We start from the raw sequence: 144,179 nt of genomic DNA on the forward strand, positions 1-144,179 counted from the left end.
AGGACAGAGATTCAGTCAACTTTAATCCATTTCAACTGGCTGCAAGTGTGATTTAGTTATTGCCACCACCTGTTAGGTGCCACAGGTAAGTTACAGGTGCTGTTAATTACACAAATTACAGAAGCATCACATGATTTTTCAGACAGTGCCAATACTTTTGTCTAGCCCTTTTTTATGTTTGGTGTGGAATTATATCCAATTTGGCTCTTTGACAATTCTTTTTGTGGTTTTCCATTGAAGACAAATTAAATGAAGATAATAATACCAAAGAATTTCTGATTGCAATAATTTTTTGGAAAAAACAGTATTATCTGAAAGAATAGCAGGGGTGCCAATACTTTTGGCCACCACTATACCTGCTTGCATTCTAGTTTCACATAGTTTCTGTATCAAGTATTTCTAAAATGTAAAATATATGTGTCATTTGGCAAGATAAATATCGGAAAAGTGTGATGTGCATTTGTTTTCAGCCCCCTCTGCAGGTGAGCTTGGGACTCTTGGTTGTTTTCCTTATCGGACTGTTAGTTCAGGTTGACGGTCATATTTTGGTTAGCAAGTGTGTCATACTTCTTCCATTCCCAGATGGGTGCTTCAAAAGATGTTCAGAGCTTGGGTTATTTTTTTAAAAAAACCTAACCCTGCAATGATTTTTGTGACAATTTTATTACTGTGCTGTCTCCTGTGTTCCTTGGTTTTCATAATAAATCAAGAGCCATGGAAGAGAGGATAGCAGAAAGGGATTACATTACTTTTTTATCAGTAACATTTATATTTAGGCAGGGCAAGTTTTTGAGAAAGTAGGGCCCTGAGCAAAACTAAAAAAAAATGACCATATATACTCGAGTAAGACAGGTGATAGGTAGATTAATGATAGAAGATAAAATGAAATAAGATATAGATTTATACAGTATATAGATGACAGACAGAGATAACTATATGTAAATAGATATATAGACAGGATATAGATGATAAAAATCTTCATCTGGACATTCAACCAATGGAAATTAAAAGATCAACACATCCTCTACCCATAAAAGTCCACATGTATGGGGCCCCTTTAGGTCAGGGAGCCCTCAGCAAATGCCCCTTTTGCCACCCCCTAACGCCGGTCATGTATGTAGCAGCCCCCCAGCTTATAGCCTGCAGCCCCTGCCCCACCAGTTTATATGCAAAAGAAAAAGTTCAAAGGCTCACCTCCAACCTACGGGACATCATGCTCTGGAATGTGTCCGGACTTTACATGTGATAGTGGAACAAACGAAAAAGCAATTCACTACGGCACTGGATGTCTTCTGTTTTAAATTATTGTTTTCATGCAGTCACAATGTAGTAGAATAAAAGCAGGACACTATGTAGCCACACCATCTAGATTGGCAGGAAACCACAGTTCACAAAGCACTTCAAACGCATAGTCTTATTCCTGCCAATCTAGACGGTGTGGCTACATACATCTCCTGCTTTTATTCTGCTACATTGTGACTGCATAAAAAAAGATTTAAAACGGAAGCCATCCAGTGCAGGAACAAATTGCTTTTCGGTTGGTCCCCCCCCCAGTTTATAGCATGCAGCCACTGCCCCCCCCCCAGTTTATAGCCTATAGGAAAAAAAACATGTATGTGTACATGTCCCCCCGGCAGTTCCTTTTCTTTCCATGGATGTCGATTATCTGCTGGATGTTGTCGGGAGGCCTGTCACATGCATCATGACGTCAGCCACTTGCTGACATCATAGTGTGCGCCAATCATGATAACATCATGATGCGTGTGACAGACCGCCCAGAGGGGCATTGGAAGGTGAGTACACATTTGGGATTTTTTCTTGACTCGAGTATAAGCCGAGTTAGGGTGTTTCAGCACATTTTTTATATTTGCTTATACTCGAGTATATAGGGTATATATAAATGGCCAGCACAAAAAATATAGAGAAAAAATATGGTAAGGGCCACTCTCTTTCTGGAGCAAAGAAGGTTTATTCACCATTAGCGACAGGTGGCTTCTATACTGTAAGAACTGTGAATGTGTGGAATAGCCTGTTCAGTGATGGTCACAGCGGGTACAGCAGAGAGCTTCAAAAAGGGCTTAGGTGCCTTCTTACAGCAAAATAACATTGATTGTTATCATATAGGCTTGTGTCCCCTCATATTGCTTCTCTTCAGCCCCTTCCCTTGACTTCTTTGGTTTAACTTGATGGACACATGTCTCTTTTTAACCGTACTATTAATGTCCTTGCCTTTATGAATAAAACTCCATGGTGCTCCATCAGCAGGTGTATTTCCAATCACCAATTATCAGCAATGATCCTTTTACTCAATGTTGCTTTAACTGTATAAATAGCGATTTACTTGTGACTACAGTAATGTAGTAATAGTGTTTACACTGATTACAGTACAGGTGCATTATCTAACTCATGTGACTAAAGTGACCAAAGGCTTACATTACTGGGGCAAAAAGGTGCAAAAGTAAACAAAAATGGTACCTGTTAGTAGAATGAGAATGAGAGACAAAGAAAGGCTAATAAGTTAGTTATGAGATCACATTAAAGGTGTTTTCTGGGAATGTAGAGTGGAAAATAGGTCCTCACATGCAGCTGATCGATTGAGGAAGGATAACCTCACACCTTCCACCTGTCAAGCACCAGCGGTTTTGGACCCACTGGACCACAGCGGACGGTGACATAAGCCGATACCTGGGAGCGGAGTCTAAGTGGCACCTGGTTTTCACCAGATGGACTTGCTGCGGCATGGTACCACCAGGTCGCTCTATGGGCACGACTTTGGCCACAGTGGCAGCCAAGGCGTAGTACAAAGTTGTAAGGTAGAGGCGTGGTCGGGGCCATAGCCATGTCTGTTACAAGTTGCCAGCAATTTTGGGTCAACGCGTGCAATTGGTGCTGGCATTGATCACGGTTGTTAACGGTGAGTGTTTTCTGCAATATGCATCAAATATCTGTATGAAAGTAGCTCAGCCCGTGCACCATCTCTATACACCCCTTGCTGCGCACAATGTACTTTCACATCAGCAATGGTTTAATGTCATATCAGGATTGTGTTTCTAGTTAAATAGAATCAGAGTTATCCACTTTTAAAATGACAGTTGGGAATTGAAATTTTTATTTAAAAATCACATTTTTTACAACAACTATAACAGTGTATATCCTTGATTCAGTTTCATCCAGAAAACATTATGATACTATTTCGAATGTATGATTCTTCTCTTTAATAAGACACCAAAATTGTGCCGCGGTTCAGGAGATGTCCCATTTAAAATGGGACATTGCACAATGAAAGTGCAAATACAACGACTATATTTTGTCAGTCGTGAAAGGGTTAAAGAATGTGTGCATGCTTGAACCCGTCTCTCATCACATGTGAGGTCCGCTCATGCGGCGATTACAGTGGAAAACACTCAAAAATGTGTAGGAAAAGGACCTGCTTTGTAGTTTTGCAGTTCGGGCAGTCGGCTTCCATGGTTGTCCGTGGTAGCCACAGCTGTGTATGTAAGCCTATGAAATATAAGGGTTTAATTAGATAACACATGGCCCAAATCAATGTTCATGTGCCAGCGATTCCTCGCTGATAACAGTTGATTACTAGGGGTACCATCAAAGAAACACTTTTGATCAGTTGAATGAAAGAGTGGTCTAAGAAGTAGGGATGGCCACAATGTAAAGCATCTCTAGTTCTATTGCGGTTGTTACCAAGTTATTCTACATTTCTTAATGACTAATCTGTCGGGTAATATAGAAGTAAAGGTGGGGACAAGCTGTCAATCCATAATCAGGTGGAACAACATTCTGAGTGAAAAGAATAACTCAAGGCTTTATATTTCATGGAGAGTTTTTTTTTCGCTTCACATGATCTTTAAGAATAAATAGAAAACCTGCCTTTTCTAATATTTGCATTATCCACCCACCTAAAGTAACATGTCATAACCATGTATAAATTCCTTTTATCCCATGTAAATATTCATGTACAGAATAATCATAAATCTGTCATCTAGCATTCATTTTACTTCCCGCTGCCTGTACTTCAGTCATAGGTTCCATTCTTTCATGTGTTGCCTCTTCTTGCTAACATGAAGCAGCTCCAGCAGCCTGTTTAAAGTATATATAGAGCTCCTGCCCACTGGGACTCAGTACCGCCACGATTTCCTACTAGGTTCTTCCTCCAACATTCATGTTTGGTGCCTGAATCGCGGCCAAAGAGTGTAGCTTGGGGCATTTACATTTTTTAAAGGGTGTTGAATAGGCAGCACCCAATCCTTAGGCATTAGGGAATTCAGTTTTTATTTAAGCAATTGGTAAGATAAAAAAAAGTTATTTTTTTTCTCATAGATGTACACTCTGCACCCCATCTTGATGAAAAAAAAACCCATAGAAAAGTCGATATTTTTTTCTAATTTAATAAACAATAAAAACTGAAATTTTACATGGTCATAAGTATTCAGACCCTTTGCTGTGACACTCATATTTAACTCACATGCTGTCCATTTTCTTCTGATCCTCATTGAGATGGTTCTACTCATTCATTGGAGTCCAGGTGTGTTTAATTAAACTGATTGGACTTGATTAGAAAAGGCACCCACATGTCTATATAAAACCTCACAGCTCACAGTGCATGTCACAGCACATTAGAACCATGAGCTCTCAAGAACTGCCCCAGGAGCTGGGACAGAATTGTGGCAAGGGACAGAACTGGTCAAGGATACAAAAGAATTTTTGTAGCACTCAAGATTCCTAAGAGCACTGTGGCCTCCATAACTTTTGGGACAACCACAACTCTTCCTCAACCTGGACATCCACCCGAAGTAAGCAATTTTGGGAAAAGAGCCTTGGTAAGAGAGATAAAGAAGGACCCCAAGATCGCCGTGGCTGAGCTCCAGAGATGCAGTAGGGAGTTGGGAGAAAATTCTACAAAGTCACTGCAGCCCTCCACCATTTGGGGCTTTATGGCAGAGTGCGCCATCAGAAGCCTCTCCTCAGTGCAAGACATATGAAAGGCACATACAGTTTGCATGAAAAAAACAAATGAAACCAGACACTGCTCATCACCTGCCAAATACAATCCTAACAGTGAAACATGGAGTTGACGGCACTATGCTATGGCTATGTTTTTCAACTGCAGAAACAGTAAAACTGGTTGCGATTGAAGGAAAGATGAATTTGGCAAAGGACAGAAATATCCTGGATGAAAACCTCTTCCAGAGAGCTCTGGACCGCAGACTGAACAAAGGTTCACCTTCCAACAAGACAATGACCCTAAGCATACAGCTAAAATAACAAAGCAGTGGCATCAGAACAACTCTGTGATCATTCCTGACTGGCCCAGCCGGACCCCTGATCTCAACCCAATTGAGCATCTCTGGAGAGACATGAAAATGGCCACCACCTATGTTCACCATCCAACCTGAGGGAACTGGAGAGGATCTGCAACAAAGAATGGCAGAGGAAATCCAGGTGTGAAAAACTTGTTGCATCATTCCCAAGAAGACTCATGGATGTACTAGCTCAGTGATGGCAAACCTTTTAGAGGCCGAGTGCCCAAACTACAACAAAGACCCGCTTATTTATCGCAAAGTGCCAACACAGAAATTTAATTTGTGATTTATACTCCCTTCTCTGTCACAGTTTTCATTGATACCAGCACCTGAGGCACCAATATAGCAGAAAATAGTCCCAGGTACAGCTGTCACTTTAATATAGCTCTGTGCACAGCAAGTCCTGGGCTGTCTGGGACTGCAGGAAGATGCCTGGAGTCATCTCTGCTTCTACTCAATACAGAGCAAAAGGTACTTTTGACCATGTGATATTTCAGTTTTTGTTGTTTAAAAAAATTTGCAACAATATTTACATTTCTGGGTTTTTTTCTGTCAAGATGGGTGCAGACTGTACATTATTGAGAAAAAAAAGAACTTTTTTGATCTTACCAATTGGCTGCAATGAAACAAAGAGCGAAAAATTCAAAGGTGTCTGAATACTTTCCATACCCACTATGTATATATAATTCTGGCAGAAAACAGAGTATGGTATATCAAGAAAGGAAGACAGCAACCCCCGCTTTCAAGGTCTTGTATAGTTGATGCTCACAGCTGACTATCCTGACGTCTGGATCCACCATAAGCCAATCAATACGAAGAAACCACACCATCCAAAATATTAAATCATTATGCTTGAATCTTTATGCTTTATGCTTGATGTTATGATAGGATGAATGGGAGACTGACTTTTTCACTTTATTGGATGCTGTAGATTCTTCATATTGATTATTCAAATAGAGCATACTCGCACAACATAAAATTGTTGCATCTCTGTCCCTGTCCTATTAGTCTCAATGGGGATTGCTGAAAACCATGGCTCATATTACTTAATGCCTGATTTTAACAGATTAACAGAATTCCAAAATGTTGCAGTTTGCGCAACACATCGCTACATGCTCATCAAAAGCTGAAAAAGTGATTGCGGTTAGAGGGAGGGGTCTTGAAAACATCTTGCTGATCCAATTGCCAAATAATTGCACTCATTTTTTTTTTTTTTACTTTTACTTTCGTGCGGTGGCTCAAACTTGCGTTTAGCTGTACTTCAATTACAGCAGAGCCACCTACAGACATAATATAGGTACTGCACCTATCATAATACTTTTATAGTCCAATACAACTCTTTTGTAGATAGAAAAGGCTTGTGTTCACCATGAAAAAATTGATTGTAGATAATATTTTCTTGGGATGATATTTCCCTGTTCCTGAAGCGGCATATGAATTTAAAACATAAATTGTTGAATTGAGGATTAATTATGCCACTATTGTACAACAACTATTTGCTACACAACCTAAGAGAATTCACAATATAAGTCACTGTCAAATGTCCTCCTTTTAAGCCAGATACAATTCAGGTAAATTTATTCTTTAAAGAAAGCTGCACATTGTTACATGGAGTTATTTGGTTTATGATCAGTTATATGCAGATGTATAACCTTAGTATTATAAAGCATACTGTGTGTGAGGCTCCCAATCTAGTTCACAAATGTTGTTAGCCCAGTCCTCTGTTCAGTTTTTACACTTTTGTTAAATATAATATATAATATGTTTTATATTGTATTTTTTGTAAGATTAGTTTTATGCGAGAATCTATACTTGGTAATCTCTTTATTTTATGTTGGCTCTAGACTCTAGAAACTAAGGTAGTACAAGGTAAACCAGAGGTAATACTGTACTCTTGACACCTATGATCCATTGTAACTTAGCATGCATGGCCCTTCTAATAATAAAAAGCAGCAACATAATTGCACAAGAAAGAGAAAACTATTGACTCTTGCTAAACATCAGCATAAGTGCAGGAAACACATTTAACCACTTAAAGGGAACCTGTCACCAGGAGACCCATTTTTAGCTCTCCCCCAGCCCCCACAGAGCATAGTACATACACTGCCAAAGTGTTTTTGTATAAAAAAAATAGGTTTTACAGAAAAAAAGATATGTTATATTGTACCTTTCATTAGCATCTGCTGTGTGACTAGGCAGTTGCCCAATAGGAGGGGCTGGAAAGGAGCAGCCCCCCCCACCCTTGGGAAACATGTGACCTTTTCAAATATATGAATAACTCCCCACACTCGGGATTGGCTGAGGAGGAGCAGGGGGCGTCGCTAAGCCAAGTGATGGGTGTTTTCATATATTTGAAAAGGTCACATGGAGAAGCTGTACCCCAGGGTGGGGGGGGACTGCTCCTTTCCAGACCCTCCCATTTGGCAACTGCCTAGTCACACAGCAGATGCTAAAACCAATTTATGTAAAACCAATTTTTTATACAAAAACACTTTGGCAGCGTATGTGCTATGCTCTGTGGGGACTGGCGGAGTGCTAAAAATGGGTCTCCTGGTGACAGGTTCCCTTTAAGGACCTGGCATTTATTTCATTTTTAAACTTTCGTTTTTCACTCCCCACCTTCAAAAAGCTACATTTTTATTTTTCCATGTAAAAAACTTTGAGGGCATAACAAATTGCAATTCATAGTGACAGTATTTCCTATTCCATGCCGTGTACTGGGAAGTGGTAAAAAAAATTCCAAATGCAGTGAAATTGGTGACAAAACGCATTTGCTCCGTTTTCTTGTGGGCTTGGATTTTACATCTTTCACTGTGCGCCCCAAAAGACATGTCTACTTTATTCTTTGGGTCGGTGCTATCATGGGGATACTTGCGATTGCTATAATATGTGGCAAATATAAGCCACTGTCAAATGTCCTCCTTTTAAGCCAGATACAATTCAGGGAAATTTATTCTTTAAAGAAAGCTGCACATTGTTATGTAACCCCTCACATGCCGCGGTCAGGCAGGACCCGGCTGTAACACACTAAGCATGTGCAGCATGCTCAGTGTCACATAATACAGTGTAATACATCTGTATTACACTGTATTAGGTGAAGAGGAGCTTGAATAAGCGATCAGAGTATCGCTTGTTCAAGCCAACCTGTAAAAGAAAAAAAAAAGTTTAAAACACTTAACAAAAACATTGTTAATAAAAAGAATTAATTATATATAAGCCGAGTATATATAAAAACTGTGCTGAAAATTCCCCACTCGGCTTATACTCGGGTATATTTAAAAAAAAAATCATAGTTGTGCGCCGGCTGGGTCACATGCACGGAGCCGTTGCGGACCTGGCGCCGGCTTGAAGTATGAAGAGGCACTGCCGCTGCCCGGGCCGTCGGAATGGTGAGTACAGAGTTTTTTTTTTTCACGGGCAAGCATCGACAGGGGACTGGCAGGCTGTTACAGGGGGCTGGCAGGCTGTTACAGGGGGGCTGGAAGGCTGTTACATGGGGGCTGGCAGGCTGTTACATGGGGGCTGGAAGGCTGTTACATGGGGGCTGGCAGGCTGTTACAGGGGGCTGGCAGGCTGTTACAGGGGGGCTGGCAGGCTGTTACAGGGGGGCTGGAAGGCTGTTACATGGGGGCTGGCAGGCTGTTACAGGGGGCTGGCAGGCTGTTACAGGTTGGCTGGAAGGCTGTTACAGGAGGGCTTTTGAAAACAAAACCCAAAAAAATATTAAGGTTATGTCTCCGAAAGGGTGGAGATCCGAAAATAAGTGAGATTTTCTCCGTAGCAGTTTTTCTTCAGTAAAATTGTAAAAATATATAAAAAACGTATATAAAATGATATTATATAAAAATGAGGTATCACCGTAATCATAGTGATCTATAGAACAAAGATAATATGTTATTTTTATGGTAAGGTGTATGCCCCCAAAAAATACAAGAAGAAAGGAAACCAAAATGTACGATTTTTTTTCCTACAAACATTTAAGAGTTAATAAAATCTCATCAATGAGCTAATGACCCACTAAAATGAAGTATTTGTAAAGTGCATCTAATGTCGCAAAAAATAAGACCTTATTTGTCCAAATTTCCCAAAAAATAAAGATTGTATAGCCAATAAAAAGTGACAATGCATAATCTGCTCTGAATGGCGCAGCTTCCCTTCAATGCCCTGGCGTGTGCCCATACAGCAGGTTACCACCACATATGGGGCATTGTTATATGCGGGAGGGATTGGGTAACATGGGTAAATGTGGAGCATTTTGGTATTTTATCCACTGAGAATTTGCACATTTTTTGAAAAACACATTCATTAAGCCAAAAAAATGTAAATTTCAAGATTGTATTCGATTTTATTTAATCCCCTGTAAAAAAAATTAAAGGGTTAACAAACTTCATGAAAGTTGTTTTACATACATTAAGAGGTGTAGTTTCTATAATGGGGTAATTTATGGGGTTTTACTTTTATTTAGGTCTCTCAAAGTGACTTGAAACCATAGCAGGTCCCGAAAAAGCGTGATTTTGTGTTTTTTATGAAATTCTAGAAATCGCACCTAAAGTTCAAAGTCCCATAACATCCTACAATAATGAGAGAATGCATAAAAAACCCCACGGAGGCATAAAGTAGACATTCGGTGAATGTTAGTTATCAAGTTTTTTTGCTGTTATGACTACATATGGAAAATGTAGAACATTTTCAATTTAAAAAATCAAGACTTTTTCCAAATTTTCACCAAATATCAGTTTTTTTCATAAATAAACGCAACACATACCAACAAAAATTTTCAACTCGCATGAAGTACAAAGTGTCACGAGAAAACAGTTTCAAAATCACTTGGATATGTTAAAGCGTTCCAAAGTGATAACCACTTATAGTGACACAGGGCAGATTTGAAAAAAATGGGCTGTGTGAGGAAGGTGAAAAGTGGTTTCGGCGTTAAGGGGTCACAGGGAACCTGTCATCACCTTAGCCCCCCCCCCCCCCCCCCCCTCCAAGTCCTCCAACAGTACCTTGTTATGTATTATACATGCACTGAGGTCCTTCTGTCCTATTTATAAATGTCAGCACTTCTAAAAAAAACCCTCTTTTATGCGGATGTCCAGGCAGTCATGCAGCCCCACCACCTGCTCGCTGTATGCTATGCCCACTCCAGGCTTGTATGCATGATACTCGGTAGGCATACAGTAGTCAGGAAGTGGGGCTAAGGTGATGACAGGTTCAAGCAATGATAAACCAGGATCACTGTGACTTTGGTAATTGTCTTATATTTGCTATCCATGGCCCTTGTCCTTCTAGAATCAACATGTAAAATTATTTTAATGAGTTAATGATTCCTCAGAACTGAGAATACACCAGAAAGTTCTCACTATAAAAGTGCTGAGGAAGCAGGGGGCTTCATTAACCCCTTCCCTCACACGTGGTTTCCACATTAATATCCAGGCTATTTTCACGTTTATTTGTCGATGCCTTCTACAAGCTATAACTTTTAATTTTCCAGTCAACATACTTGTATGGGGACTTGTTTTTTTCAGGATGACATGTAGTTTTTTATAGCACAATTTTTAATATGTCCTACTGTTAAACTTTTATTAACCCTTTCTGTGTAGTATATTTAAAAAAGAACGCAAATCTGGCATGGATTTTTCTCAGTGCCGGATCAAGGTTGGTGGGGGCCCCTGGGCACAAAATATGGTGGTGGCCCACATCGAATGTAGTCCAGACTGGGAACAGCAATCGCTACATACCACTCCCCAGCAACCGTTGTATCCAGCTCCCCCAGCATCCACTGTATACAGCCCCCCAGCAACCGCTGTATACAGCCTCCCCAGCAACTGCTGTAAACAGCTCCCCCAGCAACCGCTGTATACACCCCCCCCCCCCGCAATCACTATACACAGCTCCTCCAGCAACCACTTAATACAGATCCCCCAACAATCACTGTATACAGCTCCCCCAACAATCACTATATGCAGCCCCAACAATCACTATATACAGCTCCCCCAACAATCACTGTATACAGCTCCCCCAGCAACCGCTGTATACACCCCCCCCCCCGCAATCACTATACACAGCTCCTCCAGCAACCACTTAATACAGATCCACCAACAATCACTGTATACAGCTCCCCCAACAATCACTATATGCAGCCCCAACAATCACTATATACAGCTCCCCCAACAATCACTGTATACAGCTCCCCCAACAATCACTGTATACAGCTCCCCCAACAATCACTGCATACAGCCCCCCCCCCCCCCGCAATCACTATATACAGCTCCTCCAGCAACCACTTAAAGGGAACCTACCACCACGAATCTACCTATAAAGGTAGATCGGGTGGTAGGTGGATGTATGGGACGTGAGGATAGCCCTTTTTAGAGCTAATCCTCACGTCCCCGCTAGCGTAGCATAAACTTTATTGCCCTAAAATGTAAATTTAATTAAGCGGCTACTGGGGCGTGGAGTAGCCGGACACGAGGCTACACGGCGCGGCTACTCCACGCCCCAGAAGCCGCTTTCCCCGCCTACCCTGTGATCTTCGGCGCGCAGCTCCTGGCAGCTGCGCGCCCTTGTCCGAGAAGCCGGAGTTCTGCGCATGCGCAGTAACTCCGGCCTCGTTCCCGAGATCGCGCATCCTCGGGCCTGCGCTCGGAGCCCGAGGGTGCGCGATCTCGGGAACGAGGCCGGAGTTACTGCGCATGCGCAGAACTCCGGCTTCTCGGACAAGGGCGCGCAGCTGCCAGGAGCTGCGCACCGAAGATCACAGGGTAGGCAGGGAAAGCGGCTACTGGGGCGTGGAGTAGCCGCGCCGTGTAGCCTCGTGTCCGGCTACTCCACGCCCCAGTAGCCGCTTAATTAAATTTACATTTTAGGGCAATAAAGTTTATGCTACGCTAGCGGGGACGTGAGGATTAGCTCTAAAAAGGGCTATCCTCACGTCCCATACATCCACCTACCACCCGATCTACCTTTATAGGTAGATTCGTGGTGGTAGGTGCCCTTTAATACAGATCCCCCAACAATCACTGTATACAGCTCCCCCAACAATCACTATATGCATCCCCAACAATCACTATATACAGCTCCCCCAACAATCACTGTATACAGCTCCCCCAACAATCACTGCAAACAGCCCCCCCCCCGCAATCACTATATACAGCTCCTCCAGCAACCACTTAATACAGATCCCCCAACAATCACTGTATACAGCTCCCCCAACAATCACTATATGCAGCTCTCCCAGCAATCACTATATACAGCTCCCCCAACAATCACTATATAAGGCTCCCCCAGCAATCACTATATACAGCTCCCCCAACAATCACTGCATACAGCCCCCCCGCAATCACTATATAAAGCTCTTCCAGCAACCACTTAATACAGCTCCCCCAGCAATTACTATATACTGCTCCCCCAGCAACCACTGTATACAGCTCCCCAGCAATCACTATATACAGCTCCCCCAACAATCACTGCATACAGCCCCCCCGCAATCACTATATAAAGCTCTTCCAGCAACCACTTAATACAGCTCCCCCAGCAATTACTATATACTGCTCCCCCAGCAACCACTGTATACAGCTCCCCAGCAATCACTATATACAGCTCCCCAGCAACCACTGTATACAGCTCCCCCAGCAATCACGGTATACAGCTCCCCCAGCAACCACTGTATACAGCTCCCCAGCAATCACTATATACAGCTCCCCAGCAATCACTGTATACAGCTCCCCCAGCAACCACGGTATACAGCTCCCCCAGCAACCACTGTATACAGCTCCCCTAGCAATCACTATATACAGCTTCCCCAGCAACCACTATATACAGTTCCCCCAGCAATCACTATATACAGCTCTGCCAGCAACCACTGTATACAGCTCCCCCAGCAATCACTATATACAGCTCCCCCCAGCAATCACGGTATACAGCTCCCCCAGCAACCACTGTATACAGCTCCCCAGCAATCACTATATACAGCTCCCCAGCAATCACTGTATACAGCTCCCCCAGCAACCACGGTATACAGCTCCCCCAGCAACCACTGTATACAGCTCCCCTAGCAATCACTATATACAGCTTCCCCAGCAACCACTATATACAGTTCCCCCAGCAATCACTATATACAGCTCTGCCAGCAACCACTGTATACAGCTCCCCCAGCAATCACTATATACAGCTCCCCCCAGTAATCACTGTATACAGCTCCCCCAGTAATCACTGTATACAGCTCCCCAAACAACCGCTATATACAGCTCCCCCTATATACAGTCCCCCTATAATAACTATACACCCCTATAATAACTATATACACCCCCTATAACTATATACAGTCCCCCTGTAATAACTATACACCCCTATAACTATATACAGCCCCCTATAATAACTATACACCCCTATAATAACTATATACTGTCCCCCTATAACTATATACACCCCCTATAATAACGATACACCCCTATAACTATATACTGTCCCCCTATAACTATATACAGTCTCCCTATAATAACTATACACCCCTATAACTGTATACAGTCCTCCTATAATAACTATACACCCCCTATAATAACTATATACCCCCCTTAAACTATATACAACCCCTATAACTAAATACAGACCCCCTATAATAACTAACTACATACAATCCCCCATAACAACTATATACAACACCCTCCCCCCATAATAAATATATACAGACAATGCCCCTATAATTAACTATATAAAGTCATAGATAAAATAAAATTGTTCTCACCTTCCAGTGTTCCCCCGATGTGCTCCGTCATCATCTTCCTTCTCGGTGTGGGATGTAAACAAAGATGGCGGCGCCCTGCTATAAGCGGCGCCGTCGACGCGGCGCCATGATGTCACACACTGAGACGTCACGCACTGCGCCGCTAGTGGCAGGGGGCCGCCATCTTCGTTTATATGTGATCGTCTATGGCAGAGCAGGGAAATAAATGTTCCCTCGCTCTGCCATAGACGAAAGTGAGGAACATCGCGTGAATCGGCCTGGGAGCCCGAAGCCAACTACACTGGTGTATTTATCCACCTAGGATCAGCTAGTGAGATTGGTGCAGGGTTACTGCAATCTCTGTGAGCATATAGGTACCTAAGCTGAGTGTTATAGCTAGGTTTGGTATGTAATGAGATCATGCTTGATCCCATACCACTGAACCTAATGCATTGGGTTTAAAAGATAATAACCCTTTACATTATAGATACGTGCCATCTGGCTCACTCAGCTTACTAGGCTTAACCCTCTAGCACTCTGATCTAGGGCATACACTCACAGTAGTGAGGCACACCTAGGAGGTACCCTCGATAGTCCTACCCCAGTCTCTATCAATCATTGGACTTTGTCTATACCAATATTTTTTTCCTACAGTTTGATCTCAGGTCTATATTGTGAAATTTGTTAGCTTTAGGCACCTGTGTTTTTAACATTTTTTCCTCAAGTTGAGCAGTTAGTAGGGCTTCTACTGCCACTTTTTACATTTAGACATTATTAAAAGTGACGTTTTACTTTCATTGCCTGTCCGGATATGGGTATCTCTTGCGCTGCCTTAGGTGGCGGTTTGTATTAAATATTATTCCAATATCCCTGCCGTGATAGCAGGTCCAATCTTTTTGTTTTTGAGATCCCTGATGCTCGTCACGGCTCCCTATGCTTGTCGAGGCTCCTCTTCTTTCTTCTCTGTGCTTTAATTAGCCGGCAGTGTCCTATCTATGTGATCTGCCGGTGCACACTATGATGTGGCAGTGTCGCCACTGATGACATCATAGTGTGCCCCGGCCAGCATATCACATGGACGTGTCTCTGCCGGCTGTTACAAACAGAAGAAAGAAGAGGAGCCGCGGGGACCGTAACATCGGGGATCTGAACCGGGCATTGGGACCGGTGAGTATGTAAGTTTTTTTTTTTTTTATGTGCTCGTCTGGCTGTATAGATGGGGCTGGTTGTATTCTACATGGGGCTGGCTGGCTATATACTACTGGGGGCAGGTTGGCTGTATACAACTGGGGGCAGGCTGGCTGTATACAACTGGGGGCAGGCTGGCTGTATACAACTGGGGGCAGGCTGGCTGTATACAACTAGGGGCTGGCTGTATACAACTGGGGGCCGGCTGTCTGTATACTACTGGGGTCTGACTGGCTGTATACTACTGTGGCCTGTTGTTGAACTACAGGGGCTGGCTAGTTATATACTGGAGGGCCAATGCATTTCCACCCTAGGCCTATACTCGCGTCAATAGGCTTTCCCAGTTTTTGGTGGTAAAAATCAGGGGCCTCAGCTTATACTTGGGTCGCCTTAATCTCCAGTATACCCTGAGCGTGTATGTTGGGCGCTTTCCCGACGTATACACTGAGCGTATTTAGAAAACGTGATGTAAACCCAGCCTTGTAACACCAGGTCAGGCAGAGCCACATCTGGCACAACATGGGGGAAGATCAAGATGTGCCAACACTTAATACATTCATTCCATTGAATATAATGGGGGAAGATTTATCAGAAGTGTCTGAGAGCAGAACTGTTCTAGTTGCGCATGACAACCAATCAGAGCTCAGCTTTCTTTTTATAAAAAGCTGTGGGAAATTGTAAGCTGAGCTCTGATTGGTTGCCATGGGTAACTAGTACAGTTCTGCTCTCAGACAATTCTGATAAATCTCCCCCAATGGGTCAGTGTCTGACACAGGAAAAAACACAAGGGAAAGGATTTTTGTAAAGAGGAAAAAAAAATGCAAGTGAAGCCAACAAATATTAGAAATGCCAACTTCTTAAGCCATGAATTTCTAAAATGAACAAAAAAATACGGCGACAAAAATGCAAGAGAAAAAACGAAATGCATAAAAAAACCAAAACAAAAATAACCAAATCATATTCTAGGAAATTGTTTATTATATGTGAAAAATAATCCTTTTTTTATACATATTGACAGTTTTAATACATTAGTGAACTCCTGAAAAAATAATGTTTAAAAAAAACCCCCAGTTCATAGCATAAAAAAAATCCCCGCTACTCGCTGTCAATGGGAAAGCTACCGGCTCCTCATACTCAGGAGTCACAGTATTATCCTGTCATGAGATATCCATAAATCCGCTGCGTCACGCGCGCGCGCTCCCCCTTCCTCTCCCCGACAGTCTACATCTAACCCTTTCCCCGCCCTCAACTCTGACTGACAGCGCTATCCCGCCCCCTAGCCCCGCCTTCCTGATCAGAGCGCTACATTAGCTCCGCGCCCGTCGTTGTTTTGTGACATCTGTAACCACGCCCACCTCGCAGGCCCGGGCTGTCTGCTCCCACGTGTGTAGAGTCGGCTCCAGTGCAGCGCGCAGACATGGCAGAGCTGGGTGAGGATCTCTCAGGGTCTCTTCTGAGTTGTGTGTTCTCCTTTGCTAGATAGAAGCTCTAGTCTTTATAGACATATTACTTGTGTGTATGTACTATTATGTGTTTATTATTGTTGTCTTGCATGTTTGGGTCTTGATACATTGGGTGCTGCACTGCTCCTCCTTACTTTTTGCTTTGATCAGGCTGCAGGACCCTTCTTCCCTCCCTAATGCTGCTTTGCATCACCTTACATTACAGCCCTCACCTGTGTTACACGTGGATTTGCCCGTCTGATCAGGGGTTAATAATGGCAGCAGTTTCCGCTTTCTGTAAGCTGGCAGGCGTCCCTTCCTCTAACACGTGGGAGTCTTCCTAACTTTTTGGCAGTAGCCTCCATTATTCCCAGCAGTGATTGATCTCATTGTTCGGACGTCATGATTATGGATCAGTACCTCTGGTGGATGAGGAGTGACCCGTCTAATGTATGACAAGTTGTCTTTGTTGTACATCGGGTCACATGAAATATTGTCTGACTTGTCATGTTATCAGATTATTGGGTGATATCCGTATAAATCCCATGATTTTCCGGCATTAACCTCCTGTTTCATGTGACTACAGATAAGGCATTATACTATATCGCCAGGGATACGGGGTTTCTGAATGATCTTGCACAGGGGTCGTTTTAGGACAGCAACTTTTAATTATTATCTCTCACACTCCCTCTTTAATTCTTGAGCTCCATAGATCCCTTATCCGTTCTTTTAATCTGAGCTTTATGCATTTTACGGGGTTGCATTGCATTTAATTACTCATCTGCAGGGTAACTTTTATCCATGGGACTGAGCTCAGGTACATAAAGATGAATACGCTGCTGCATCTTTCACTGCCCCCTCCATTCACATTAAGGATTGGAGAGAAGTTGAAAGCTTTATTGCAACTTTAAGTGGAACAATGCTAAATACTATGTGTTTTTAAATGGGTATTTTTGTTTGGGCTTCCATCTGCCATATACAGATAACCTTTCTAAAATTGCATTTTATAAAAAAAAAAAAAAACCCTGAAGATGACTACATTTTATTGGAAGTTCTGTTGTCCTTGGATATGACCGCTGCTGGAGGGATTGCACAAAGACACAAATTGTTTTTGCATATGAAATGTCCGGGAGTCGCAGAATGTCCCACAGCCTTCCTTTGGTAATGAACACTGAATTCAGGTGGTAAGGCAGAACTCATTAGCGCATATCGGGCCACATCTGCCAGAGTGGGGGTGGTGGTCGTATCCAAGTACAGCTATTTCTTATCTATCTTCTCACAGGTACATATTTATCAATAACACCCAATTGAAGAAATGTTTATATATGCAGATTAAGTTTAATAGGAGTTCTCCCTTTAGGAGAACCATAATCTAGACTTGTTATGATTTGGGAGTTTATCAGCAGTTCTGACCCCTCATATAGATGTTGGTGACTGCTCTGTTCTCTAGAATAGGTCAGTACTTTGTTGCTGCTGCTTGGCCTCCAGGTCATCAATGCCTATTAATTTTGAGACGCCCATCTTTAATGTATGTAAAATGTGACTTTGTCTTCCAGCTCTCTTCAGTGTGTCTGATAAGACTGGACTCGTGGAGTTTGCCCAACGGTTGAGTGCTCTTGGTCTTTCCTTGGTGGCCTCTGGAGGAACTGCAAAATGTCTTCGTGATGCAGGTCTTGCTGTCAGGTACTGATATGACCTATAGACAAATTTATAATCTTAGATCAATGCTGACATATAATGTACAGTGAATACCATGAAACTTGAGCGCTATTAAAGTGGTTGTCTAAGACTGTAAAAAAGAAAAATGAGGTGGTTGCTTAAAAAAAATAAACGTTTACTTTCCTCCCGGCACCCTCCCAGCGTCCTGCAGTGCCATCTCTCCGGCCCGGCCCCTCAGCTTCCGGGTGGATGTCCCTATCCCCAGTGCTGTGTATGCAGGACAAGTGATCGTTGAAGTGGAGTACAGTGCGGCTTCCGTGCCCTGTTTGTTTACTTGGGGAATGGACCAGAGAGATGGCAGCGCTGGGAGAAGTTAACGTTGAATGATTTTTATTTTTAAGTGGGCCCCCTCCTGGCCATCAGGGTTTTTTTTTCCTGTTTGTCTATGACAACCCCTTCAAACCCTGCTTGCTGCCACAGTCCCAAATATTTACTTCTGTGTACTGTTGTTGCTTTAGAGATGTGTCTGAACTTACTGGCTTTCCTGAGATGCTGGGGGGACGTGTGAAAACCCTTCATCCTGCAGTACATGGAGGTGAGATTTATAAGTTGACAACGATATAATTTTCCCCCAAAACCTCTTTAAGCAATATTTGTAAAGGGTTAACAATGTATTCCGCCCTGGGATGGCGCTTATCTGCTATTATGTGTTTTGACTTTTATGTAGCAAGAATGCACAGTCTTGCTTGTCCCACACTTTGTAGTGTGACTTTACTCCTATGGACCACACATTCAGTTTGTTTTCCAGCAGTCTCTTTTGGTCTACACAGGGAGGTACGCAGACTTGTTTAGAATTTGGGGAGGAAATGAATACAAAACAAGAGCTTCATCTTAAACTCTATAAAACTAAAGATTTTATAATGTTAAGTGTTCAGGTTCATGACTGTACAATTATAATATAATGGATAGTTGAAAAGTCTGGGAGGGCTGTCAGGATATAGATTCTTCTTTCTATAAAGAATGTTAAAAGGGCTTATTTTTGTAAATTTGAGTGCAAAAAATAAAAAATTAGACTTCAGGAGAAATGTGGTATGCACAGACAAGATATTTGCTTGTAATTCACACCCAATGCATCATATCGGTGTAGTGTATTGCGACTACATAGGCTCGGGGTAGGAACACCCTGTGCCAGTGCACCTCAGTTTCCCTCCTTCCCCATCATACCCACGTTGCGTAAAGGGGGAAAAATTGGTGTTGCAATTTTATTTTGGGGCTTGTACGCCAGAAAACTGACTTGCAAGCCCTGATAAATTGCCCCCAAAAAATCTATAGCTTCTTTACAGAAAAGAAATTGGAGAGTAACCAGATAGAAGCTGCTGCTTTTTAATAAAGGGGAAGGCCATGTGAAGCTGATGAAGTCTCTTGCAAAAACTAGGGGTGAGAGCTTCTCTCCATCAGCGCCTCCATCCCAGCCTACGATACTGCAGAACTTTCTATGTCTCTGCTTCTGTGGCTGCATCGGGAAGTAGGGACTCTCCTTACGGAGAAGAGATCTTAATCCCTTACTGGGTGTGACTCAATACTACTTCACAATTTGCTGTCGGTGTATGGAGAGGTCTCATGGGCTCAGCCTTCTCATATAAAGACTGAGGCTCTCGTTTTAACACGTTCTTTACAATGTGCAATTTGCACATTGTAATAAATGTGGTAAATCCCCGTATACTGCCATACTGTAGTATAGCTGTTGATGCTAGGATCAGTCAGACAACCTAGGGTTAAAGTGCCCTAGGGGGTCTAAAAAAAAAAAATAGAAAAAGAGATTAAAATCACCCCCCCCCTTTTCCTACAACTAATATAAACAGTAAAAATCAAACTTATTGGGTATCGCTGTGTCCTAAAAAATCTGATCTTTTAAAATATAATAATGGTTATAACCCCATTATGGAAAGTGTTGCCCAAAGTTGAAAATGCTACTTTGAAAAAATATAAAAAATTCTGTAAAAAGTTATCAAAACGCCATATAGTCCTTAAAATGGTAGTATTGAAAACGTCATCAAGCTGCAACAAAGGTTTTTATTTTTGTAAATTGTATGAAACCTATATAAATTTGCTATCCCTGTGATCATACCGGCCCAAAGAATAAAGTAGACATGTCATTTGGGGGGCACAGTCTTGGGTCTAAAATCCAAGCCCACAAGAAAATGGCGTAAATGCATTTTTTTTTTTTTTCACGCTTCCCAGTGCACAGCATGGAATATTTAATGCAATCACTATGAAGTGTCTTCTTGCGCAGAAAACAAGGCCACACACAGCTCTTTACATGACAAAAAAAGATTGTGGACTTTTGAAGGTGGGGGAGTGAAACTTAAAAAAGTTAAGGGATTAAGGCCGCCTTGTAGGCTTGTGGAGAATTAAAGCCATTGATTCTCCACTATGGAATTCTGGGAAAAGTTTTTCAGGATGAGATAAGGAAAACATTGCCTCTTTAACTACCTTGTAAGGCAGCCTTCGTAGTATCAAGCGTGACTTTCTGGAACTCTAATGACATGATTTAGGATTAAAACCAAACCAGTATATCCTGGGCTGCATCCCTGACTCCGTCACACTTTGCAGCTCTCTCCTCGTAGACCCTTCTCTTGTATGGGGTTTTCTAACCAGCAGGGAATGTTGTGTGTTCCTCATAACATTGAGGAACAGAATGTTTTTACAATTGTACTCAACTAGTAAACACTATAAACTTCATGTGACTATTTTGCTGCTCCTGCACTCTCCACATGTCTGCATATACTTTTATGAGATCTATGTGGTGACCCGCCTTGGCATCCCTGTGGTGCGCAGTGGATATGCTTTTGAAGATCTCATTGGAACCCTTTTTTGAGTTTCCTTGAGAAAACAAGTTATTATAAGAAATTTGGCAGTATATAGTACATTCATTTTTGGGGGTGGTCAGTAGGATTTTTGACAAAAAAAAAGTAGTGACTTGACACAATATGGGCATTGTTTTCTTTGTTTTGAAAGAGAGGATATTAGATGTAACAAAATATTAAATGATGAGCAATAATTCCTTAATCAAGATGTTCTCTTGTCAGGTATCCTGGCGAGAAGCACCACTGAAGACCAGGGAGACCTTACAAGATTGGGATTCAGCTATGTCAGGTATGTTAGTCTGTCATGCAAATTTACCCACCCAAATTAAAGACTTCATTTAAAAATTGATTCTAAAGCATTGCCCCATTATAAATCGTGCTTGCATTGCTCTGTCTCCTTGTTCCTGATTGACCTGTATCTTCTAAGACAGACTTTGTTTTTTATTATTCCCCCCCCCCCCCCCCACTTTATGTCATGTGACCAGGATGATGTCATTTTAGATCCTGTTACATTTGCAATGTCTACCCCACCCCCATGTATGTAATGCAGGACCTTAGATAATGTCATCCTGGTCCCATGACTTTAAATGCCCAATGATGTAACAGAGCTATTTCAATGTTCCATATAGCAGAATATCCTAGCACTTAGAACTGTCAATCATTCATGGAGGGAAGTAAAACTTTTAATATGCAGGACTCGCATAGTGTGAATGACTGGCATAAGGTGATTTGCTTATACATTTAGAAACTTGCATGGCTGCAATATCACAAAAATCTATGAACCATTTAGGGATATGGGCAATGCTTTTTAATCCGTTTTTCATGAAGTCTTTATTTTGGGTGGGTTAATTTGCATGAATGGTTCTCTTTAAGGCTCCACAGTTGGGATTTTATCTTTAGTTACATCTTCATTACACTATGATGGGATATAGTAGTGTGTGGTGTTTTTTTTTTTTTTTTTTATACACAGGGTGGTTGTTTGCAACTTATATCCTTTTGTGAAGACTGTATCGGCACCCGGAGTGGCTGTGGAGGACGCCGTGGAGCAGATTGATATTGGTAAGTGGCTCAGCAAATCCCCATGTTAACATGAACTGTGAGGCCACAATGACCTTGAAACTTTCTCACACTTTCTAATCAGAACCCAATGAAAACAAACCATATTTTCATTGATGTCCTTGAAGGAGAACATTATTTTAGCAATGTCAGCAAACTCAGTTTTAATCAGTTTTGGGTTTTCCCAGAACCCATTTCAGCCTATTGACACATACAGATTGGGTATGTTTGGGGTTTTTTTTTCTCTTCCTGGATTCAGTGATTTGAAAAGAATGAGTCAGTAAAAAAATCACTGAACCCTGGAAGAGCACAAATCTGAATGTGTCCATGAGCCAAAATGGGTTCAGTGAAAACTGATGTGGAAAAAAAAAAAAAACTGGCAATGTGAACCCGTCCTAAATGCGTACATGTGGTCACTGCCCCATAGGCCTGTATGGGGACAATGAGCAGAGCAGGTTTGTGTGGCCAATTCGCAGCCATTCCCTGTATGCAGTTGTGTGCTTTAGTGGCCTAAGTGTACGCGCCTCTTTGTAATGTGCTTTAATCGGTTGCTGTACTGAAGAGATCCAGCCCCTTCAGTCACTACAGCTGCCAAAAGATGTGCATTCAATGTTTGGCTTCTACAGACAAAATCCTGTAAATGAGGGTGCTGGTTCTCGGTACAGCAGCGTGAATCCTGCCTGTTTAATGATGTGCCAGCTCTTGGAACATAAAGTCGATACATCCTTAAATATCGATGGAATTACAGCTTCTGTGTACTAGGGACATGATTGGTTTACAGCATTGGGGAACACATTGCTGTTAGGTTATTCTGAGGTATCATAAAGTATTTCTAGTTCCTTCTAGAACATATAGATGCATGTATGTTTTAGTTGGGCTTTTGTGAATGGAGGACACAGCAGATAAATACTAATGCCTGGATGTAATATGGAAACCAGTCATGAATGTAATTGGTAACTATGTACCAAAGGACATGGACATATATCAAATCTATTTACAAGGCTTATATGCCTTTTTTGTAAATATAATTGATAACTATACACATCTGCTCCTCTTCTCGTTGCATACTCAGGTGGTGTAACATTACTACGTGCAGCTGCCAAAAACCATGCACGTGCCACTGTCCTGTGTGATCCCAGCGATTACAACATCATTGCCGATGAAATGGAAAAATCTGAACAGAAGGACACGACCTTAGAAAGACGCTGCCAACTGGCACTCAAGGTAAAGTCGTGATGGAGCCAGAATTGTCTTCTGTATTCTATGATCTCCTCCTGTTATAATGTCTTCTCCTCTTTACAGGCTTTTACTCTCACAGCGCAGTATGATGAGGCCATCTCTGATTACTTCCGTAAGCAGTATAGTAAGGGTGTATCCCAGCTTCCACTGCGCTACGGAATCAATCCTCACCAGGTTCCTGCACAGATCTTCACGCGAGGACCACGGCTTCCATTGACCGGTGAGAGACTATTGGCCAGAAGAAATGCTTTGTTCTCATATTTCTTTTGCCCAGTCATTTCCCTAATGTGTATCATAATCACATATCGTGCTAAAACCTTTATTTGGTCATGTTGGCTTCTTTCAATGTTGCCTACCATGGTGTGCCTTGTGGATATTGCTTAGGAAATGCCCCACCACACACACTTCACCTAAGGAGCAATGTTGGTGTTATTGCTCCACATACCATGCAGGATTAGAGCACCTGGTCACTTTAGTACATTGTGTGTAGATGGGTGATGCATCTTTACTACCCATTCAACATCTATACCACCTATAACAGTGGTGGTGAACCTATGGCATGGGTGCCAGAAATGGCACTCTGAGCCCTCAGTGGGCACTCGGGCTGTTGCCCCCGCACAAAATTCACCAGACAGGACTTAAGGGATCCTCCTGCAGGTCCAGATAGCCCAGGGCGTGACACACTCAACGTTATTTTAAAGTGAAGCATCTGTGTCTACCAGAGACTGCAGGAAGAGAAGGTGTGGACATGGGTGGATTATGAGTTGTAAAGGGAACTCCAATGGCAATCTGAATTTTCTCTCCTTCTGTCAACTATATTGGTGTCCTCGGGACCGTTGATCTGTAGCACGGAGCAAGAAGATTTTAATAAGTTACTGCTAGAACTGCTGTGTTGGCACTTTTCAATTAATAAGTGGGTCTGGGTTGCAGTCTGGACACTCGATCTCTAAAAGGTTTGCCATCACTGACCTATAACTTTCCTTATTTTTGAGTTAAGATGTTACGCCAAAAATTTTGGCTGCCAAAGTGTCAGTTTAGATCCCCCCCCCCCAACCGCCCTTTTTTTTCTTGGTAGTAGATCTGACCAGTATGTTGCGATTATTTCAGTGTACTGTCTCTTCCCTCTGCAGTGCTCAATGGATCTCCAGGGTTTATCAATCTCTGCGATGCTCTGAATGGTTGGCAGCTGGTGAGAGAACTGAAAAATGCTCTAGGCCTCCCCGCCGCCACCTCCTTTAAACATGTGAGCCCTGCAGGTAATGTAATCGGTCCTAGGCATTACATAAAACACATACAGAATTCCTCTCAATTCTACAATGATTACACTTTATACACTGATAGAAATATGCAACATCTACATTTAGTTTGTAATGTTACTTTTTACCACCAGGTGCTGCTGTTGGAGTTCCATTGACAGAAGATGAGGCCAAGGTGTGCATGGTACATGACCTCTATGCCACACTTACTCCCTTGGCAACTGCCTATGCAAGAGCCAGAGGTCAGCCTTAAAATTTAATGCTTTGCATGTTTTTTTTTTCTTAGTTTTTCATTACTGTGTAATATAGAGATGGATATATCTTGAATAAGCTGAGCATTTTAGCACAAAAAAACACTTGCATACTCTTCCTTCGCGTGTAAGAGCCGGCAGAGACTCGTCCATACGTATTCCCGTTCTGATGCAAAGGAGCACTATGAACACAGAGGGCTGCAGTGGGCGGCTGGCTGCATCGGGCATTTCCCACCCTGAGCTTGTACTCTTGTCAATAAATTTTCCAGTTATTTGTGGAAAATTTAGTGGCCTCTTCTTATACTCGGGTCGATGTACTCAAGTATATACACAGTAATAAATTACCCAAAACTTAAGCTTAATTAAACTTTATTGCGACTACATACTTACAAAACAGCAGCTGGTGTAGGGCTAGTGCCTGCAATGACATCTTTCTGTGTTGCTGCTCTTGCTGTCTGACAGCCGTAGACCCTAGGGGAAAGGTAGAGAAGGATTATTACTGCATTTGCCCTCTCCCTTTACTGCATAGTGATGAAGTAGCACTGTGCATTGAATACAGGAGCTGACACTGCTGCCAGCTCTATACTTTGTTGACATGATCACCTGGTATGCAGTGGTTAATCAGAGCTGCCAGGTCTGTTCAAGCATCAGCCCCCACAGGGTCATAAGTGCTTAAAAAAATAAATAAATGAAATTTATCACCAGGATGAAGGATTGTAAACCAAGCACACTTACCTGCTGCTGTGGGGCCCCCTCTGGCAGGATCTGCTCTTCTATTCACTTCTGCCCTTTACATTATACAAATTACTTTTACTTTTGATTAGCCCTATGGCCCTTAAACCACTACATTCAAACATTTGGCAAAAATAGACTGTTCATTGAAGGAGCAGTGAGATGAATATAAATTTCATTTTTACTGCCCACACAACTACGGCTGCTATTCACAGCTTTTTATCCCAGGGCAACCCTCAGATAACCATTGTATCTGCAGCTGTGTGGGTATATACCCTTTGCAATATTTTGGTCACTGTGTTTTGATGAACATTTAATAAAGTATGTGAGCTGCCCATAATTATTCTGGATATGTCCCCGTTTCTAGGTTCGGACAGAATGTCCTCTTTTGGTGACTTCATTTCCATTTCTGATGTCTGTGATGTTCCCACAGCAAAAATAATCTCCAGAGAGGTACAAGGAGTTTGGGGATTGAGTGGGTGGAATTCTGCTAATTATAGGGTTATTCTCATCTCAGAAGTTGAAGAATAATCTCAACTTGTGAGGGGCCATTTTGGGTTTGAAGTGGCAAGACCATAAGGAACTGTGGGTGGTTTCCTGTTCTCCAGATGGATCAGTAGCTGATCATGCAGTCATGGTTGCTTAATAAGTCTAAAAACATGTGTAAATGGACCTAGAAGTTCCACTACACTGCCTTGACTGTATGGATAATTTGCCTTTTGAAATCCAGGAAAGATGAGGCCTCGCCTCCTTATAGAATATAATAAAAGTTTGATAGGCTGGAGATCACACCTGAGATTTGTAACCCAAAGGTGAAGTTGGTCACCCTTGCGCATGGCACTTCATTTGAAGGTGAGATGCTTATAATTAGAGGGGATTTCCAGGACACTGCCATTGATGACCTAACCTTTACTATAAGCTATTGCCATCAGATTGGAAGGTCAGACTGTTAGATGCCCCTGCCAATCTGCTGTTAGCCAATGTTGATGCATGACTTTGGTAAGGGTGGGTATGTTACCAGCGTCCCACCGTGCTGTAGCTTCACAAGCTGTTACTCTGTGCAGGGGCGCGTCTTACCACCTCTTTCCTCATCCCACCATGCTGCAGTGAGAAGGCAGAAGTTCTTCTGCACAATGTAAAAGCCTTCAGTTACAGCACAGAGGTAACTCCTTCCAGACCCCTTCTGGCTTATAAGCATTACAAAAGATTATTTTTAGAAGGAAGGAGGTCATGGATGGCATTATTACCACATGGTACATGGATCTGAGTAAGTGTTCCTGGTTTATCATGTTTAATTTTGATGGTAGAGTTCCTTTAGATAACAGAATTCCATGACTGTGATAGTAGAGTATCTGATACTAGATTTCCATCTGCATTGCAATGAAAGAAATCTACTTTTCACTAGATGAATATCTTAGTGATGCATTGTCTGTGTAAACTCTGCTTGTCAAACTTGGTAATATGTCTTCACCTAATCTCTTATAGGTTTCTGATGGGATTATAGCTCCAGGATATGATGAAGAGGCTCTGAAAATCCTCTCCAAAAAGAAGAATGGAGGTTATTGTGTCTTGCAGGTAATGTATTATACTATACTGGTTCCCATTATACCATTTTGTATTATACATAGATGCAATTCCAAGAATACTAGAAATACATAAAATGATAGGTTGAATGGCCTACATTAGGACATTATGTGCTGTTCTCCATCTGGTTTTCATTATCACAATTGCAGGAATGAAGATTTATTTGCCATAGCCTGTGCATTAGATTTAGCTGGCCATACATGGCTTGATCCCATGATTAGGTTGGGTAATACATAGTTGAGATAGTTGGAAGCACATGTTGTGGTGAACATCATGTGCTGCTAGTAGTAGCTTGGAGTGGGCACACTTCTCTGCTGGTTGGTGCCTAGGAGTTTTTATGGACTTTTTTGGCAATATTTTCAAGAAATTATTATATATATTTTTTTTTTTTGGTATTTATCCAAGAAAATTTTGAGAGAATTAAGTCTACAAGATGTGAGTAGTAACAATCTCTCTTTTTAGGTGGATCCGACTTATGAACCAGACAGCTCTGAGATCCGAACTATTTTTGGCTTGCAACTGGAACAACGGAGAAATGATGGAGTGGTGGATGGCTCTCTATTCAGCAATGTGGTTACAACAAAGAAAGAGGTACAGCCTTCCAGTCCATTTCCCTCCCAGATTTATCCATAGGGCCCTATTGACATGTGGCAGGACGTAATCCGGGTAAACTTCACTGTGCAGTACAGGTGACAGGTCTATTCCAGTGATATAGCATGGTGCTGGTGGGTTTCCTTACTGATTGTGCACCTTACTGGTGACAGATGGGCACCGCAAAATATGCTGGCGCTGTAAAACTGAAAGAGATGTAGTTGGCCCATGGGTGACTTGTACATGATCGGAGGTTCTTCCTGCTAAAAATAATCAAATCCAATATGTAATTCATTCTTCTTTTTTTGTTTTTTAGCTCCCGGAATCTGCCATCAGAGACTTGATTGTAGCCACTATTGCCCTGAAGTATACCCAGTCTAATTCGGTGTGCTATGCCAAGGATGGACAGGTAAATAATCACTCTGACTTACCTTTTAGGGAGTTCTATTATAGGGTTAAGGAAACGATATAGCTTGCTGTGCCACCCTTTTTCTGTGACTAGACATAGTTGTAGTAGATTAAACATGTTCAAAACGTTTCATGACTCCTGGCCTGGTGGTTAGGCAGAGGTGTAGACCATTATGAATGGACTCCCTGTAATTCATATTTGTTAAAATAAGACTAAAATTTGTATGGAAGCATTACTCTATATAGTTCTATGGGTTTTTGACTTCTTTTCTGGCAGGTGGTGGGTATGGGCGCTGGCCAGCAGTCCCGCATACATTGCACCCGGCTGGCCGGGGACAAAGCGGATAACTGGTGGCTGCGGCACCACCCACGTGTCCTGGGAATGAAATTTAAAGCTGGAGTAAAGAGGGCTGATATTTCCAATGCCATTGACCAATATGTGAGCGGCACCCTGGAACAGGCAAGTATTCTGATGGAATAAATCTGTAATTGTGTACGACACGTAAAACTCCATATATTGATCTCCATGTATGTGTTCTCAGGAGGAGCTGGAGCAGTGGAAGTCCTTGTATGAGCAGCCCCCAGAGTTACTCACCCCAGAAGACAAGAAGCAGTGGATTTCTACTTTAACTGGAGTCTCCCTAAGCTCTGATGCATTTTTCCCATTCAGAGACAATGTTGAGCGGGCAAAGAAGGTGAGATTATGAAAAGTGATGGTAATATGAAAAAAATGGGTCAAACCAGAAGGGTAACACTGCTGTTCTATATGCACACCGCATACATCCATCATTGACTTGAGGGTGGACCTGTTAGTTTTTTTCATTGCTGGAAACACCATTCCAGATCTTTTAGCACAGCTTCTGCCTAATTTCATGGGCTGACATCTGACCCTGTCTGTGGTTCAGTTTCCACTTAGAAAACCTCTAATGTGCCTTAAATTTAGTTGGTGCAAGTCATTGTTATTTATCATAGTTTTCAATGCCCTATAAAAACGCACATGAAGCTTTCCCTAGCGTGACTTGGTATTTTAGTATTTTAATCTTTTTAACAGTATAGTATAAATTGTTGGATGTTGTACCCCTTGTTTCTGATCAATTTTTATCTCTATCTACCTTAGAGCGGTGTTCAGTTCATTGCTGCTCCTTCTGGATCTGCAGCTGATAAGTTGATAATTGAAGCATGTGATGAGTTGGGCATTGTCCTGGTGCACACCAACCTGCGCCTCTTCCACCACTAACATTCCAAGAAAAAAAACGTGAAACCTTCTACCCTGATATTGAAGATCTTTTTTCTGTTACAATAAAATATTGTATTGCATTGATGGTATGTGACTTGTTTTGTTATCTCTAATTTACCAAAAGTAGCTCAAATTAAGTAGGAAGTGCACAGGTCGTTGCTCTAAATGACTTCAGCACATCTGCAGCCACAGGACGTCACTAGTCTCCCACATAGCACTGCTGGGATTTTGGGACACTCCTTTTCCAGTTCTGTGGCTTTTAGGTCATAACTTTGTCACTAAGATTTTCTATTCCGTTTGGATCTGGGCTGGACATTTCAATATTTGAATGTTTTCTGTTTCAAGGAACTGCTATACCTGTTTTGCTGTGTGACAATGGTCATTGTTCTACATGACAATGTCTGGCTGATTGATGAATGCAAGGAAGGAAGGAACTGTGGTGTTTAAAGGTTCTGATGCACTTTTAATACACACAATTTGAACATATTTAAAGCAAACCTACTACTTGACGTGGTAGGTGTAAGATGCATATATCGAGCACCAGCTCAGGGTGAACTGGTGCCGGTGCTTACTTACTTTCATTGGTGTCCTAAACCGCTGTATCGCGGTTTAAACACTTTTTAATCTTTATAGCTGTAGCTGCTTAGGCGCACAGTGGTGCGTGCTCGGCGCACCACACATGTGACTGTGCGTGCGCCTACATAGGAAATGCCAGGGAGCTGCGCGCATGGTGCGCCGAAGCTCCTTCGGCTGTAAAGATTAAAAAGTGTTTAAACCGCGATACAGCAGTTCAGGACACTTATGAACGTAAGCTCTGGCACCAGCTCACCCTGAGCTGGTGCTCGGTATATGCATCTTACACCTACCACTTCAAGTGGTAGGTTTCCTTTAAGAGGGGCCTTTGATGCCTTTTTGCAAAGCAATATCACATTGTATGGGAATAAAACTTTTAAGTAATGTGGCTGTCAGAATAATTCCCTGGATCAACCAAAACAGCAGCTGGGGTAGTAAAGTAAATTTACACCCTCACCACGACAGCACCCCGGAGAGGAGGGTTGTCCCCAGGGAAACCCATGCTTTAAAACTCCACTCCTTTTTCATAGCCTCAGTGGTTTCCTGTCGCTGCAGGAGACCCAGTAGCAACCTCCAGTGAGGTTCCTGGAGTAAAACTCCCCAGTTAGGCGACTCCCAGTACCCTGCTCCGATGAGCAGGTGTCCCCTATTGGCCATGTGCATACCTTCTGTCGGAGGCTCTGGAAATTCCTCCGACAGCAGGACCTGCATGATTCGCTGTCTGGTACATAACGGCCCAGTCTGGTTCACCCCATGCTCCCAGTCTTTCTTGAGAGCCGTGCCGCCAGAACGCTTAGGGTGCGTGGTTTCCTTCCTCGTCACGTTGACGAACATTACCCACTTCCAGTAGGGACCATAAGTGTGCATGTCATGTGATCTGAGCCAGGGGGTGGGAGATGCAAACTTTAAGAGGTCCTCACACTAGTTTGTCTGCTATTCATGCTCCCAGACGGACAGAGGAATGTACTTCACTCCAGCAGTCTACCTGCAGTATGTACGCTTTGTTTTTTTCCTGTGAATATATATATATATATTTATTATGTATGTTAGCCAGGCATTTTGCTGTGTTCACACCCCGTTATACCCGTGTCTGCTTGTTACCATGAGTTTGAAGACGCAAGTCAGCGAGATCTGGTGGCTGAACCTACGGTATGGCTCACAGGGTTCTCATTTATTAGGTGGTGATGTACGGCCCATTTTGGCATATATATATATATATATATATATGGTATTGATTTATTCCCCTCTATTTATTCTAGAGATGGGATACTCCTGCTAGAAAGGTTTCCACTTGTGAGGCATGCATTCAGAAAATAGTTGCCCAGGAGTTATCCCTAGTATTACAGAATATGTGGGCTGTGATGCACGAGGAGGTTCGCACATCACTTAAAGCGAAAGTATAGTACATTTGATTCCCTGGGCCTGTCACCGATTGGGGCACATTTACTTATCTGTCTGGAATTCACAGAGAGCTTTGTTGCCGCAGATCCTGCACCTGCTGCGATTCACCAAGATCTTGTGACCGATATCCTGCATGTGTCGCTTCCCTGGTCAGGTTTGATGGAGTTCACTGCACAAAAAAAAAAATTAACCCTTTATTTTTTTGGTGAAGAGGAAGAATCCTTTCTATAAGTTTTTGGGATAAACCCACTGAAAACCGATGCGGCATTTTGCAAATCAGCTCTCCATTTTGATGTGGAAAGTCTTTGTCCATGGGATTCTTCAAAGGGGCAGATTCTTTCCTAAACAGATCATGAGAAGCATCCCGAGCAGCCTTTAACCACATAAAAAGGATCTTGCCGCAACTGGAAGAATAAATTAAGCCGGGCATTCCTAGGGACAAATTGTTGGCGGATGTTATCTCTCCTTTAAAAGCTTTTTCGGCTGATGTATCAGTCGATGCGTTGAGATTATCAGCCAGATCTTCTGTACTTGCAAACTCTGCCTGGAGGGCCATATAGCTGAAACCCTAGAGCGCTGATGTAACATCCAAGAATTGCTTTTGTGCAATCCCCTGTGAAGGAGAATATTTATTTGGATCTACTTTAGATAAAATGTGGACAAAGCCTCAGACAAAAAGGGATCCCTGGACAGCCAGGCACCTAGAAATACTTTTTGGCCTCAGAAGGTTTGTGCAGAACCAAAGATCTAATGATAGGAGAGAAAGCGAATGGAAATCTAGAAGGCCAAAGGGCTTTGTGTTCAACGACCCTGCTAAGACTAGCCAACAATGCCGCCAGGCTCCGATAGGGGGTAGACTTCCACCCAGAGTGGAAGAAAATTTCTAACAAATGGGTGCTAAATGTCTTTAAACCTATGTGGAGGAGGGGGACAAAAAAAAAGCAGCAGTAGCCAATCCTTAAAGTGACTTTTATGGGCAATGCCCAAGCACAAGAGGCTCCTGACTGGGATGCCAACCTCCTGCAACAAAAGGTGGTTCTTATTAAAGCACCAGTTCAAGAGGAACAATTAGGGTTCTATTCTACCCCTTTTCATGTTAGAAAGCCAGATCGTTTCTTAAGAATGATCATTAATCGAGACCCCTTAAATAAATGTCAGAAAAATTTAAGATGGAGACAATTAGATCCAGAATAAATTAGCTTTTTTCAGGACGCTTCATGGCATAAATATTTATCGGATGCATATTACAATATTCCCATTCATCCCTCTTTTCGGAGGTATTTAAGGGTGGCAGTTTTGTTGGATGGAATGCTAACACACTTCCAGTTTAGAACTATGCTTTTTGTGGTAGCCATTGCACCAAGAGTCTATTCAAAATTAATAGCCGACGTAGCTTAAATTATACATCTGCAGGTCTGTTTTTTTTCATCCCTCATTTAGGATTTTTTTTTGTTTGTGGGCGGTTCTAAAGAAGCTGTATTATCCCAATTAATAAGAGTACAGAAGATCCTACAACAATTGGAGTGGTTAGTACATTTGGAGAAATGTGTGTTAACAGGAAAAATAAGCAGTTTTTCACAGTAAATCAGTGAATACCTAAAAATGCTTGTGTAATATCAGCCTTAGAATATACCATATTTTCCGGAGTATAAGGCGCACCGGATTAGAAGGGGCACCATCAATAAATGCCTGCTAAAACATCTAGGTTCATATATAAGGCGCACCTGATTATAAGGATGAATGACCAGCCGATGACAGACCTGTGCACAGTTCATGGCAACTGTTGTCTGTAAGTACAGTTCATATACACTCACCGGCCATTTTAGGCACACCTGTCCAACTGCTCGTTAACACTTAATTTCTAATCACATGGCGGCAACTCATTTAGGCATGTAGACATGGTCAAGACAATCTCCTGCAGTTCAAACCGAGCATCAGTATGGGGAAGAAAGCATGGTTGTTGGTGCCTGAAGGGCTGGTCTGAGTATTTCAGAAACTGCTGATCTACTGGGATTTTCGCGCACAACCATCTTTAGGGTTTACAGAGAATGGTCCGAAAAAGAAAAAACATCCAGTTAGTGTCAGTTCTGTGGGCGGAAATGCCTTGATGCCAGAGGAGAATGGGCAGACTGGTTCGAGCTGATAGAAAGGCAACAGTGACTCAAATCGCCACCCGTTACAACCAAGGTAGGCAGAAGAGCATCTCTGAATGCACAGTACGTCGAACTTTGAGGCAGATGGGCTACAGCAGCAGAAGACCACACCGGGTGACACTCCTTTCAGCTAAGAACAGGAGACTACAGGCTACAATTTGTACAAGCTCATCGAAATTGGACAGTAGAAGATTGGAAAAACGTTGCCTGGTCTGATGAGTCTCGATTTCTGCTGCAACATTCGCATGGTAGGGTCAGAATTTGGCGTCAACAACATGAAAGCATGGATCCATCCTGCCTTGTATCAACGGTTCAGGCTGGTGGTGGTGGTGTCATGGTGTGGGGAATATTTTCTTGGCACTCTTTGGGCCCCTTGGTACCAATTGAGCATCGTTGCAACGCCACAGTCTACCCGAGTATTGTTGCTGACCATGTCCATCCCTTTATGACCACAATGTACCCAACATCTGATGGCTACTTTCAGCAGGATAATGCGCCATGTCATAAAGCTGGAATCATCTCAGACTGGTTTCTTGAACATGACAACGAGTTCACTGTACTCAAATGGCCTCCACAGTCACCAGATCTCAATCCAATAGAGCATCTTTGGAATGTGGTGGAACGGGAGATTCGCATCATGGATGTGCAGCCGACAAATCTGCGGCAACTGTGTGATGCCATCATGTCAATATGGATCAAAATCTCTGAGGAATGCTTCCAGCACCTTGTTGAATCCATGCCACGAAGAATTGAGGCAGTTCTGAAGGCAAAAGGTGGTCCAACCCGTTACTAGCATGGTGTACCTAATAAAGTGGCCGGTGAGTGTATAAGGCGCACTGGACTATAAAGGTGCACCTTTGATTTCTGAGAAAAACGATTTTTTGTGCGCCTTATAGTCCGAAAAATACGTTGGTCTGAAGGTGAGGAAATTAAGCACAACAAGAAACAGAATTATACAAAATATACACTAATTTTTAAGATTTTTATTAAAAGAAGAGTCATCTTTCCACAGTAGTAAAAGCTTTGGCACATACAGTATAAAAACAAATAAAAATCACCAACCATAATTACATCAGATTCAATTGCCATCACTTCCTAGTATTCAGAATTACTTTCCAAAGTTAAGTAGAAGGAATCCTCAGAAGATGCAGCAGACATTGATAAATAACACTGAAGGAAGGTCAGGTATTAGTAAGGATTGTGCAGAGAAAGGAATTACAATTGTGCATATGGTAAAAAGACATCAGTGTCAGAAGCAGCCAGTTGGCGCTGCATTGGTAATATAAAAAAAAAAAAAAAAGCAGAATTGGTCCCCGTGGCCTGTAGCCTTCTCTTCTCTCTAGTGATATTATTCCACCTTGCAGCCTATTAAAGCAATAAACTGCAGGGTGGCAGGAGCCAAAAATAAGGCTCTCATTCACACAGGATTTTTCCCAAAAGGATCAAAACAGCATCACTGCCCAGTATTAAAAAAATAGCCATTTCCCTTTTGTTTCCCAGATCAATGTAAGCAAAATAAAACACACAATTACAATCATTGAATACTGAATGGCACGGAAGTACTTCAGATGAACTTTGAAGCATTTAGGTTATCTGCCAGTCAGAGGAGGCGTCCATTCATCTTTCTCTACCCGCCTGCTGCTCCTCTAGGTCAGCTATAATGCACTTTATGTTCTTGTAATAAGACTTAGTTCTTGGTCTGTTCAGAATGTGTGTCTGCCTGCAGGCCCAGAGGAAGGAAGCACTCGATTGGACATTTCACATTCTGCAGAGGAAAAACAAACAAGGAATCAGAAAACTGCCACGACAGGCGGTCATATACATGAAATTTGCTGATGATCGTACCCATTTCTAAGGCACTCACTACAATTATAACCACCCTAATTAAGGTTTGACTTTTTGGGCTAGGTCTACACACACACATGCAGTCTTTGTTAATGAATGTGCAACACCTGGTTTAATAGGAGTGTGTGAGACAATTCAACTACAAAACTCAGTGCCGGTTTGATGAGCAAGATCCTTACAAATAATATCTACTAATAAATCCTTTGTGACTGTCTTACGCCCGGGGATTTGTGCCGAATGATGTTGAAGTGCTGCTGAAGCAGTGGAGCCAACCCAGCTCCTTGAAGATTTAAAATCAAAGGGGCCAAGTACCAGGTGCATCTGCCCTCAGACATAAAATTGCTCTTATACTCTAAATGCACTCAGTCGCTACAGCACCTACATAGCAGCATTGATACTTACATAGTTCTGCTGATATCTTTGTGAATACTGGGAAACAGTGTGACCGGTTGTGTCAGGAGAAGCTGCAGCACCAGGTCTTCTACAGTTGTCGCAACGCCATCCCTGTCGAATTCAACAGGATTAATAAAATAATAAAAGTCCTTGACAACATTTGGGAAGTGACCCATACAGATCATTGTATAACAAAACCATAGAGGGGAGGGCATTTAATCATGCCTTGACTGTCAGCTTTATGGCAAACCTTCTACCCCCTCTCACCATCTTCACATCACTTTTTTTGAAATGCGGGCGAACAGATTAATCAGACTAGCGCACACCGCCTCAATTGTTAAAAAATAGTCCTATGCAGGAAAATAATCTATACTATACTATGAATGCACATACCTGTTGTCCACCATAGCATGTACAAGAGCAGATGGCTCCCAGGTATTCCTTTTGCCATTGCTCACCAACATTATACATTTTTCCATCATCATAGCATGTGGCTTCATCTAAGAAAAAAAAATAAATAAGATATCAGTCTGATTACAAGCATGATAAATAAAAAGTGACCATCTTGACCTAAGCATTACACTTACGAGGTTCACACTTGAACTCTCCCTTTCCATTTCCAAGACAAGTGCAGCTCATCATCTGGCCATTTTCTCCACGTCGGTCCCACTTCTCACCGATCCTATGGTTGACTCCATTATCATGGCACCATTCTAAGAAGCACAAGATACAGACTAAGAACAAAAGCAAAATGGTGTCTTCCTGCAGAAATAGCTAGCTAAAAGGGGTCTCCTCCACAACAAGGAGGTGTGGCATGTTAAAAAGATAGAACTTGGTTGTTACCCAACTGGTAGAAAATCTCATGAGCGTTGTGTCCTATTGCAAAAAAATTATAATATTAATGTTCCTAAAAATATTAGGCCATTGCCATGAATTCTAGACTGGGTGATGTAATTTACCTTTTACATCATGTGATATGCTAATAAATAATTGATAATACAAAACAGTAGGGGGTAGTTGCATACTCACTTGAAGAGTCACATCTGAAGTGTCCACTTCCATAACCCAGGCACTTGCACCAAAGTTTGAATCCAGACTCGGACATACGTTCCCACTCCTGTCCAACTGCGTAATGGGATCCAGTGAATGTATCATAACAGGTGTCCTCAACAGGTTGTAGGGCACTGTCAGGGTGATCTGTGAAATAAATGCATTTAATATGGAGACAAAAACTTAACTAATGTAGAATGGTGTTCAAGGTTTGCGAGTCCGTTAAAAGTACAATCCAAATGTTCATTAGTTGAGTGACACTAAGGCTTCTTTCACACAAATGTGGGCCAGGACCCGGGTGTAGCACACATTTGGCTGGAGAGGCGGAGGCATAAACCCCAGGAAAAGATAGAGCCTGCTCCATCTTTTACCCCTAGGTAGTAATGTGACACACTTTGGCGCCCAGCCGCGATTTGGTGAGCACAGACTCTTCAAGGGAACCGATGTCCAGCCACAAACTGTGCAAAAAGAGGTCTCATTTTGTGAAGTTAAATGCTATATAAAAATATACTGTTTAATGTATCAAAATATTTTTCATGCTCTTACCAGTATTGCCAACGGTCACCATTTCCTCCAAGACCTTGTGGCGATTCAATCCTTTAAGTGCCTCTACAATGATATTGTAAGTGACTCCATGGGAGAGACCATTCAGTCTGGCACTGGTAGATGTTCCAGGAACTCTAAACTGTAGGTAGATTTTAAAAAGGTCAAAACTATTGGATTTTCTATGAACACCACTCAATTTCCACATGCCACATTATTAAAGGAAACCTGTGACCAGAGAACTCTTTCAAAGGTGGCAGGTTCCAACAGACAGAAAAGTCTACGTCATGGGTGGGAGGGGGAATAGAAGGAGAATGTGGTAGGGGGCTTGGGGTGAGAGGGGGTACAAGTGTATCAAGGATTCAAACAAACAGGAGGCTGTTGCAATTCGAAAGGCACAGACCCCAGGACTAAGATGTGCAAGCTGACAGGGAACCACCTTCATTTTATAATCAAAAACAAAGTAACTTAAAGATATTCTAAAAACATGTGTAATAGGACTTTACGGTCTCGATTGGAACCCTTGAAAAAAAAGTGCTCTGGTCACAGGTTCCAGTGTGTTAGGAAACACCAGGAGATGGATAATCTGTTGACCCTCACAAGTCTATCGTCATTTCTATGGGGCCAGAAATACAAATCCCTCCAATCTGACAATATGTGCAGGCGGCGGTACCAGAACTTAAATATTGGGTCCACTTGTGCCTAGTTAAGAGCTAATAATGGGGTGGGAAGTGGAGCAGAGCTGTGTATGTGCGCATGTAGCACAGCAGTCTGAGTCTGTATGTAGCGGACCTATTGCAGAGAAGCGTCTGACCACCAGGGAATATTAAATTGGTGCCAAACATATTTTTGCCTAAATCTGAGGTGTGTCTTGTAGCCTCAAAAATATGGTAGATATGGTTTTGATTATACAAATACATTTGCTTTGGTAGATCGTGAAGTTTTATAAACATTACCTCAATAGGTGCTTCATCTTGACCCACAGGATGACAAGATATTACATATTCAGTAGTCTCCAGAAGAGGTCTCCATGAAATTGTGGTCTGTGATGACACCTCCTGTACTCCAGTTTCATTGATCTGTGGTACTAAGCCATGTGGATAAGGCCCATCGAAATCTCCTCTGCTTATGTGGTACACTTCTGGGTACTTCTCTGGTGTATATGACCCTGGTCGGACAGGGGAAGCAGTGGTGGGTGCAACGGGACTTCGAAAGCCATGTTCCTCAATGACCTTTCCTTCATGAGGAAAACTGGAGGGTCCTAAAGAGCCTGGAAGTTGGATACCATTACCATTGTCTAATGTGGTCTGTGCAACAAAGGGAGTTTTCTCTGCTTCGGAGGGTACGTCGAGGATTTCAGGGCCTTTGTCTGGGCGAGGGTGGGTAACCAGTACAGGTAGATCGTCTGACATAAAAAAGCGTTAGGAGCAACAAAAGCAAAGCATTAGTTAAAGCAGGCAGCAGCAATAATTTGTGGTACCACTGCGTTCAGCAGATCTAGTACTGAGAATTACTACAAGAATTTTGTGATTTAAAGAAGACACCCTAAACCCTAGGGGGAATCCAGGTATACAAACGAAAGTCACATGCTGCACAAACACACTAGTGCTTTCACTATAATATTATACATGGATTGCCCAGTCAGAAAAGAGAATTAAAAGAAATTATAATTTACAAAGACTTAATTACAAGAATTTTTTGCTAAACCAAAGGCCCCATTAACAATGATCAGTAAAAATAATTCTGCAAAGTATTTTTATATTTTTGGCGTAGATGAAATGGAGTCAGACTCCACTAGCAGCAAAATAGAGAATATGATGTATATGGCATACCATGGAGAACAGGGTCATATACAAATGGCTTTATAGGATAAAAATGGGATCTCCTGTATATGGCGAATGAAGGGTTAAAAGTATATGAGTGAATGAAGGGTTAAAAGTATTCTCCAGGAATAATTGAGAACTCCAGGGGGCTGTGTACAGGGCAGCCAGATCTCCAACACTTGCAGCCCTGTTGGGCATCAAGAGACCTTTAACCCCTTCCCGCACCTTGACGTGATACTACGTCATAGGATGCGGGTCGTTCCCGCACCTTGACGTAGTATCACGTCATGGCGATCACCCGGGCTCAGAAGCTGAGCCCTTGCGATCGCCGCGGGATCCCAGCGGTACGCGGTAGCTGGGATCCCGCAGTAACAGCCGGGATCGCGACTATCGCGATCCCGACTGTTTAACCCTATAGACGCCGCGGTCATAGTGACCGCGGCGTCTATGGTGCATCGGCACGACGATCGGCACCCTCCGTGCAGGACACGGAGGTGCTGATCGTTGCCATGGCAACCCTGAGGCCCGATCAGGTCCCCTGGGCTGCCTATGGCAGCTGCCTGCTAGGATCGTGCACTGTGCACGATCTAACAGTGCAGCTGTCAGCCTATGCAGAATGCATAGGCTGACTATGTAATATGCTGCAATACATTAGTATTGCAGCATATTACAATGAACAAGTGATCAAATGATCACTTGTTCATGTCCCACCCTGGGACAAAATAAAACAGTAAAAAAAAAGTTAAAAAAAAGGTGCAACTAAAAAAAAATTATTTAAAAAGAATAAAAGTCCCCTTAAGTCCCGTCCCATGCAGTAATCAAATAAAACATTTAAAAAAATGAAAATCACAAAAAAACACAACATATTGGGTATCACAACGTCCGTAACAACCCGTACAATAAAAAAAAAAGGTCACTGAACCCGTAAGGTGAACGCCGTAAAAAAACACACAAAAAAACCTCACAAAAATTATTACATTTTCACATCTGACCGCATAAAAAGTGATAAAAAAGTAAAATGTACCCCAACATGATACCAAGAAAAAGTACAGCTTGTCCCGCAAAAAATAAGCTCTAAACCAGCGCTGTAAACAAAAAAATATAAATGTTCTGCCCATTGTTACATGGCGATACAAAAACAAGCAAATTTCTCACAAAATGAGTTCTATATTCTGCAAAACAAGTTAACCATAAAAAAGCCATATAAATGGGGTATCGCTGTAATCGTGATGACCCGTAGAATAAAGATAACACATTATTTTTATGGTATGGTGAACGTCGGGGGGAAAAAAATGCTAAAAACCATAAACAAGAATGATTTTTTTAACCACCACCAAGAAAGAGTTAATAAAATCTGATTATTAGCTATTCGGCCCCCCGTAAATGATGTATCTGAAAAGCAGATCTCATCCACAAAAAAATAATCCCCCATATGTCCAAATTACAAAAAAATAAACATTTTATAGCCTGTAAGATGTGACAATGCAGATCTGCTCTGAATGGCGCCTCCTTCCGTTCTATGCCCGGCCGTGCGGCCGTACAGCAGTCACCACCACATATGGGGCATCCTCTGACTCGGGAGACATTGGGTATCAAACGTTGTGGAGTTTTTTGTCATTTAATACTTTGTGACGGTTTAATTTTTGGCCAAAATTAATATATTGTCTAAAAAAAATGACAGCTTGTAAATTACACCTCCATTTTGTTTTAACCACTGTGAAGCATCTAAAGGGTTAACACACTTCTTAAAGTTGATTTTTTACACATTGAGGGGTGTAGTTTCTAAAATGGCATAATTTATGGGGGTTTACTGCTGTTTAGGCCTCTCAAAGTCAGTTAAAGCTGAGCATGTGCCTCTAAATAAGGGTTTTGGCGTTTTTCATAAAAATTAGAAAAAATGCTCCCAAAATTCTGAACCTCCTAACAACCTAGAAAAGAGAGAAGATGCATAAAACCCTATGCCGATATAAAGCAGACATTCTGGAAATGTTAGTTATAAAGTTACTTGGGTGCTATGACTATCTGCCTGAAAAGCAGAACATTTTGAACTACGAAAATGAAGAATTTTTAGAAATTTTTGCCAAATTTAAGTTTTTTTCATAACTTAACACAAAAGATATCATCAAAATTTGAATATTACTTTGAAGTACAATGTGTGACGGTAAAACAATCTAAAAATCCCCTGGATATGTTAAAGTGTCAAAAAGTTATAACCTCCTATAATGACACAGGGCAAATTTTAAAAATCAGGCCTGGTCCTAAAGGTCTAAAATGGCATAGACACGAAGGGGTTAAAACGCTGAACACTGAACTTTTTGCCAACAACTACTATGACTCCACTGGGGTTTTCAGGATTCCCGGACAAGAGATTTGTTCATTATGAAATATATTTATGGATTTAATGTGCCACATGTAACAAAATCCAAAAGCATTTCAAATATTTACCAAAACAAGAAATAAAATGAAAGGTCTGTAAAAAGAAATTTAGTTTCACAAATTAAAAAAAGGAGTCTAAGCAGATATTGACCTAACAAACAACCAATAGTATGTTGCCAAGCAGATCATGTTCCTTGTGTTTTTGGTGGCATCATCAAGAAAAACCAACTTTGAATTGAGATGTTAAAATGGTTGTATAAAGTCATGGAGAGATCAGCACTGAAGTCTAGTTTTACTTGCTGCAGACAGGTCCTCTGTTGTGAGTGACATTAGGCAAGTCCATTATAATGTCCCTGGTTGAAGGACTATCAGCTACAACAGAGGGAGGGTTCTGAGGCAGGGAGAGCTGGACTTCAGTGCTAAGTTCTCCATCTCAGACTTCATAAAACCATCTCATTTCAAAGTTGATTTTCTGGATGATGCCACCACACAGGACCATGAAAGGAACACAATCTGGAAGCGTTTTAAAGCAGTTTGACAACATAGTAGGAAATGCTCCTTTTGGTCAATTCTCTTTTTTTGTAAGCACTCCTGTTTTCTGGAAACCAAAATCACCACAAAAGAGACCATATACAGTTGTAGCCTTGAAAAAAAAAAATAATCCCCCAAAAAATTTTCATTAAAAAAAATTAAGCCATTTTTACTCATTTCATTATAAATTACAGGAAATCATCAGCAGATAATCTGATTAAAATTGCAACACAGATAAAGCTTAACAGCTCATCAGCGCAACAGGCCAACAAATAAAAGAAAAAAAAACAAAAAAAAAACTGTGCAATGCATACCGAGGTTGCAATAATAGCGAGCACTGATCAGCAAATTGCAGATCACATTTTATGCCATGAAATCTTCTGAGGAGCTCATGATCGGGTGAATGTGGAATCCTTCCATATAGAGAAGGTTAATATAATTTTGGGGAGGGTTGGGCCCCTTCCTTACAGTCAAAACAGTATTTTCAATCCCTGACCCCCACCCCTGGCCAACAGAAAGGAACTTTAAAGAAAAATGTGTCACCAAATAGTGGATTATTTACGGTTTTTGGGGAAATGTTGTCAATGCACACAGGAACGAGAGCCAATCACATTGCCTTTCCTGAAGCAGTGAAAAGGAGCAGTAATTAAATCAAGATGGGGAATAAGTTTACATCTGGTTCAATCCATGTTGTATTGATCTCCAGCAAGCAGATCAGTTTTCAAAATGTGTGCGCCTGCATGAAGCAGAACACTCAACATTAAGTGTAACAATTTGTGTGATTTGTGAGATTGATAGTAACTTACATTCATAAAGAGTTTTATATTATTTTGTTGGGTGACACATTCCCTTTAAGTAAATAAAGGGTATAAAACTGTTGTTCAGATAAGGGGAAAAAAACTACAATTGTTTTTTAAATGAATACATAATAAGCTATGGCAGAGAATAACTACTGTTTGGACTGTACAAAGGCAAATCAAGCTTAATGCAGAATACCAGGTTAGATAACCTGCTTTTCTTGACTTTAAAGTGTTTAGGGGGTGGGGTGCATCGATGGGCTGTTTCTTCCCAACTATCCAAATCTCAATTTCAATAATTACCTGTCTTCTTCCGACCAACAAGGGGCTCACTCTTCTGGTTGTTCCTTACAGCAATTACATAAATTTTGTATTCTACACCAGGCTCCAGGTCTAAAAGAAAAAAAGGCAATGAAACGAGGAAACAAAATTCCTTAATTTCTCTCCCTTCATTGTATATCTACCTACTACTTAAGCTTAGATAATCTACACACTTAGCAAAAAAAACCTAAACAAAATTTCAAGGCGGAACATTTTGTAGTAAAGTCCAAAAAAAACATGTTACAAGGTAAAAAAGGGTTTTAACCTGATGTGGTGGTACTCACTGGTAATTGTGGCCTCAGTGGTTCCTGCTGGAAGACGAGGCAGATGTTCCTTTGGCAAGCCACCAATTCGCTCATACTTAATAATGTATCCGGTGATGCGGGAGCGAGGAGGTTGCCAGGAGAATAAGAGGGAGTTGGGTGTGCTGGTCAGGAAGCGCAGGTTGGAGGGGCTGTCCACAGCTGCAAAATTACAGGTTTAAGTTATTAAAAAAGGTGAACATCTGTATAGTAGAAGAAAAAAAAAAAAAAGGCAAATTGCTGCCATGTGTGTTTTGGTAGATCTGCTTTTAGAGGACAGTTACCTGTGGATACATCTACAGTGACAGGGGAGCTGCGGGCATTTTCATTTACAGTGTAAAGGTAGATCTTGTAGTCTGTTCCGGGCTGCAATCCTTGAACACAAATAAAACAAATAAGAAACAGAAATATATATATATATATATATATATATATATATATATATATATATATATATATTATATATACACACACACCATACACAAACACTCAAAGAATCATTAGCAATGTAACATTACCTGTGACGGTGTAGGTTCTAACATCAGGTTTAATCACCCTCTGAATAGGGGTCTGACCTCCTGCAGGCAAAGCTTCAATCAAGAAGCCAGTGATGGTTTCCGTCTTGGTGCGCCAGGTAAGAGTTACTGTTGTTTCTGTAATGTCTGTAACACGTGGGCGGCGAGGTGGGCTGACATCTAAAAATCACACAAGGGCAATATATTTGAGAAGGTTTAAAATTCTTGAAAACATTTTTATGGTGGGGGGGGGGGGGCGAGGGGGAAGCTGAGCCAAGAATAGGATTTGGGATAAGATGTTTGATTGTAGGGGCATCTTTCCTCGATAATTAACAGTTGGTACTATTACCTGTATACTTACTTTCAAGAGTAGAAATTGTGCCTTGCAGTGGCTGGCTTGTAAGTCCATTCTTGACTGCATACACATAGACTTCATATTTGGTTGCAACCTGTATATAAACATTTTTTTTATGTCCATTACATTTTCTGTATACAATCCTAGTCACATATCAATACATCTTAACAAGTGTCAATAACAACTATAACATTGTTAAGGACACAATCCTTAACAAACCATGCCCACATAAGGTCACCTCTTATAAAGACAAAAGGTGGAGATGTCCAGCAGATATGGCTTAGTACAAGTCTCATTTAAATCAGCACTGCAGCCAATTTTTTTGTTGTTCGAAACCCCAGCTTCACCACCCCCGTCACTTTTGGCCTTGGCCAGCATAAAAACATCTCATGCTTTTTAGCCCAGGTTTGACTTCGACTATACTATAGTCCCCCCATATAGTATTTCCCGAGAACAATTTTGGAGTTAGAGTCTAGAGATTAAGCAAGCCAATGAGAGAGTCTTAGGCAGACTTATTCCAGGTCCAAATGTTAACAAGGACAACACCTATGTAGTCCCCATACTAGTTTAAAGTTTCCTTTGGGCTCACAAGTTTACCCACCATGAGACCAGTAATGGAGGTGACAGTTGTACTAGCAGGTAGATCAATCTCTTTCATGGGTCCAGTTTTGTCCTTAGGATTCACACGCACACGGTATCCAGCAAGTTGTATGCTAGGTGCATGCCAGCTAATGGTGAGGCCAGTTGGTGTCACTTGAGAAAATTGAAGATTGGTTGGAGCTGGAATTGCTGCAAGATAAATTTACAAATGGTTCAAATAAGACAAATTAAAGAAATATTAAAAGACAAATAATGGGTAATACATATTAAAAATAAATAGAGACCATGCATAAACACCATGCAGTGAAACTTAAAGTGAACCTGTAACCATGAAAGTACAACTGAATGAAAGTCCAGAGAGAAGTCCTATAAAAGCTTGGCAGCCAATGATAGGACCAACATTGGCTGCCATAGTAAGAGCAAATATTTACTTGTACAAATCAAGGAATAATAAATCTTTCCATAACCAAACATCAATATGCTTAGATCATACTGCTCTATAACATGCTGTATGCAGAATACACTCCCCCATCATGGTGCCAGGTTTCCTTTAAAGAACTACTAAGAAAATAAGGACATACAAACATTGATTATCCATGCCAACACTGGTGTAATATATTACATTATCTACATTGTAATTGGCACATTTTAGACCTAGACTTTCATCATCACTGTTGTTGCTTTGAGTTTTGGCTGGTATGTAAACATTTAAAAAATTAGCTTTACAAACGTGGATATGAAGAGGATATGGAAAGTGGTGCATAAAAAGGGTATTAAAAAAGCAGTGGAAAAGGACACAAGGAACATGTCATGCGTCCCAAATACCTGTACTCTGGACTCCGATCAGGGGCTTGCTTTCCAAGTCATCGTGCAATGCCACGATGCTCACAGTGTACTCTGTGCCCGGCCTGAGTCCGTGCAATTCTGCAGTGTCATCATCAGACTCAGGTGCAGGGAACAACTCTCTGGGTCCATCCTCAGGGTTTGAATAGGTCACTCTGTAACCAGTAACCTGCCCCTCTGGGACTTCCCAAGTCAGTCTAATTGAATCAACTCCCACCTCTGGGAATGTCAATGTCTTGGGTCGGTCAATGTCTGTCAGGCAAATTAATCATAAAAGCAGTTAGCAATGACAAGCAGTAGAAAAAAAAATACAGCAGAAAAAGCAAGCAGAAATTTTTGCATCATAAAGAGGTTCCATATCCAAATCCTTTGCTGTAGTCAGAAATTATTCAGCTGAGCATTTTAAAACCGTCTCAAGACTGCAGACAGTCTTTTCTTAAAAGAGTTGTCCGCAGATTGATAAACATGGCTGCCTTCTAAAAAAAAATCCTCTCCCGACCATGGGTAGTGTGTAGCATTGCAATGAAGTTCTAGTCCTGATCATCAGTATATAAATGAGCTGCAACACTGGTAAAAACCACGACCAGGTGTGGTGCAGTTGTAAGAAGAAAGCAACCATGTTTTTTACCCTATGGACAACCCCTTCAAGGACCGGTCACTCAACAAGTCTAGAACAATCTCTATTATGAGAGAAGGAGAATTGCTATTACCACATCTTACAAGTGCTTGTTCTATAGTTCTGCTGAATTCATCAGATTTCTATAGAAATTTAGATGGAGAACTTCTTTATGATCATTTAATTGTTAAAACCAAACCACCATTAATTACTCAACCACATGTGTCCTACAGCAAAAACCTATAGTTGTTTGAAATATTTGTAGGTTGTAAAGTGGGATTTTAACATACGAGTTAAAAAGCATTAAAATGTATTGCAGTTCCCATGTAATCCCATGGTTAGGAAGTCCCTGCTGGTCGCACACGGATTTGTCCCTTTTACAAAAAGGACATCACTGCCGAGTCTTTCTATATTTGTATACAAACTAAGCAGCTGTTTTGAGTGCCAGAGAGAAGTAGACATATCTAGATTGTTTTTTTTGGAAATATGGACCAAGATGGTATAAGAATGACACCCTCATCCTGTACAACCATACAGTAATTTAAGGTAGAACCACCAAATATTGATTGAAAAACAACTGCTGAGTTAGTATTAGTCAATAAGCTCTAAGCATGAATGAAGCAGCAGTTGATCTCCTAAATAATAACTGCAGAAGCCGACCAAAAAAATATATTACTGCATGATTACTATAAGCAATTAGCGGCCATAATCAATGAGCTACACTAGCAAAATTAGTTTCTATGAAGTAATGTCCATTAGAACAAAAATTTTTAGTCTTTAGCATTTCTGTGACCAAGTCAGGTTGATGTGGAGGATTTTACCCATGAATCCTGACTAAAGAAGGTCATCAATCTAGTTCTGTTAGAAGTTTGCATAAACTGGGCACAAAACTAGAAAGAATTCAATATTTTTTTAAAACATTTTAAATCCTAGAATAAAAAAAGTGCATCAAATATATAAACATTTTGAACATCAATGGAAAAGAACTTCGATATCTAAAAGAGGAAATATAAATACAGAGGTAGGGGGAAGCATAGGGATACGCACTAGTAACGGCTGTTTCAACAATAGGCTCACTCTCTCCACTTATACCCTGGGCATAGACGCTGACCACATACTCAACAGTTGGTTGAAGCCCCACAATGGTCATCTCAGTTTGTTCTGTAAAGAAGAATGATTCAGGGTTAGTATTGAACTGCTACACATCTTCCAATTTTCCACTTAAGTGAATCTTTTTTTTTTTAGGAACCATTGTTCCAGGAGAAATGAAAAAAAAAAAAAAAAAAAGGGGAGAAACCATAAGTTAAAATTAATTACATTTTTATTTTCAAAAACCTTTAAGCTTACCTGCAGGTACAAATTGGGAGATGGTCTCGCCCTGACCACTTTTGGGAACACTAGTGACTCTATACCCAGTGACGGGGCCTGGAGGTGGTGTCCAACGTACATGAATGCTTTCATCTTGGACTTCAGTGACCTTCATCTCTGTAGGTTGCTCTACAGCTGATAGTAAAAGAATAGTATTTAGTTTGAAAGCCTTCCAACATGTTGGTATTTATTTTTTAAACATGAACAAGACTGACGAAATATGCACATTAGGTACACCAACTCTACCTGTGACATATGTTATGGTCACTGGTTTGCTTGTAGCTGGACTGTCTCCTCGGCCAGTGACAGCATATACAGTAATTGTGTAGCTCACGCCTGGTTTCAGGTTATTGATCGTTGCAGAGTTTGAGATTCCAGGCACTGTTATCTCCTGACCTGGACCCTCCCCACCTTTGTGCACATAAAAAGGACAAATTATTATTTTTACAATATAACAAACTTTTGCATTCCTTAAATGACCAACCAATAGTATCTTACCAGTCTCAGCAGATGTGATTCTATAGTAACGCACATTGACTGCAGGTGCATCCCATGTAATAGTTACAGATCCGGGAGAGGAAGATGTGGCTTTTAGATCAGTGGGGATATCAGACACTTAAAAATAGAAAATTATATAAATTTATAGCCTCTTTATTGCATATTTTGTTATATTTTATATGCAACAGAAGTATGGATCACAAAAATGCAACTACATACCAGTAGCCTGTTGTCCTACAAGTGGTATGCTCTCCTGAGGACCATTGATAGCAATGATGCTCACAATATATTCAGAGCCAGGAATGAGGTTAGTGAGGGTGATAGTGTTGCGAGATGGTGGAATTCTTTCCTCTCTTGGACGGCCAGCTCCACTCTCCAGCTGGTAGCGGACTTTATATCCAGTGATTGTTGCACGAGGGGCAATCCAGTGCACAGTAAAGGAGTTGGTGGTGATTTCAGAAAAGTCAATTCCAGTTGGAGAGTCCAAAGCTATAATAATGAAAAAAAAATATATATATTATATATTAAATTAAGATTTCTATTCTATATAGAAACATTGAGTAACTTTATTAAGCCAACTTTACACTTTGTAAGCATCTAGACTTTCTTTAGGTTAATCTTGTTCCTAATAGTCAGTACCTAAGAGAATGTTTAAACCTTGGTTATTTCATCGATTAATGGGAGCTTAAGCCAGGAGTGGCTGACCATACAGAACAGGTGCAAATCTTTGGATTATACCCTATAACAAAATATTTCCTGCTGTCCTCAATTCAACTCTATGTGCCTACAATGCTACAGTAACCTCTCCCATGGCGGTCCTTCCTAGACAGAAGAGTAAGCTGATTAGAATCACAGACAAGTTCCCTTACTTCCCAGTGCTAGGACAAGGTAGAGCATGTCTAGCTTACAATCTAGTTGCTATTTTAGCAGAGGCCTGATGGGAAAGTAAAACCATAAAAAGTATATGGATGGAATGGTATGTTGGCTATTCATTCAGGATTGACCCGATTTCAACCACTTGTAATGTAAGGAACGTAATCCACAGCAATAATCTACTTGCCAGTCATGTACAGCATGTTCATTTTGACCATTCTCAGGCCATGCTTTATATTTTTTCGCAAGGGCTGATGAAGATATCTAGATTAATTTTTTATTCGACTGATCTTTTAGCATGAAGGTTATGTAACCCAATGGAATGTTTTCCCAGTCTTCAAGTAAAGACTCATAGCCTTGAACTTTTCTCCATAAGCAAATATAATGTGGATTTAACTCTCCAGACTTCTAGTTGAAATGCAGGAATCTCAATCTTCTGGGAATGAAACACCAATATCCAGGTCTATTATACCACTTAGAAACCAAGATATTGAATACATACTTGTTCTGTGGACTCCAGTAAGTTCAGTGCTCTCTCTTTCTTCGTAAACAGAGTGAACATTGACCCGATATTCAGTGAACGGCAGCAGATCTTTAAGAGGAAGAGAAAAAGTTAAGAACCAAGAACTTAAGTAGATGCTTCACCTTGGAAAATGTACACTAGATGGGTTGAATTTTAAAACCTCATACTATTTATTTTTACAAAATAAAAATTGCAAAAAGATGCAGTTTACAAAGTGAGCAGCTAGACACATCAGATTTCATCCTCTTAAATATTTATGTATATGGTCAAATGTTAAATCCAACCATTTTTAAACCCCATTCAAAATTCAAACTTACTTGTAAGGACAACCATACTGTCAGATGGAGAGATTGTCAGCTCAGTGACATCATCTGGTTTCTTTACTGGGAAGAAACGCACAAGGAAGCTGGAAAGTTCGATGGATGTTGGAGGAGCCCATGTGACTCGCATTGTGTCATGGCCAGTATTGGTGAAGCGCAGGTGTGTCGGGGGTGGCACAGCTAGAAATGTGCAACATCGAGATGAGAGGCGATTACAAAGGATATTCATGTACACACACATATTATATAATATATATCACACACACACACACCTCAAACATAAATGGGTTACTTGATGCTGGCCCACGTGGCCAGGATTTAAGAGAGATTTAAAATTTTAAAACTAGGTTCAGTCATTGTAACGTTGTCCTTGAAAATCAAGCAAATGCACCTCAAAAACATGAATCTTATTCCTGCACAATGCAAGGAATCTCTTTAGTTTTTGGACAAGCACACAGGTCCATCACCTCAGGTCAAAATATTTTTGTATGCAAAACTATTGGGGCATGGTGAAAGCCAGCCCAAAGAGCATTCAAAATATAAACTCAGTCATTTATAATGAGCAATAAATTATATATTTTTAAGTTGCTATAAAAAAAAAAAAAAAAAAATTAATAATATAATATATATATATATATATATGCTGTATCTGAGCCATGTCTCGACTGCCCTGATGCTGCCATGAATATTAAAGTTAAAAAAAAAAAAAGTTTAAAAGTCAAAAACAAAGCAGCATAAAAAATACAATAATTACAAAAGACTGCACCACAACCCCAGCTACCGCATGCACAATTGAAGTTTCATGCATTGCTGAAGAAGGACAAGGCTCTAGGTGGATCAGCAGCATTAACTGTCATTTCATTTCAATAAGACAATTAGTTACACTTTTGGTATAATCCTATTCCAAAGCCACATTTTGTTTATCTTTACCATCTTGGAACCAAGAGGTGGATAAATTTAGGTCAAGCCATAGCATTGAAGTGCACCTGGCATGCATAATTTCCCAGAATCCCATCTCCCTTCATTTGTCCTGCTGGTGAGCACATAGAGCCATGGCCTTTGCAAATTTGCAAGGAGTGAACATTCACCGGTTTGTTGCACGAGTGTGGTCGGGGCACTCTCTCCGCCGTTAATGAGTGTTATCACGCTGATCTCATAGTCAATGCCGGGCTCCAATCCTGAGACCTTGTAATACCCCTCTGAGGGGTGCACAAATTCTTCGTAGATGGGGATAGACTCTCCAGCAGCAACCACCGTGATTCGGTAGCCAATAATGGTGGTGGAGTTAATGGGAGTCCACCTCAGATCAATGCTTGTGTCAGTAACGTCGACAAACTTTAAGTCAGTGAGCTGGGGAATATCTGGCAGGGCAATGCAGATCAAGAAAAGCAAAAATTGGTGGATGCAGGAAAGGAAGCAAAGCAAATCAGTCATGGATTGCACACAATTACAGGTAATTACTAGAAAGCAATTGATACTCAAAGTGTGTTGGATTATAATAAATTGGAATTGATGCTTTACTGTATAAAAGATTTGCAAAGCTTTGATCAAAAAGACTGTTCAATATACACATGCAATAACCATAAGCAACCAATATCCTTTGTAAGAAATTATGATTTGCATATTTGATTTTAAGCAAGTAGCAGATTTCAGCTATTGCACTGCATTTTTAACTATATTCAGTGTTGAAAAAGACAGATTTTTTTTTTAATTATTTCAAGTAATCTGGATCAGCATTTGCCTTTGCAAATCACAGCTAGGGATGAAACTCATATAGGATGACAAAATTTTCTCTTTTGTATTTTAATAACTGATGAGAAGGCTGAATCAAATCTAAAAATGTGACCAGGTCTAAAATCTAAAAAAATATAAAATAAATAAAATATTTTCACATGAAAAGTATATTCTGAAGCAGAATATTATAAAGCAGGAGGAGGGTAGAAGACCAAAATAGCTTTGTGGGAAAAAGATTTATCCATTTGTATCTCAGGTTGTGTTGAGTTCACACCTGCTCCTGGGTTATTTGTGAGGCTTCATGCACACGACTGTAAAAAGTGGCCATGATTTAGCTGCAAAAACAAGAGCTAGCTCACAGCCACCATAGAGGTCTATTGAGCACACCAAGTCTCCCCGCACTGTGACCGAGCTGGGTAGCCACTTAACATCCTATGGAGATGAGAGGGTGAGGACCAATCCCTCCTTCCATCTCCACATGGAGGAAACTTCATCCAGTTTGCGTCAAATTTTGGCATATGGTCTGTTACTAAGTTTAAGACCTCTTTCCTTAAACTGAAAAATGCCATTTTAAGTCAGTGTAACCAAACCTTCCATACGCAGGTGTGAATTTAGCCTTATACTCAAGAGTTTCCCACTTAACTATAGATCAGGCTGTTGAGCCCCTCTTGCTCAAAAAACTAACAGATAACACTGTAATTTCCATGTAACAGATTCCCTTTAAGCTTCTCTTGACAGAGAGTAAAGTGAATATCTACATAATAGAAATATATATTCCATGTGTTCTCCTACTGCTCTCAACCTACTACTAAGCCTATATAGACAACCAAGTTGTAAATTCAATGCCAGGATTTTATAAAAAAATAATCATTTGAGGAAAATTCTGACACATGTTTCATGATCTCCAGACACACATTGGCACATTTTGGCTTGGAGCAGTGCAGTAAATCCAACAGCAATGGAAAAGCTGCCTCAGCAAAAATTAGTAAGGTACAAACCAATGCTTAAAGGACAAGTCCACCTAAAATCAACAATTTTTGAATTAACTTATTAAAAAATGTCAGACATTGCAATTTAAGCCAGGACTTTAATGGATTGGCTCCAAAGCAGGCTAGGTTTCTCTATGTTATTATTCTAAGTTTCTACATGGGGTCTGACAAATGTTTTGTATTTAGTTATTTAAGTGGAGTCAGCCTTCAAAAGGCATTAGAAATCTATGCAACAAACAAGATTAAATTAAATGCAACCAAAACTTTTACATATTAAAGATATTAACTTGGCAATTTAAAAAGCAAAATGTGAAACACTGCCATGAGAAGTTCAGAGAACATCTTGCATAGCTAGCAAATGTACATGGTTTCCAATGAAGTGTCATATAATAATGAGAAGTCACACTTTCCACAAGAATAACGAGAATTAGTTTCTCCAGCTTTTGAGGCAAATAAAGATTACCAGCAAATTAGTTTAGGTAAACTAGTAATGTTGAAAAAGTTAGGACACTCCTTAATATGCTGGATCCTCATATCTAAATACTTGTGAAGGTGGCATCTTTCTTCTCATTATCCTTGCAAACCAAATTGTACAAGCATAGGGTAAAAAATACTTGATAGCATCTGGCGAAACAACTAGGGACCATCGGCAAATTTGACAGCCTCAATCCTGCCAACACTACTAGATAGATAACAGAGAGTGGTTAAACACAGCCACATTGTAGGAAATACTTGAGGGTTTCGGAAGTAGTAGCTTTAACCCATCACTATCGAAAGTGTTAGTTAGTGTGTTTGTTTTAACCACTTTACATGTCAACTATTTGGCACAGTCAGTAGTTTGGGGGTGGGGGGGCTGCTGAATAACTTTCTTCAGGCCATTTTGCCAATGAAGACTTGTAGGTACAAGTCTGTAGTCCACTAGTGTTCATCAAGAGTTTTCAGAACCATTTCAAAATAATCATACAGTAGAGGTAGAAGAAATGGTCCATGAAGAGCCCAAATCATCAATTCCACTAATAAATGAATATGCTAAATACAAAAAAAAAAATTAGGTCTTCATTACCTTGAGTAATTATTTTGGACAGAGGGGCACTCTCCTCATCTCCCTTCACTGCATAGACACTGATGTTATACTCTACCCCGGGGCTAAGCGTCTCAAAAGTGAAAGAATTCTGCCTTGCATCAACATCCTCCTCAGTGGGGTATCCAAGCTGTCTATCAGTAGGAGCAGATGTTATTCTGTAGCCAGTAATGCCTGAGGAAAAAAGATCGTCAAAATAAGTCTTAGTACTGCTGCGGAAAGACAACCAAAATATATGGTAACTAGAAAGGTAGCAGATAGGTAGGTAGGAGGAACAGCACTGTAGGTAACCGGATTAAATCCAATGTGGGTGCAAACATCAAAGCAACAGGCTCAAGATCCCATATATGTAAACTCCAAGGAAAGAAGCAGCACTCCAAAGTAAATAATGAATACTTATTCCACCAGTGGTGAATGCTACTTTTCGGCAGCCATGGTAACTAGATGGGTATTATATGAAGACTTGGAATACAGGATATGGGCTTTTTAGTTCAAAATTTTTTGGGGAAATTAATCTGTTCTTAAAATGGCAGTTTTCTGGCATTCAATCACTTAAATAATCACAATTTCTTGTGCACTGCAAGAAATGCTTGAAGGGGTATAAAGGGGGCACAGCTGTTGACAGAGTGGCCCAGCATGGGGAGTTCCTGACCCGTGCCTGCGCACTTGCTAAAGCCGGCAAACATTTACCACTGAATGTTTGCATGTTTTTTGCGCAACACCACGCCAGCTTAGAGCCCGCACAGTTGTGCCCAGCCGCCTGAAGGGATACATCAGGAGGTCTAAACCGATTGATGCATCTGCCACAACGGGGATGGGGGGAGGTTGTTGGCGCTTGCATCATATGTCGATGCACAAATGCCAGCTTATGAGAAATTCCCCTTGTATCTAAAACACCAAAAGATTGCGACAAAGCAAGAAAGAAGAAAAGCCTAAGCAGTCATTTTGAGCTGGGTAACAAGAGAAAACCTAACTTCAATCTACACAAATAGCAGGGCATTACCTGGAGATGTACTTCTGTCCCAGTAAATGGTCAAAGTAACAGAATCTGGGCTTGGGTGGAAGCGAAGATTTGTTGGAGGAGAAAGTGCTGTTATAATTAAAAGGAACAAATACAGTATTTAAAATAGACATTAATTGTAAAACACAAAAAAGTTATTAAAATAAAAACAAAAAAAACCCAAAACAACATTTATTCTTACGTGTCACAACAGTCTTTGTAATGGGAGATTCACGCTCTTCACCATCCTTCAAAACAGAGATGCTGTAGGTGTACTCAACACCGGGGGTAAGACCAGAGATGACAATGCTGCCAGACTCAGAGATAACTTCTCTGGGTGCCTCACCACCTTGGCTTGGACGCACATCCAACTAATAAAATAAAAATAATCATAGTTAAGGAGTCCACTTTTTTTGTATGGGGGGAAAAAAAAAAAAAAAAAGAAACACACAAAATTTGAGATATTCAAATATTGTTTGAATTGTAGAACATGATACTTACCACCCTCCTTAAAGCAAGCATTTTACAAGAAAAAAAAAAAATCTAAAATGAATTTATTCTATATACACACTTTCCATTCCGCTACTTCTACACAACTCAAGAATGAACTTTTAAAATGGCTTTTTTTAATCGTCAATCTTTCAGGAATACATACAAGATGAAACACCAGATTTAGACAAAAGCTATGGATTTCCTCATTAGTAACATCCTTATAGTAACACTAAGGCCCCTTCCACACTAGCGAGTGTGATGCGATGAACTCGCATCACACTCGCAACGCAAGCTGCCGGGAACGCACGGCCCGAACGCTGCACCGCGGGAGTGAACTGACATGCTCTTCTATCTCCATGTTCGCAGCGGATCAGTGACAGTGCCTCTCATCAGGCCGACACGGATCCGCCGCGAGCATGGAGATAGAACAGGAGCTGCCCGGGCCGTCGGAATGGCGAGTACGGAGTTTATTTTTTTTATGGGCTGACTACAGGGGTTGGCAGGCAGGCTATATACTGGGGTTGTGACCAATGAATTTTCCACCCTCGGCTTATACTTGAGTCAATATGTTTTTCTAGTTTTTTGTGTTAAAATTAGGGGTCTCTGCTTATACTCGAGTATATTTGTTAATCTTGAATAAATTCTGAAGAGAAAACAGGATATAATCCAGGCGGACCTAAAACATTATTAACCAACTGAGAGGTGGCTGGGGCTTAGGAAAGGGGGGAGATGGTTTCAATTTGTGTTGTTGGTGTATTGCAGAAATTACACAGCAGTGAGGCTTCTGCTCCATATACACATAGAGAGAGGTTTATCTTGCACCTGCTTATTATGAAATTCCTGTCCCATCCCAGCTGGGTACATCAAGAGGCAAGATGATGTGAAGAGCATAATAACTGCAATTGCTGACCGACCGCTAACAACCGAGAACAATACTGAACATCTATACTGGTTTTCTAATAAATATCCAGCATACAGCACTCTAACCCAACTAACAAATAACTTTCCCTTGACCCAAGGGGATAAAGGTGGAGTCTAGAGCAGAGTGTAAGATAAGGGTATAAGTGAGGAGACCGTTCACAGGAACAAAAGCAGTGCCCTAATAATGCTACACAAGATGTAAACATTTGTCTTGTACCTTAAATCCAATCCTGGGTACAGGAGTCCAAGTAATGACTATGGTGGTCTCTGTAACTTCTGTGTTATATGGAGGGATTGAGCCGACAGGTTCCACTGCAAATTTTAAAGTAAATGAAAAGAACAAGTTAATGATTTATAGAGACACACACACAGAGGTAAAAGGAACATACAGTAACTCTGCGGTGATACATCCCCCACACAGTTAACCCCAGGGAGTAGTATGGGATGTTTACTGCAGTTTGTTCTCAGAGCCTGTGCTCAGGACCCTACTTGAGGTTACTTCAACAAGACATCATTTGCTTGAACCGACATCCTGCAGACTGCTTGAAGTGGTTATTCAACCACTGCCAAGATCACAAAATATTCCGCTTTGCTTTTCACATCCAAAAAGGCCTGGCCAATGTGTAACCCACTCAACTATTTGAAGAACAGTCAAGTGGCGTTTTAATATATACATGTAAAGCTTCAAACTATAAATTAGCAAATTAGAAATGAGAGGTGTGATGTGCAGTCTGGTTAGAGGACACAGGAAAGGGGTTGAAAATTCCTAGCTGGACAGTGATACATTCCTAGAATACTAGACTCTTTAACCCTTAACTGGTGCTCCAAAATACCAACGATAGGGGTAAAAGAGGTGTGTGCCCAATTCATAGCCCCGGTACAGAGGATTCATTGTGGCTGCCCAGAAAGGATTATCTGATTTACACATACACAGAACCAAGCTGTTCCAGCCAAACATTGCAGCTGATTTATGAAGTGATATGTGGATCTTTAAGTGGTAGAAAGAAATTGCAATAAGGTTCCAGGAAAATGTGCATCAAGCATCATAAATATGAAAAATAGAATGTCAAAGTTAGATTAAAAAAAACAAAAAAAATATTATACTTTGCAGAGAAAAGCTACAGAACTATTCAACTTACTGGTTGAGAATATTCCAGTTATGGGGTTACTTCTCTGGCTTCCCTTCAGAGCGATCAGGGAGACTGTGTACTCTGTTCCAGGTAGCAGGTTTTTAATTTTGTAGTTTGTTGCAGGGGGGCTGACCTGAAACTGGCTAGGTTGACCTCCACGGGTCTGACCCACTGAAAGAAGGTAACGACCAATCTGGGAGATGGGAGCTGTCCAAATAATAAGGACTGAAGACTCTGTCAAGTCATCAAACCTCAGATCCGTAGGGGAATCTAGTTCTAGAAGGTAAACAATAGACATGCAGAAATTAAGATTTGTCAAGTTATAAACTGTATAAAAAAATGCAACTGAAAACTATTCTCCACTAACGCAGAATTAGAAGGATTGCACTTACTGGTTGAAAACTCTCCCTCAAGTGGCTGACTCTCCTGTCCACGACTGACTGCAAACACTTCAAACCTGTAGTTGGTTCCAGGTTGCAAATTTACCAGCTCAGCAAAGGTGCTTCTGCTCACTGGTAGGGTGTGAGGTTGACGATCTGAAGAACTGACTGGTGTCACCACAACACGATATCCAGAAACTTCACTTGGTGGAGCATTCCAGGAGATAACAATCCTTACGTCGGTGGCTTCGAGCAATTGCAATTCAGTGGGTGCTGGAACAATCACTGAAGATAAAAAAAAAAAAAAAAAAAAGATCATTTTTATAAATTCTTACTTCAACAGCAATTCACTTTATTTAACAGAATACAAGTGTACAAGTGTTTCTGTAATAATAAATATTTGGCTGACAGCCCTGAGCTTCTGATGGAGGGATGCTTGAAAAGGTCATGTTTTGGAAATATGTTATTAGATCTTGGGAGAGGGGAAGTTTACATTTGAAACATCAAAAAACACAGGAATATATTGAAGTTTTTCCCTGGTCCTATAGATTTAAAAAACGCTGCGGGTGAAATATCCTGTCTAAAGTTTCTTGCCAAGCACATACAGTTTTACTACCTACAAAGATATAAACACTCCGTTTACCAGTTTGTGGGGTCCCGGTTGTTTCCCTTTGGATGTTAATAGGGATACTCTCTTGACTATCTTCCACAGCATAAATTGTAATGTTGTATTCCATTCCAGGATAGAGGTCAGTAAGAGTCACTGAAGTTGCGGTGTCTGGCAGGATAAGCTCTGTGCTAGCTCCTTCTGTAGTCGGAGTGTAGACAACTCTGTAACCTGGGGGGGAGGAGAGGGGGGTGGAATAATCAGTTTTTATTAATTTCATCAAAGGCTACAGTCCAACCTAAAGTTGCAGACAGGGATTGAAAGTTACCCGTGATAGGAGCCTGAGGTTTGGTCCAGCTAATTTCAATCGAAGTGTCATCAACATGTTCAATATTATACTCTGGAGGACTGTCAGGAGCTAAGGAACAAAATAAAACAGATTCATTCCCCGAACCTTCATTCCAAGGTTGTTACTATAACACATACCACAGGTACATTGTAATTAATATATAAGGTAGTTACATATACCCTTTTATATCAAGTGTTATACTCACCAGTTGTTTGAGATGTGGACAAGATTAGGCTTTGCTCTCCCTCCTGGGTGATCTCGTAGACATGGATGTTGTATTTACGCCCAGGCAATAAGTCTGGGATGTTGACGGATGTGGCAGTTTTGGGGAGATCTAGAATTAAATTAGACCAAAATGTACTTAGCCATCAATCGTTGATATTTTCAGAATGGGAAACATCAATGGAGGTCTGACATCCAAGACACTGCCAGTTAATATAATGAGGGGAATGGGGGGCGAGGCTATACCATATTACTGCATATCATCTGTATTGGTGGTGCAACTCATCCAATTAGAGTAAATCAATAAAGTTGCAGTAACAGGCATGATCAACCACATGCAAAGGAAAAACTTCCAGCTACTAGATAGGAATGTCACAAAATGTATACATTTATAAATAATGCAGTTTCCCCAGTTGAAGTAGGAAGTTCTCCACCAGGCCCACAGTACTGGTTATCGATTAGTAAAAAGGCACACAGTTTTCTACAATTCATTGAAAAATGAACTTCTTGTATGTCCAGGAAGATACCAATTTTTATGACATTTAGGGAAAAATATATAGTTCTGAAACAAAGTTAGTAAACACAGTGATACCTCCAAGAGAACTAGGGTTTTGAGAGAGTGATTTTACTTTTAACCCGATAGTTTATAAACTTAAAAATCATCTCATCCTCAAAACAAATATCCACAGAAATTTTTCCACAATCCTGACCCAGAGTATGTCAACCACAAACTTCACACCTCTGGTCTACCAATGATGCTTCTTACGAAAACAAGAACTTACCCAAATAGCGTTTATCATCTCCTTCCTCGCTAAGTTCATATTCAACACGAAATCCAGAAACTGTATCAGATGCAGAGACCCAAGAAATCACAAAGCTACTAGAGGTAATCTCAGTCACTGACTCGGAAGTGGCCACCAATGGTGGAAGACGAGAAGTTTCTCCAGATACTGTTGGACCTAAATAAATAAATATTTAATGTATTTAAATATTTTATAGATGTTCTGATGAAACGGATGTAAAACAACTGTAGCTTGCAAAGCTATGCATTTTTCTTTATTTTTGAGTGATCATCACAACTGAAAAAAAATGTTTTTTTGGGAAATTCTTTAAGATGAGTCTTAACAAAAAAAATAAATAAAAAAAATATCTATATTTATGCCAAGAGAAATTGAGCAGATTTTTATTATAAGTTAAAAGGGGTTGTCCACTTTACCTGATGTTTTTTGTAATGTATGGGGGGGGGGGGGGAGATTAGGTCATTTACCAAAATACATCTATTAATAGTTTTACACCACTTTCTTGATATGTAGAGGAACTCTGGCAAACCAGATGCCTTAGGAAATTTGACGCCATTGCGAAAAACGGCAGCCACCCACTACATGACACACTACTGCTGCAACGGAGCGACAGAAGCCATCGCTACCACCAGGTGTCGTGCCATACCACGAGGTTCCACAACTCCTTCATCCCAAACCATACTGTGGCTAAAGCAAAGGACTAAGTCACACCCCCCCCCCTCCCCCCACACCTTCTCCCTTCCCCTAAAATTATGGTAGTAACTGTAATGTTATTTGTGTTTATTATGTGAAACGCTGGTCATGCCTTGCCTGGAATAATGATGCACAAAACAATTTCCCAACAGGATAAATAAAGTTTTATTCTTCTAAAGGGAAGTCTCCTGTCTTATCTCATCAGCCAGACATTCCTGTGCATAAAATGGCTGCAGATGGAGAGTCATGTAATCTCTAACTTGCGGTTGTTCATGGACAGTTCGAGATCACATGACCCTCCATCTGCGGCCATTTTATGGTCAGGAATGTCTGGCTGATGAGGTAAAAAAGACAGGAGGCTTCACTTAACATATCAAGAAAGCGGTGCAGAATTACAACCCCTTTAAATTGTTTTCTTCCACTAAGTTTTCTTCAGAAATTGCGCAGCACATTTTACTCATTTGGATGTTCCTCGAACGGTTTCAGCGTTTAGGATCAATGTATATGTCAAGTATATGTAGCAGAGCATTCCAGAGTGTGAAGACTCTCCATTCTTTAAAGTAGGCTTTGGTTCTTATCTACAAAGTAAATATTTAAGACCCCATCTTAAGTGAAAGATTTAGAGGAGCAAATTCCCTGACAGTTAAAATTACACAACTCATTTTGATGGCAAAATGTATGAACTCAAAATCAAACAATATCTATTCACCTTCGCCCAAGTAAGGTCAACCTGCACCATAGACAATTTTGCCATTTTAGACATAGCATTTGAAGGTAAAAGATCTGAAATAAGTCTAGTACCTACCCCCCAGTGTAGTTGAAGTCGTAGTAAAGTCAAACCGAGTAACCTCTTTCTGTCCATACTGAAGAACACTGACTAGCTGTCCTTCATACACCACTCCTGGCTTCAAGCCTGAGATTGTGTAAGAATTAAGGTGCCCTGGAATGGTCGCTTGTTTCCACTGAACTTGTTTGTTTTTCTGGAAAAAATAAAAACTGGAAATTAATACTCAATTACCCAGAACAGTCACCATAAATCAGGCTACACATCCATTAAATCTGGAATTCCTCAATTACTCTGTTTAAGTTACTCTCTACTTAAAATTTTTAGGGGAGCTGTTAGAAATGTGTGCGTTATTAGAAAGCTGCCCGACACCAAATCCCATCCTTCCAAAATGGTTAGTTGTGTATAGAAAAGTTGAGCAGTTAATAGGGCTTCTACTGCCACTTTTTACATTCAGATAATATTAAAAGTGACATTTTACTTTCATTGTCTGTCCGGATATGGGCATCTTTTGCGCTGCCTTAGGTGGCGGTTTGTGTTAAATATTATCCCAATATCCCTGCCGTGACAGCAGGTCCAATCTTTTTGTTTCTTAGAAAAGTAATCTGGACACAATAAAATCCATGCTCTTACACTTTGCAGATGTGCAAAAGGAGCAACTAACTTGCCACTTCACAGAATTTCTCTGCAGTTCAAAAGGTACAAATTCAATAGTGTCCAAGTATTTTTGTTTTCCAACTTACAGGCTTCCAACGTAGGATGTACTGCTTGATGTGCGATTGTTGAGGAGCAGTCCACTGGATAGGGTGAGAGTTGGGGTGGTTGGCATTCTCAGTGATTATTACCTGCACAGGTCCAGTTCCAGCTGTTACAGAAGACAGAATTGCATGTAATTATACGAGGAAGATTGTGACCCAATTCTTACAATTGAGTGAAAGATCCAGATATTTTGATTAATATGGTGGTGAATCCATTATTTTAGCACAGAAGCTTTTGAAGGGCATTTGATAACATGTCCAGGGGTTAAAATATATACAGCGCAGCACCTGACCATGATTGGTACCGGTAGTGCAATATCATGCAGTACCCAATGCTGTGAGAGGTGCCATTTTTGAACGAAAACAGCCAGGTTTTTCAACCTTAACAACCCCCAACTTATTTCACATGACTGCTCACAGTGCAATACTGTGTCTTTACCAGCCCAACCTCCAAATCAAATGAAAGGAGCTAAAATGTCACATTCAGTAGAGTGGGGTCACCACACATTTTGATCTGGTTCTACTAAATGAAGTGAAAATCTAAGGTTATGGTTACATACATTGAGACAACATGACATTGCCCAAGACTGCTTTGTTTCCCTTCCAGCAAACTAACTTATAGAAGTGAATGTGGTAGCTGGCCAACAGCACAGCAGAAATCCTTTAAGGGGTTGGTCACTATCTCATGTTTTTTGTAATCTTTGCTAGTGTGGGGGGAAAGACATTAGATAATTTACCAATATACATCCATTAATACTTCTGCACCAGTTTCTCGATATGTAAAGTTAAACCTTCTGTCTTACCTGATCAGAAAGTCATTCCTGGCCATAAAATGGCTGCAGATGGACATGTCCCTCCCTCTACGGCCATTTTTTGGACAAGAATGTCTGGCTAATGAGGTAAAAAACAGTAGGTTTCACTTTACATATCAAGAAAGCAGAGCGGAACTCATTACAAAAAACATGAGGTAAAGTGGCCAACCCCATTTACATCAACTTACATGTCACAAAGCAACCATACATCATGTACCAAGATGCTGCAACAAATTGTGATTGTGTTATGGTACATGTGCCGATTTTAAAAAGTATATGAGCTAAATACACAAAGTTTATCATAAATTGTCAATTTAAGTAGAAACAGAAAATTTTGCAGCAATATCAGTGCAATACATAAATAGCGAGAAATCTCTGCTGTCATATTTAGTGTAATCTTATCATTTTGAGACCATGGTAGTTGTAGCCAGGTTTGTTTTTAACAACTTTTTGGATTATTTTGCGGTAAACTTTAAATTAAGCAATCTACTTCATGTGTACACAAGAATGATGTAGATTACCTGTACAAAATGAACTAGCTGTATAACAAGTGGGCAGTGTCCTTGGAATAAGCACAGCCGAGGAACCATTGAACAGAGTGAGGGGTCAACTATTGAGTCACAAATTACTACAAGGTCTAAATTTCATACAGTCGTGCAACATTTTGTATTAAAGGTATATCTACACTGAGCATGCAACTTTTCTGTTTGTTCTGTATACTATACAATGCTACAAACTAATTTTTCACTCCTCAGAGGGAGTCTACCAGCAGTTTGGATCATACAAAGATAAATAGGCAAGGTAACAGCCCATCAGCTCAATGTCACCATACCTTTATGCTTGTTGTTAGTAGCAGAAGGACTGTGAAATATACATTTAAATTCCATGATTATAAAAGCACTGGTGTGAAAGCTCTTCAAGGAACACTACACAGTTGAGCATTATGAATGCAGAGATCAAAGAACACAGCAGTGTGAGGAAATTTCCCCTAGTGCACCATGTCCAGCTACAATCCTAGGATATTAATGCATCTTTAACAGCCCAGCTGCTACAAACACAGAAAAACTACAGTTAGAGATTTCCAAGGCTGCTGCCCAACATTATATGCAAGGTTTGTAAAAAGGCTATAGCATAAAGGTGTGATTGTTAAGCCCACAGTTGTCTTTTGCCAAATTTATATTCATTCTTCTCTTCTAAAGTAAATCAGAACATAAAATGTGCACATTATTGCAATAATATCTAGCAAAGATATTCATTTAGCTTTCACAATTACATGCTGGATATCAAAGAACCTAATAGCTGACTTATTTTACCAATTGATCAAAACCCAAGGGTAGCGTCTATGTAGACTTTTGTTTATTCCAGGAATCACCGGTTATTGCAAAGTCACACTAGGACAATAACCTGAACTTTAACCTTGCAGTTGCAGCATCCTACACACTTAAATTTGGCTACTGCAGAGTCCATTAGGAAGATTTAGTGGATGTACTGTGCAACCACCCATCATTTTATAACGAAGTTTAGGTTGTGCTCATTGAAAAATGACCAGTTAGCTGTGTAAAAAGAAAATTCCATAATCATTGGAAATGGAATGTGTTAACAGACAGCTTACTTTAAGGACAGCACCTTTAAGGTCACCTTTTAAAATTGTGCTGTCACTTACCTGGGTAGGAACGAGGTTGACAATGCCATTCGCCAATTCCCTTCCCATAGCAATAGCACTGGTAGCTGACTCCATTTACATTCTTCTCCCAAGATTCCCCGATCTGATAGAATTTGCGTGTTTCAGTCTCTTGGCATTGATCTGCACCATGAAAAAAAACAAAAAATAAATAAAACGGTTTAAAGGGATAATGGAGAGGAGTCCCTGTCAACTATTTTACATAGTGATTAACTGTGTCCACACAAGAGCCAAGTCAGCTGAACCCATTTATTTTGGCTATGTGTAGGAGTGTCCCAACAGATTAGGTTATCAGAAGGAATAATGGATTCTGTGGGATTTCACCAACGCCTAGGTGCTCTCTCCTCTTCCAGATCCCCATGGACAAGCAAGGGTCTGCTCCTTGTGCCGGAAAACTGTGATCCAATAGTAATTTTTCAGAAATACAGACCTTCATACACAGAACCCTTCAGCTTTCTATTTGAACTGTGCCCCAAGTGACATTCGTTCATTGAATTCTAGCCAAAAATAACAGACTGTAATCCACAGGGTTTAGCAAGAACTGATTGAATAAACAGATCAGATCTTATCACAAAGCTTGCCTCCACCCACCGCAGCAGTAGAGACAAACCATGCAAGTTATTTATCTCCACGATGAAAGTAGTTTAGTTATTTCTGATAAAGCAAAGAAAATAGGAATTTATGAGCTATCATACAGAAATTCAATGAGAGAACTGCAGATTTAAGACACTCGACCTAATATGCATTGGTCATAAAAAAGTCAAGTATAAAAATATCAAGTATAAAAACAGAGGAGGCTTCTGTTTGACACCTCTGGCAAAGCTTATCTTGATAGCAAAGAACAAGACATGCTGATATTAAGTATGGACAATAGCTGGGGTGGCAGGATGATGTATCACACCGCATGAGCATACAGTGTGATCCATCCTAGTAAGGACAGAACGGGAATCCACACAACATATCCTTATGATGGAAGGGAAAAAAAAACAAAAAAAAAACAAAAAAACCACAAGGTATGAACAAAGCCATTCTTTTGCATGCAGATTACATACCCACAGCATCACACTTCCATCTGCCACGTCCCTGACCAAAGCACGTGCAGTTCATCAAGTGTCCCTCTTCATGATATTTGTTGAAAGACTGGTTAACATCATAGGTGACACCATCCACAATACATTGGTCTGTTACAAGAGAAACCAAAATAAAATAGAATGCAAATTAACGACAAAATTAAACACAATCTAAGGCTCCTTTCACATATGTGCTTGCACGGCCATAGCCTGGGTGAGCACACAGCATCACGCTGGAGAGGAGGAGGGGTGAGCAGCGCCCTCCTATACATAGGAAGAAGCATGGCATGCCCCTACTTAAGGGGGGCGGGGAGATTGAGCCTGCACGGTATGTACGCAATGTGTACGTACATATTGCACATTGAAAGGCATGGGTACTTACGGTACATGTTGCATATGGCAGTTTTCACACATGTGAAAGCAACCTCAATTGCATTTCTATGAGACAGTAAACCCCATTTTGCAAGTCTGCAAAGATTACAGAAAATCTTGCAAACAGACCATATATGTCAAATTAACAGAGCAGTGTGGTCTATGACGAGCACAAAATGTATGCCAAGTACACTGGATTTTATTTAAAAGGCAAAATGAGTTTTGTATGAACAACATGTCAAACAAGACTTAGAATGTTTCAGTCTAGACTTCTAAGTATTGTGAAATTTGGCAAATGTAAACTGGATTATGAATATGGAATTCACTTGTGAGAAACTGCGAGAGAAGTCTGATGAAAAAAATTAGGGGTCAATATTTACCTCTATGTAATACAATATTACATAGATTGTATGCTAGGTGACATCACCGTGACATATTTTATTTGCCGTCGATGGGGCTCAAAATTGGACACCAAGGACCACACTATCAGGAGATTCCAGCTGTCTCAGACACCACATACAACACAAACAGTCAGAATAGCAAATACCATTGTTACCCTTTTAAAATTGATAATTTCTTCAATACAAAAAAAAAAAAAAAAAAAAAAAAAACACACCACATAAAAAGATGGACTTGTTTTCTTTCACAGATGGTCTTTTACCTTTGAGCTGGGAATATGCAATGCAGTTCCACTCCCCACGGCCATTACCAACACAAGTACACCGCATCATATGTCCCAAGTCATGCATTTTATCCCACTGATCCCCAACTCGGTACATAACGCCCTCATTGGTTGTACAGATTTCTTCATGAGCTATGGAGAAGAGGGAAAATAAAATTACCAGATGTTTGAACCCATCAGCAACATCTTAACACAAGTAAAGCAATATCTAAAGATCTAAAAGGTATTCAGAAGGTCAACCATTAAGTTTTTTTTTTTTAAACTAGTGCATTGGTCACAGTTGCACATCATCACGCTGTATTCAATAAAGAGAGAATCCGCCAACAACATTTGTTTCATGAAATGAGAAGGTGCACACTTAACAACCATGGCATGGAAGCTTTGTTCCAGCAACATCTGGTTGGCCTGGCACGCCCACCCGTCTCTTGTCCCACCGCCCAACTACACAATACTCAAAATCACTTTATTGAATATCCTTACCTGCCATGGGACAGAAGCCAAATTTCTGATCCACATCATAGTCAAGAGTAGTTCCGCACCACTTCATATTGTCGCGACGCCCCTCAGAGGTACAGTCTGTGTAATTACGGTTGTTGTACAGGAAAGGGAAGTGGCAGAGTGCCCCATTGGAATTGCCTCCTCTTGTCTGAACCAGCACTAAAAGGAAAAAAAATAATATCATTAGAAAGATTATAACATCCCAAATCCATCTCTACTGATCCTGTAGGCAATCCTGGTGTCTCCTTCAGTTATTGTATAGAAATTAAGAGCAAGTCAGAAATTTATTTCATAACTAGAATAACCCTGGAATTACAAAGTTTGTAATTCAATCAGAAAGTTCTATGGCAATAATTCATACTCCAGAAAAGTCATCTATTACTTTATCAGCTTACCACGTTGCTCTGTGCAGTAAGAGTACTTCTTGTCCTCATCATAGTTGGATGTAGTGGCACACCAGAGCTTTCCATCTTGACGGCTATCAGTCGTGCATGAATAGTAGGTTCTTCCCTCATGTATGAAAGGGATTGCGCAAGGGTCACCGTTAGAGTTGCCACCATATGTTCCAATGGCAACTGTAAAAAAATAAAATAAAATTATATAAATATAGAGGATACATACACACAGTTGAAATATGTACCTATTTATTGTATAAAAGTAGCTGTACTCACCATTTTCCTCGCAGCTAACTCCATTACCCAGGCAAGTGCACATCTGGTGTTGGCTACCCTGTGTTTTTAACCATTTCATGCCCACAGAATACAGGACTCCGCTGTCAGTCACACAGTGCTCAATATCACTGGCTATAGGTGTGAGTGCTTTTAAACCAGTATCAACCACTACAAAGAATTTTAAAAAAGCACAAATTAGATTCCCGTCATATTTTCTGACAAATTCAAGATTATAGGATATTTTATTAGTAGCCGATACATATGAATACAACACAAAGACAAGTGAAGTGTAATTTTTGTCTATAGATTGAAGGCTTGAAAATATTCCCCACAAAACTCTTTTCTGCAGAGACAGTGACTTTCCTGACTTGTTTGAAGTCTTAAGGGCATTGGTATAAAAACTTGAACAAACCAACTTACCAACACCAGAAGTTTGCAAGGAAGAATGTCTCTCGCATTTCCATTCCCCTCGGCCATTGCCAGTACAGATACACTGAAGCAGGTTTCCTCTAGCATCAGTCTTTGTCCAAGTGTCTCCGATCCTATAGGAGGTCCTAGTGTCCTGGTCATTGCATCGGTCTATATAAAAACACATATAACTTAGTTTACAGGTAGAAATGTTTTTTTTTTAATTTACCGCAAAAATTACTTGCAACATTTCCTCCTTTAACATCATCTTGTATCCTAGCTTACATAACTAGATATTGATGGGAATGCATCAAGTTTACAGAATGAAACTTATTTAGCTTTCTAACAGCCAATTATTTATCTTGAATAGCAATCTTCATCAGAAATGTGATAAACTGTGGTAGAAAAGTATGGGAATGACTGCCAAAGCAATTAGCTCTGGAAACCACACCAGTAAATTTATCACTGATGAAAACTTCTGAAACCTAAAAGACATTAAGATGGGAAGGTTATTTACATTCCAAGGGAATCATTTATAAAAATGGTTTCCAAATGGTAAAGGAAAAGCCTAGATAAGGAGATCTTCACATCTTAAAAGCCTGTCTCCTGGGAATGTGCACAACTCTGACACGGAAATGTTGCAGGATCAAGATGTAAAGTTTTCACAAGTGCCTGCTAAATATCCCATCTGATAGTGTTTTGCTATGGGGGTAGGGAGCAACACAATAGAAAGAGGATATCTATCTTCTAATGAAAACATGTTTTGATGAGAAAACTTACTTCTAGAGGTACAGGTAATGCGTCCGCTTCCCTCTCCTAAGCATGTGCAGTCCACCATCATCCATCCTTGATAAGGCTTCTCCCAGGTTTGTCCCACCACGTAAGATGTTCCAGCAGCATTATCATAACAACGCTCAGCTAAGTAGAATAGAAGTTTATTTTTATTGTATGTATTTACTTCTCTAATGAACACAGATTGTAATCTCTTGCGAGCAGAGCCCTCCTTCCTATTGTCTCATCTGACCATTTATTAGTCTGCAAGGTTTTATAGGTCTCTATATGTGCTTCATGATCTGTAAAGCACTGTGGAATATGAGGGCGAAATGTATATATTTATTATAATCTATAAATTTGTCCTGTCTAAAAGGCAGGAAATTTAAAGTGTAATGTATAAATTAATTCAGATCTACCCACTACACCCCTACAAATCTTCATTCTCAAGCTTTTAACCTTAAAGGAAGCTTACCATCAAAGTCGAGCATGATAAACCATGGACACTTCCTCGTAGATCCAGGCACAGAGATTGTGGTAATATTATATTTCTTATCCATGGCCTCTTACCTTCTAAAATAAAATTTCACAGAGGAAGTAGGGGGGGGGGGGGGGGTTGCTCCTGCATATTATAACAGCCTGTGAAGCTACAGCACAGATTGACTCTAGCGCCCACCCAGACTCATTGGTATAATATTAAAAGTTGATTTTAGAAGGCAGGAGGCCTTGAATAACAAATATAAAATTATAACCACAGTCTCTGTGCCTGGATCTATGAGTAAGTGTATCCCAGGAGAGATTTCTTTAAAGTTAAAATAACTTGCTGCGTGATATTCAAAATATAGTAGGACATTGTTCACACATTTAAACACTTGTTAGATTTTTAGCAGTAGTTCTGAACAAAAGATCTGATCAAGTTGTGGTTTTTCAAGATCTCTTGGTAGAAAGGAAATTCTTACCTACAGGTTTACAGGTCCATTCTCCTTTACCATTACCAAGACACACACACTCTAACATATAGCCTCCGGTTTCGTGGGGTCTGCGCCAAGTGTCTCCAATCTTGTAGGACTGTCCACCCTCATGACAACGATCTACAATAAAAACTTCAGTTAACAACTGCAGCAGGTCAAAGCGACTCGAAGAACAGCAATAAATAGGGAACTTTATGTAATAAAGAGTAAATCATCCTTAGCCCTGGGACTTGACACCCATGCATTTGAAATACAAGTTAAGGACCCCCTCCTATAGTGGACATCTGGTTTCAGCACTTAAATTGTCCCATTAACACCTTTATGCCCATGGCTATTCAAATGGATGATTTACATGTGACAGAGGAATGCCTTGACATGTATTTGCATGCAACCAAACAAATGGTTAATTGTAAACAACAGATGTACAGCAAACTTGTCCAGGAAAAGTAGCAGGTTGTAGGATAAAAAAAAGGTCATTACTTGCAATGGTGCAACTGATCCTCCCTCTTCCAGCTCCGATGCAGGTACAGTCCCAGATCATGCTGTCTTTGGGTCGCTCATAGGTTTGTCCAACGCGATATGTTTTACCAGTGTACTTGTCAAAGCATGTTTCTTCAGCTGTTTAGAGATCAAAAGGACCAATGTCAGATGTAAGCTACAAATTACCATATGATCCATCTACAATGTGAGCAATTGTATCCACAATTAAAGTTACATGTGTCTGGTCAGCGTTGATCAACCACTAGCAACCCCTTGACCCAAGTCAGAAAGTTATACCCCATCCTGTGTATAGCAAGACTATACTATGAGCAGTGTCAATGGACACACTCTATGGTGTATGAATGTAGAGCCACCTCACCCCATATAAAACCATGATAGATATGTACCTTAATCTTTACTCACCTTCTGGTTTGCTTTCACAATTGAAGCCTTTACCACCTCCATAGCAGGTACAGATCAGGGTGTTGCCAAGATAAATCCGTTCCCATTGCTGTCCAATATTATAATACTGTCCATTGTCATAACAGCCCCCTGTGAAACAAAGAATTCAGAGTTTTAGAGTTGATGGAAATTTTAAGTATTACAGCGAGAATAAGAGAAGGACTTACAAAATTGAAGATTGTGAAGGCAATACAACAATCGAGGTGTATCCTGCCAAATTAGGCTTGGTTTCCACCAGATTTTGTGGATAGGCAGAAGTTTAAAACATTGTTCGGCCCAAAAAAAAAAAAAAACTTAAACTTGAAGTACAAAGAAAAAATTATTTCTAGTAAACTGAACAATGTTCCCACAAGTCAATTCTTAAATCTGGTAGAACCCCTACTCGTAAATTCTAGATTCAACACAGATGGAGAATCCAAACTACATAGAGGCGTCTGCCAAAAGTTTTGACCCTGACAACACTGAATAAGAGACTGAATCCACCCCTTTCAACATACAAGTGGGCTGGAGAAAATAAACTCACAACTTATTGCCGGTTGCCCATGAGCAAGTTCGTCTGATAGAATCACACACCATACTTCTGCTCGATTTACTGACCAAACCTAGAACTCCTGCATCGAACGTACATGACATGCCAAGTTCATCAGTTCTGTCCAGTAAATAAGGCATGTACACCAGGAGAGTGTGTTGGACAAACTTGCTCGTGGGCAATGAGCATTAAGGTTAGCCGTTCCACAGATCCTCACAGCTTTTCCTTTAAGAGCACTTGGGCATCATCTCAGAGACACTTGTGAAGAGTGTAATGCTAGAGCAGAACTGTACTTTCTTAGTCACGTCTCCGCTGGGATAGGTTTAAAAGAAAAAAAAAAAAAAATCACCAAGGTCTTCCACCTAGCGCAGTCTGTAGCGTTGCATGGACAGACGCCCATTTAATCAGCAGTCTGCCCATCTAATCCAGTGTATACCTTGTAAAATAGTCCAATAATCCAAACAGACTAGAAAATAAAGAAGTAATATACCCTGTAAGTCACTGATCTACAGAACAGAATATTCTTAGAATCCTATGATATGAAACAGGTCTGCACGCTTGTCTACTAAATGAAGAACAGGACTAAGGTCGTGTCTGGTATGCCAGATAAAATATAGGTTTTTAATCCTAGAAGAATACAGAAATTGTAAAATGCAGATAATGAACTGAGCTTTAGGACTTCATTGCCATTTTACTTTTCCAAAACTTCAGATTCAGCAGATTTATTAAGCTCTAGCAAAAATAAATAAATAAATCTGATATTTGCCATATTCTAGATAGTGTACTCTAGATTACAACAGCATCTTTTTTTACAATTAATTCAATTAAATGCCGTTTACCGTACACAATAGTTAAGAATAGAAATTATAGGAATACGATCACAGAAGGTTTTTTTTTTTTTTTTTTTTTTTAAAGAGATCTTTCAGGGTTTTAGGGTGGCATTTTCCAGGTTCATGACATAAATATAGGATAGGTCTTTTATAACAGATCAAAAAGAGGGTCGAATACTCAGCACCCCCAAATCATTGGCCAATGACGGCAATCTCCAGCACATACTAAAACTATTAGACTAGCTCCATTTTAGTGGTCAGCTCAGGAATTGCAGGAAAGCTTCTAAACAGACGCTCATTTGTCTAGAAGTCACTACTGAAGCCAAGGACTGGCTGCATAATGGCAGATGTAGCAGCTGGAAGTGGGCCACCAATACAGAAGTTCTCGTTTAGATTTTTCACATGACATTTATGCCAATAAAACATGGTCCGTGTGGACAACACACTGCTCTTAGTCGGAAATCACACTTCACTGTTAAAGGTTGTAACTCTACATAACAAAGCCAATTTGACAGCCTTCATGTGGGAGAATGTCTTCGTGAATGCTATCATCATTGGTTGTTACCCAGCATCCATGACATATGTAGAGAACATAAAAATATTTAAAACCAAATTCCTCTGGAAAGTTCCTTCTGGGGATGCAAAAAGTAGAAATGCTTAGGATAAATAAAAACTCAGGAAAACAAACTAAATAGAACCCAATAGTATTTATCTTATTACAGCCGAGTGGCAGATTAAGTCTTTGTACTAAAGCTGCTCATTAAGGTGACAATATGGGGCTGGGAGAACAAAGACATTCCCTTAAATTGCAGCATTTGCTCTGTCATCACCGCTTTGTAACGTGACAAAAGGAGGGAGGTAGAAGTCGCACATTTAAGTTAGCCTCAGGCCACACAAAGTAAACAACAGGACAAAGCAGCTTATGATGTTCATCACCGCTGGCAGTGTCTCACCCATTGTTCAGCATTTTCAGAACACTGTCCAGACTTCTAGGATTTTGTAGGGAAATTACAACTTTCCACTACAGAGTTCCCTCCCACATGACTAGAAAGCGTTGTCCTTCTAAGAAACAGGCAATGAAGCATGTAATACATCTGATGTAGTTTACGTTAGGAAGATAATTCTATATTGTGATATACTGCACATAGCCAATTTAGCCATCCAGCGTGGTTTAAGATCAAACATCCTTCATAAGGGTGTGTTATGACAAGGTAACCGCAGAGAATGTAGAAATAATGCTGTGCTAGACAGATAAAAGCCATACATGAGTAGTTAAATCTATCTATAACCCATTATGGTCAAAAGTGACACTTCATAAAAGATAAGTAGTTCATGTATAAAGGATTTGGCCTGCTTGCTAAGCATTAGAAACCAAGCTTAGTTTTTTGATCCCTGAATTTACATACCACCCGATTCTCTTGTAGGAATAATAGAGGTATTTCCAGATGAAGTATAATCACCATTTAGTGCCAATAATTGGCAAATTTCATAGGTCATAAGATATTTTTCAAATTAAAGACTTAGGCTTCATGCAAACACGCATAGTTTAGGGATGTGGGATGTATGCTGGCTGGCTACAATGCGTCCCTAAGCATTTCTATGGGTTCATACACATGGCCACATGTGAGCTGTAAAAATAGGAGCAGACGCTATTCCTGCCTGTGTTTGTTGTTTATTCTAGTCTCCCATGTCATTGGACCATCAAACTGACATTGGCTCTTTTTGACAAAATTGATTGCTGCCTGCGATATGCATATGGTCGCCTTCATGAGGCCTTAAAAGGGTTGTCCAGTAAATATGGAGGTTTTTTTTTTTTATAAAGAAAGTCACTATGGATTAAAACCAGAAAAGAAAAATCCCATCCACCTATACTGATGCTTACTAGAACCACCAATCCAGACACTGGAAATACCACAGTCAAATCAATATCTGAATGTGGTGGTCTCTGATTGGGCAAATTAGAATTTCCAGTGTGTCAAGGGAGAAGAGACAGCAGAGATGTAAGGGGTTTACCCATGAAAGAAAGTTCAGAAATTTCAATCTCCTAGTGATGTTTACACAAGAAAGATAATTTTTAACCACTATATTTAATTTTGTCTTGTAATTCTTGTATGCAGTGACGGGAAGAAGGCAGACCGCACTGCAGCCGTGCAGACAAGAGAAGCTATTCATGAGAAAATTTATGGTCGTATCCAGGGGCAACCAAAATTGTGTACACCAGGACTGATATAATTCCAACCTGTATCTGTGAAATGCTGTATTTTTGTTAATAAGGAATGTGTTATTTTGTTATCCCGAGTATATATCCCAAGTGTCTTCATGGGAATACCCCTTTAAGCTTAAGAATCTTGATTGAGAGAACTTGTTTAAGCCTCCTTAAAATTGACTTATTTCTGAAGGAATAAAAAGTTATCAATACTTGGCAAGGTTTTGTTATACTGCGGTCTATTATGAAGAGGATGCCTTGTAGAAGAATATATGGCGACTGCTGATGTGACCAAACTTCGGAAAACAGTTCAAAGCTTAGAGGGGTGTTCTGGGATTTTCTGTGTAAAGACACAGTAGCATCTGGACAAGCGTTGTAGTCTTTCTCCTGGGCGCCAAACATTGTATGCTGCCTGGATTTGGTACTACAGCTTGGACACACTTGAATGTCATGGAGATACAAACAGGTCATGTAACAAATAAATGTGACATCACTAGCCTGTGAATCAGAAGTAGCAATTGATAATCTGATATTCAGAAATATTTAAAATCCCAGAATACCCCTTAAAAGGGGTTTTTTACATGACCTAAACAAGGGAACAAAAAGGTCAAGTAGTAGTAGGAGATTTTTCCAGGATCATAAATACCTAGCTGCACTCTTCCAGAAACAGCTCCACATCTGTCCACAGGATCATTATTCAGCTCCATTGATTTAAATGGGACTGATTTGCTATACCAGACACAACCTGACAACACATGGGGTGCAGCTATGCATTTTAAACCCTAGGCAACTCCCTTAAAGAAGTTGTCCAGTGACTACAAGTTTTCCCCCTATTCACAAGATATGGGGGTTCCAGTGGTGGAGCAGCTGTTTGTTACAATTGAATATATAGGAAGACATCTGAGTATCAATTGTAAAGATAGCCAAGCACAGTACTCATCCACCTCCTCCAGTGCCATTAGCAGTACGCATGCCCAGCCTTTTACTCCATTCATTTGGGGGTACAACAGACCCCTGTTGTAATGTGTCTCCCTATAAATACATCTTGGTGTCGATTGTGACCTCCTCCAGTGCCATAGGCAGTGAATGGAGCAGAAGTATGCATGCCCAACCTGACGCTCCATTCATTTAGGGGTACGACGGACTCCTGTTCTCATTATCTGTGAGTTCAAATTTGCATTGCCCTGATAACCCCTTTAAAACTATTTTGCATTTGATTTGTGAGTTCCATGTACATTGACAAATAACTGGAAGTACAGATAACAAATATTAACTTGTACAAATAAAGATCAGAGAAAGACCTTCAGGCAGTGGCACATGTAACATTGCTATAGATCCTTACAAAATATAGAAACGCAATCACAGGAGTTTCCTTTCGAGAGGCAAAGCCTTGATATTTAGTGTAGATTTGTAGCTCACTGCTCCACGCTCAGGAGAAATGTTCTGTCTGAGACAGAGGAAATAACAATCTGTCCAAAGACAAAACAAAGACTTCCACAATGTTTATGTCAAAAGTCTACATTATTTTAATAAGGAGTGTCTGAGGCTACAGGACTGTACAGATGTGACGTCATATAGTAACCTGGGGACAAAACCTTCAATAAACAGAGCAATTAATACTGGTCTTAACCATCAGCTTAATATCTGGGACAATCACTTACATGGGAACGGCTTCACAGGAAACTATAAAGCTCGGGGTGTTCCCTATAACTCGTCTTTGTGGCTACTATTCACAGGAGGGATGGAAACTGAGCAAGAGCTTTCTTTACTATCCAGACAATGGGCAATACCATAAAACCAAAAAAGTCCAAAGTGGATTTCTAGAAGCGCTTGTTACCTGGATGTAGGGATTTGTTTTGTCCTAGTTTATACAGTACATAGCAATATTAGGATTCTACACACAGTAATTATACATAACGTACAGTCTCAGTAAAAACAAAACCTCAACAGATAACAGGACGCTATTCACATCTGCACTAGAAGTTCTGCAAGGAGGTAGAAACCCAGACCCGTTTATTGTGTCTGGGAAGATGACGGATAGGATAATGGGAACCTGATGGATCCAATTACAATCAACAGAATCTGTACAAATCCGTCATACAACAGACCTAACGCTTGTGGAATTTTCATTGTTCTGCTCCAATAATAGGGCAAGAAGGGAAAAAAAAAAACAGTAATTTGAACGCTGCTAAAGTAGATCTAATGGGCAAATCCATCCATCCTTATGGGATTGTTATAAGGAATACAGCAAACACCATACAGGAATTATTAATAAAATGTTCTGCAAATCTGTGAATACTATTTAGGTGAAATTCACACTTAAAACCAGACAGAGTCAAAACTATCATTATTAAAAACTGCAAAAATCCTGCATATGTGAAAACACCCTTATACAGCTAACAAGCCATAAACTAATGCAAATCTGATCCTTATAGTGGTAAAATATCAATTACTTAACCCCCAAAACAAAAAAAGTTGTAATCTGCTTAAAAAGTTCCAAAAACACAAAGGACAATGAAAGTGGTCCATGCATTACACAGCTCTCCGCTCCCCACACACATAACAAAGACCTCAATGTGAATTCGTCCTTACTCTGAGCGGAGTCCGCAGTTACAATGGGTTGCAGAGGTGTCTGAGCCTGCGCTTGCCGGCGATTTTTGGTCCTCTCGGATGGTGCAGCTTGAACCGCAGCGGTAACGCACAGGGTTAGGAGAAGCCCGGTGAGGGGCCCCCGCGTCATCTTGATAAAGATATTGGGGGGCAGGCAGTCAATAAATAGGTGTTATAAGCAGCCGGTTACTGGCGCATTTCCCAGAAAGAGAATATACAAGAAGGGACACCAATACCAGAAGAGCGGGGGATGCAAAGCTGAAAGCAGATACAGATAGCGGCTCCGTGCCGGCCACTGATAGAGGACGTACTGCGACCGCGCTGTATATATATACACACAATCACCAGCAGCACTGGGGGCGCTAGCACAACATATTGCAGGACTGGGATTGGTCTATTCCTGGCCATGACGTGAGGGAGGGCGGGGTCCGCCTGTTGTATATAAATCATGGGAGGCGCGTTGTGCTCAGTGTGTGAGGAAAGAGGCTGAGGAGAGAAGCTTAGTTTGTGGAGGCTGCGCTTCTACCTCCCGCCTCACGTACATTATATACCTTAATAGAGTTTCTGTATATTTCTCCATGTACTGTACAGGCTGCACTTCTTACCTCAGTGCCTCATATACTGTATATACCTTACAGGAGACCCTGTATATCTCTACATGTACTGTACAGGCTGCACTTCTACCTCCCGCCTCATATACTGTATATACCTTACAGGAGTCCCTGTATATCTCTCCATGTACTGTACAGGCTGCCCTTCTTACCTCAGTGCCCCATATACTGTATACACCTTACAGGAGTCCCTGTATATCTCTCCATGTACTGTACAGGCTGCCCTTCTTACCTCAGTGCCCCATATACTGTATACATCTTACAGGAGTCCCTGTATATCTCCCTGTGTACTGTATAGGCTGCACTTCTTACCTCAGTGCCCCATATACTGTATATACCTTACAGGAGTCACTGTATATCTCTCCATGTACTGTACAGGCTGCGCTTCCTACTTCAGTGCCCCATATACTGTATATACCTTACAGGAGTCCCTGTATATCTCTCCATGTACTGTACAGGCTGCGCTTCTTACCTCAGTACCTCATATACTGTATATACCTTACAGGAGTCCCTGTATATCTCTCCATGTACTGTACAGGCTGCGATTCCTACCTCAGTGCCTCATATACTGTATATACCTTACAGGAGTCCCTGTATATCTCTCCATGTACTGTATAGGCTGCACTTCTTACCTCTCTGCCTCATATACTGTATATACCTTACAGGAGTCCCTGTATATCTCTCCATGTACTGTACAGGCTGCGCTTCTACCTCACTGCCTCACATACAGTATATACCTGAAAGGAGTCCCTGTATAGCTCTCCATTTACTGTATAGGCTGCGCTTCTTACCTCAGTGCCTCATATACTGTATATACCTTACAGGAGTCCCTGTATATCTCTCCATGTACTGTATAGGCTGAGCTTCTTACCTCCCTGTCTCATATACTATATACATTCACCGGTCACTTTATTAGGTACACCATGCTAGTAACGGGTTGGACCCCCTTTTGCCTTCAGAACTGCCTCAATTTTTCGTGGCATAGATTCAACAAGGTGCTGGAAGCATTCCTCAGAGATTTTGGTCCATATTGACATGATGGCATCACACAGTTGCTGGAGATTTGTCGGCTGCACATCCATGATGCGAATCTCCCGTTCCACCACATCCCAAAGATGCTCTATTGGATTGAGATCTGGTGACTGTAGAGGCCATTTGAGTACAATGAACTCATTGTCATGTTCAAGAAACCAGTCTGAGATGATTCCAGCTTTATGACATGGCGCATTATCCTGCTGAAAGTAGCCATCAGATGTTGGGTACATTGTGGTCATAAAGGGATGGACATGGTCAGCAACAATACTCAGGTAGGCTGTGGCGTTGCAACGATGCTCAATTGGTACCAAGGGGCCCAAAGAGTGCCAAGAAAATATTCCCCACACCATGACACCACCACCACCAGCCTGAACCGTTGATACAAGGCAGGATGGATCCATGCTTTCATGTTGTTGACGCCAAATTCTGACCCTACCATCCGAATGTCGCAGCAGAAATCGAGACTCATCAGACCAGGCAACGTTTTTCCAATCTTCTACTGTCCAATTTCGATGAGCTTGTGCAAATTGTAGCCTCAGTTTCCTGTTCTTAGCTGAAAGGAGTGGCACCCGGTGTGGTCTTCTGCTGCTGTAGCCCATTTGCCTCAAAGTTCGACGTACTGTGCGTTCAGAGATGCTCTTCTGCCTACCTTGGTTGTAACGGGTGGCGATTTGAGTCACTGTTGCCTTTCTATCAGCTCGAACCAGCCTGCCCATTCTCCTCTGACCTCTGGCATCAACAAGGCATTTCCGCCCACAGAACTGCCGCTCACTGGATGTTTTTTCTTTTTCGGACCATTCTCTGTAAACCCTAGAGATGGTTGTGCGTGAAAATCCCAGTAGATCAGCAGTTTCTGAAATACTTAGACCAGCCCTTCTGGCACCAACAACCATGCCACGTTCAAAGGCACTCAAATCACCTTTCTTCCCCATACTGATGCTCGCTTTGAACTGCAGGAGATTGTCTTGACCATGTCTACATGCCTAAATGCACTGAGTAACCGCCATGTGATTAGCTGATTAGAAATTAAGTGTTAACGAGCAGTTGGACAGGTGTACCTAATAAAGTGGCCGGTGAGTGTATACCTTACAGCCATAGTGACTTTCTTAAAAAAAAAAAAAAAAAACACTCCACATTCACTGGACAACCATATATATACCTTTAGCCCTGACTCTTGTGCTTCAATAAATATAAGTAAAGTTTAGTTTTGGCACAGTTGTGGGCAGTGTGTTTGTGACTTTTTGCTGTAAAATTGCATATTTGACGCAATTTGTGCACAAGTTTTTCCAGCATCGGTGGGTGACTGGATTGGAAAACCTTTTTACAATTTATGGATAGTGGGCCACATTTATCATGGTTTGCATACCTGAAATCTGGCGCAATTTATTCAGCCCTTATGCTACCTACATTGCGAGTGGGCGTGGAGTGTGACAGCCGGCAACGGAGTGGAGTGCGCACAAGCTATAGCCCCCAATATCTATGACTACCATTAGTTGTGTTTGCTGTGCTGTGTCCATTTTCATCTCTGCAAAACTACATGGAGTTAAATGGAGCTGGGGTCACACAAGCGTACTGCTGTGTTATTCTATATCAGACACTGATAGGGTTGTGCATGGTAGTGATGGGAAGTCTGGCTCTTTTTAGTGAGCTGGATCATTAGGCTACGCTCATTATAAAGAGCCGTCTCTTCTGGCTCCTGAATGAATATGCAATTACATAGGGAATCGTTTTCACCCATCCTCACTTGAAGGGGAAATAGCTCAAACATAAGAGGTGGGGATACTCAATTTGGGGCGGTGCTAAGTGAGCCGTCTGCCTCTCTACAAAAGCCAACTTGTTCTTGATCGACCCTTAACTAGTGCATGGCTTCTCTTCTGTTCACCGATAGAAATGACTGGATCAGCACATCACATGTGCGACCATGGCTTCATTCAATTCCACCTTGCTTGCTATTGTAGAGAACAGTGACACAGGACCCCAATTCTTCCAATCAGTCACGGTCCCAGTGGTTGGACCTTCTATTTTCTTACAGTTCACAGTGTCAGATTTAATGATTAATGAGTGCCAGGAAAGGTACATTGAAAAACAAGCAAGAGATACAGACTGTAAAGAAATCACTAAAGTACTTCCCTCAAAGGTTCTTATGTGAAGTTTAATTTCTGGAAACTGTCTGACAGTAAATGCCAGACCATAGATGACTCTTGTTTTTGCACAGAATATTAAGTGGTGCCACTAGGAAGAACAACCTGTTCCTAGTACCTAATACCTCTGACACGTCATGTCCATGGCAGCCCCGGGGGCCTCTGTAAGGCTGCTATGACAAGCCATTGCCCCCTTGTGTGGGTACCCTTGACTAATGACCCCCCTCTTTCTCCTTACAATTTAGATGCCGATGGCAGTGGCATCTCACTGGCTACACGTGTGTGAGTCTGGCACACGTGTGCCAGTCTGGCACAAAAACCTAAAGTAACTGTATGCACAAACTTACTGCCACTTTGGAAATACACTTTGGAGACAAGGGGTTAAAAGGTTTAAGACATGATGTGTTCTCACCCAATGCATTACACAACTCAGCTCCACTGTAGTGAACTAGGCTCCATGCACATATGCTTTGTTTTTGTCTGTGTTTATTAACTGATGTCACACTGGCACATTCATTTTAGTGGACCCATGCACATTAATGTTTTTTTTACAGATCTTTGTGGTGGCTCTAGGAAAATCAGATCAGATTACAGTATATTGATTATATCGGAAGTCTATGTCAAAAATATGGATGCCATACAGATGTCACATTGCTGCCATGCAGTCCGTAACTTGAGAGGGTGCAGATGCAACTGGGCCCAAGGGCCTTACAGGGCCCATAAGGTCTCACTTTCTCATATGAGAAGACTAGTACCATACATAATAGTCGGGGGCCTGGCACAGACTTTGCACTGGGGCCCATCAGCTTCAAGTTACGCCACTGGTACCATGCATATATGTTGATCATTTGCTATGTAAAACAGTCATGTAACCCTTCAAAGCATTGGGAAAGGCTAGTGACATCGGTTGTCAGCCTTCTGTTTTTATTTGTGGATCTGGAAGAAACAGATGTGGATGACACACGACGGATGACATGCAGATGACACATATGGCTCGGAGTACACACTGATGACCCCAGATCTGTTATTCACAGCCTGAGAACAGAGTAAATTCATGTGCAGGTAGCTTTAGGACTGCTGCACATACATGTGCAAACCGGTATGTTGGTCCAATCCCACAGACTGCACATATAAGATTAGAGTCCTTGCATCATATTTCTGAACTGTGGCCAAGACACTTTTGCAGTTTTTACAGTACTGGCGCTCCTGTGATCACTAAGCCCATGGTCACACATAAACAACACCACTCAAAGTCTATGAGATTGTGGAGTACATATGTTCTTCTCCATAAGCAGCCCCCAAGTCAATAAACTTTAAAGACATTAAACAAAATGCACTTGAGTATGTGTTTTTACTTTGACATCTTGTAAGCATTATACCCCAGAGGCCAGACATAGCCATAAACATCTCTGTCTTGTAGACAATCACCTCTGATTTCTGATAATGGTCCTTACAATCTGGTTTCTATGTTTAATAGGAGGTTATTGGAGTTGGAGGTTATTGATACACTGGAGCAGTAAACTCTCAGAAAATCCAAGATCATTGGACTTACTCTCGAGAGTGCTTTAAAAACTAATTTTATCCAATGGGTCTATGTCCTACAAGTCTTTAACCATGTTATAGAAACCTTTAACTCTTCTGTGTCTTGCTACCGTTTCCTCAACACTCTTTGTCTGGGATCAGGGGTTCTCTGGATAAAATAAACATCTATTTTGTCCCTCAGACCATTTTCACTAATTCATGTATATGTTGGATAACCTCTTTAAATTGTAATCTCTCCCAGATTTTATTGGTTGCTTCCTCATTTCTATGAAAGATGCTGATGTTATATGAAAATTATTATTATTAGGTATGTACATTCACAACCAGAATAGCAATCTATAGAAACAAGCATGTTTTAACACTACACTACAGCTTTCTTGCCATCATATGTTATTAAAAACATAATTTTATAATGGGAAAGAACAACACGTGTAAACACTTTTTAAATGAAGTTGTAAAAGTCTTCTAAAGAAGAATTCCAGGCAGAGCAAGTCAGGTTGGTCTTAAGGGAATCTTATCTCTTGTATTTGGAATATGCTCTAATGTGCTAAAACCATCAATGGTTTAGTAAAGTAGATGTATTTGCAGACTTGTTCTTGTTTATTTGCCAAAACTTGCATTGGATTCTAGTGATGGGAAATAAAAGGTTAATTGTTACAAATACGAATCTCTCCACATTTTGTTGTGTTGTAAACCACCAATACTACCTATAGCCATATTCATTTGGGCTTCATGCTTTTGTTTTACTGAAGCCATGCCCTGATCACAGATCAAATGACTCAAATGTACAGCATCATAGATATCTATGATGCTATTAGTTCAGGTCATTAGACATGCAGTTAATTCAGCCATAATGTGCTCCATAAAACATTGACATATAATGACTATCTTGATAAGTCCTAATCGCCCTAAGGTGATAATATATATATATATATACATAAATATACATGTGCGTTTTCACAATGAAGAAACCAAAAATGTGATCAAACAGCATTGCAAGTCCAAATTTATTTCTTTTTTTTGTGTTTTATTCTACAAAACGTTTGATGCAATATAGTGTATTTTGAAATCCTATTTAGAGGGTTTCCTGAATTCATGCTTTAGTACATAGGTGTCACACACAAAACCTGCGGGCCAAATCCAGCTTGTGGCCTTGTGTTAACTGGTCCAGCTCCGTTAGTCAGGAGCGCAGCATAGGGGCAGGATAATTCCAATACTTACCCTTCCCCTTTCCTCAAAGCTGGTGTGGGGGCACGCTAACTATTGGCTGCTGGGGTGGGGGCACTCTAACTATTGGTTGCTGCTGTGGGGGCACTCTGACTATTGACTACTGAAGGGGCACATACTTGCCTTGGTAGTATCTCAGATTATTTAACAATATGTATTTGTGGCTACTGCTTCTGTTTTGATGAAAATCTGGGAAACCTTTTTAATTTGTAGCAGGGTGTTTGTTATAAGTACCACTTTTCATAAATATAACCTTAGTTTAGGCTTTAAAAAATTAGACAACAATTTATGTGTGACCGCACCCTGAAGGCATCAGTGGCTATAGTGTCTGCAGATTATGTCCTTTTCCCGTCTGTTATCCAGCAAACACCAGATAGATGCTAAGCTCCAGCCTTCTCTGCACTCACATTCACCTTGGACTTTGGATATGAAATATCAGCTAATGGCTGGTTCAAGTAGCATCATTTTTATTTATTAAATTATTGTATTCTGTACCCTTATAAAAAAAAATGGAAATATTGTAAAGTATGGCTGGACCATTACATAAGCTCTTATGCCTATAGTGTCACCCCTTCATCCTCATAGACTGTAAGCTCTTGTGAGCAGGGACCTCACTCCTATTGTTCCATATGACTGTTTGTACTCTGTCATGTAATATTATATTTGTATATGTCCCCTATGATTTGTAAAGCGCTACGGAATATGAGGGCGCTATATAAATATAGATTACTATTATGTGTTGCACAAACATGGCCATATAGTTCAGGATTCATGGACAGGATCTCAGGTAATTAATTTCAATTATAGCAGATCTATGTTGTCTCATCTGTACTTGTAGAATAAAGAGATGGGTATTGACCAGCACTTATTGTATAATAAATTAAACTTTTTTCAATATTCTATGAAGCAAACATTAAATACAAAATTACACAAACAGATCATTTTTGCTGTAAGCACAACAGATAACTGGTGACATTAACTAATTGTAAATTTGTCTGGCTTTTTTGTGGCCACTCAATGGATATCACTTTATGGAGCTTTCATCCGACCCATTTCCTCTGTTTTTTTACTTTTATATGAGTGTGTGGGTGCAAAAGGCTTTGAGGACTAAATGAAGAATTTAACTAAACATCAGAGCTATCCTTGTTGGTTAAACTACAAATCTCACTGCATGATGTTTATCTCCAATTTAGTTTTTTTCTCGAGATTTGTCCTGTGTACAGAGTGTATTTCTTACATTTGCCCCCATTTTCAAGATAAGTAGAACTTTTTGAAATTTTACTTCCCTTCTTTTGGTAATCAGCACTTCCAACTTGGAAATTTTTTAATTTAGTATTTTAATTTAGTATCCAAATCACATTCTTTTACAGGTCTTTTACATTTCTTTTAAACTTCTTTACATCAGTCTGATGCTTCAGCATGTATCAGTCTGCTTTAAAATTCAGTTTCTTTCCATACAAACTCATGTTCTTGGATGTCATGAGATGCAAAGAGCAGTCAGAAATGATATTCTTGCATTCTAATACAGACACATTGGAATAAATAAAGTTGTGGGGATTTTCTTGATTCTGAGACCCCTCTGGATCATTTCTTTTTGGGCGTATTTTTGTAATGTAGAAAAGTCCCACCACATTTTTACAACTTTGTTAAATCCCACATATGTTTTTTTTTTCCTTTTTCCCTCATTTCTAATTAATGATGTAATCTAGTAGTTCATACAATATGAACAATCAACCAAATTTGTCATCGCAAACAGCCAAGGTCAAAGTAGGACCAATTGTCTGCTAGTAATATTATTCACTGGATGTAGGCAACAACGAATGGGAGGCAGAGTTGTGTGCAAACAGGAACAAATGATGAATATTGAGTAGAACCTTCAACAGTTAATGAAACATCTTACTCTTACTTTATTAGGTATTCTATGAAGCAGATATGAGATACAAAAGGACAGGAATCAAGCATCCATAAATCTGATGTGTTTCAGGTCACAACGGACCTTTAGTCATAGATAATGGACAGCATGAAATAGTTAAAATATATGCTGTGAGATAAGCAAACCCTGTTTTACAAATGCGCCCATAACAACAAAGTATACATATTGTACTGTGTAAAAGTATAAAAGTACATTGGATACATACACTCACCGGCCACTTTATTAGGTACACCATGCTAGTAACGGGTTGGACCCCCTTTTGCCTTCAGAACTGCCTCAATTCTTCGTGGCATAGATTCAACAAGGTGCTGGAAGCATTCCTCAGAGATTTTGGTCCATATTGACATGATGGCATCACACAGTTGCCGCAGATTTGTCGGCTGCACATCCATGATGCGAATCTCCCGTTTCACCACATCCCAAAGATGCTCTATTGGATTGAGATCTGGTGACTGTGGAGGCCATTTGAGTACAGTGAACTCATTGTCATGTTCAAGAAACCAGTCTGAGATGATTCCAGCTTTATGACATGGTGCATTATCCTGCTGAAAGTAGCCATCAGATGTTGGGTACATTGTGGTCATAAAGGGATGGACATGGTCAGCAACAATACTCAGGTAGGCTGTGGCGTTGCAACGATGCTCAATTGGTACCAAGGGGCCCAAAGAGTGCCAAGAAAATATTCCCCACACCATGACACCACCACCACCAGCCTGAACCGTTGATACAAGGCAGGATTGATCCATGCTTTCATGTTGTTGACGCCAAATTCTGACCCGACCATCCGAATGTCGCAGCAGAAATCGAGACTCATCAGACCAGGCAACGTTTTTCCAATCTTCTACTGTCCAATTTCGATGAGCTTGTGCAAATTGTAGCCTCAGTTTCCTGTTCTTAGCTGAAAGGAGTGGCACCCGGTGTGGTCTTCTGCTGCTGTAGCCCATCTGCCTCAATGTTCGACGTACTGTGCGTTCAGAGATGCTCTTCTGCCTACCTTGGTTGTAACGGGTGGCGATTTGAGTCACTGTTGCCTTTCTATCAGCTCGAACCAGTCTGCCCATTCTCCTCTGACCTCTGGCATCAACAAGGCATTTCCGCCCACAGAACTGCTGCTCACTGGATGTTTTTTCTTTTTCGGACCATTCTCTGTAAACCCTAGAGATGGTTGTGCGTGAAAATCCCAGTAGATCAGCAGTTTCTGAAATACTTAGACCAGCCCTTCTGGCACCAACAACCATGCCACGTTCAAAGGCACTCAAATCACCTTTCTTCCCCATACTGATGCTCGATTTGAACTGCAGGAGATTGTCTTGACCATGTCTACATGCCTAAATGCACTGAGTTGCCGCCATGTGATTGGCTGATTAGAAATTAAGTGTTAACGAGCAGTTGGACAGGTGTACCTAATAAAGTGGCCGGTGAGTGTATGTGACAATATCATAAAGTTTTAAAATCAAACTGTTTAGTACATCTACAAATGCTACTAATTGCAAAACGAACATGGATTAGCCCCGCACCAATGTTATAGACAAACCTAATGTGTTACATGGGTACTACACTAGCCTCATAATGTAAAACGGCTTATGAGGACCTTCCACTGTGACTATGGGATAAATGGTATAATTTCATGCCAGGTATGTTTAAATTGCTTTAACCATACTCTACTTTAACTCTCCTGTAAAATTTCTTTAGGGGGTTTAATTCAAAAGGTTTTTTTTATGAAATATAATTTTACAGATATTACACAATATTCACACTTATATGGTCGTGTTACGTACTAGACAATTTGAGGTCACATTTTTAAATATTTATAGTATGAAGTACCTTAGAAATGAACATGAAGAAATAAACATATTCAACAAAAGTAACATTCCAAATTTTGGCGCAAGGTGTTCATTTTCAAAACAACTCCAGCCGTGAAATGTTTGATCAATATACTGTATGGGGTGAAATCACAACAGTAAGTCTTCCAACGTCTTAAACCACTAAACTTAATTTATTACCAGGGCTAAGCATGAGCACTTCAAATTAAACAAATCTTATTAGGTAAACACAATTTTGTTTTTATACTGAATAAAGATTTCAAAATAGTCTTGGATATTTATCTGCCCAGGTCAGGAGGTAAAGAATATTTATTCCAGACTCTCTTTTCATTAGTTTCTAAGTGCTGAGTCTTGTAGAAGTTTTATGTCCTCTGTGGTGTGAACAGGGGCTCCCAATTAGTATGAAAAAGAATCGTAAGATCCAGCACTTGTATGTAGGAAAAAATCTTTCTTCTTTATTTAACCCCTACGTGCACCAGGACATTATAGTACATCTCGCTTCTGGCACCGGCTCACGAACGGAGCCGGCACCTGAAGCAGCGGCTGTCAGCTGTACACCCAAGCATGACCGCGGCATGTAAGGGTGTTCTCCCTATGGATCGGATCCCCCTGCCACTTACCAAGTGCCCCGAGGCTGCCCGATGTTCTTGACAGTCAAAACCCGGGTCTGACTGTAAACTGTCTGCGCATACCTCTGCATGCTCAGACAGCTTACACTGCTCTACAATAAATAAGCGTTGTAGAGCAGTGTATTGGACTTGAACCACTGATCAGAGCATCGCTGGTTCAAGTTAAAGTTTGAAGAAGTAAAAAAAAAAGTTGAAAACACAAAAGTTTAAACATTACAATAAATAAAAAAAAATATATATGCCCCTAAAATGTCACTTTCCCATAAAAAAAACTTAATAAAGTATAAAAAACACAAACACACAAAAAAACCCCCACATATTTGCTATTGCCGCGTCCGTAACAATTTGAATAATAATCCAGAATCGTTACTGGACCTGCACGGTAAACACAGTGAAAAAAAACGCAAAAAACATAGTGAAAAAAGATAATTTTTAATTAATACCTTTAAAAATTGCTCTAAAAAGGGATTTTAAAAAAATAAGCCCTTAACCAGATCTGTCAGCCGAAAAATTAAAAAGTTATGCATATGAAAGACAGTGATGCTAAAATTAACAACATTTTCGCCAAATTACTTTTTATTCAGTAAAAATGGGATACAAAATTAAAAAATCTATATAAATGAGGTATTTTCCTAATCTTGGCGACCCTTAGAATAAAAATAGTATACTATTTTTAGAGTATGATAAGTGGCCCAAAAAACCCCTCAAAAAATCTTCCTAAAAATTGATGATTTTCATTTCATCCACCAAAAAAGAGTTAATAAAGTCTCAGCAATTAGCTATAGATGCCCGAAAATTATGTACCAGAAAAGTGCATCTCATGTGGCAAAAAAAAAAAAGCCCCTATAGGTCCACATTAAAAAAAGAAAAAAAATTATATTCTGTACAATTTGTCAATGCAAATCTGCTCTGGATGACGCTTCTTCTATTCTATGCCCGGCTGTGCGCCCATACAGCAGGTAACCACCACATATGGGGTATAAGTGTACTCGGGAGAGATTGGGTATCAAACTTTGTTCATTTAATCCTTTGAAAATGTTTAATTTTCCACCCAAAATGAGTGTATTGTCAAAAAATATTACAATTTGTAGACCTAACCTCCATTTTGTTTTAACCCCTATAAAACACTTAAAGGGTTAACAAACTTCATAAAAGTGCTTTTTCATATGTTGAGGGGTGTAGTTTCCATAATGGGGCAATTTATGAGCCTTTCTATTATTTAGGCATCTCACAGTCAATTAGAAGTTGAACAGGTCCATCTAAATATGGGTTTTGGTGATTTTCCAAAAAATGTGAAAAATGATACCTAAATTCTGAGCCTTATAACATTCTAGTAAAATATGTGGAATCTTAAAAAACTATGCCAACATAAAGCAGACATTTGGGAAATGTAAGTTATGAATTTATTTGGGTGCTATGACTATCTGCATCAAAAGTAGAGAATTAAAAACTTTGAAAACAAAGAATTTTTCCATATTTTTGCCAAATTTCGTAGTGGTATCCACAATCAGCTACGCGTTTCAAGTACAAAGAAGCTGAACCAATAAGAAGCTGAATTACGTCACACTTTTAGTTAGTGTATATTTACAATATGCAATAAATATTTCTCTAGTATATACAGGCAGTCGCCGGGTTACATACCAGATAGGTTCTGTAGGTTTGTTGAATTTGTATGTAACTCGGAACTGTATATTTTATAATTGTAGCAGCAACCAAATTTTTTGGGGTCTTTTTGACAACTGGATTTTCAAAATGTTGGATTGTCATAAGAATCAGGATTAATAATAAAGCTTAATTGCTCACACCTTTGATAACTATTATAGCTCTTTATTGGAGTCCAAGGCTAAAGTGCAGTAAATTACCAACATCCAGAGGTCTGTTTGTAACTAGGGGTCGTCTGTAAGTCGGGTGCTCTTAAATAGGGGACTGCCTGTATATATATTCTAAGTAATTTTTTTTTTTATACCGAGGGAAAATCGTGTTTTCAACTCCAAAATCCAATATGCTTCTCTCTTTCTGAGAATAGTTTCCCAGTTACCTCCCCTCCTAGGGCTGTACACCCTTTCAAGGCCATAGCAGGAAGATTAACCCCTTAAGGACCAGGCCCTTTTTCGTTTTTGTGTCTTTATTTTTCACTCCCCACCTTCAAAAATCTATAGATTTTTTATTTTCCATGTAAAGAGCTGTGTGAGAGCTTGTTTTCTGCGTAACAAATTGCACTTCATAGTGATGGTATTTGATATTCTACGCCGTATACTGGGAAGCGGGAAAAAATTCTGAATGCAGTGAAAATGATGAAGAAACACATTTGCGCCATTTCTTGTGGGCTTGGATTTTACGTCTTTCACTGTGCGCCCTCAATGACAGGTGTACTTCATTCATTCGGGCAATACGTTCACGTGGATACCAAATATGTTTAGGTTTTATAATGCTTTCATACATTTACAAAACATTTTGTACTTTTCTAAATTGTTCAATACTTAATCACAAAAATAATTAAAAGGTGTTGTTCCACACATTACACTAAAGTCCAGTTATCCATAGATTATAATATTATTATTATCATTAGGCCTGGCTATCACTGGATCCCCTAGCAGCCCTTGTAAATGGAGGGATGGTACATATCAAAGACTACCTCTCCATTCACCTCTATGAAATCTCCAAAAAGATTATATTCAACAGCCTCTTAAGAGGGGATGAAGCTGTGGTCACCTATATGCACCGCTGCTCCATTATCACTGGCTGCATGGGTAATTTAGTTACCCAAGTACCCAACTGTGATCAGTCATATTCTCAGAATTAAGAGACTTATCCCTTGTCCAGTACATCTAAATAAAAATATTAGTGACCAGAGGACAACAGACCATTCTCAACTCTCTCACCTATGACTAATTATGACTAATGTAACACATCTTCAATGCGGTCCTGCCACTTGTCATGTAACAGTCAATAAAAGAACTAGTCACCAATTTCTTGACATATTAACGAGCTCCTAGTCTAACCGTGTTACTTTTACAGATACACGCAGGTTGGCACAAAGCATATTGGGGCCGATTGATCAAAAGTGTATTATGATTAGACATTGCAATTTAAGACTAGAGTCTTCGTCTGTATCAACTTTATCTCTTCCGGCACAGTTTTCAAACTATCTAGTTGTTTTTTGTACCTCATGTTAGTTGGCTTAGTTCAGGCCAGAAAACACATTTTAATGCATTTTTGGCACAACCTAAGCCACGCCCATTTAACCAGGACCATTCACTTTTAATGAAAGAAATCTCTTGATAACACATCCCTCCAAATGGCTAATAGGAGTGATAAGAGAAAATTTTTTTCATGTCCTGTGTGTTCAGCAGCCTGTCAACCACCAAATAGCGGAGGGATGAACATTCTTGTTACGATTGGGCCTCATTCACACACTAAGGTTGAGTTTCTCTTAATTGCACATTTAATTAGACCTTAATGCTTATGATTGGGAATATCACCATGTGTTTTGGATTGTTTAACGGTAAAACAAGTATATAGAAAAAAGAGGTCAATGTTTCACATACCCTTGTGTCTTGAGGCAGTCTTTGTCAGTGGAGGCTTTGTTTTAGAGTGCACACGTGTTTCTGGCTTTGTTATCCGAAATATTCTGAAGAGATGAGAATAAAATTGGTTGTTTACCTACACACACCGCTTTATTCTTTTAACAAATGAAGAATAAAGTCAAATGATTTTAATGGATGTGCTACGTATCCTCATCTCTTTGGAATATTTTAGTAAAACAAGTAGTTCTCGTTCCCTATTGCAAGGGTATCAGTCTAAATGCTTATACAATCAGGAGAAACTCCTCCTCACTAAACTTGAATTGTGTTTCTCAACTTAATTCAAATACAGCGTGTGTATGCAACGTTACAATGGGCTCATAACTAAAGGAGAACAGACCTGTATCTGTAATCTGAAGTCTATCGTATAAACTGCTCATTTAGGCAAATACATTAACATAGCAGAAAGTCTTTTGTTCTGCTTCAACAGGTGTCTGATAATGTATGTCTGTAAATGATTGGAAAAGTTTTAGTGGTGTTGGATAAAATCTTAGTCATAAGTCTTTTTTATACCACATACGTTGGCTGTAATCTGAGTAATCTGAGCTGCTGTGTCTGGGACAAGCAGACATGATTTTCTAATCTTATACAACTCTTGTAATCATAGGAAATCATTGAGATAAGTGATGTTTACCATCAGCAATGACTAATAAGATAAGGAATCTCACCTTTAGGTATACATTAGGATTTGAACGTCACAAAAAACTATTAAGAGGCTATTTCTTTCTTGTCCTGACATGTTGGCTACCTGCAGCCAGGTAATAGCCTGTGTGGACCTTTTCATTTTGTATGGTCAATCATGTTTAAGTAATACACAAGTAGTCACAGGTGTGTGGGTTTTTGAGTGCAGACAGAAGACGTGTATTTTCCACCACATGCTAGAATCATCCAGATTGTTACAGAAATGCTACCTCAACTAACATACTCCTGGCCCCCTTTATGGACGGAAATCTTTTCTTTGGGATGGAAAAGTCATTATTCTTGCCTGCTTGTGGGGCACATGTCATTTTATGATTATTACTTTGGATCTGAAATGTAATCCTTTCGGGTCAAATGATCTTTCTATACCTCTATGAACAGAGATAGATGAAGATATCTAGACAATAAGGCCGTGATTGTCCTCCTGTTCCCTTCTCATTTAACTGTCAATATGTAATGATCATCAGCTTGGTTACTTTATATTAAAGTCATCAGATAAAGATAGGAGAAGAATTCTTATTGCAATAAAAAGGTTTCCACTCTTACCGCTCTGTTATATTGAGCTCTCCAGTCACTTACAAGCTACTTAAAGGGGAATTCCCACGAAGACAGGATACTTAATTATATTCAGGATAACAAAATAACACATCCTCTAATTCCCTGTTATTAACAAAAATACAGCATTTCAAAAATATAATTCCAACCTGTCTTTATCAGTCCTGGTGTACACAATTTTGGTTTCCCCAGGACCAGTGAATCCTCTGACTTTAGAACAATATCTCTGATGCTTCACTGAGCTCCTCTCTGCACTCCATCCCCCACCCATTTCAGGAAAAGCTCACACAGAGACTACAAGCAACAGGCAGATAAGATCTTTATCCAGGGGAGGGAGCTACAGCAGATCTGACAGTATATTGTGGCTAAGATGCAGCTGAGCAAAGAATGTAATAGTATGTTATATGCATCTCATGGATTTCATCATCTTATCTCTGTTCTGTTTCATCTCTCTTTCTATATGTTAGATATTAACACAATGTTAAGTTGCTAAATGAAAGTGTATATAAACCTGTACCCTGATGATCTAAACACATTGTCAGCACACAGCATCACTGAGTCATAGGAGCTAAAACTGGGGCAAACCCCTTTAACTGCTAAAATAAACACTGTATTCAATTTGGCATAAAATTTGGCATAATATTTGCAGATTTTAACTATATCCAGTCATTCAACACTTGGACCAAACTGACAGTATACTACGCATGTAGGAAAAGGTTTCTTTGACAAGTTTGTACAAAAAAATATTAAGTAAATTGACAATAAAAGGCATGCTAAAATAGAATGTATCCTTATTAGAGATGAGCGAACACTAAAATGCTCGGGTACTCGTTATTCGAGACGAACTTTTCCCGATGCTCGAGTGCTCGTCTCGAATAACGAACCCCATTGAAGTCAATGGGAGACTCGAGCATTTTTCAAGGGGACCAAGGCTCTGCACAGGGAAGCTTGGCCAAACACCTGGGAACCTCAGAAAAGGATGGAAACACCACGGAAATGGACAGGAAACAGCAGGGGCAGCATGCATGGATGCCTCTGAGGCTGCATAATCGCACCATTATGCCAAAATTATGGGCAACAGCATGGCCATGACAGAGTGACAGAATGAAGCTAGATAGCATCTAAAACATCCAATAATTGACCCTGACACTATAGGGGACGGCATGCAGAGGCAGCGGCAGCAGGCTAGAGAGTGTCATGGCGACATACCCTAAATGGACTCAGGCTTCAAACCAATGGGTGGCAGAGAGGAACCAAAGGAGGTGAGCAAGAAGCGCTCAAATAATATCGGTACATGATAAAAGTTTGCCAGTATATTTTGTGGATTACACAGCAGGGTGGCGACAAAGTTAACATGGAAGCCATGAAAACAACCCAAAATTCTGCCTGACACAGCTCGTTTGATAAGGGGACGATGTATGGAGGCAGTGAACTAGTAGTAGATTAAAGGTGCTGCAGTTAAAACTATGTTAGTTGGATCTTGGCATGGAGCTGGCGCTCCGCTGCCAGGCGAGCTTTCGCCAATCCAAGCCCCTGTCTCTAGGCTACTCCCCAAACAGCACTTCTAAGAACCTTTTGTATAAGATCAAGTGTAGTAGCGTTCTTATAAGTTTAGGATATGCCGGGTGAGGGGAATGTAAACAGATGCGCAAGAAGCGCTGAAATAATATCCCTAAATGGTAAAAGTTTGCAAGTATATTTTGGGGATTACACAGCAGGGTGGCGACAAAGTTAACAACTTTGATGTGGAATGCCCTGTAATAGCTCTTGGGCGGTGTGCCTTTTATCGCCTAGGCTCAGCAGTTTCAGCACCGCCTGCTGTCGCTTAGCGACGGCACTGCTGCTGTGCCTAGAGCTACCGACTGATGGCGCCATGCCCACGGATGGTAATTCGGAGGAGGAGGAGGTGGAGGAGGGGTGGGAGGAGGTATAGTAGGCCTTTGAGACCTGGACCGAGGTAGGCCCCGCAATTCTCTGCGTCGGCAGTATATGACCAGCCCCAGGGTCAGACTCGGTCCCAGCCTGCACCAAGTTAAGTGTAGTAGCGTTCTTATAAGTTTGGGATATGGCGGGTGAGGGGAATGTAAACAGATGCGCAAGAAGCGCATGATGCGCATGGAGCTGGCGTTCCGCTGCCAGGCGAGCTTTCGCCAATCCAAGCCCCTGTCTCTAGGCTACTCCCCAAACAGCACTTCTAAGAACCTTTTGTATAAGATCAAGTGTAGTAGCGTTCTTATAAGTTTAGGATATGCCGGGTGAGGGGAATGTAAACAGATGCGCAAGAAGCGCTGAAATAATATCCCTAAATGGTAAAAGTTTGCAAGTATATTTTGGGGATTACACAGCAGGGTGGCGACAAAGTTAACAACTTTGATGTGGAATGCCCTGTAATAGCTCTTGGGCGGTGTGCCTTTTATCGCCTAGGCTCAGCAGTTTCAGCACCGCCTGCTGTCGCTTAGCGACGGCACTGCTGCTGTGCCTAGAGCTACCGACTGATGGCGCCATGCCCACGGATGGTAATTCGGAGGAGGAGGAGGTGGAGGAGGGGTGGGAGGAGGTATAGTAGGCCTTTGAGACCTGGACCGAGGTAGGCCCCGCAATTCTCTGCGTCGGCAGTATATGACCAGCCCCAGGGTCAGACTCGGTCCCAGCCTGCACCAAGTTAAGTGTAGTAGCGTTCTCATAAGTTTGGGATATGGCGGGTGAGGGGAATGTAAACAGATGCGCAAGAAGCGCATGATGCGCATGGAGCTGGCGTTCCGCTGCCAGGCGAGCTTTCGCCAATCCAAGCCCCTGTCTCTAGGCTACTCCCCAAACAGCACTTCTAAGAACCTTTTGTATAAGATCAAGTGTAGTAGCGTTCTTATAAGTTTAGGATATGCCGGGTGAGGGGAATGTAAACAGATGCGCAAGAAGCGCTGAAATAATATCCCTAAATGGTAAAAGTTTGCCAGTATATTTTGTGGATAACACAGCAGGGTGGCGACAAAGTTAACAACTTTGATGTGGAATCCATGAAAACAACCCAAATTTCTGCCTGACACACCTCGTTTGATAAAGGGACGATGTATGGAGGCAGCTATATGGACGACTTTTGGAGGTAGCAATGGAGACAACGTGTGGAGGCTGCTATGGAGACAATTTAATTTGGATAGTGCCTGTATGTGGCAGTCCCAAACATTTTTCAAACCAGAGGAGCAGGTAGGTGGCCCTCCAGTAAAATGGGATAGATTGAGTGCCTGTATGTGGCAGTCCCAAAAATGTTTCAAACCAGAGGAGCAGGTAGGTGGCCCTCCAGTAAAATGGAATAGATTGAGTGCCTGTATGTGGCAGTCCCAAAAATTGTTCAAACCAGAGGAGCAGGTAGGTGGCCCTGCAGTAAAATGGAATAGATTGAGTGCCTGTATGTGGCACTCACAAAAATTGTTTCAAACAGAGGACCGGGTAGGTGGCCCTCCAGAAAAATTAAATGCATGAAGTACTATAGCAAGAGCCAGTGGGCCCTGTCAAAAAATAGCCAGTTTCCTCTGCTTTACTGTACAAAGAGGAGGAGAAGGAGGAAAATGAGGAGGAGGAGGAGGAGTGGATCAATTATTCAGGTTGAGCTTCCTTCACCTGGTGGAGATTGGAAATTCTGAGAAATCCAGCCTTTATTCATTTTAATAAGCGTCAGCCTGTCAGCGCTGTCAGTCGACAGGCGTGTACGCTTATCGGTGATGATGCCACCAGCTGCACTGAAAACCCGCTCGGACAAGACGCTAGCGGCAGGGCAGGCAAGAACCTCCAAGGCGTACAGCGCCAGTTCGTGCCACATGTCCAGCTTTGAAACCCAGTAGTTGTAGGGAGCTGTGTGATCATTTAGGACGATGGTATGGTCAGCTACGTACTCCCTCACCATCTTTCTGTAAAGATCAGCCCTACTCTGCCGAGACTGGGGACAGGTGACAGTGTCTTGCTGGGGTGACATAAAGCTGGCAAAAGCCTTGTAAAGCGTACCCTTGCCAGTGCTGGACAAGCTGCCTGCTCGCCTACTCTCCCTCGCTACTTGTCCCGCAGAACTACGCACTCTGCCGCTAGCGCTGTCAGAAGGGAAATACTGTTTCAGCTTGTGCACCAGGGCCTGCTGGTATTCATGCATTCTCACACTCCTTTCCTCTCCAGGGATGAGAGTGGGAAGATTTTGCTTGTACCGTGGGTCCAGGAGAGTGAACACCCAGTAATCGGTGCTGGAATAAATTCTTTGAACGCGAGGGTCACGGGATAGGCAGCCTAGCATGAAATCTGCCATATGCGCCAGAGTACCAACGCGTAAGAATTCACTCCCCTCACTGGCCTGACTGTCCATTTCCTCCTCCTCCAACTCCTCCAACTCCTCTTCTTCTGCCCATACACGCTGAACAGTGAAGGACTCAACAATGGTCCCCTCTTGTGTCTCGCCAACATTCTCCTCCTCTTCCTCCTCATCCTCCTCCACCTCCACCTCCTCCGATATGCGCTGAGAAACAGACCTCAGGGTGCTTTGGCTATCAACAAGGGAATATTCTTCCCCCGTCTCTTGTGACGAGCGCAAAGCTTCCGACTTCATGCTGACCAGAGAGTTTTTCAACAGGCCAAGCAGCGGGATGGTGAGGCTGATGATGGCGGCATCGCCACTGACCATCTGTGTTGACTCCTCAAAGTTACTCAGCACCTGACAGATATCAGACATCCACGTCCACTCCTCATTGTAGACTTGAGGAAGCTGACTGACCTGACTACCAGTTCTGGTGGAAGTTGACATCTGGCAGTCTACAATCGCTCTGCGCTGCTGGTAAACTCTGGATAACATGGTCAGTGTTGAATTCCACCTCGTGGGCACGTCGCACAACAGTCGGTGAGCGGGCAGTTGGAGGCGGCGCTGCGCTGCCCTGAGAGTGGCAGCATCTGGGCTGGACTTCCTGAAATGCGCACAGATGCGGCGCACCTTCGTGAGCAAATCAGACAGATTGGGGTATGTCTTGAGGAAACGCTGCACTATCAGATTTAACACATGGGCCAGGCATGGCACATGTGTCAGTCTGCCGAGTTGCAGAGCCGCCACCAGGTTACGGCCGTTGTCACACACAACCATTCCCGGCTTGAGGTTCAGCGGTGCCAGCCACAGATCAGTCTGCGCCGTGATGCCCTGTAATAGCTCTTGGGCGGTGTGCCTTTTGTCGCCTAGGCTCAGCAGTTTGAGCACCGCCTGCTGTCGCTTAGCGACGGCACTGCTGCTGTGCCTAGAGCTACCGACTGATGGCGCCGTGCCCACGGATGGTAGTTCGGAGGAGGAGGTGGAGGAGGGGTGGGAGGAGGAGGAGGCATAGTAGGCCTGAAACACCTGGACCGAGGTAGGCCCCGCAATCCTCGGCGTCGGCAGTATATGAGCAGCCCCAGGGTCAGACTCGGTCCCAGCCTCCACCAAGTTAACCCAATGTGCCGTCAGCGATATATAGTGGCCCTGCCCGGCAGCACTCGTCCACGTGTCCGTGGTCAGGTGGACCTTGTCAGAAACGGCGTTGGTCAGGGCACGGATGATGTTGTCTGACACGTGCTGGTGCAGGGCTGGGACGGCACATCGGGAAAAGTAGTGGCGGCTGGGGACCGAATACCGAGGGGCGGCCGCCGCCATGAGGTTGCGAAAGGCCTCGGTCTCTACTAGCCTATAGGGCAGCATCTCCAGGCTAAGCAATCTGGAGATGTGCACATTAAGGGCTTGGGCGTGCGGGTGGGTTGCACTATATTTGCGTTTCCGCTCCAGCGTCTGGGGTATGGAGAGCTGAACGCTGGTGGATGCTGTGGAGGATCGTGGAGGCGACGATGGGGTTTTTGTGGCAGGGTCCTGGGCAGGGGGCTGACTAGCAGCTGACACAGGGGAAGGAGCAGTGGTGTGCACGGCCGGAGGTGAACGGGCTTGTTGCCACTGAGTGGGGTGCTTAGCATTCATATGCCTGCGCATACTGGTGGTAGTTAAGCTAGTAGTGGTGGAACCCCTGCTGAGCCTGGTTTGGCAAATGTTGCACACCACAGTCCGTCGGTCATCCGGTGTTTCCTTAAAGAACCTCCACACTTCTGAAGATCTAGCCCTCGCCGCAAGAGCCCTCACCACGGGAGCTTCACTAGTTGACAGTGGCGCTGATGCACCAGCTCTGGCCCTGCCTCTCCGTCTGGCCCCACCACTGCCTCTTCCAACCTGTTCAGGTCGAGGACTCTCCTCCGTCTCAGAAGCACTGTGTTCACCCGGCCTCTCAACCCAGCTTGGGTCTGTCACCTCATCATCCTCCGATCCCTCAGTCTGCTCCCCCCTCGGACTTCCTGCCCTGACAACAACTTCCCCACTGTCTGACAACCGTGTCTCCTCATCGTCGGACACCTCTTTACACACTTCCACTACGTCAAGAAGGTCATCATCACCCACAGACTGTGACTGGTGGAAAACCTGGGCATCGGAAAATTGCTCAGCAGCAACCGGACAAGTGGTTTGTGACTGTGGGAAGGGTCCAGAAAACAGTTCCTCAGAGTATGCCGGTTCAAATGCCAAATTTTCCTGGGAGGGGGCAGACTGGGGGGGAGGAGGCTGAGGTGCAGGAGCTGGAGGAGTGGCGATTTCGGTGACATGGGTGGACTGCGTGGAAGACTGACTGGTGGTGGACAAATTGCTCGAAGCATTGTCAGCAATCCACGACATCACCTGTTCGCACTGTTCTGGCCTCAACAGTGCTCTACCACGAGTCCCAGTAACTTCAGACATGAACCTAGGGAGTGTAGCTCTGCGGCGTTCCCCTGCTCCCTCATCAGCAGGTGGTGTCTCACCCCGCCCAGGACCACGGCCTCTGACCCCTGCAGTAGTTGGACGCCCACGTCCCCGCCCTCGTCCTCTACCCCTAGCCCTCGGGTTAAACATTTTTAAAATGAGAGTTATAACTTTATTTTTTTTTTTACTTTTTTTTGTTTTTTTTTGTGTTTTTTTTTTTTTTTTTGAGTTTTTAAAACCAAACAATGCTATCCTATTGCTATGGCTATTTTCTAGCCAAGTATCAAAGGAAGCACAGTACTATGCCAGATGAGATGACACTGAGTTATTGCCTAATAGAAATCCAACCCCTACTGAATTTTGCCACTTCGGCCTTTGCTATGGATATGTGCGCCACTAAGCGCAGAACACAGCGGTCGCAAGTCCCACTACAAATTGCTCAGAATTGGCAAGTACATGCACTGCAGAAACTACAGCCACCAGCAGATCAACCAGAAATCAAATATATAGAACGCTACTGTAGGCTTCAAGATCAAGAAGCTGTTTGTATTCTCCTATGGCTATTTTCTAGCCAAGTATCAAAGGAAGCACAGTACTATGCCGGATGAGATGACACTGAGTTATTGCCTAATAGAAATCCAACCCCTACTGAATTTTGCCACTTCGGCCTTTGCTATGGATATGTGCGCCACTAAGCGCAGAACACAGCGGTCGCAAGTCTCACTACAAATTGCTCAGAATTGGCAAGTACATGCACTGCAGAAACTACAGCCACCAGCAGATCAACCAGAAATCAAATATATAGAACGCTACTGTAGGCTTCAAGAAGCTGTTTGTATTCTCCTATGGCTATTTTCTAGCCAAGTATCAAAGGAAGCACAGTACTATGCCAGATGAGATGACACTGAGTTATTGCCTAATAGAAATCCAACCCCTACTGAATTTTGCCACTTCGGCCTTTGCTATGGATATGTGCGCCACTAAGCGCAGAACACAGCGGTCGCAAGTCTCACTACAAATTGCTCAGAATTGGCAAGTACATGCACTGCAGAAACTACAGCCACCAGCAGATCAACCAGAAATCAAATATATAGAACGCTACTGTAGGCTTCAAGAAGCTGTTTGTATTCTCCTATGGCTATTTTCTAGCCAAGTATCAAAGGAAGCACAGTACTATGCCAGATGAGATGACACTGAGTTATTGCCTAATAGAAATCCAACCCCTACTTAATTTTGCCACTTCAGCCTTTGCTATGGATATGTGCGCCACTAAGCGCAGAACACAGCGGTCGCAAGTCTCACTACAAATTGCTCAGAATTGGCAAGTACATGCACTGCAGAAACTACAGCCACCAGCAGATCAACCAGAAATCAAATATATAGAACGCTACTGTAGGCTTCAAGAAGCTGTTTGTATTCTCCTATGGCTATTTTCTAGCCAAGTATCAAAGGAAGCACAGTACTATGCCAGATGAGATGACACTGAGTTATTGCCTAATAGAAATCCAACCCCTACTGAATTTTGCCACTTCGGCCTTTGCTATGGATATGTGCGCCACTAAGCGCAGAACACAGCGGTCGCAAGTCTCACTACAAATTGCTCAGAATTGGCAAGTACATGCACTGCAGAAACTACAGCCACCAGCAGATCAACCAGAAATCAAATATATAGAACGCTACTGTAGGCTTCAAGAAGCTGTTTGTATTCTCCTATGGCTATTTTCTAGCCAAGTATCAAAGGAAGCACAGTACTATGCCAGATGAGATGACACTGAGTTATTGCCTAATAGAAATCCAACCCCTACTTAATTTTGCCACTTCAGCCTTTGCTATGGATATGTGCGCCACTAAGCGCAGAACACAGCGGTCGCAAGTCTCACTACAAATTGCTCAGAATTGGCAAGTACATGCACTGCAGAAACTACAGCCACCAGCAGATCAACCAGAAATCAAATATATAGAACGATACTGTAGGCTTCAAGAAGCTGTTTGTATTCTCCTATGGCTATTTTCTAGCCAAGTATCAAAGGAAGCACAGTACTATGCCAGATGAGATGACACTGAGTTATTGCCTAATAGAAATCCAACCCCTACTGAATTTTGCCACTTCAGCCTTTGCTATGGATATGTGCGCCACTAAGCGCAGAACACAGCGGTCGCAAGTCTCACTACAAATTGCTCAGAATTGGCAAGTACATGCACTGCAGAAACTACAGCCACCAGCAGATCAACCAGAAATCAAATATATAGAACGCTACTGTAGGCTTCAAGAAGCTGTTTGTATTCTCCTATGGCTATTTTCTAGCCAAGTATCAAAGGAAGCACAGTACTATGCCAGATGAGATGACACTGAGTTATTGCCTAATAGAAATCCAACCCCTACTTAATTTTGCCACTTCAGCCTTTGCTATGGATATGTGCGCCACTAAGCGCAGAACACAGCGGTCGCAAGTCTCACTACAAATTGCTCAGAATTGGCAAGTACATGCACTGCAGAAACTACAGCCACCAGCAGATCAACCAGAAATCAAATATATAGAACGCTACTGTAGGCTTCAAGAAGCTGTTTGTATTCTCCTATGGCTATTTTCTAGCCAAGTATCAAAGGAAGCACAGTACTATGCCAGATGAGATGACACTGAGTTATTGCCTAATAGAAATCCAACCCCTACTGAATTTTGCCACTTCAGCCTTTGCTATGGATATGTGCGCCACTAAGCGCAGAACACAGCGGTCGCAAGTCTCACTACAAATTGCTCAGAATTGGCAAGTACATGCACTGCAGAAACTACAGTCACCAGCAGATCAACCAGAAATCAAATATATAGAACGCTACTGTAGGCTTCAAGAAGCTGTTTGTATTCTCCTATGGCTATTTTCTAGCCAAGTATCAAAGGAAGCACACTACTATGCCAGATGAGATGACACTGAGTTATTGCCTAATAGAAATCCAACCCCTACTGAATTTTCCCACTTCGGTCTTTGCTATGGATATGTGTGCCACTAAGAGCTAAACACAACGGTAGCAAGTCCCCCTGCTAATTCCTCACAAAATGGTAAAAGATGCAAATTAAAATAAAAAAAGTAGAACGTTATTGTAGCCCTAAGAAGGGCTGTTGGGTTCTTTGAGAATCACTCCTGCCTAACAGTAAGCTAATAGAACACCCTAACGCTTTCCCTGAGCAGCAGCAGCTCTCTCCCTAGCGGCATCCAGAGACAGAATGATCCGAGCAGCGCGGCCAGCGGCTAGTCTATCCCAGGGTCACCTGATCTGGCCAGCCAACCACTGCTATCGACGTGTAAGGGTACCACGTCATGCTGGGTGGAGTGCAGAGTCTCCTGGCTTGTGATTGGCTCTGTTTCTGGCCGCCAAAAAGCAAAACGGCGGGAGCTGCCATTTTCTCGAGCGGGCGAAGTATTCGTCCGAGTAACGAGCAGTTTCGAGTACCCTAATGCTCGACCGAGCATCAAGCTCGGACGAGCATGTTCGCTCATCTCTAATCCTTATCTTCCAAGTGAACTTGGCCAATATCTACCGTACTTATTAACATTGATCAAAATCCACTTATGATTTGTACTGCTCTTCAGGTAAACTATAATAATTATGACCTGCCATCTCTTCTGAAATATTTGTTTTAGTAAAAACTTGTATTCCACCAAAATAAAAAGATTGTGGATCATCTTTTTTAAGCACTTAGTATTTTCCTAGTCCTGTTCTTTAACAGGATGATATAAAAGCCCTTGTCATAGGGGTGTGTCCCTACACAGTATGGAACAATCAACACTGATTGGATGGTTCCTAACTATGTAGGGATGTATGGCAATTGGGAACACTCATTCATTTTGAAATTTTGAAGCTACAATATACAGCGTATGCCATTTGGTTACATAACAATTTCATTATGTTGTGCAAAGAAAAATTGCCTTTACAATATTCTGGTCTAGTTATGATGTTAGGTCTGCTGAATTATGGTTTTTGATGAATTTTCTAGAACTGTTAGATCTGTTGGGCTAGTGATATAAAAAGTATTATAATGATTGCCAAATCGTTGATTGTGGATGCCTCAGCATACAGTGAAGGTAAAATTACATCTGACCAGGGGCAACATCTGCAGGGAGTTTCTGGGTTTTCCGTGTGCTTACATTAGTTTCTTTCAGGATATCTGGTTTCCTGATACACTTAAAAAATAAATAAAGGAATAAAATATAGACAAATATAAGGAATGACAATCTCTGTATAGTATGCACATTATGTATACCCTAAATAAATAAAGCAAATAAAAAGTGCTTCTATTTTTTTCTGCCGTTTGCCCTCTTTCTTTCTCATTTGAATGGTGGATATTAATGTATAGATTCATTTACTATTTATATGACAACTTTTTTACACATTCTTAAAACAAACCTTTAAAGGTGTTTTGCATTGGTTTGGGAAATTATAATACAGATAGTATATTGACGTCATTGGGCTGTCTGTATGATACACTTTGTCATCTCTCACATTTCCATTTATTATTCCCCTAAAAATATACAATATATTCTCTTACCAATTCTGCTCCTACATGCTACCACCAGTTTGGTGAACTCTCCACCACTCGGTTCCTCAGACCAATCCATCCACATAATCATTTATAGTGGTAAATGCACACAGGAATCGGAATAAGCAAAGTTATTCTGTATGGTTTATTTTTCACAATTTGCCACCATATGGAAAAACACCAAGAATGAAATAGTCTAAAGAAAACTGAAATATTGTGATATTTTATTTTGTATAGTTAGTTGCATTGACAATGTAACTCTGTTGTCCTAAAGCTGCACAACTATGCTAATATTTGCACTGGTCCTCTACACTAGATGGATGTCCCATTTTATGTAAGGATTTCAAATCCATTAAAATGTTAACAACATTCCACAATGCAGGATCTCATTTGGTTAATGTGCTAAACTCCTGGTTTACTAACGCGTTTTATCTTCTCTCGCAAATGGCTAATCCTTGGAATCTCTTAACAAGTCTAGACCAAAGGCCCTTATCACAGCAGTACCCACAGCCATTGGAGAACAAATGTCAACCAGTCTAGGTAAATAACCATTTCCTAGCACATTTATGTTACCGTTTAACACTGTCTGGCCAAAAAAACTGGAGACTAGCCCAGGGATCTAATTGGGATTCATCTATAGTCGTCTAGTAATTGCCAAAGGCTGCTAATGCATGTTAAATAGTCATTATGTATGTGTGAATAGAGATGTACATAAGCCATGTAACAAGGCAGAACCAAAATGGGAACAATTGTGGCATATGGATTTCACTACTGTGAAAAATATAGTAAAACGTATTTACGTAATTTTTTGCTAACTACCTTTTAATGTACCTTTTAATGTAATGGATTTTTTCAACTCCAGAGGCAACAAGTAGAATGGGGTTGTCTGACTCCAAACATAAAGCTGCTTTGAATGAAATAAGGTAAATAGTTACATGGATGAATGGTACATGATGTGACCACAGGCAAACAGGAGCTGGTGAAAAGGAGGTAAGCTTATTTTACTTACTTTATAGTAACACAAACTGCATTGAAATACATAGATGTGTACTTGAGACAAATTGTTTTGTTTGCAGTAGGGTTGGCATTATAATTTTTTATATTGTAATAAGTGGAAGAATTTTATACAAATACAAACATTAAAAAACAGGATTTTGCACATACAGTCATATAAGGGTGGCATTAGAAATAGTCATAATAATAAATAATAATACATCTTTATTGATATAGCAACAACTTATTATGTAACGATTTACAGATCATGTAGTACATATAGAGACAGAATAAGACATTACTCAGCAAAAACAATGTTAGGCATATGGAATATCACACAACATGTTGTTCTGTAACTTAAGAGAACTTATTTACTCTCTTTTTGAACTAACTTCTCAGACATTGCCTAAATGTTCTCATTTCCAAATACTATAACCACCTTGTAGCTGTAGTCTTACAGATATAGCTTGCTATATACCCAGGAATGTTCTTCTATGAGACAGCACATGTTTTGTATGTGTGTTATGTTTATTATTTGACAAAGTCAGGTGTCCTATAGACCAGATGCGGTTGATGTTTTTGGATAAGTTTTTTTATGGAATGCAGTTTATGATGTGAATAACATAAGAAGTAAAATCCAGTTACATGTAGAAGATGTATACCAGACTTTTGCATAGATTCAAATGGTAATCCAAATCCCATGGTTGTGTAGGGTTTTTCTGCAACCCTCCTCTCATGTTTTTAAAGATTTCCTCATGCATTTTTGGCAAACATGCTTTAAAACTTGAATGTTTCTGTATTTTAGTTTTATCATTTATTTAATATATTTTAGTATATGTATATCTCAAATAAATTCACAATATTGGGGCCATGAATGTGGGAGGGAAAACATTATAGCAGCCCTACCTCAAAGTGTCATTATATGCTTGTCTACCGTGTACATCTCAGACTATGCATCCATATCTCTTACAGACATGCATCAGATGCATGTGGGTCCATAACTATAACCACTGCTGGAAGAGCAAAAGACAAAGACAAACAGTGTGTAAACCACATACACCCCGAGCCAGTGCTGGCATATTACTGACAATGTGCGGAGTGAGATGTCTCACTGGCTCAGGGGCACACACCCCTTACTGTGTTATTTCAATGACAGATCTCACAAGGGACAACTTTTCTTCACTTGTTTATTAGTTTCCACTATTTGCAAACGAGAATCTCTTTAACAGCTTTGGTAGTGGAACTGCTTACATTGGAAAATGTTCTAAGAAAGCTTTTACAGTTCAATTTCTGGCTTCCACTGCTAATGAGACGTCATTTCTGTGAAAATGACAAGATAGAACAAGAACTGCGAAGATCCAAGGTCTAAGTAGGAAAATTTAGACAATCAATAATCTTCCATTGGCGTGCAGCGATATGGCATGTGAAATGAAGAAAATAATGCTGCAAGCATACAATATTGCAATGAAGGATTAATAATTATTCTATTATTCAAGGTTTACAACTGTATCAATATTATCAAAGTAAAAGCATTTTTCAAACCTTGACAACTCATCTATGACATGGCAAACCATCTAAAGTTACAGAGTGGGAGCATTTTGATGCTAAGCTAACACAAGTCACAAATTCTCCACTTACTAAATAACTGCAGAGTTTTAAATCTCCTCTGTCACTACAAAAAACTGTGTAAGTCTTACATCACCAAGCTCAATGCCAAGAGAGCAAAGCCACCTCCGGAGCAGTGGAACGTGTTCTGTGGAGTAAGAAATTATGCGCCTTTATCTGGCACCCTGGTGGTTTGGTTAAGGAGCGGTCATCCTGTGGGGTTGTTATTCTCTGGTTTGCTTATGCCCCTTAGTTCCAAACCATCAGTGGAGCAGGAAAAAAAAATCTGGAAAAATATTTTACTGATCCATTCCATTTTCAACTGGTGAGTTTCCGAAAATGGACTGGTAATAAGGGGCCACGTTTTCTAGGGCCCTTGTGCCAGTTTTCTGTCAACTTTTTCTGCACTGAAAGAGGTTTTCCGGGGCACAGTCGAACCGTGCAAAAGTGTGTCACACATCCCATGTTAAAAGTGCACCAAAAAAAGGTTGGTGCAGTGCAGGGGGTGCCAGAAACGTGTGCCACAATTCAGGAAATAATGCAATATTCACAGACAGACATGTTAATGTAAGCAGTATTACTTACTGATTTAAATTTTAGGTATTAAATAGTTGGTTAGATTTCATTTTCGATTTTATAGGTATATTTGTTTTTTTAAAAGGGTGTTCTTATCTACATTTAACCTCTGTCCACAAGATTGTGAACTGAAGCCTGATCGGGTATATATATATATATATATATATATATATATATATATATGCAGTATATGTTTGTGAAAAATATTTAGTGTAACTTGTCGACAGATGCCCTTTCTTTTACTAGAAATCCTTGTATGCATTGTAATATTGGTAGCACTGTGAGTCCCACAATGTAATGGCAACTTAGCTGGGCCAGTCTCCCACCCGATGTCTAATTTATGGCCGAGGAACTTGGCCCCATGTTCCTCTACTTTTCCTCCTCCAATTATGCCCCTGTCTTCAATTCTTTAATATTTTCATGTTCACCAATTAGGTCACAAACTACTGCTCACCCTCTAAAAAGAAAGCTAGCCAATTAGTAAGTCATATCTGGCCCGCACACCTAATAGAGGTAAATTAGGTTCCACTCTGTTATAAAAATAAAAATAATAATTTCTTTATTTATATAGCACACACAGATTACACAGCGCTGCACAGAGTTTGCCAGATCAGTCCCTGTCCCCATGGGGCTCTCAATCTAATCAACCAACCAGTATGTTTTGGAGTGGGGGAGGAAACCGGAGGATGTTTGAACGCAGATGTTTGTTACTATTTCTACAGCTCCATTTCTATACAGGGGAACAAGCTGCTTATGTACAGCCTTTTATCTCAACATAGAGTAGGAGGTGTACAAAAGGCTACATACCAAAAATTAAAATGGCCCCACCTTCTGGTTCCTGGTTAAATTCACATCCTTGTCAACTGGGCCCATTGCACTTGGTGCTTATTTCTACCTTATGTAAACAGTTTGATGGGTTAGAGAAAGTTGGTTTAGCTCTAATTCAAATTTACTTTCCTATTGAAGAAGCAATGGACTTTGTTGTTTTATTGTGGAGAAATTCTGATTAGGCCTCAAGGAATCCCAGAGTTCCTTCACACACTGATTGGAAACCAGCTGGATAGATACTACAGTTTTGGCATTAATGCTTGCTATCTAAATTTTATTTGTTTTGGCCAGTTTAAGCTGACAAAGTCCCTAAAGTAATGCAGCTCTTGTTAGAAGAAGAAGAGCCAACATGAACGAATGTTTCCCATGACAAACAGGGATACTGTAAATGCTCCTGTACAAGTTTTTAAAACAAGAAAACCTATCCAAAAACATGTTCAAACTGGAAAGATTGTACCCCATAACTACAAACCCCCTCAGGTAGGGTATGAGATGTCATTTATAGAATTCCCTCTTTTATGTGAAATCTCCCTTGTTTATCTATAAAAAATGTCCCCCAAAGTCATGTGAAAATGAGCAGAAAAGAGTCATGTTTTATATGGTGGCAGGTTCCCTTTAAAGAGCACTTTTTACCACCTTTACCTCTTTGCATCCTTCACTAGGTGTCATTTTGCTGATTTTGATGCAGTCCCTACTGTTCCCAAGCAATCAATGTTATAATATTTGGACCTTTGACTTCAGTTGGGGGTAGCCAGGCTTCGGCCTAGTACCTACCACCCAAGTGACCATATGGAGGTCTGAAACTATGCTTATTAGGCTCCACGCACTGTCAGAAGAAGGGGTCTTGGGCTGATTATTTTAGACATGTAAGAGCTAGAGAGAAATCATTCAGCAGGCACCTATTAAAGGATGAAAACAGTTGGAGTTGATATTCAGTACAAAGATCACGCTGGGAGCACTGGAGGCCAAGGTGACGTCACGCAAGAAGTGTGAATTCACGCACCTCGCTTGACTTCACCTCCCTCTCCCCAGTTTCTCTTCTAGGTGATCCCGTTGTGTCAAGACTAGCGGAGGACAGAACCGGGATCAAAATGAAGAGGAGCGGAGATGAGTATTTCTAGGTTTTCTTGTATTTTTGGACTGGTTGATTTCCTTTAACTCAAAGCAGAGCCAATATTCACCTTATGGAAGAAGTTAATGTACATTTCTAGAGTCAAATACGTAAAAATAACTGAATCTTGTAAAGGAAATTTTCTTAATCTATATGTACAATACATACTCATACAGTTCACATGTGGCTCCTCAAAATTTGTGTAAAATAATCTATACCTTATGTAACACAGACATGGAATGTTCTGGAATTATAATTCCCCTATATAGGGGAAAGCCCCAGTCCTATAAGAACAACTGCAAAGGTCAGATGTGTGAGAAGAGGCTGCCCCATCCCTTCTCCAAACAATAGAAGCAGCAGGCTGAGTTTATCTTATTTAGAGAACACGATCCCTGAGTGGGGGGTTTCATAGACTGGCCAGACTATGACTTCATTTTTTTGCTGAAAGCCAAGATTTTGTTAACCCTACTTTTAGTCTAGCATGTGAAAAACAGATAAAAATAAGTCAGGTAATTTTGTGGACTGAAACAATTAACATTATGTGCTGCCAATGTTTCCCTTTAAGGATGTACATTTAAAAGTCAGCAAAAAAACAAAAAAGCAAAGCAGAATTCAAGTTATATATATTAACTATTACTCTATTATCTTTATATCTCCAAAATAGCTGACAAACTGTTTATTATGATTGTGGAATTTATGATATCACTGAAGAATATGAAGGAGCTATATAATAGATGCAATAATACAACAAATTATTATTATTATTATTATTATTATTATTATTATTATTATTATTATTATATTATATTATTATTATTATTATTATTATTATTATTATTATTATTATCATTCCCAGAGTAACCACTGAACATTTTCAGTTTTTTAGAAAAGTAGTTATACTAGTCGCAAAGCATAAGGCGGAGAATTGAAATGTTGCTTCATAGAATCATTTTTAGTTTTGTTCATTGTCAAAGAGAATGAGCCCATATTGGGGAGAGATATTGTAGAGTATAAGCTTTTTTAAGCAGGAGAGTAAAGTTTGAACTAAGAACTATATGACTAGTGTTTAATGTTTAATATATATTTGTCTATACCTGTATATGTATAATTTGGATTTGGAAAGTACTGATGAATATGTTGGCCTTATTTAAATAAAGCTTATTATCATATCAATTGTTTCTGTTATCAGACAGAATAGTTCCACAAAATGTTAGAAAATCAACAGAATTTGGTTTGATTTTGTTCTAAAGAAAACATGAAGGGTCGGGTCACTATGTGCTAGTGGATCACTGGAGTACCCACCCATTAAAGGTAGATGAATCACTTATTCCCAGCTATATTAAAGAGAACCCATAAGGCAAAATAAGCCCCTAAACTAAAGCTGTATGCAAATGACCCGTGAGACCTGTCCAATGAGTCATTATCATATTCAAGCTGTTCAGCTTATTCATGAGTGGGAGGCACAGTGCTTGACTGACAGCCTGTATAATGATGTGAGTTATAATGGTGTAATGGCTCCTCCATGTGCTTCCCGATACTGGTGCCCCCTGCAGCCTGTGTGTGTATAGGAGAGATACAACAGCTCCAGGATGCAGCCATGTTATAGCAGAACATGTCAGGTACTTGTGTAGCTGATGTCTGTGTCTCTCACATGTGTATTAGGAGGATGCAGCATGTGAGAAGATGCAGTACATACACTAGCAATGCTTTACTATACATTACACACAGACATGAGCAGGGAGAGGAGAGGAGAGGGGAGGGATAACAGGTGTGACATCACTGCCTGTGACCATTTGACCAACCATGTGACAAGAATAGATGATTTTACAATGATTCATGTAGGAATTGACTAGATAAAGGCTGTGATGGGATCCTTGTGAGCTGCACCAACAGGTAGAGGTGACTGGAATAGTGACAGAGACCTGATAACAGGTGTCCTTTAACAGGATAAAACAGTTTTGATGTGTCAGAATTAATATTTTTGGTGGATGCTACTTTGGTGGATGCTAAAAGTCATAATACCAAGATGTGATTGGGAAGACTTTACTGAATAAAAAAATTGAGGGACCATTGACTTCAGTGTCTTTCAAATGTATAAAATATACTCTCTGGAATTGTGAAAACACTTATGAGCCTAGTTGTGATTCACTGTGGTCAGGGAAAAATCATAAGTAGTCAGTCTTGACACTGGTATGAAAGATTGCAAAGCCCTTGGTAATTCCCCTGAATCATCAGATTACACAGTATGTTCCCACTATGTGTGATACTTTTTGTCTATGTAAAACCTTGGATCTGTAGTATTTGGGTACTTATTGCAGCAGATTTATCAAGTGTCTGAAAGTCAGAATATTTCCAGTTGCCCTTGGCAACCAATCACAGCTTCCCTTTAAAATATTCATGAGCACTGGTTAAATGAAAGCTGAGTTGTGATTGTTTGCCATGGGCAACTGGAAATATTCTGACTTTCAGACACTTGATAAATCTGCCCAATTGAGTTTGATGCAATATTAATTTACAATGAAAAACATACAGAATGACTTATTTATCCCATAGTCCCTTTATTTTAAAATACTATATATTTGGGGCATATAACATCATCTGTTTACAGAGATATCCAGTTGCCTGAACTATTTAGTGGATGATTTTGTTAGGTGAGGAAAGGAAACCAATGAATGAATTGTTGTGTAAGTAATATCAGCATCAGGGTCTTTTAGTGAAATTGAAGAGCAGCCACACATACAAGTCTAACCACAATCATGAACATTCTTCTGGAGGTTGAAATGGGTCCTAGAAGGATTTTTTTTTACTTATCACCTTTACAGGTGATCCTCCCCTACTTAAGGACACCCGACTTACAGCCAACCCCTAGTTATAGACGGATCCCTCTGCCCACTGTGACCTCTGGTGAAGCTCTCTGTATGCTTTTTTAGTCCCAGACTACAATGATCAACTGTAAGGTGTCTGTAATGAAGTTGTATTGATAATCCTTTGTCCCATTACAGCAAAAAATATAGAAACTCCGGTTGTCACTGGGGCCAAAAATTTTTTTGTCTGTATCTACAATTGTAAAATAAACAGTTTCGACTTACATACAAATTCAACTTAAGAACAAACCTGGACCCTATCTTATACGTAACCCGGGGACTCCCTGTACCTTAGTTATATAAAAATTTCAGATGGTTTTGGCATGGGGTGAGACACCTGGCACTCTTCCCTCTGATCTCTGAACAGATCACAGAGTTTGCATATTTGCTGAGCCCTCTTTAAAGGAAACCTACCATGAGGAATCCCCTTTTAAGTAGTATGATATATGTGTCCACATGTTGCATCCAAGTTTTGTGTTGCTGTCTGCCAAGGGGATTTTGGGCATAACTCAATATTGCAAGTTGTTTCATTGCCTGTAGTTGCTGTTCTGTAGTTTTTGTTGAGTCTCCCCAATGTATATATTATTTTTGTGACACCTCATGCCCAGTATCATGTACACATCAAAAATTTTTTTGGCCCCAGTGACAACCGGAGTTTCTTCAAAATTTTCATTTGGGGGTTTTAACCCCTTCCCGACATTTGACGTAATAATACTGCATGGCGGGAGGTGCGTTCCCGCAAAATGCAGTATTATTACGTCATGCTTCTGGCGCCGGCTCCTGAACGGAGCCGGCGCCAGAAGCTGCGCGTGTCGGCTATATATTATAGCCGACACCTGCCTCTAACACCCGCGATCGGAGATTTCTCCGATCGCGGGTGTTAACCCCTAACACGCCGCGGTCGCGCTGACCGCGGCGTGTCAGAGGCATTTAAATGCAATCTCAAGGGAATCGGACCCCCCCCGCGGCGCTTACCGGGGGGGTCCGCTGCTCCGATCGCAGCCCCGGGACTGCCGGTGCCCGGGGCTGCGAGATCTTCATCCGGAAGCCGGGTCCTGCCTTCTGGCAGGACCCGGCTGTAAGACACTGGGCATGCGCAGCATGCTCAGTGTCCTACATTACACAGTGCAATACTTCTGTATTGCACTGTGTAACCTGTAAAATAGCTTGAACAAGTGATCAGAAGATCACTTGTTCAAGCTTAGATGTCATTACCTGTAAAAAAAAGTTAAAACAATAAATAAAGGTTTTTTAAAATAAAAATAAATAATAAAAGAAAGTGAAAGTCCCCCCAAACACCACATTTCCCTTTACACAAGTAATAAAGTATAAAATACATTAAATCACAAAAAAAACCCACTTATTTGGTATCGCCGCGTCCGTAATAATCTGTACAATAAATCCTAATCATAATTGGACCCGCTCGGTGAACATGGTAAAAAAAAAAACCCAAAATCTTGCCAAAAATTAAAACTTTTTATCAAATTGCTTTACAAAAAATGTTCTAAAAAGTGATCCGAAAAAGTTACAAGCGCCAAAATGATACCACTGAAAAGAACAACTTGTCACGCAAAAAATAAGCTCACAACCAGCTCTGTCAACCAAAAAATACTATAGTTATGCCGCTATAAAGATGGCAATACTAAAACAAATTCAATTTTTTCTATTCTAGTTTTTCTTCAATAAAATTGGACAAATATAAATAAAACTATATAAATGAGGTATCACCGTAATCGTAGTGATCCGTAGAATAAAGATAATATATTATTGTTATGCTACAGCGAACCCCCTCCCTCAAAAATGCTAAAAATCCAAAACAAGAATTGATGATTTTATTTTCCTCCACACGAAAAAAGTTAATAAAATTGCTTCAATAAGCTAAACACCCTCTAAAATAAAGTTTTTTTTACAGTGCATCGCGTCTCGCAAAAAAATAAGCCCTTATTTGTCTAAATTGCTTAAAAAATAAAGATTGTATAGCCTATTCCCAACGCGCGTTGTAATAGAACGGTGCGGCGGGTAGTGACTTGCCAACACGGTTCAGACACAGTGATCGGGGCAAGATGGCAGCTGATCCTAACAGCCATCCATCCTGCCCCATGGACCAGAAGGGTTATGTCCCCCCCCCACACCCCCAGTTTATTATCGCTGCTATTGGCTCATCAATTCAGACGAGCCAATAGCAGCGAATTTACTTATGACGTCAGTAATACCGGTCACCATGTCTGTAGACATGGTGATCGGGGCAGAGTGGCGGCTGTTCCTGACAGCCACCAATTGTGCCTTGTGGTTCAGAGGGGTTTTGTTGCCCCCCTCTGTCCATGTTTGCCGCTATTGGCTGGTCGATTTGGTCCAGCTAAAAGCAGCAATATTCGTCACAATGGGCATCGCTAGGGTGAATAAGAGCAACACTTGGCGATAATTTCCCTACTAAAACGAAGATATGGTACAAAAGCGCTGGCCATGTACATTGTACAGATTACACTGTACAACTCTTACGAGCTGTTCCAATGTGCAGGTCCTGCCGTATCATTTCTCCGTTTTCAAGAGGAAGATATTAGGAAACTAATATTGGGACAAGAAGGACGGGGCCCCTGTACCTCTGGTTTAGATGTTCCTGTGTTTTGTCAGGGCAGCATTTTCACGGTAAATTCTGCTGCTTCTAAAGGTAGGACTCAATAAAGAGTCTGTTCCAAAAGAGGAGTTAGGATGGACACTATATACTAAGGATGGACACTATATACTAAGGATGGACACTATATACTACTAAGAGACCTGCGACAACTCCAAGTGTGACAAAAGTTTAGATGGTCCCCTGGTCTATTCTACCTCCTTATACGCAACACATTCAAAATTCACGCCCAACCTGTTGTGAATTCAGTAAAATGAATAATTGTAACAACTGGTAGGTCACGTTGCTCCCTATACCCCTCCACATTATTTCATATGGGGCGCCACATAACGGGCACTGAACGTTCCAGAAATAATTGCAATTTCCATCTTGGACTCCATCGCACATCGTATTTGGAAACCACCTGTATGTTCAAATGCTCATTTCACCACGTGTATTACACTACACCACATATTACACCTTGCTAAATTCCCCAAGGGGTGTACATTCAACAATTAGGGTCACTTTTCGGGTTTTCCTCCGCTTTGGTACCACTACGGTTCTCCAAATGTATCCTGACACATGTGAAGGATTTCTTGCAAATTTGGCCTCTAAAAGACAAACACCCCTCTTTTCCTCTACTGTGCGCCCATAAAGCATTTTATATGCACATGTGGGGTACTTCTACACTCAGGAGAAATAGTTTTACACCTTTTTCGGGGTTATTTAATATATTATCCCTTGTGGCTTACATAAATTAGGGGTAAAGTGACATTTATAGGAAAATTTTCACCTTTTTAATGTTTAGGGCCTAATTGGATCATTCACCTGTAGGGGCAAATACATATATTACACATTGCAAAATTCTCTAAGGGGTGTGTGTTCAAAAATTAGGGTCACTTTTTGGATTCTTATCTGTTTTATACCACTAGGGCTCTCCAAATGCATGTCAAACATTTCTGTCAAATTTGGCTTCTGAAAGGCAAACCTCCCCCTTTCCTTTTACTGTGCGCCCATACAACATTTTATATACACATGTGGGGTACTTCTACACTCAAGAGAAATAGGTTTACACATTTTGGGGGGTTATTAAATTTTTTTTATCCCTTGTGGCTACAAAAAATTAGGGGTACAATGACCTTTATAAGAAAATGTTCACCTTTGTCCTATTTAAGCCCTAATTAAATCAAACACCTATATGGACAAATACTCATATTACACCTTACTAAATTCTCTAAGGGGTGTGCTTTCCAAAATGGTGTCACTTGTTGGGGTTCCGCTCTGTTTTGGTACCACTACGGCTCTCTAAATGCATCCTGACACATGTAAAGGATGTTTGTCAAATTTGGCTTCTAAAAGGCCAACGCCCCTCTTTCCCTTCTGAGCTTCACTGCGTACCCATACAACATTTTATTTGCATGTGTGGGGCAATTTTATACTCGGGAGAAATGGTAGTACACATTTTTTGGGGTTGTTTCATCTTTAATGCCTTATGGGATACAAAAATTAGCCGTAAAAGTGACTTTTTTGGGAAAATGTCCATCTTTTTCCTTTTAGGGACCTAATTGAAGCAAACACCTGTGGGGGAAAATACACATATTACACCTTGCTAAATTCTCCAAAGGGTGCACTTTCCAAAATGGTGACACTTGTTGGGGTTCCCCTCTGTTTTGGTACCACTAGGGCTCTCCAAATGCATCCTGACACATGTAATGGATGATTGTCAAATCTGGCTTCTAAAAGGCCAAAGCTCCTCCTTCCCTTCTGAGCCCTACTGTGTACCCATACAACACTTTATATGCAAAAGTGGTGCAGTTCTGTGCTTAGGAGAAATAGTTTTACACATTTATGGGAGTTATTTCATCTTTTATCCCTTGTGGCTTACAAAAATTTGGGGTAAAAGTGACTTTTTTGAGAACATTTTCACCTTTTTTCCCTTTTGGGGCCTAATTGAATCAAACACCTGTTTGGGCAAATACACAAATTACACCTTGCTAAGCTCTCCAAGGCGTGTACTTTCCAGAATGGTGTCTCTTGTTGGGGCTTTCCTCTGTTTTGGTACTATTTTGGCTCTCCAAATGCATCCTGACACATGAAAACTTTTTCAGCCATATTTGCCCTGCAAAAACGAAACAACGCTCTTTCCCTTCCAGGTGCCCCACTGTGCCCGTACAGAAGGGTACAGTGACAAAATAGGCATTGGCATGCTCAGGAGGAATTGCCTTAAACATGGTAAAATGCATTTTCCTTTTTAACCCATTGTGAAGGTGCAAATTTTAGTGTTCAATGAATCTATTGTAAGATAAAATTACATTTCTGTAATTTCACTTTCATTTATCTTTCACCCTCATGAAACGCTCAAAGGGTTAACAAAATTCCCAAAGGTTGTTATGAATATTTTGAGGGGTGTAGTTTCTAAAATGGTGTCATTTGTGGGGGTTTTCTATCATGTAGGCCTTATAAAGTCACTTCTAACTAAACTGACCCTCCAAAAGTAGGTTTTGATGATTTTCGTGAAAATCAGAAAAATTGCACCTAAAGTTATAAGCCTCCTAACATCCTAAAAAAAGGAAAAGATGTTTGAAAAATGATGCCAAGTTAAAGCAGACATATGGAAAATGTTAGTTATCAAGTTATTTTAGTGATATGACTAACTTTCCAAAAAGTAGAAAATTTAGAATTTTGAAAACATTGTTTTTTTCAAAATTTTTGGCAAATTTCCATTTATTTCATAAATAAATACCAAACATATTGATTAAATTTCTCGACCAACATGAAGTACAATGTGTCACGAAAAAACAATCTCAAAATCAACTGGATATGTTAAAGTGTTCCAAAGTTATAACCACTTAAATAGACACATGTCAGATTTTAAAAAATGGGCCGTGTCAGGAAGGTGAAAAGTGGCTTCAGCGTTAAGGGGTTAAATGACAACTAGGGGCACTCTGCACTTCCGTTCTATGTCCTCCTTTCTGTATTCCAGGAGGCTGCTCCTTGGAATTCTTGTCGCTCTGTGGATCTGTTTATCTATAACCAGTGGGTCATACCCCTGTTGTAAGAATGTTCTTCTTAGTGATAGAAGGTGTTGTTTTCTATCCTCACTGTCTGAACAGATCCGGATGTATCTCAGAGCTTGGCTGTAGACATTGGAATTCTTAATGTGTTTTGGATGAAAACTGTTCCATTTAAGGGAAGTCGAACAACCTGTGGGTTTTTGATAAATTTTATTTTGTATGTTATTGTCCTTAATGTATATGGTTGTGTCCAGGAAATGTACCTTAGATAGTACAGAGTGAGCTTTATGGTAGGATGGAATTTGTTAAAACTTCTAATAGAAATCTACAAAATTAAATTGAATTAAATTGGACCCCACAACCTGGATTTAATCAAACCTTGGATTACTACATATATTGGGGCAGATTTACTTACCCGATCCTGTCGCGTTCCCAAGGTGCATTGTCCGACGAGGATTCGGGTCTGGCACGATTCACTAAGCTAGTGCGCCCGAGTTCCTGCATCCGTCACTTCCCCGCCGAGGTCCGCCGGAGTTCACCTTCTTCTTCCTGGTGCAGGTAAGTGCGACACATTTCTAATTGTTAAATCCTGCGCGTTGTCCAAATTCGTCGGGTTGTCCGACGGCCCGCCCCCCGATTTCTGTTGCGTGCAACCCTGCGCCGATGTGGCAAAATCCAATCGCGTGCGCCAAATCCCAGCGCAAAACAGAAATCGTCGGGAAACCCAACGAAAATGCGTCCGACGGACCCTTAGTAAATGAGCCCCAATGTTTCAGAAAGAAAGTGAAATCTGAGTTATTAGACAGAAATCACAAAGCCACAGACAACCTAAACATAAAATAAAGGAAAGCTATATAATTATTAAAATCCAAAAAAGATATTGTGATCAAAACAGAAGTCAAAGGTGGAGCTGTGGTAATTATCAACACTTCAGATTAAATTCAGAAAGCAAACAGACAACTTTCTGATGAAAGATGCTACACACACTGTACAATATACTAAAGAATATATACTGAAATCATTAATCGCTTCAACCCAATATCTGACTCTCTACTGGACCTAATACCAAACACTCACAAAATAGATACATTCTACATGCTGCCTAAAATACACAAAGATGGCAATCCAGGGATACCAATTATTTCTGGTGTTGGAACTCAAACTGAATGTATTTCTGGCTGGGTGGAAAACATTTTAAAGCATTTGGTTAAGGAGACACCTACCTATGTCGAAGACACCACTAAGATCCTTCGTAAATGACATCATAATTATTTCTGCTTTCGTAAAGACATTTAATTGCAGTGTATAGGAAGTGTCATGGGGAGCAGAATGTCACCACAGTACAGTATTCTTAACAGTATATGGCCAAACTAGAGGAGGAGTTTCTGACAACCTGCACCACTCAACCTCTAGCATACTTCCGCTACATTGATGACCTGCTTAGTGTCTGGTCACGATCTGAAGGTGAACTGTTGTCTTTGCACAGAAGTTTTAACAAATCCCATCCTACCATAAATCTCACTCTGGACTAATCTAAATGTAAGGTACATTTCCTAGACACAACCAAATACATTAAGGACAATATCATACAAACTACAATTAATTAAAAACTCACAGGTTGTCTGGCATACTTAAAATGGAACCATTTTCATCCATAACACATTAAAAAATCCATTATCTACAGTCACACGCTGAGATACATCCAGATCTGTTCATACAGTGAAGAAAATATCATCACCTTCTATCACTATGAAGAACATTCACATTCACATTACACCCGCTGGTTATAGATAAACAGATCCACTGAGCTACAAGGATTCCAAGGAGCAGCCTTCTCAACAGAAAGAGGACAAGTGCAGAGTCCCATTAGTGGTCATGTACAACCCCCAAAGCAAAATTTTGAAAAACATTGCAGCAGGTCTCCAAGTCATTCTTCTTAAAGAAAACAGACTAAAGGACATATTCCCGGACCTACCCCTCCCTGCCTTCAAATAGCCACCAAATATGAGGAATCTCCTGGTAAGTAGTGCCCTTACACCATCAACACAAACGGGCACTTTTCCTTGCAACAACAAAAGATCTGACTTGTATCATCAAGCACAGTCCACATCCCCAACACACAACAAGATTATAAAATCCCAGGCACATTCTCCTTCAAATCCTCCAATGTTGTATACTGTGCATGAGGTGTTGCAAAAATAATATATACAGTACATTGGCGAGACTACAGAGCAGGATGAATTGTCACAGACACACCATAAGTGAGGGGATGGATACACCTGTAGGAAAACACTTCTCTGGACCAGGCCACAGCGAGGGTCCTTATACTGAAAGGTGACTTAAAGAATAGCAAAGGAAAGAAAACCTGGGAGTTCCAACTGATGGAAGGCTTCAATATTGCACCTGGGTTTATGGCTCATTACATGGACACACTTCAAGATCCACAAGAAACTGACTCCAAACCCCTGCCATCCCAGGCCACCCAGTTTTATTGCCCTGGCTTATCTTAATTGAGTCTCACCATATGTACTAATTATCTTAGTGTAACCTCTCATGTGTTTTTCTCTCAGAACTATTATTTGTATCCTTGCCTAACACTTTTCTAGTTAGCCAATGAAGGTATCATTCCTTAAGCACTTTTGTAGTTTTTACTTAAAAGTATTTAACATCATCAAACAATCAAGATTTTAGATTTTTCCTTGCTAACACAGTTCTCCATATGAAATATATACACTAGCTATACTGTATAGTTACATACACCAAGATGAGCAAACCAATGTGGAACTAAGCAAATAAATGATGAACAAGGCAAACAGATTTTTAAGGAAATATTTTTTTTTCCATCTCATAAAACCTAAAGCATATAAACTATATGAGAAAGGAAATAGATGTTGCCATGATTTCATATAATCCATCTAAGAAGGATTTATTCAGAAGGCCACTTCATTAGACTTTGATCATTTGAACATGATGGTCTTTATAAGGTGGCTGGGTAAACATAGGCAGTTTTCCTCTTGTTTTTAAGTAGAATTTCTGCAAAGCCTCAGACGCGAGAGTCCGGTGTGAAGAACACACAGTTTGCACTGTAGGTACCTAGCCTGCTTTACACAGCATTGTGACTGGACTCACGCATTGTGTGGGTGGGTATACCTAAGAGTTACAAGAACCCACCAGATGTAATAAATAACTGGAAAATCTCAGACTTCATGTAACAGAAACCTCTGTGAGTCAGTGGCTGGAACTGCATCCTGTAGTTTGGAGTCGGGCCAGCCTCACGTCACTGGACATTTTCAAATAGCGTCTGAGATATGCAACTGCAGAAAAGTGGATTTCATACAAAAACTAGACAAAAATGAAAATTACTCCTGATGTCCAGATAAATATGTAGAAGGCAACTTATAAATCATTCAGAGTTTGCACGAAGGGATTTCGTATAGATACTAAAATTCCATTCCACTTGATAATGCAAATTCCTTATTGCATCATCACAATAATGTGGGGGCACTTGTTTCCGTTAATGTGTGGGGTTTAATGAAGTCACCATATGCAATGATGATAAAGGAGTAGAATGCATTTCCAAATTTCCATCATATTGTCTGTCATCTTATAACACGGATTATACAATTAGTACTGTGCAGTGCCCATAAATACAGCATAAGATTGTCATCACTGTGCCTACAACGATATATAGGATAGGAGAAGTCATCTGCTACAATTATATAAGGTAAAATAGGAGTTATACAGTGCCATACCTTTATACAGGATATGAATAGTAGTACTGTTCTATACCCAAATTATGTAGGATAGGAGTAGTAGTACTGTGCTGTGCAGTACAGTAGGAAAAGCTAAAGAAAAACGGTTTTACAATCACTCAGCTTTTTATAGATCAAAGAATGCTACTAAAGTCCAGTTGATAATAATTATATCCCTTAACCCATTCTGTACAATGCAAAAAATACAATATAGCACATTGTCCAGCCATAAATGGACAAACCTGGTCCTTAACAAGGTTTTGATTTTGAATAGCATCCAAAATGTTCCTTATACTTCATAGAACCAATAAAAGATTTGTTATAACCAGATAATATGAGTCAATCATGATTCACGACCCCATTACCATGATCAATGTATTCATTCACACTGCTCAGGGGTCTGAAGGCCTCAAGGCATAATGTACATCAAACAGAAGACGTCCCATACCGTGACACACCACACAGTGAAAGTACTATCTTGTGAGCTCCAGTCTTCTTTGCAATAGTCATCTTCTTTGTGCTCCTCTCAGTTATCATACTACCTTTGTGCTTTGGCATAATTATCATGCTAAAGTAGTTTTCCTTGAAGATTATAATACCCTCTTTATGTTTTCTAGAAAGTAACGATCCCCCATTATGCTCCCTACAAAGTAAAACATTCTCTTAGTGCACTCTAGAACCCATTTAATTCAGTGTATACTACCGAGGTCAACAAGCGACCCAACACTTCATTTCAATTAATCTGAATGTTTCCCCCCTGCTCCCAAGATCATATCACATTTATAATCATTAATGACTAATGAGTATAAGAAATTGCCTTTTATGGTTCAATGTGAAAGAGACCTTGGTCCCCAGAGCTTCCTAAAAAGTGCTGCATAGGATTTATTTAGTTATCTTTCTACTTTATTAAACATATTCTCAGACATCACCAAGATAGTTTAGGCTACCTGAACACGGATCCTAAGGAACAATATCACTGAGGAACACGCCTTAGAAGTTGGAACTGTTATTAACCTCCTAGAGCTCTGCACCATACATGTACGGCACAGAGCTGCTAACACTGTATGAAGAGGGCTCACAGGGTGAGGTAGGGTTTGCTGCATATTGCTAGCACCGATCGTGGGTACTAACTCTTTGATTGCCCGTGGGCACTGCCGTCTTTTTTTAGATCGTTGCTCCCCGTGACCCGTCATCAGGCAGCAGCTATTGGTCGCCATGATTGCCTCAGGTCTTAGTAAGAATTTTGTATGGCACCCCCTGATTACACCAATGTGTTCTCCTATGGACCACTATCCTTTTCAGCGACCGGCATGATATCATGCACCATCGTTTAGTTCCCCTGATGAAAGGCTCTCTGTTTGGTGGATTTGGAAACGCATTGAGAATGTAATGATAGGACTGTATAGGGACTCTTTTTGGATACAGAATCCCTGGGACACTAGGGACACCTAGTCTGGGACTACCTCATGCAGCGGCTCCATTGCCCTGTTCCACACATCAGCTCCTGCTTCCTCTAGACGGGTGAAGATCCTTCCTTCTTATACATAATGCTTGACTAATTGTGATTCTTTACATCCTCAGTTGTGCATATTGGTTGTTGTTTTTTTCCCCATCTAGATATTTTGGACTGGATGTATATGTGTCTCTGTCTGTTTGTGCAAGATTTATTAAAAGTTTGGTTTTATATGGCCTGTTTCACCCTCTCATGCTACTTTAGCTTGGCTGGTAAACATTGGGGCAGATTTATCAAGCAGTCTGAAAGTCAGAATATTTCCAGTTGCCCATGGCAACCAATCACAGCTCCCCTTTAAAATATTCATGAGCACTGGTGAAATGAAAGCTGAGCTGTGATTGGTTGCCATGGGCAACTGGAAATATTCTGACTTTCAGACTGCTTGATAAATCTGCCCCATTCTCTGTCCTTGGTGACAGTGAACTGGCACAGTACCTTTCTTCAGCATTACAGTTCTACTTCTTTCAGTTTAACTTATATGAGGGAACAAAGATGTAGTTTAACATTGCTATATTTTTTGCGGCTGTAGAGGCAAAATGGAGACAAAACAGATGGTCAAACGATGACCCTTACTCTTTGATCTTCTGTCTTTGTCTTTCTCTTACTTCCCAGTTATGAATAACCATTTTACTACTGCTGCAGTACAGGCGGTCCCCTACTTAAGGACACCCGACTTACAGACAACCCATAGTTACAGACGGACCCCTCTGCCCACTGTGACCTCTGGTGAAGCTCTCTGGATGCTTTACTATAGTCCCAGACTGCAATGATCAGCTGTAAGGTGTCTGTAATGAAGCTTTATTGATAATTCTTGGTCCAATTACACCAAAAATTTTGAAACTCCAATTGTCACTGGGGCAAAAGAAAAAAAATTGTCTAGAACTTCCATTATAAAATATACAGTTTCGACTTCCATACAAATTCAACTTAAGAACAAACCTCCAGACCCTATCTTGTATGTAACCCGGGGACTGCCTGCATAGTGTAATCCGAGTTAAGCAAAGTAAATGGTTGATTTCTTTTTGGTGGTGGTGGTGATGGTGTAATATTAATGCACATCTAGAAAGATGTTCAAACCCCACATATTCTTAAAGCCAGTAAAACTGCATGGTTATTATCTTACTTCATAGTTTTATCTATAGATCTCTGTAGTCTACCTTGAAGCCCAATAGACAAAACAGTCCAATTCCTGCGTGCCTCTTGTACCTCTACCTTCCCGCAAGCTATTCCAATCTCAGAGCTATGTTAATGACCATGCAGCATAGAACATCAGTGCAATTTTCTGTTCCCAGAATGTTTTTAGCAGAAGACGGGATACAGTAACCTCTCCCTGAAATTCTACAAGCTCCTAGTCTTATGTGGCTATGAGTCAGTACTTTTCACAGGGCATCCACAACAGCGTCATTGTAGATTCTCTGTCGTCCTTTTTCCCTTTTTACAAAACACTGCAGCATTGGTTAAACATAGAAGTAGAACCTTTTCCAGAGATAGAGCAGAGAGGAACATCTTTATAATATTAGCAGGAAGGTGAGAGCTGGGGGGAGTGGGCTGGGCGAGTTAGTAATATCCTGGCAGATGGAAAAACATTGTTTTCCAGCAAATAAAAAATGACTCACCCTAAACTCTTTCACCTTTGACAGTAAGATGATGGAGATTCAGCCTGTCACTTTTACTCTGTTCAGCATAGAGAGGCATGAGGTCATTTTTCAGTGACTCACATACTGGGAATCTTCTATTTGTTTTCTATATTGGACTATACTAACATACTGAAATAAACTAGCTCAGAGGTTTAATATATATGTTTTGAATGGTTTGGATTTGATGTATTTTAATTGGCATCCAGAGATAGAGATGCTTCTTGGATACTCATCATCTCATCTCCATTGGAATATGTAGACCAACATGTCCATGTAAAAAGCATATCTCTTGCAAAACTAAAGATTAGAAATATAACTACCAATATCCTCATCTGCATGTATAGGAAATGTAGTTTAATATCAAAAATTGTTATTCTGATATGGTGTTATAGTCACGATAGGTGGAAGAGGTTGTCCACCTGAAATAAGATGTGCTTAAATTTGACTTTGATGACAACATTGGTTAACCATCCATAACCTTTTTAACCTCTCATCTTGCCTTCTACTAATTGTTCACTGAATAGATTTCTAGTATAAACTGTAATGTTTCTATATTTATTTAAATTATACAAATGTATTGAATTTGAATTTAGGAATGTTGAAGGAAATCTACCATCACAATTCAGCATGGTAAACCAGGGACATTTACTCATAAATCCAGGCACCGTGAAACTGTTTTCTTATAATAGTTTCCATGATCTCCTTCCTTCTAAAATGAACTTTTAAAATTATGCTAATGAGCCTGCATTGTTCCTGGTGGTGTTACCAGAGCCTCTACGTGCTGTAGTTTTAAAGGCTGTTACACTCTGCTCATGCAAACCCCTACAGATCATGACAACATGAAGACAGCAGCCGGCCGCGCGTGTACCAGCTCTATCATTCATCTCTATAGAGCTGACAGAGATAGCTGTGTGTGGTACTCAGCAATTTATGTCAGTGCCATAGAGATGAATGAACTGGCTGCTCTCTTCATCATGGGGTACAATGTACCCCTGTTCTCTTAACCTGTGGGGGTCCCACCTCTAAGACCCCCAACAATCAGAAAGTTAGCCCCTATCCAATTGATAAGTGCTAATTTTATGTCACTGGAGAACCTCTTTAATACCAAATTGTTTGGTACAGTTTCTGCTGCCCCAGTTTTCTTTGTGGATTTCTTTTGCTGTGGAGAATCTAGAATATAAACCCAGTGGGGGAGATTTATAATTGGTTTTGCTGGGCTTTATTGGCATATAGAAGAGGTTTTTTTTGCTACTTTTCATTATTCAATAGTCACACCGGACTATTCCCGCCACTTCACTATACTGGGGTAAACATAGAACTACTGCCAGTGGAACGTCGTGCAAAGCCAGATTCATAAATCACATAGTCATTCCAGCCCCCCCTGCTGCATTTGATGCATTTTGCAACTTTTTTGTGCCCTTTTTGAATTAAAAATCCCAGACACATATAGAGCATAAGAACATTTATTAAGGGGCCAAAGCCACTTTAATCAATCTGACTTAGATGAAGCACCATAGACAGACCTAGAACTGTCCCAATGATCCGCATAATGGATAATCTCCCCCTATGTGAACATAAAACTACTCCAGCAGTGTCTATAAAGGCAATAGAGGTCTATGGGGCTTATTTACTAATGGTCCGCAGACCGCACTATCGTCGGATATTCCATTGATTTCCGTTTTGCGGCACATTTAGCAGGAGTTTTTGGCGCATGTGATCGGATTTTGGCACATTGGCACCGGCTTTCACTCCAAATCGGGGGGACAATCCGACTGATTCAGACTAAGCGTGGGATTTAACATTTAAATTTTGTCGCAAGCCATGCACTTACATGCACCGGGAAGAAGATTGTAAACTCTGGCGGACCTGAGCGGGAAAGCTACACATGCAGGAAATCGGGCGAACAATCTCAGTGAGCAGTGGCAGCTGTGAATTCTTGTCGGGGAACGCAACTCGGGAAACGCACATGGACGTGTAAGTAAATATGCCCCAATATGTCCGCAAAAAAAGCAGATGAAACACCAGTTTTTTTCCCTGATGCAGCTGAAATACCAGGTGTGATGTTTTCAAACCAATGTTAAACTTTCTGTTTTTTTGCAGACACAGAGACCAAACTGATGCATCACAGAGACAAAAAGAAAGAAAAATGGAGACAAAACGCAATAGATGCACAACTCAAGCAGAACATCAACGCCAATGTGAAGAGCCGTAACACTGCCAAAACACCAGCAGGATGCTTCTACTTGCTTCTATTAATTTGCTAAAACTTTCTCTCTTAGCTTTTGAACTTTGAACTATGCAACCTATTTTTGACCAGAACTCTTCTTAGACCTCTTGTATTTCATCTTTGCCTGGTAATTGCCGTGATGTTGCTGAACTTTAACCATGACCTTAAGTAATCTCTTTGCATGCTGTTTTTACTGCTGTACTGACCTCTGTTTCTAAGCCTTGACTTGTCTGATATTTTATTGTCTTGGGATTTTGTCTGCAATTGCTCAAATAACTTCACTGAAGCTTTCTTCCCCCTCGTCTATTTCCAATTCCTGGAATTACAATATAGTTACATATATGAGCCTGATAGCTGATCACCAGCAGACATGCCTTTAAAACAACAATTTGCTAAACATGTTTTTCAGTTTTAATAAACTTAATTGTTTTATTGTAAACAGGATGATGCATATTCACAAGTAACGCTCAGTTCACACCTGCCTCAAGGCTTCTATTACACCATTTTAGGAGAGTGTAAAGGAAACTAAGAATAGAAGAGGAACAAAAAATCTTCATTCACCTTCCATTCCCAATTGACTTAAATGTATGGAAGACTGTCTTCCGCTACCCTTTCCTTATTTTAATCCCTCGCCCCCTCTCTGTTGGCTTCCTTCAGGGCTTTGTACTGGGACCTCTGCTCTTCACCCTCTAAACCTTTGGCCTGGGACACCTAATTAAGTCCCATGGCTTCCAATACCATTCATATGCAGATGACACACAGATCTATATTTATGGCCCAGACCTCTCCTCTCTTCTAGCCAGAATTCCAGAATTTCTCTTCCCACTTAACATGGACAAAACAGAACTCAAAATCTTTCCTCCACCTAAACATTCCCTCCCACCTAACCGTCACAATTCATAGCTCCACAATCTCCCCACTCCCTAAAGTCCGTTGCCTTGGAGCCTCCTTTGACTCTTCCTTATCCTTTAAGCCTCACATACAGGCCCTTACTGCAACCTGCCACCCCCATCTCAAGAATATCTCTTGCATTCAACCCTTCCTCAATCCAGAGTCGACAAAATTACTAGTCCATTCCCTCATCATCTCTCGCTTGGACTACTGCAACATTCTTCTCTGCGGTCTCCCAGCGAACTCTCTAACGGCCAATCCGTCTGTCTCCTCAATTCTCCAATGCATCTCCTCTCTGCCATCCTCTCCACTGGTTACACATTGCACAGCGAATTCAATTTAAAATACTAACCAGGACCTTCAGCTTCACTCTATTACCATCTGTTCTTCTTACAACTGCATAATAGCCATGATGCACCAGTTTATGGGCTCTTTCACATCAACGTTGTTTTACATATCCCTGCTTCAGTGATTTACATGGATACCTCAAAAAGCCATTGTTTTCGATGGGTGTTTTCACATTGGCACATTGTTATTTCACTGATCACCAGATGGGATGTTTTCAAAGCTATTTTTTGGGGTGGCAAAAAGCAAAATGCAATGGATGTGCAATGGAACCTGAGCACACAATGTGAAACAACACTTAATGAAAGAAGGAGCGTGGATTCTCATATTAATAAGCTTTTGCTGAACATTATTTTCATAAACTCCATTCAAATATTCAAAAATAATTTGGACTGCATTGATATATTGAAAATACATGTTGTGCCGCTTATTTTGTTGTGGTTCACCAATGGAATGTTTCATCACTACATGTCATTGCTAGAACATTTTTCAATTTTCCACACCTGTTGGTTTACAGGCAATATTAAAGTTATACAATAGAGGCTTTATATTAAGCTACGTAATTTGGAAACAGAAGCAGATGTTTTACTTTGCTCCAGATGACGCACTTTCTTAGAAAGGGTCAAGACATTGACAGAGGCACAAAGGTCTATTCTGCTGCAGGTCAGTTATGAAACATGAATATCTAAATGGAGATCTTCAGCTTTCATAAAAAGTTGTGGCCCGCAAAAGAGAGACGCTTAGAGATCAGGATGAGTCTATCATGACCTCATGGGGCCACGATCAAATGCAAGATGGTGGCGCAGCATTTACATACCATTTACACCCACAATCGGTGCCGGAACCGACTGCGGTCATTACTGGTGGGTGTTTACTTCAATATTCAACAAACACCCAACCTGTATAAAGAGGGCTCTGCCACTGAGTGCTCCCCATACACATGTAATAGTATGGCACGCGTCGGGAAGGGGTTGAAATGTTTAAATGTATGGATCTTTAAGCTCATCTTTAAGCTGGCCATCAACGATTTTGGATGCACAGAATGCTGATTTTGACCTTTTTTTGATCATTGCCTTATAGCAAAATAAACATGCAACAACTTTCAATAATGTAATCTGCTGTTGTGGACATTTGGATTTTTTTTGGTCATTGTCAGGGGCTGAACAACATCTACAAATTCAATAAATGCTATGAAAAATACATCACATATTGGAAACAGATATCTCTTGTTATAAGTGCATCTTGTTATATTGCATTGTTACCTTATGAATGGACACATTATAGAGACGTTGTTTCGACATGGCCAAGGTTAAGATTATATACTAATAACTAAATAGACTAAAATAAAATAACTGGACCTAAAATCAAACTTCAGCATCAAATTATTACACGGCTTTGTTGTTTTTTTTGATGAAGAGCATAACATCATTCCATTGGCAAAAGATGTAGTTGCAAATATCCCAATTGCAGCACTTTAATCCCTTAACGCCGCTGGCCTTTTTCGTTATTCGGTTTGCATCTTTTGCTCCCCACCCTCAAAAATCTGTAACTTTTTTATTTTTCCCCGTACAAGGCTGTGTGTGGGCTTGTTTTCTACACAACAAATTGTCTTTCCTAGTGACGGTATTTAATATTCCATGGTGCACACTGGAAAGCTGGAAAAAATTCTAAATGTGGTGAAATTAGCAAAAAAACGCATTTACGTCATTTTCTTGAGGGCTCTATTTTTATAACTTTAACTCTGGGCTTCAAATGACACCTCAAATGTATACATTGGTTCAATACGATCACATATATCAAATATATACAGGTTTTATTATGTTTTTACAGATTTTAAAACATTTAAACCTTTTCTACAAAAAAATCTTGATCTTGCCCAAATCTGAAGCAAATAACTTTTTCATACTTTGGTGTATGAAGCTGTCGAAAGTGTCATTTTTTGCAGGATGAGATGAAGTTTTTATTGCTATCATTTTCAGGACTGTACAACCTTTTGATAACTTTTTATCCAAAATTGTATATGATGTAAAATACTGTAATGCAATATATGGGGATTTTGCACGTATCTGTCTGTTACTTACAGACCGTTGCGTTCATGAACGTCCAAATGCGGAAAGGGGTTAAAGTTCACAGAATTACAAATATGCATAGGAAATCCTTGTCAATTTCTAATATCAATAATAAAATTATTGATGGAACAAAGACAAAAAAACAATAAAACAGACATTCGATTAAAAGACAGACACAAGAAAGGAAAAAATAAAGGTGTCCTTCAACTTTAGCCCGGAGAACATCACTTTAAAAATATGGAATCTAGTCCAGGTTAGCCATAATGATACAAAGGACTTGTATTGATCATTGACAATTATCGACTCCAACATCTTCATAATGTGGTTCAGATACTTTACAAATTTTAACCTAAGGGGGCACGAACAAGATCTCCTTCGGCCGGGAAGCGCTCATAAAATGATGAAGAAGTCCTCTCTTGGTGCTGGACACTGATCCAGAGAGGAAGGATGACAGTGCCACCTCAGGTTAAGGTGACACCTTCCTCCCACTTACCCGAGAAAATCAATCCCATACCACCTCCCAGGACTTCTGAAAGACTGGGTATAACCACCACGTATGAAGGTGCCAATGTCTGAGAGGCAACACCAGCATGTATTCTTCAACTCGGGGAAAAGATCTGTGAACCACCGAGGGGCATCTACCATCTAGAAACAATCTTAGAATTTCTTTCCTGACACCTTTGAGAGATCAAGGAGTTATGAGTTTAAGTATATATTCTGATTCTTTCTTTAGCAGTGAAAGATCTGTTCAAATAATTTTTCAATTTGCTAATGTACTGAGGGGGAGGCATACGATCTTCGAGCCCCCACTATCTCTCAGCAGTGCATAGACCCAAGGAATAGTGAGGGAAGGTGGGGTAGGTTGGAAGCAGTTTTGAAATAAATTAAATAATGTTAGTAAATCACAAAACCTTTCTATATCGATTCCTGACACAAGAAAAAAAAAGGAAATTGGCGTAATAAACTCCCCATTAAGGAATAAGATATGGCTTGTTCCTTCACACGTCCAAGTACCGGGTGTGCACTAAGAGAGTCTGTTCTCTGCACAAAAGGAAACCTTTTCCATGCCCCGTCTGGATGGAGGCCATAGTGAAAGTGGATGGACAGTGAAAGTCACCAAGCAACACAAGTCCCTTTTAAATGTACTTTTTAAAGAAAAAATAGAAACTAAGGCAACAATTTGATCTTTTTGGACCACTGGTCTTAAAAAGTGTGTGGAATTCAAGTAACTGGATTAACTCAATTAACTGTCAACCTAAAGTAAAAGGTTCAAGTATTAGACTAGATGAGAAGTAAAGAGAGCTTATGTTCACAGCTTCAGAAACATATTACCTCTCATACAAAGAGGTTGCAGTCACATATGAGAGAGGATGCATAAAAACAACATTCCTGTATTTATTTATTATGCAACCTTCCCTTCAAGATATATACTAGACCTTTAAAAAAACCTTTCCTTCAAGGTATAGACCTTGATTTATATCCATTCGGTTATGTAATCTCATTGTGATTACCTGGCTATTATATGTCTTACTGTTCTATGAAGACCTTATCAACTTTTTAAAGCACTCATTAAGAGCACCTTAAAAGATTGCAGGACCTGCTGTCCTGCTGCTGCAAGTGTTGGGCACTAACATCAGGATCAGAATGTCTCTGAGATGGGAAGAAGTGCTGACTACACAAGTGTTGAAAGATCAGGGAGGGAAAGACATTGTAACAGCACGTGAAGCTACAGCACGGAGGAGCTGAGTTAACAACGTACATAGGCTTTCTGGCTCATTAGCATAATTTTCACATTTTAGTGGGAAGGAGGCCATAAATAACAAATAAAGTCAAGGTGCCTGCATCTATGCGTAAGTGTCCCTAAGTTATCATTCTTCATTTTCATGGTAGATTTCCTTTTAATTAAATACTATATGGTAGGGGTTGACCATAACATTACAGTTAATATGTTATGCTATATGCATATGTAATGTATTCCACTGGAAAGATTTCTGTGTATTATACAGACAGAGTGGGGAACATTTACTAAGGCACCTGCACCAGTTTTCTGGTGGACTTTGCACATTTAGGTGCAAACTCCTTGCAGCGGTATTTAAGAAGTGCCTGCACTTTTTAACTTTATAAATACATGTGCAAGCAGTTTGCACATTCTTTTCAGTTATTTTTTAGTGCAAAGTCAGACAAAGACTGGCGCAAACACTCTAATAAATGTGGGCCACTGACTCTTGTTGAATTTATATATTTAGAGCATTATGGGTTTTTGTATCAGATGTTCATATTCCCGGAATTCCCACTTTAAGGTGTCAATTTTATTTTAATATGTTTATGCTGACTTCCAATAGACAAGCTGAAATACTTCTAAATTTAGTTTCTTTAACCCCTTCCCGACATTTGACGTAATAGTACTGCATCGCGGGAGGTGCGTTCCCGCAAAATGCAGTACTATTACGTCATGCTTCTGGCCCCGGCTCCTGAACGGAGCTGGGGCCAGAAGCTGCGGGTGTCGGCTATATGTTATAGCTGACACCCGCCTCTAACACCCGCGATCGGAGATTTCTCCGATCGCGGGTGTTAACCCCTAACACGCCGCGGTCGCGCTGACCGCGGTGTGTTAGAGGCATTTAAAGTCATTTAAATGTGAATCGGACCCCCCCGCGGCGCTTACCGGGGGGGTCCGCTCCTCCGATCGCAGCCCCGGGCCTGCCGGTGCCCGGGGCTGCGCGATCCTCCTCCCGGTGCCGGGTCCCTGCCTCCTGGCAGGACCCGGCTGTAAGACACTGGGCATGCGCAGCATGCTCAGTGTCTTACATTACACAGTGCAATACATCTGTATTGCACTGTGTAACCTGTAAAATAGCTTGAACAAGTGATCAGAAGATCACTTGTTCAAGCTAAGATGTCAGTAAATGTAAAAAAAGTAAAAATAAATAAATAAAGGTTTTTTACAGTAAAAATAAATAATAAAAGAAAGTGAAAGTCCCCCCAAACACCACATTTCCCTTTACACAAGTAATAAAGTATAAAAAACACTAAATCACGAAAAAACCCCACTTATTTGGTATCGCCGCGTCCGTAACAATCTGTACAATAAATCCTAATCATAATTGGACCCGCTCGGTGAACGTGGTAAAAAAAAAAACCAAAAACTTGCCAAAAATTAAAACTTTTTATCAAATTGCTTTACAAAAAATGTTCTAAAAAGTGATCCGAAAAAGTTACAAGCACCAAAATGATACCAATAAAAAGAGCAACTTGTAACGCAAAAAATAAGCTTACAACCAGCTCCGTAAACCAAAAAATACTATAATTATGCCACTATAAAAATGGCAATACTAAAACAAATGCAATTTTTTCTATTCTAGTTTTCCTTCAATAAAATTGGACAAATAAAAATAAAACTATATAAATGAGGTATCACCGTAATCGTAGTGATCCGTAGAATAAAGATAATATATTATTGTTATGCTACAGTGAACAACCCCCCCAAAAAATGCTAAAAATCCAAAACAAGAATTGATGATTTTATTTTCCTCCACACGTAAAAAGTTAATAAAATTTCTTCAATAAGCTAAAAACCCACTAAAATTAAGTTTTTTTTACAGTGCATCTCGTCTCGCAAAAAATAAGCCCTTATTTGTCTAAATTGCTTAAAAAATAAATAAAGATTGTATAGCCTATTCCCAACGAGCGTTGTTATAGAACGGTGCGGCGGGTAGTGACTTTCCAACACCGGTCAGGGTAAGACGGCGGCTGTTCACTGATCGGGGTAAGACGGTGGTTGTTCCTGACAGCCATCCATCCTGCCCCATGGACCAGAACGGTTACGTCCCCCCCACACACCCCAGTTTATTATCGCTGCTATTGGCTCATCAATTCAGACGAGCCAATAGCAGCGAATTTACTTATGACGTCAGTAATACCGGTCACCATGTCTGTAGACACGGTGATCGGGGCAGGGTGGCGGCTGTTCCTGACAGCCACCAATTTTGCCTTGCGGTCCAGAGGGGTTTTGTTGCCCCCCTCTGTCCATGTTTGCCGCTATTTGCTGGTCGATTTGGTCCAGCCAAAAGCAGCAATATTCGTCACAATGGGCATCGCTAGGGTGAATAAAAGCAACACTTGGTGATAATTTCCCTACTAAAACGAAGATTTGGTACAAAAGCGCTGGCCGTGTACATTGTACAGATTATGGTGTACAACTCTTACGAGCTGTTCCAATGTGCATGTCCTGCCGTATCATTTCTCCGTTTTCAAGAGGTAGATATTAGGAAACTAATATTGGGACAAGAAGGACGCGGCCCCAGTACCTCTGGTTTAGATGTTCCTGTGTTTTGCCAGGACAGCATTTTCCCGGTGAATTCTGCTGCTTCTAATGGTAGGACTCAATAAAGAGTCTGTTCCAAAACAGGAGTTAGGATGGACACTATGTACTAAGAGACCTGCGACACCTCCAGAGTGACAAAAGTTTAGTTGGTCCCCTGGTATATTCTACCTCCTTATACACTAGACATTCACAATTCACGCCCAACCTATTGTGAATTAATTTCGGTAAAATGAATAATTGTAACAACTGTTATGTCCCGTTGCTCCCTATACCCCTCCATTATTTCATAAGGGGCGCCACATAACGGGCACTGAACTTTCCAGAAATAATTGCAATTTCCATCTTGGACTCCATTGCACATCATATTTGGAAACCACCTGTATGTTCAAAATGCTCATTTCGCCACGTGTATTACACTACACCACATATTACACCTTGCTATATTCCCCAAGGGGTGTACATTCAACAATTAGGGTCACTTTTCGGGTTTTCCTCTGTTTTGGTACCACTACGGCTCTCCAAATGTATCCTGACACGTGAAGGATTTCTTACAAATTTGGCCTCTAAAAGACAAACATCCCTCTTTTCCTCTACTGTGCGCCCATAAAGTATTTTATATGCACATGTGGGGTACTTCTACACTCGGGAGAAATAGTTTTACACCTTTTTTGGGGTTATTTAATATATTATCCCTTGTGGCTTACATAAATTAGGGGTAAAGTGACATTTATAGGAAAATTTTCACCTTTTTAATGATTCGGGCCTAATTGGATCATTCACCTGTAGGGGTAAATACATATATTACACATTGCAAAATTCTCTAAGGGGTGTGCGTTCAAAAATTAGGGACACTTTTCGGATTCTTATCTGTTTTATACCACTAGGGTTCTCCAAATGCATGTCAAACATTTCTGTCAAATTTGGCTTCTAAAAGGCAAACATTCCCCTTTCCTTTTACTGTGCGCCCATACAACATTTTATATACACATGTGGGGTACTTCTACACTCGAGAGAAATAGGTTTACACATTTTGGGGGGTTATTACATTTTTTTATCCCTTGTAGCTATATAAAATTAGGAGTAAAATGACCTTTATAAGAAAATGTTCACCTTTTATCAATTTAAGTCCTAATTAAATCAAACACCTTTACGGACAAATACACATATTACACCTTGCTAAATTCTCTAAGGGGTGTGCTTTCCAAAATGGTGACACTTGTTGGGATTCCCCTCTGTTTTGGTACCACTACGGCTCTCTAAATGCATCCTGACACATGTAAAGGATGTCTGTCAAATTTGGCTTCTAAAAGGCCAACGCCCCTCTTTCCCTTCTGAGCTTCACTGCGTACCCATACAACATTTTATTTGCATGTGTGGGGCAATTTTATACTCGGGAGAAATGCTAGTACACATTTTTTGGGGTTGTTTCATCTTTAATGCCTTATGGGATACAAAAATTAGCCGTAAAAGTGACTTTTTTGGGAAAATGTTCACCTTTTTCCTTTTAGGGACCTAATTGAAGCAAACACCTGTAGGGGAAAATACACATATTACACCTTGCTAAATTTTCCAAAGGGTGCACTTTCCAAAATGGTGACACTTGTTGGGGTTCCCCTCTGTTTTGGTACCACTAGGGCTCTCCAAATGCATCCTGACACATGTAAAGGATGTCTGTCAAATCTGGCTTCTAAAAGGCCAAAGCCCCTCTTTCCCTTCTGAGCCCTACTGTGTACCCATACAACACTTTATATGCAAAAGTGGTGCAGTTCTGTGCTTAGGAGAAATAGTTTTACACATTTATGGGGTTGTTTCATCTTTTATCCCTTGTGGCTTACAAAAATTTGGGGTAAAAGTGACTTTTTTGAGAAAATTTTCACCTTTTTTCCCTTTTGGGGCCTAATTGAATCAAACACCTATTGGGGAAAATACACAAATTACACGTTGCTAAACTCTCCAAGGGGTGTACTTTCCAAAATGGTGTCTCATGTTGGGGCTTTCCTCTGTTTTGGTACCACTATGGCTCTCCAAATGCATCCTGACACATGTAAACTTTTTCAGCCATATTTGCCCTGCAAAAACGAAACAACGCTCTTTCCATTCCAAGTGCCCCCCTGTGCCCGTACAGCAGGGTACAGTGACAAAATGGTATTGGCATACTCAAGAGGAATTGCCCTCAACATTGTAAAATGCATTTTCCTTTTTAACCCATTGTGAAGGTGCAAATTTTAGTGTTAAATGAATCTATAGTAAGATAAAATTACATTTCTCTAATTTCACTTTCATTTATCTTTCACGCTCATGAAACGCTCAAAGGGTTAACAAAATTCCCAAAGGTTGTTTTGAATATTTTGAGGGGTGTAGTTTCTAAAATGGTGTCATTTGTGGGGGGTTTCTGTCATGTGGGCCTTATAAAGTCACTTCTAACTAAATTGACCCTCCAAAAGTAGGTTTTGATGATTTTCGTAAAAATCTGAAAAATTGCACCTAAAGTTATAAGCCTCCTAACATCCAAAATAAAGGAAAAGATGTTTGAAAAATGATGCCAAGTTAAAGCAGACATATGGAAAATGTTAGTTATCAAGTTATTTTAGTGCTATGACCAACTTTCCAAAAAGTAGAAAATTTTGAATTTGGAAAACATTGTTTTTTTCAAAATTTTTGCCAAATTTCCATTTATTTCATAAATAAATACTAAATATATTTATTAAATTTCTCAACCAGCATGAAGTACAATGTGTCACGAAAAAACAATCTCAAAATCAACTGGATATGTTAAAGCGTTCCAAAGTTATAACCACTTAAATAGACACATGTCAGATTTTAAAAAATGGTCCGTGTCAGGAAGGTGAAAAGTGGCTTCAGCGTTAAGGGGTTAAATGGGAAGGTCCAGTATTCACCTACATCATAATGGCAAGATAATTCAAAAAGAATCTAATGTATATAGCCATAAATTCCTACATTCCTTATAAAATGTATATTGATATTGATGTTTTGTGAGTGTTTCTGTTAATAAAGTTGGTCTATCCTACACATCCTGCTCTTGCCAGGTGTCAAATGCACACACCTCATTGTATGGCACAGAGCCTAACTACATCCACCTCCAAAGATGCATGAAGATTGGGTTACTTAGCAAGAGGAAAGCAATCCTTTGGAATCTATCACCAGGAGCTTTACACCTGACGCATGCCAGGTGAACTAACAGTTTACGCATTGATATATAAACAGCTTAGCTTCATCTCCAGGAAGATGTTTTAGCTCAGGTTATATTTCCAAAAATGCTCGTTTACAAGCTCAACCTGTCATTTGACTCTACCTTGAGTCTTTGTATGCAATGGGGCTAACAATTTTATTTCAGAATATGAAACAGATCTATACATATTACGACTACATTTATAGACCACCAATTACCCTATCAGGATGTTTCAATAAGAAATCTACTGTATGAATGCGACAGTGCTAACACTTATTCAACAGTGATGCCATGATGGAAAATCTGAATTTGATATATAATAAGATAAGATAATACTTTATTGATCCCTGGGTGGGGAAATAATTTTTTACATAGTGCTCAACATATAGTTACATACATTTGACAACACATTTAGTTAACAGACATTTATGAATTACTAGGCTTGCTTGCTTTTTGCTACTTCTTTCCTTACTTCTTGCTTGTTACTAAAATACATATACATTGATACATACATAAATACATACATATATGGATTACACAATTCAAGGGTTCATACATATTTACAGGATACATACAGTTTACAGGTACACAATGCACAGTAGACTCAAGTTGCGAACAAGGGTAACATATGTTATGCCGGTTACCTACAGATATAGATGGTGGTGTTGGTGTCTGCTTAAGCCAGACAGATGCCACATGTAGCTCTGATGGCACTCGGTGCTGGCGCTATAGCTGCCTTATTACCGGCTACCACCAAGGGTGCTCATTACAGCATCCAAACAGACCAGAGCAGCCACCAGTTGGCTACCAAGTGGGGGGTTACTCCATCACTCCATGACCGATGCTTTATGCCCGCCATAAACCAGCGCACTGTTGCACCCAGTCGAGCACCCCGGGCCGCCTTTTGCTGGTGTAGTCCTTAGGTGCCAGCATGGGGATTGTACTACTCGGGAGTGTGGTGTACAGTTTGTTTACTGCCGTAGCCCTTTTCGGAAGGCCCGACTGGCCAGGTAGATCAGGGAGCCTGGTAGTTTTTTGGGGGGGAGGGCCTGATGGTGGGGAGCCTGGTGGGTGTGGAGGGTAGCGGTATCTGCAGTGTCACTGGGCTTTGGTGGATGGCAGGGCAGGGTGGTTGTCCGACCATTGCTGGTACGAAGCTCCAGCAAGCCATGGCGTGCATGCAATCTAAGGTCACAACGGGCAGCAGATGGGACCTACGGATGGTGGAAGTGGCCTCTGGCCTGGTTGGCTCTCCATGTGGTAAGGCTGCGGCTCAGGTGGGTGTAAGCACCTTCTTCATGGATCTCTTTCCCCACAGCTCCGAAGTCCGAGTAGTGGTGATGAGTGATGCGGGCATCGCACACGACATCTGCGGCTGGCAGCGGAACTTTGGAACCTTCTTCAAATTGAGCAGGCCTTCACAAAGGCAGGCTAGGCTGTCTGGACATGTGGTGCTGCGTCTGGTGGTCATTGGCTGCAACTAGAGCAGCCCTGTAGTCTCTGAGCCCAGCAAAAGGGGCATGGAAACACAGGAGAAAGATGTGGGAGAGGGGAAAGACTTTGGTATTAAAAGAGCATTGATGTTTAATTCTAAGATTTTTCTATTGATAACATTGTAAAGACCTGGTAATCTATACTGTGCTGAATAAAATTGGCTTTTTGATATTAGAAACTACAGTAGAGAATGTGTATTAGCTACAGACCCTACCCCTACAGAGACATCACTGGAGGCTGCAGATAAGAACTTCACTGCTGCAGGGAGTTGATCATGCAGACACCAGCTTCCTTCCTGACCATTTCAGTACAATGGGCCTAGACTTATGTAGAAAGTGCCTGAAAAACATGGCATTAGATGTCGCTGATAACTAAGTGTTATTGTTATGGTTTTCATCATAATAACTGTATGATATCACTCTCAGCTCATAAAAAGTCTATGTATTGGTGGGTAATGAAAAACATAGACTGTTAAATAATAAATCCATTATTGTTATATATTTTGAACTGAAAATTGTTTCAAGCATTTTGAGTTATTACACAGAGACTTTATTAAGTTTATGATTTTACAGACATTTTGTCATGAATAGAAAATGTGCAATATTTAGTCTATACTTAGTTGGTATTAGTTTGGGACCTAAGGCTGGTCATACAGAGAACACTACAGCAATCTATCTTCCAACTTATCATAAACATACCTGCTTGGCTCAGCCATGTCTCCACACTTGGTTTAATGGGTTTAGGTGAACTTCTGTTTAATGGAATTTTGAGATAAAATTTGCCCTATCCCTCTTTCTCATGTAATCCCATATCATGTTATTAGGCTTCTCGAAACTCATGCTTGATGTTGGGGGGCTGTCAAGGTAACAAAGAAAGGTATTGTTTTCCTTTTCCCATCCTGGAAAATTGTATTTGCATATTTCTTATAGCCATTGATGCTCCACTAGGGGATTTTTAGTCTCCACAGGCCTACAAGATGACCTTAAGTAGCAAAATCTCTGTAAGGAGAAGTCTTTCTTCTTGACCCTAGGTGATAGCCTATCTCCCAGCCAAACCAGTTCCCTACGCTGTACTGAAGAGACATAACCACATCAAAAAAGTCTACAGAGGGAAATCTCTTCCTTCTGGAATAGATATGATGGTTTGGTTTTAATCTTACATCATGACCTTAGGCTTCTTGAAAGTCATACTTGAAGCTGAGGTGGCTGCCTTCCAAGGTAGCATAAAGAGGCATTGGGGCTTATTTATTAACTGTCCGCGGCCGCACTTTCGTCGGTTTTTCAGTCATTTTCGGGATTTGCGCCACAGGGACAGGTATTTAACTGGGGATTGTGTCGCACGCGATGGGATTGTGGCGCAGCTGTGCTGGCCTTCATGCAACAGAAATCAGGGGACGGGCCTTGGGACGATCCAACGGATTCAGACTGAGTGTGGGATTTAACTTTCAAATTGTGTCCTAAGATCATGCACTTACATACACCAGGGAGGATAAGGTGAATTCCAGTGGATCAGAGCGGGGAAGCAACACATGCAGGATATCGGGCGCATCTTAGTGAATCGCGGCAGAGTGCATGATCGTCAATGCACTTTCGTGAACTCCACAGGACCGGGAAAGTAAATGTGCCCCATTGTTTTCCTTGTGCCAACCTGGAAAACATATTTGTATATTTTACAGAATCCCCTAGTAATGCATCAATGGCTATGAGCCTCCACAGGCCTACTAGGTGGTCTTAATTGGCAAAGTGTCTGTAAGGAGAGCTCTAATTTCCCTCTCCAAGATAACTTTTATGGCGGCGCCTCTCTCACCTTCTTAAATGAGCAGGGCATATATACCTGCAATGGCTGATGAGCCTATGAGTGGTCACCCACATTCTTATAGCCAAGCATGCCTTGCTCCCCAGCCCCTGAGCAAATGTTCCTGGCTCGTCTAGTCCTGCTACATGGTGTTTGTTTCTAGCGATTTCCAGTTTGTGACCCCTGCTTGTTCTCTGACTTTGTTCCTGTTCTGTGCTCCTTGGTATCCAACCCGCCATGATCCCTTGCCTGTTCCCGACTCTGCTAGTATGCCGACTGCCTCTCCTTCGGATTAACGTTGACTACTTGCTTGCCTGATCCTTTGGTACCACGTACTGGGGTCTATCAGCCTACTTGGCCAGCTGCTATCCTCACTGGGATGACCACAAAAGGAAGCAACCTCTCCGCAGCTAAGTCCAAATCCCTGTGTGAATATCAGAGAGGTCCAGGGATAACGCACTTAGTGTGTGGCCCAAAGTCAAGCCAGTAGGATGATTCACAACCCACTGCTTGTTACATACACCATTTTTAGAGTCCCCCCAACTATAATGCATAGGTTATAATACTGTTTTGGTTTTATGGGGAAGAGGTACCTTATGGGCCCTCTCAAACTCATGGACCATAGTGCCACTCATCTATCACTAATCGGCAAAAGTGATGGCACATACCATTTTATGCTGTCTCTTACCTACATGCAAAACTATTATTTCATTGTTTCATATTTATGACACTTTTTAATCAGATTATTGAATAAGTAGATTATATCGTACAACAATCTTCCACTTTGCTTGCACTGAATGTACTGTTTCAATGTGATGACGTGTTTACCAGCTTCAAATAATTAAGCGTTATTTCAGATTCACAATGTGTCTCTGTAACAGAAAGTACCAAATAAGTAGATTGCATGATGTTTGTCCAAAATGAAAGGTCACTGGATTTTTGTCAATTTGTTGAATTGTAAATGGAAACTAAGTTCCTGTACAGGGAAGCTGCTAGAGTTAGGAAGTCCACAAACAAATACCTTTCTAGCAACCACTGTTTGGGTCCATTGATTACTCAGTCTACCCTGTCTAGACTATTCTTACCAGGCCAATGCCTCAAGACTACAGACACTGAGTGTTTGAAATCATTACACATACTTTTCCCCGTCTAGGTCTTGATCTGAGATTAACACCTTAGTGATTACAGGTAAAAAAAGACAATTTCATGTTTTTGAGAGGTGTGTCAAAATTTTTCTTAAGACGTGATAAGTTTATGATGCCAGCGCATAATCATTTAGCAAGATAGTGAAGGAAAATATAACTGTCAAACTCACATATAGCAGTCTTTTGCTTAAACTGCCACAGGCCTCTATCGCCCGACTACTTGGTTCACCTGCCACATTATTTACACTTACTTTTCTATGGTGAAGGCATATAAATAAGATATAACTTTTATTAATATTGTATTAAAAGAGAATAAAATATGTACTTATCAACCACCAGTTAAATCTCACTGATCACTGCGTGTCAGTGTTGTAAGTATAGGGTACAAGGGACCTACAGGGATAAACATACAATATAGGAATAATTTACAACATATGGTGACTCTGCTATCTAAACCAGTGCATATTAGAAAAGGCATAGATCTCACCCATCTTGTCGTCACAGTGGGGGAGGTACGGGTGATCCGTCACGGGCACTATTAGGTCAGGATGAAGATGATTGCACTGCCCCTATTGTGCCCTATATCTTAAGATCTCCCTTTAGTCCCAATGTTGCTCCCGCCCTAACAAGGACGGTCCCAAGCTTTCCCTGTAGGTTTGAAAGTAGCCCTATTCTGCCCTATACATGCAATATTCAGTCTTCCCGACGCGTTTCTAGTGCCACTCCTTGTGGAACTTTCATCAGGGGAATGGAAACAATGTTGATGAATGGCTGTAGGTCTGACAGCAGTGGTCTGTGGTGGTGGATGACACAGTGGTGCACTCCTACTCGCTATAGGAGTGGAGTGCACCACTGTGTCATCCACCACCACAGACCACTGCTGTCAGACCTACAGCCATTCATCAACATTGTTTCCATTCCCCTGATGAAAGTTCCACAAGGAGTGGCACTAGAAACGCGTCGGGAAGACTGAATATTGCATGTATAGGGCAGAATAGGGCTACTTTCAAACCTACAGGGAAAGCTTGGGACCGTCCTTGTTAGGGCGGGAGCAACATTGGGACTAAAGGGAGATCTTAAGATATAGGGCACAATAGGGGCAGTGCAATCATCTTCATCCTGACCTAATAGTGCCCGTGACGGATCACCCGTACCTCCCCCACTGTGACGACAAGATGGGTGAGATCTATGCCTTTTCTAATATGCACTGGTTTAGATAGCAGAGTCACCATATGTTGTAAATTATTCCTATATTGTATGTTTATCCCTGTAGGTCCCTTGTACCCTATACTTACAACACTGACACGCAGTGATCAGTGAGATTTAACTGGTGGTTGATAAGTACATATTTTATTCTCTTTTAATACAATATTAATAAAAGTTATATCTTATTTATATGCCTTCACCATAGAAAAGTAAGTGAAAATATAACTGTAATTAAGAAAAAATAGCAGTCTGAAAGAACACATACACATACTGTACATGCAGTGAATATGAGTTTAGTGATATCCCCAGAAAAGAGAAGGACTGGTGAACAAGTTAACTCTACATTTTTAATGGCCAACTGAAATAGAAGACGTTATACACAAGCTTTCGGGACTGTATGACTCAATTTTAAAGGGTTTCCCCACTAATCAAGTTAGACCCTATCCACAGCCTAACTTGCTCATCGGTGTGGTCTCAGTGATGATAGGGAAAGGGGATAACTTTGATTCGTGGAAATAAAGTGCAGCGGTTCCAGCCACCCAGGCCTCTGAATGTTCCATAGGCCCACTCCACATAGGAGAGACCGGCCAACCTGGGCCAATGGATGGAAGCGCCCATCCAGTTATACACCTCTGTGTTAAGGGGGTACTGAAGAAGGAAGTGGTCCATGCTCTCCAGCAGGCCACCGCACTCCTCCCGATGACAACCCCTTTCCTCAGAGCTCCTACACTTCACATTGTCCCTC

General features: G+C 40.7%; 2 protein-coding genes across 7 annotated transcripts; one reads left to right on the forward strand and one right to left on the reverse strand.

The window, feature by feature from the left end:
* The first annotated feature begins 16,496 nt into the window (after window positions 1-16,496).
* On the forward strand, window positions 16,497-29,627 carry ATIC (5-aminoimidazole-4-carboxamide ribonucleotide formyltransferase/IMP cyclohydrolase). Its single transcript, XM_072121371.1, has 16 exons — window positions 16,497-16,655; window positions 18,224-18,350; window positions 18,845-18,921; window positions 21,416-21,482; window positions 22,164-22,252; window positions 23,322-23,473; window positions 23,552-23,708; window positions 24,619-24,744; window positions 24,879-24,986; window positions 26,095-26,180; window positions 27,213-27,302; window positions 27,774-27,902; window positions 28,219-28,311; window positions 28,588-28,770; window positions 28,853-29,005; window positions 29,428-29,627. The coding sequence occupies exons 1-16, from the start codon at window positions 16,643-16,645 to the stop codon at window positions 29,545-29,547; spliced, it is 1,770 nt and encodes a 589-aa protein (XP_071977472.1). The 5' UTR covers window positions 16,497-16,642; the 3' UTR covers window positions 29,548-29,627.
* Window positions 29,628-34,642: 5,015 nt separating this feature from the next.
* Window positions 34,643-77,475, reverse strand: FN1 (fibronectin 1). Of its 6 annotated transcripts, none has more exons than XM_072121374.1 (46): window positions 77,142-77,475; window positions 70,946-71,074; window positions 70,523-70,660; window positions 70,031-70,162; window positions 69,081-69,218; window positions 68,313-68,471; window positions 67,893-68,060; window positions 67,617-67,796; window positions 67,204-67,380; window positions 66,703-66,855; window positions 65,652-65,780; window positions 64,582-64,722; window positions 62,092-62,213; window positions 61,370-61,544; window positions 59,854-60,030; window positions 59,055-59,183; window positions 58,829-58,918; window positions 58,537-58,731; window positions 57,906-58,178; window positions 57,523-57,789; window positions 56,601-56,695; window positions 55,173-55,341; window positions 54,974-55,060; window positions 53,953-54,144; window positions 51,255-51,527; window positions 50,164-50,346; window positions 49,826-49,915; window positions 48,670-48,939; window positions 48,451-48,567; window positions 48,199-48,363; window positions 47,932-48,087; window positions 47,632-47,745; window positions 45,951-46,220; window positions 45,127-45,314; window positions 44,532-44,619; window positions 44,174-44,350; window positions 43,940-44,029; window positions 43,638-43,817; window positions 43,336-43,425; window positions 38,462-38,673; window positions 37,509-37,647; window positions 36,942-37,109; window positions 36,500-36,625; window positions 36,306-36,412; window positions 35,922-36,023; window positions 34,643-35,439 (listed from the first exon to the last, which is right to left on the reverse strand). In XM_072121374.1, the coding sequence occupies exons 1-46, from the start codon at window positions 77,287-77,289 to the stop codon at window positions 35,362-35,364; spliced, it is 7,146 nt and encodes a 2,381-aa protein (XP_071977475.1). In that variant the 5' UTR covers window positions 77,290-77,475; the 3' UTR covers window positions 34,643-35,361. The 6 variants fall into 6 exon arrangements, with proteins under 6 accessions (XP_071977475.1, XP_071977474.1, XP_071977473.1 ...); XM_072121373.1 differs by having other exon boundaries at window positions 38,462-38,775; XM_072121372.1 differs by having other exon boundaries at window positions 38,462-38,910.
* Between the last annotated feature and the right edge of the window lie 66,704 nt (window positions 77,476-144,179).

Source organism: Engystomops pustulosus, chromosome 8, assembly GCF_040894005.1.
Source record: "Engystomops pustulosus chromosome 8, aEngPut4.maternal, whole genome shotgun sequence".
NCBI lineage: Eukaryota > Metazoa > Chordata > Amphibia > Anura > Leptodactylidae > Engystomops > Engystomops pustulosus.

Bases quoted from the DNA above. Each gene is read 5' to 3' on its own strand.
- ATIC (XM_072121371.1), top strand. The intron at 21,483-22,163 runs GTATGTTAGTCT...TTTTATACACAG, and splicing joins TTGGGATTCAGCTATGTCAG to GGTGGTTGTTTGCAACTTAT. The intron at 22,253-23,321 runs GTAAGTGGCTCA...TTGCATACTCAG, and splicing joins CGTGGAGCAGATTGATATTG to GTGGTGTAACATTACTACGT.
- FN1 (XM_072121372.1), bottom strand. From the start codon at position 77,289: ATGACGCGGGGGCCCCTCACCGGGCTTCTCCTAACCCTGTGCGTTACC. The intron at 55,061-55,172 runs GTAAGAATAAAT...TAATTATAACAG, and splicing joins TACAAAGACTGTTGTGACAC to CACTTTCTCCTCCAACAAAT. The intron at 48,568-48,669 runs GTATGTAGTTGC...TCTATTTTTAAG, and splicing joins TGTAGGACAACAGGCTACTG to TGTCTGATATCCCCACTGAT.